Source organism: Schistocerca piceifrons, chromosome 1 (genome assembly GCF_021461385.2).
Source record: "Schistocerca piceifrons isolate TAMUIC-IGC-003096 chromosome 1, iqSchPice1.1, whole genome shotgun sequence".
In the NCBI taxonomy this organism is placed as follows: domain Eukaryota; kingdom Metazoa; phylum Arthropoda; class Insecta; order Orthoptera; family Acrididae; genus Schistocerca; species Schistocerca piceifrons.
The window spans coordinates 238,466,844-238,611,022 of record NC_060138.1 but is presented as its reverse complement, the minus strand read 5'-3'; positions in this window follow the sequence as shown (position 1 = coordinate 238,611,022).

Below are 144,179 nucleotides of genomic sequence, written 5' to 3'. Positions count from 1 at the left end.
AGATGCTGAATATTAAATGTATTCATAATGAAAGGAATGAGGTGCTTCCCCGCAGCATCGTCGAGGAAAGGAAAATATGGAAAACACTGACAAGAGGTAGGGACAGGATGATAGAACGTGTGTTAAGCCACCATGGAATAATTTCCATGGTACTAGAGGGAGCTGTAGAGGGAAAAAACTGTAGAAGAAGGCAGAGATTGGAATGTATGCACTCAGAAATTGAGGATGTAGGTATATAAAAAGGTTGGCACAGGGGGAAATTCGTGGCGGGCCGCTTCAAACCATTCAGAATAGCCAAGCTGTGCTGTTTTCTCTCAAGGAGCCTTCAGCGTACGTTGGCGCGTATGATCCTGCGCAGCAGACGCATGGTACGTGCATCCATGCTGACCGCTGTTCACCGGCGACAAAGGCTGGCGCTTGCTCCGCAGTACCGCATCCGGACATCCACTGAGTGGCCTTTTTAGATGACTTACGTTTAATACGACATGTTATTCGATTGGACTGATTTTGGGGGAAGAGACCAAACAGCGAGGTCATCGGTCTCATTGGATTAGGGAAGGATGGGGAAAGAAGTTGGCCGTGCCCTGTCAAAGGAACCATCCCGGCATTTGACTGAAGCGATTTAGGGAAATCACGGAAAACCTAAATCAGAATGTGCGGGCACGGGATTGAACCGCAGTCCTCCCGAATGCGAGTCCAGTGTGCTAACCACTGCGCCAACTCGCTCGGTACGCCAAGTGACTGACTATTTGTGTATACTGCGAGAACCGCCTGAAAGCAAATACCCTGCAACAATTGTCGGAAGAGTTCTGGCTGGAGGACATCCCTTGGAGACCAATTCCACCGCTACGTGGAGTGGTTTTTCCTCGGCACGATGACATCTACCAGCAGGACAATGCATCGTGTCACACAGCTCGCAGTACACATGAGTGGTTCAAAGAGTGCCAGGATGAGTTAACCGTACTCCCTTGACCACGAAACTCCAAGGATTTACACCCAGTCGAGAGTCTGCGAGACGAGCTCGATCGGACTGTTCGAGCCATGGATCCTCAACCGAGGAAGTTAGCGCGGCTGTCCCCGACAATGGAGTCGGAACGACTCCACATTCCTGTCGGTAAGTTCCAGAACCTCACTGACTCTCTCTCTCTCCACGTCTTGCAGCGTAGCAGATGTGGTTATGCAGTTATTTTACGAGTGGTTAGATTAATGTCAGTGGACATTGTAATACCGAGTCGAATACTGCCCTGAGGATTTGGATTTAGATTTGGATACAGCTAACACTATCTACGAGGGTATTTCGGAAAGTAAAGATACACCGTACACCAGAGGAACGGAAGAGTTTTGGCGAGGAAGTTGGCAACACTGGTGTTAACCTTGAACCGTTAGCTTTCTCCTCGCGATCGTTTGTCAGTTGAACTTTGCTTCTGGTTTGAGTAGGTCGTGTTTAAAAAGGCTGCGCCGATTAAGAATCCCGCCAAATGCGAAGTGCGCTTCGTCATATGTTTTCTTCATGCAAAAGGTCAGCGACCAGTGGATATTCACAAAGAAATTGTTCCTGTTTATGGGAACATTATGAATCGATAGAATGTAACGAAATGATGCCATTTCTCTGAAGGTAGGACCGATGTTCATGACGAACAAAGAACATGTCGGCCATCTGTGATCTTTGATGCCGTTCTTCGGAGAACGGTGAAAGCAATTCGTGTGAATGGACGTCTCACATTGAAAGAATTGCATCAGATTATACCGGACGTGTCAATGACAACCCTTTATGACGTTTTGACTGTCAAGTTACGGCACAGGAAATTGTGTGCGCGCTGGGTTCCAAAACTGTTAACAGAAGAATATAAAATGAAAAGGATGGGCTTTGCACTCGACTTCCTCAGACGCTATGCTGAAGCAGGTGATGAGTTCCTTGATCACATTGTGACAGGTGACAAGACGTGGGTTTATCACCATACATCTGAATCCAAGCAACAATCAATGCAATGGCTCCATTCGAATTCACCAAAAGCCAAGAAATGCAAAACGGCTATTTCAGCGAAGAAAATCATGGCTTCTGTTTTTTGGGACAGACAAGGCATCATTCTGTTGGAATTGATGCCTCCTGGAAAGACAATTAATGCTGCTGCATATTGCCAGACTTTGAAACGTCTTCGAAGGACAATTCAAAACAAACGCAGGGAAATGCTGACAAGCGGAGTCCGCTTGCTTCATGACAACGTTCGGCCTCACACAGCGCTTGTAATCAAAGCACTACTCAAAGAATTCAAATTGGACGTATTGGACCACCCGCCATACCGCCCGGACCTTGCGCCCACCGACTTCCATATCTTCTGTTACCTGAAGTCACATCTTGGTGGAAAATCATTCCACGACGATGAAGAGATCAAAGATGAAGTTGAAATGTGGTTCCGACAACAGGCGGCAACCTTCTATGACTGTGGGATACAAAAGCTTGTGCACCGACTTAACAAGTGTTTGGATAACGGGGGTGATTATGTCGAAAAGTAACAAATAATTCAGTTAATAAGATGTAACTGATGTTTTCTAAATAAATGTTCTATTTAAGGACTGCAAGCCATTGTATCTTTACTTTTCGAAATGCCCTCGTATTTATTGTTTGCGACGAACAGGGCATATATTCTCGAAATTACGAGCATGCCAATTCCAGGGCGAACTCGCTCATTGCCGTCTCAGGGCTTCTAATATTTGTAAAAGTGTTCCGTGACAGCATTAACTTTACTCTGGGCACCACATGGCGGGATTACAGTGTCGTGCACGTACAGAACAATGTATGTTTGTATCCACATCTTGCAGAAGTCAGAAGACAAGTATTTAGTAATGTAACACATGATTTATGTCAGGTTGAGTTTAGAACTAGGAGCGTCTTAGGATAGCTCGCACTCAGCGCCAGGTCATGCTGAAGTGACTTGCTAATGCACAAAATAGCCGTGTATGTATCGGATTTCGTCCGTGATGCGAAGTACGGTAAGTACTCAATATTATTTTAAATTCGATCTCCAGGATAGTGAGCCAAAACCTGTATCCAAAGTCAATGAAGAGGATTTTCTATAGCAACGTAGAGCTAATTTTTTCCAGAATGACTGTATTTAGTATTCACAATTGCAGTGCTTTACAGTGTGACAGGCCGCAATCCGATGGTAGGATTTACTAAAATGTATCACACTTCTTTGAATATACTGGGTGATCAAAAAGTCAGTACAAATTTGAAAACCTAATAAAACAAAGAATAATGTAGATAGAGAAGTAAAAATTGTCACACGTGCTTGGAATGACATGGGGTTTTATTAGAACAAAAATTAAAAAAAAGTATTGCTAGACGCGTGAAAGATCTCTTTCGCGCGTCGTTTCGTGATGATCGTGTGCTCAGCCGCCACTTTCGTAATGCTTGGCCTCCCAGGTCCTCAGACCTCAGTCCGTGCGATTATTGGCTTTGGGGTTACCTGAAGTCGCAAGTGTATCGTGATCGACCGACATCTCTAAGGAAGCTGAAAGACAATATCCGACGCCAATGCCTCACCATAATTACGGGAAGCTTTACAATGCTGTTCACAACATTATTCCTCGGCTACAGCTATTGTAGAGGAATGATGGTGGACATATTGAGCATTTCCTGTAAAGAACATCATCTTTGCTTTGCCTTACTTTGTTAGACTAATTATTGCTATTCTGATCAGATGAAGCGCCATCTGTCGGACATTTTTTGAACGTTTCTATTTTTTTTTTTTGGTTATAATAAAACCCCATGTCATTCCAAGCATGTGTGTGTATTTGTACCTCTCTCTCTACATTATTCCGTGGTTCATTCAGTTTTCAAATTAAACTTACTTTTTGATCACCCGGTATGTTGCTGCACTTCCTGAATTATCAGTTGGGGCGCTATTACGAGAGCATGGCGATGTGTCTAATCAAAATCATGTAGCTAGTACACTGTTTCACTGGCGTAACCATAGAAGAAAATATACGCCAAATCCTCAATGTGAAATACTGTCGTGTCATAGTTTTTCAGTTTAGCTACTCGATGAACGTACGTCGTGCTGCGCGTCTTTCTGAAAATAAGTTCGTAGTCGATCCCACGTTTGTGCAATGTGGTCCAATTCGCCACAGATTATTTACGTCACCAGCAAAGCTCTCTTGTACAGACTTCCTTTTAGTTAAAGGTTGTAGCTCAATTTTTAAAACAAAAGAAGCAATCTGCAATGTAATTAACGGAAGGAGATAAATGTGTACTTACCTCAGATTCTGACATTCTATTTAATTATCATTCATTCGTTATTTACGTTCTCTTTTTACTTCTACTCAAAAAGTAAAGAAACGGAACCAGACTTAATCCTACAGGATTTCTGCCTCTTAAAAAGTAAACAATCAATTCTAGCTGTGGCGTGCACCATGTTTCGTTAATTTTTTTATTGATTAAACGAGAAAAACCGAGACAAGCAAGACCACAAAATTGAAATAAAGTCTCTAACAATACACGTGAATAGGGACCACGACGAGAATACGAAGACGCTTAGGTAACACCTTCTTTTTTTGGGTAAAGTTTACCGAAAGCAACGTAATAATAACGAAACATTCGTACAGAAAAGGGATTCTACAATTCATTTATCTCCCTAACCATGAAATACCAAATACTGCATGTTCACAAAAGCCTCACGACAGCGTGTCATCTTTTGCCATGTCCGTTGGACCATATTCTGGTAAAAGGCACAAGGGACCGCGTCATACTCGCTCTCCACCACGTAATGAACGTAATTACCGATAAGCAACATAACCGTATTGTTCTTCGTTCTTGGAAAGAAGGTTGAATCGGGAGGTTGCCTCTTCCGTCGTCCTGGCAAGAAAAGCCAATTAGATGCGGAGCCGACTCCAACGCCTTTGTCTGCAGGCGACCTGTCGATGACACAATGTGTCCGTTCCATATTAACGACTGCAGAAGTCTGTGTCACTGAGGCCAATGCAAAAAGGTCGAACATTGGTGGGAAGAAGTTATCGACTACTTGGTACCACGAGGAAGCCATTTCAATCGGAAAAATAAGTAGGCCGAGACTGGACCAAACAATATCCTAATCTGTCTCTGACGCACGGACTGCCCAGAGGAAGCTCGATTTGGAAACGTCCAGCGACAAACAGCATTTTGACAGAGAGATATGACTGGAAAGTAATATCAACTCCAAAATAACTGATATCAAGAAGGAACTGACAAATATACCTTAATTTATTATTTATTCTACCAACCTCTGCTGGAGGAGGAAAGTTCGCAAGTCGGAGACAAGCAAAAAGGCGATCTGTTAGTGATTAGAGGACAAGAAGACACGTTGAAACAGTGCGCTAAAGATCTAAAGCAGAAGTCTTGGACTGAACATCAGGGAGGCCGAAAACTGTCATCAGCCGAGGTCTCAACTTACCCGATACTCACTGTAGCCAGAGCTTCGAGTCCTCATTCGGGCATCGGCGTGTGTATTGCTATTAGCATAAGTTAGCTTAAACTAAGTGATGTGTAAGTTTAGGGACCGACGATCTCTGCAGTTTGGTCCCTTAGGAATTCACACACATTCTCTTCAATGGCTTCCTCCACACACTCCTGTCAGATTCTGAGTAGAAGGAGGAGACTGCTATGGCTAGAAGTACCTCTGACTGTTGCTTCCCAGGGCCACTCAGATAGTCTTATCGCTGGATTCAGAATTTATGACTCCCAGTCCATCCTTCTCCCAGTTCTCTGCCGCCTCCACTACGCCCCCCCCCCCCTCCCCCCGGGTACAAGTTCTCTATAGGTTACACATGCAATAATATGAAAATATACTGCCCACAATTACCTCGCGTAAAAATGTCATTAGCTACACTTGGCAAATGTAGTACTAGGGAACACTGAGGTCATGATCTAAAATATGAAAATTAATCTAACAATATTGTTAACGTGAGAGCGTGGAGTGCCACGTCTCGATATCACTCGTGTAGCTGTTTGACAACACTGACATAGCATAGTCACTAATATCGCTAACAAGCGAAATAATTCTCTTTACATGCATCATTAGTATATCCCCATAAGTATGTACACAAATATCTTACACTTTGTAAAGACATTGCTTTTTTCTTTTGTGTATTACCTTGTCGTTGTAGGTATGTATCATTTATTTCAAGTACTCTTTATTCGTTAATACGTCACATTGTTTCTTCATTCATTTTGCTACTGTTTTATATTTTATATTGTACGAATATGAATGTTCTGGTGTTATATGCTTTGCTAAACTTTGGTTAGGCTAGGAGAAGTACTGTGTCAGAGAGAGAGCGATCGACTATCGATAGGGAGCGTGCGAGTTGTTGTGGTATCGTGGCCGGCTCGCGGGTAGAGAAACGTAAACGTGGCAAAGTTCGGCGTGAAATACGGTGATACGCGGAGGAAAAATTAATTAGAGTGCGTCCGCTGTGTTAATAGAAGATCGTGCATTATTAAGTGAACAGTAAAACCTGAAAAGTATATCGAGTGTTTGCGGTGACGATTTGACATACTGTGTGTACTTGTGACAATTAGCCTTGAACCAGACACCATTGTCGTGTTAGAATTGCGTGAAAGTGGAAGGAACCAAAATGTTAAGTAAAAGAACAGTGCTGTGATTTCATCAAGAAACGTTTATTACATCATCCAAACTGCCTTATAGACGACGACGTAAATGGAACTGATGTTTAACGGACTGCTATAGTGTTAAACACATGTGACTGTTTTCCTGTGGCAACACGGTGAAAGAACTGTGCGAAGTATTGGCATTAACCGGCTATATATCGTAAATACTAAAGACATTGCATAATTCCGACCTACCCGCACCGCGTGACTAATAAACATTCAATAATAAAACGTCCCGCCTGTAACGACAACGAACACACTGGAACTATTATTAGCGCGCCAGTGCTGCCAGCTGATTCGACTTCAACGGAGACGTGGACCATCGCCGTAACTGGAATATTAATGAAACAGGAGGACCCATCACTATCTTCACGCCACGAACCAGGATTAACTTCACACATCATCCGCGCGGACCACCGCTGACGTCATTGCACTGCCTGCAGCAACAGTTAAGACATTAAAAGAAAATTATTACGCTCTGTCTCATTTCGAAATTAAAGACAATTGCAGTTAAATTATCTATTTTAAAACTACCGTCACAATATCAAGGTTCAAGTTTGTTTAGTTCCAATAAATATTCCTTCCGTTATTTCGTCTTGTTGACAGTTTTGAAAACCCGCCAAATTAAAGTTCAATTAAAATAATTTTCTTTCAAAATTCTTCTCAGACATTTTGCAACTCATCATAATTTTATTTTAATGTTTGCGTGTCACTTCTTTTGGAGGGTGTACATATTTTATTTTTTGTGGAGTAGATTTAGCTACCATAAAATTCCTTATATTATCAGCTGATGCTGTCCGTCATTACTGCTTGAAAACTGACCAATAGTATTTTTGCATCTATTTTGGCTGTCAGCTTCACAACAAAATTTCATATTTCTTGGGCATCTAGCAGATGCGCGATATCTATGTAGGCCCCTACAAGATATCTTTTTTTTACTTTTGCAGGTTTACTGGAATTATATTGACTTTAATTGATCATTTGGCCCCCGTTAAAGTGAGATATCACATCTATACAATAATTGTACTGAATTACCTAATTTATTTTTTTATTACATAAACATTGGCATACCATATTTTGATTAAAATTGACATCTTATTGGCCCCACATAAGATTCTACACGATCTGACAAAGACTATGCCAATTTTTTTTTTCGTCCATGACTAATAGGGGTAGTCAGATTCCTTGTATAGGTCATGTTTTATTATTTAAAAGGTTTTTTTTCAGAAGTAGAGAACCAGTTTCTCTACAACTTGTGTTACGTTACCAACTGTCATACAATGATGCTCACGAACAGGAGCTCAGATACTATAATTTGGAATACACGATGAGCCGAAACGTAATGGCCACCTGCTTCGTAGTGAGTCAGCCCGTCTTTGAAACGCCGCCGTACAGCAGCAATTCTGCTTGCTTTGGTTTCGTCAAGTCCTCCGTAGGACTCCGGCGAAATATGGCACCAGATGTGTACACACGGGTCAGGTAAATCCCGTAAACGTCGTTCCTCTAATTTATAATCCTGATGGTCTCGTGCCCACTGCAATCGTGATTGACGATGTCGCTGTACGAACACGGGAACGGGAAGGGGTCGTCTGCTGTGAAGGCCTGAGTTCAACAACATGCCGTGAACAATGTGTGCTCGCAAACAGGCACTGTACTGTGTCTGCCACAGATCGACGCCTATCCTACTTTAGTGGGTGGACAAGGCTCCGACCTGAACGTTCTGCGCCGAAGCTTGGATGTAGAAAACCTTCTCGTCTTCCCGTTGTTTCACCGCCCTTGCACCGTGGGAACAATCGATCAAGTTGGTCGCTCGTTCCCATGGACTGGCCCACAACAATCTGAGCTTCGTCAAAATTGTGTGTGTCAGTGGACATTGCCAGCAGTGGACAGTATTACCCCTGGAATAATTCCTTATTCGTCTCTTATCAGCGTATACAGGGTGTGTTTCAATTAAATATTAAGTATACAGTCACGGTTATAATGCGAAAGGATCAGTTCCTCATCAATACGAGGTACCATCAAAAAATAGTTCATAAAAATACCCCATTGCTACAAATTGTATCATGAAGCTTTTTTGTATTTTACTCTTAGTGCATTCATTATAGACTTCCATCTGCTATTTATTAATATTAGGCATCAATACCACCGTTAGTTTTCGTTTTACTTAGCCTTTGGGCCAGCGATTTCATTTGCGTTTGCAATGGCATTCTTAAATAAAGATACTAACAGCGGATTTTCAGTTTTAGTTACACTCTGGTTAGGAATATTCAAATGGCTTTAAATGTTAATGTGCTAACTGATTGCGTAGATAAACCTGCAGTGCTGCTTTTGTGCGCTTGAATAACACTGAAGCTTATGTAAACGATAACTTGCTACCACTGACTGCAACAGCTTAACGAATGCTTTCGGCAAATCTGTACTAGGTTAGTCTCATGTCTGCTCTTGCCCACGATATGTGACGTAGCTCTACACACACACACACACACACACACACACACACACACACACAGGGCACACATGTACATTCTCACAGTTACTTAAAACAGGTACAAATATAAAACTGCAGCAATATTTCTAAATCCGTTGTGAATGATAAGTCACCTCTTTGTCTGAACTGTTTGGTTATACACATTTGTACATCATTAGAGATGCTTTTCTTGTGAAAAATTGGTGAACAATAAACTGTTATGAATTATCAAACAGTCAGTATGCAAAAATTAATATCGAATAGAAAAGGATATTATAAGGATTCTATCATACGATCATTACTACACTGTATGGGATCATGTGTGTCAAATTCAGTTTCATTAATACGTGATGATATGAAATATTACATATGGATGCGTTCCAACTCGTTTTATTAGGTCATTTTCTTGTCTCTCTGTGTTCAGTCCGAATTTTGCAATTCATTTTAAGCTAAGTTTTCGATGAGTTACAGACTTGAAAATTTAAACATAGTTTTGAACTGAATGACAGATCAATATTAACTCGGTTTCTTGCCAGTATGTTGGCTAGATATCATGGTTGGGGTAGAAAAGTTTAGTAACACCGGAGATCGTGGTTGCCCATTTTCTTTACTTTCTTAGACCGCATGATTTAATTTGAAAAGCCAGTGAGGTTTTACTGAATGGGAAGTAATATTGTCTTCACGAGAAAAGGACTTGCATACTGTTTGGACTTGAGTTGTTATGAAGGCGGTCATCTCAGTGAGATAGAAAGAAGACTCTGTCATTTTTATGTAACTGGTATATAGTCTTTCTTGTTATCTGTTTTTATGCTTTCCTTCTTGGTTTGTCGGTAAGGTTATTTTCTCCATGCTCGTCTGTTTATTAAATAATAAGTTACGATGAGAACGACTACAATGAACTGCGCTCCATCATATTAAACACAAGGTTACGCATTAATAGCTCATCTTGTAACAACAACAACGCTGTACTGTTATACAAATAATATTTTTTCTGATTTTTCGATAAATTAGTGTAATCGATGTTCCGATTTCATTTCTTTTTTTTTTTTTGTTTCATGCCATTACGTTAAAGAAACTGTAAACAATTTTCAATATGAATATTAAATGTTTATGTCTAATTTCAAGCAATATTGTAATAGAATTGAAGTGTAACAAACGTTGAATCTATTGTAACATGTTTAAAATTATAATTGTGCATCTGGTCCATACGTAAGCAATGTGTTAGGATATGTAGAATGCAAAACCTCTGGTGAATACCCTGTCTGTAGGGGAGCAGTAAAAGGTGGATGGCAGGTGAGCACGGGAAAATGCGCACGGGCACTGTACAGCATAACGGGCTCAGCAGTGGTAGTCAGAGTTGGGCATTGGTCTGAGCAACACGTTCTCGATCGAGGAGGCTCTCCTGGAAGATGTAGTTTCATTGAGCCTTGGATATGCCGTTCCGACGCCTATACAGCATGGCAAAATTCCATAGGCACTAAATGGAAAAGTATTGTGACGCTATGAAGAAGCAAAGTGCCGATACATCAAGAGCCATTGCTGTGATTGCATGTGTGCTCCGTGCCTCGCCATCTCGCCGACCGCCAACCGCCACATCGATACGAACAGGTTGAAACTTTCAGTACTGTATTCGTGTGGACCAGTGTTACTTTTGTTCCCTACTGTTCAATAACAACTTAAATTTTACCAGAACTGTCGTATCACTTAATTATCCTCCCAACTAACCTAGCCAGGGTCCTTTCCAAATGTTGTGCAATCCGAGTGTCCCGAAATGAAGAATTAAAGTTTATGTTAATAATAATTACCTGCAGACCTAGCTATGTTAGAATGATGTTTAAAGAACTTTTTTGTTAATGAACTAATAGACGAATAACAAAGGTCTGACAAAGTTGGAAGATAATTTTGATATTGATTTAGTAGTGAAGTTTAATAATTTCGAGACAGATATAATGGTATTTAAATGAGCAGGAAATAAAATGAAAAAAGTAGTGACTAATATATTGGAAATCTTGAGCACATAATGATTTCAGTAATCGAATTTTTTTTATACAGTGATCATAACAGTTTCAGGGCTCCCCCCTCTTTTTTTTCTTTTGAATTCTGAAGTGTTCTAGACTGATGTGATCAGCAAAGTTAAAGTCAATATAAAAAACCAAAATTTATCAGTGTTTTACCTTTATCAAAATTGACATTGTGTGTGTGATTCGAAAGTGCTATTTATAGGGTAACCTATGCCCGATTTTAATCAGATCAATAGACAGTACGAAGTTTTGTAGTAAACATTATAGTGTGGTGTTACGTATTTATGATTTATCCCTATCAGTACAGATAGTGAAATTATCAATTCAGTAGATTTTCTGGTTCTAAAATTTACCATATTATGCTGTGTTACTACGTGTTGTTTTGTTTGAACGTACATCAACTTGTACAGGGAAGAAACTCAGTTAATGCCTAATTAGGCTGGCGACCGTATTTTTAACAAATTCTGTGTTGTTTCTTGTCCGTCCTGACGTGTAGTTGCATTTCGGGCTTGCTTGACGTATCATTGTTATTACAGAGTGGGTGTAAGTCTGATTTGCCTCCATTCAGGTACACGCGGTCAATTTCTATACAAAAATCCTTTCTCATAAGGTGAAGCCCGTCAACTTACCATAGTACAGGCTTTAATGAGTATCGTGTGCACTAGCGCAGCGTTACAAGTTGCTCCCGGTGACAGGACATCCAGTTGTTATCGGTCACAAATTAATGTGAATACCGTACAGTGGATGGTCAGTGGCACGAATTGCAATAATATTTAGTAAAATGAATAGCAGTGAACGTCAATTACGGTAGTGTAGTGTAATTTACGTTCAGTATGGACAGGAACGTAGAAACAGTAGATGTGCCGAGTGTAATGGAAAATGGGGCTGGCAATAACAGGAGTTTACGCAGCGAGATAACAGATGGCGTTAGCGGAAGACAATTGGCGTACATACAATATCACGAACATGTTAACGAACAGATTGAAATATCGAGATTGCCTAGAACACAGCAAGGATGAAAACAGGAAGTAGAGGGTAACTTTGTAGATGATAGTGGGTACGTGAACGAATCCACTGAGATGTTTGATTCACCACAGATAAAGGAAGAACTGAAAGAAAATTTTGATGTAGGATCGGAACACACCGATTCCGTAGAACAAGACAGTGTGAAAATTTTAAGCATGAACGATTTATTTGAACAATTAACCAAACAAATTGCCGGACAGAGTGAGCAGCTCAAAACACAGAATGATCAGCTTAAAAGACACGTTGATGAGCAGCTTAAAACTCAAAGTAATCAGCTCAAAACACAGAATGATCAGCTTAAAACACACGTTGACGACCAGCTTAAAACGCAAAGTAATCAGCTCAAAACACAAAATGATCAGCTCAAAACACACATTGGTCAGCTTAAAGCAGAGGTCGAAGAACAAGGAATTAAAATTAATAAACAAATAGAACAGGTACAACAAAAAGTGGGTAATTTAAGCTCTTTAGTAAATACTATGAAGTTTGAAATTGACACAAATAATAAAAATATGGATACTATGCAGGGGGAAATTGACAAAACTAACAGTACGTTTGATGTTGAAATTCTCAACATCCAAGAGAAAGTAGAGCCTCTGGTTGAAACAAAAGTAGATGAAAAAGTTTTCGGTCTTAAAACTGAGATCGTAAACGAATGTCAACACGGAATCTCACAGTTGAAAAAGGCAGTTTCAGATACTGAAAGAGATTTAGACGAGAAAGTTACCGGACATGTACAAAAGTGTGAATAAAATACATCGAAAATTCAAGGCAAAATTTTCGATCTTGAGAGTGAAATCAAAGATAGGCCTGGTGTTGTCTGTAATGGCACACCATTTACGAAGCTGTTGGAAGGTGAGGAACGCTTCGATCCCGCCAAGAAACATAACGGATGGCACCCGTTACATTTCATCAAAAATTGCGAGAAAATGTTTCCTAAACACTTGTTTGGTCAGGAAAAGATAAACGTAGTAACTAGCGCCTTAGCAGGTGACACTAAGCGCTGGGGAATTAATTTAAATACCGAACAAATGACGTTCGAAGAATTTAAGCAAAAGTTTACGGAAGAATATTGGTCCGAACAAAAACAGGATCATTTGTGGCGCGAGTTTATCATGGCCAAGCTTCATGATAACAGGGGCAGGAATTCTTTGAAAGATTTCTGCGAATATTAGTACCGAAAATTGACACATTTAAGAGGGAGAAGATCCGATTCTGAAATCATATGGGAGCTATATAAAAAGCTTCCAGAAGATTCAAAGATATATGTGGGAAGCAATCATCGTAGCTTCCAAGCGTTTCTCGAGAGGGTCGAAGACGAAGACCATTGTCGCGAAAGTCGTGCCAATTATCACAATTTTGGTAACAGAAATAATCGCAATAATGACGAGAGAAATGACGGTGATGGGTTTCGCGTCAACGTGATACGAAGAGGTAGAGGCAGAGAAAGAGGAAGAGGGAGTTATCCAGGTCGCGGTAGAGGGTACGCCGCGCAAAATAATGACGACGCGGGAAACTGATTTCCGCGAACGTTGCGGGCCAAACAGAAGCGGACAGAACATACCGGCCCCGATTTAAGAAATGTTACCGGACTGACAGTAAAGTTATGAGACAGGTTAGAGACAGGCGTGGAACGACGAAACGTGTTGTTGCGAAACAAGCGTCAGGTGCGAGCGCTGGTGAGTCATCTTCGCCGCGCAGAGTGCTACATGTTAACATGCGAGTGGAGCATCAGAGGGCAACGGCCCAGCCTAGCAGAACAAATGTTCAGAGAGAAGCCGCTAGCAAGGCAGCAGCATTAGGTACGAACATTGCCATAAGAGCTGGTGAATACATTACGAGTGGTACTTCTGTGGCGAAGGAAGTAGTAGATGAAACAGTGGATACACAGAGAGGTGCAGTTAGCAGTGTTAGCAATAAAGTAAAAGGCGAGAATGAATTAGCAGAAGTAACTGATTGGCGTGTGCAGATCGACGATCTGTACAAGGGCCTCAAGCAATGTGAGTGGGAGGATTTTAAGATGGAATATGAGGCAAGGAGGTTAATTAGTGGAAAAGGCAATAGTAGGGACGTCGATAAGGTGGCGTGGCCCAAATTTGAAGAGGAGAGAGTAAATAGCGCCGCGCAAAGTACGCGTGCTGCCGATAGGACGAAGGTTAAAGATAGGAAAGAATTGGGGGATGAAATCCTAAGCATTGACGAGGAAGTAACTTCTGTTAACCATCCGCCAACAGTACACGCTGCTACCGAAAGGCACCGTGGGGAAGGGGCAGGGAATTACCTAAAAGTAATTGAAGTCCACGAGGATTACACTAAATATGAAGTAACAGTGGATGTGAGTAAAGCTAATAATGAGGCCGTTTTGTCGAAAGAGGATACCGAGTTAAAATCAAAGCCTGACGAAAATGCAGAGGAAGGACTTAGTGCCTGTCTCAGAAAAGCTTTTATGTTGGAACCTGAAAGCGATCCAGAATGGTCGGATTCTGACGATAGTTCAGATGACGAGTATTTTGGTACTAACGAAAATAACAGGAATACAGCTAATTGCGATAATGTACATACTGATGACGAAGTTTCAAAACGGAACCCAGATGTTGAGACTGAACACAGAAAAAAGGAACCACCTGACAACTCAGTGTTTATTTTGCAAAGAATTCAAATAAGCAAAGACTTTGAGCTCCAGAAACCGAGAAAGCCACCAGATATAAATGGTTCACAGGTCAGGAACGTATCTTGGGACGATGTCACAGTCGACCAAGGTGTGTTGCGGAAAATACAGGAAGGGGCATGATTTAGAGTTTGGGGCAGATTTATATTGGATTTTGAGAATGTCATGAACACCTTACACCATGAATCTACTGGGTTCCCTCCAGAAGAAATTTTGTTAGGCAGCAGAAGTAAAAGTGTAATTGAGGAAAAACTAGAGTTTTCACCTTGTAAAAGCTTGGCGTTGAATCAAAAGAAAGAATTAGTCAGAAAAAGGGCAAAGCAAAAAGCTGAATCTAGATCTAAAAGACATGATAAAAAATCTGAAGGTTTCAAAATTTAAAATTGGAGATTATGTTCTCTTAAAAACCCACGAAAAATCTAGTGAACTGTACCATGAAATTTCCAAATTTAAATATATTTGTGATGGACTGTATATAACACAGAACATTCCACACTATAATGCTTACTACCTGATCTACCCAAAATCCAAAAGACCTTTAGGTGTAAGAAACGTTGTGGACATGAAACTGTATGTTCGTAGGAATGAGTAAGCTAAGTACAATCAGAAAGCAATCTGCAGTAAATGTGCTGGATCTAATGCTGAAACTATTTTATTCCAAATGTAACAAACTTTCGTAAATGTATGTATACCAGTGTCAGTGTGCTAATGTACTTATGTGAGTTTCTGATTACCAAATGTACTATAAATGTAGAGATGTATGGAGAAAAGGGCTGAAAAGAAAGGGTAAATGCTCCAAGCCAAATAAACGATGGGACTGCCAAAAACCAAAGAGGGCAGATAAATAGTCAAAGGAGAATTGTAAGTGTGGTACAGGATATGTGATAAAATGGTGCGAAGTGGACTGCCCAAATCTGAATAATAGGCAGCAAATATGTGTAGTAATTTTCTAAATTTTATTGTGTGTTTATTAGTAAATAAGGAAATGGACTGCCATTCAATGCAAGCAGCAACAAATTGTTTTATAGTGTATATAGGTGTTTGTATCTGCCTTATTATTAAGTGTTAGTGTTCCAGAATTTGAAATTATTTCTTTGAGAAATTTAATAAAAAATGAGTAATTTGCTATTTAAATCATTTTGTGATAGGAGGTTGGACTGTGCCAAAGGCACTTAAGCAAACGATAGGTAAATGTTCTTGATATGTTAAAAAGTATAGACCTAGGTAATGTGAGTGAAAGGAAGTTTGTGGTATAAACTTTTGTGATGGCACATTCACACAAAGATTCAGAACCCCTGTATAAATATAAAGTTCATTGTTCCCATCAAATTTGCACTTAGTGAAATTTACTGGAAACGGGGGCATGTGTAACAAAAACAACGATGTACTATAATATAAATAATATTTTTTTCTGATTTTTCGATAAATTAGTGTAATCGATGTTCCGATTTCATTTCTTTTTTTTGTTTCATGCCATTATGTTAAAGAAACTGTAAACAATTTTCAATGTGAATATTAATGTTTATGTCAAATTTCAAGCAATATTGTAATAGAATTGAAGTGTAACAAACGTTGAATCTATTGTAACATGTTTAAAATTGTAATTGTGTGTCTGGTCCATACGTAGGCAATGTGTTAGGATATGTAGAATGCAAAACCTCTGGTGGATACCCTGTCTGTAGGGGAGCGGTAAGAGGTGGATGGCAGGTGAGCGCGGGAAAATGCGCACGGGCACTGTTCAGCATAACGGGCTCAGCAGTGGTAGTCGGAGTTGGGCATTGGTCTGAGCAACATGTTCTGGATCGAGGAGGCTCTCCTGGAAGATGTAGTTTCATTGAGCCTTGGATATGCCGTTCCGACGCCTATACAGCATGGCAAAATTCCATAGGCACTAAATGGAAAAGTATTGTGACGCTATGAAGAAGTAAAGTGCCGATACATCAAGAGCAATTGCTGTGATTGTATGTGTGCTCCGTGCCTCGCCATCTCGCCGACCGCCAACCGCCAACCGCCACGAACAGGTTGAAACTTTCAGTACTGTATTCGTGTGGACCAGTGTTACTTTTGTTCCCTACTGTTCAATAACAACTTAAATGTTACCAGAACTGTCGTATCACTTAATTATCCTCGCAACTGACCTAGCCAGGGTCCTTTCCAAATGTTGTGGAATCCGAGTGTCCCGAAATGAAGAATTAAAGTTTATGTTAATAATAATTACCTGCAGACCTAGCTATGTTAGAATGATGTTTAAAGAACTTTTTTGTTAATGAACTAATAGACGAATAACAAAGGTCTGACAAAGTTGGAAGATAATTTTGATATTGATTTAGTAGTGAAGTTTAATAATTTCGAGACAGATATAATGGTATTTAAATGAGCAGGAAATAAAATGAAAAGAGTAGTAACTAACATATTGGAAATCTTGAGCACATAATGATTTCAGTAATCGAATTTTTTTTTATACAGTGATCATAACAGTTTCAGCCCCCCCCCTCTTTTTTTTATTTGAATTGTGAAGTGTTGTAGACTGATTTGATCAGCAAAGTTAAAGTTAATATAAAAAACCAAAATTTAACAGTGTTTTACCTTTACCAAAATTGACATTGTGTGTGTGATTCGAAAGTGCTATTTCTAGGGTAACCTATGCCCGATTTTAATCAGATCAATAGACAGTACGAAGTTTTGTAGTAAACATTATAGTGTGGTGTTACGTATTTATGGTTTATCCCTATCAGTACAGAAAGTGAAATTATCAATTCAGTAGATTTTCTGGTTCTAAAATTTACCATATTATGCTGTGTTACTACGTGTTGTTTTGTTTGAACGTACATCAACTTGTACAGGGAAGAAACTCAGTTAATGCCTAATTAGGCTGGCGACCGTATTTTTAACAAATTCTGTGTTGTTTCTTGTCCGTCCTGACGTGTAGTTGCATTTCGGACTTGCCTGACGTATCATTGTTATTACAGAGTGGGTGTAAGTCTGATTTGCCTCCATTCAGGTACACGCGGTCAATTTCTATACAAAAAACCTTTCTCGTAAGGTGAAGCCCGTCAACTTACCATAGTACAGGCTTTAATGAGTGTCGTGTGCACTAGCGCAGCGTTACAATCTCAGGTTAAGTTTTTGTAGTCAGAATTAGCCTGCTTGGCTGCGATCTCTGCAGCTGCCATTGTGGCCATCAGATTGAGATAATTATTACTTATATGTAGTACGAAAAATCTACTTATATTTGCCGAAATCCGATTTTATAGTGCGATCATATATTGTCACACATATAATTTTAAGTTTCACCCTCATTTAGTTTGGTTGATCAAAGCCCTTTCATTCAAAATGTAATATCTTGTGTTCAAGTTGCCAATTTGCAGCGTGAGAGGATAGTTTGTCGTAAGACACTTGTAAAGACCAATTTCGATGTAATATTTTCTCTCATCGAAGTGACGAGCGTTTTATGTGATCTGAAACTATGCTTCGTTAATGACTTTGGGCGTTATTTAGTCAGAAATACCACCGTCTTCTCTTCAAGCAACAGGTGTTTCTCTTATTTTACCTGTTCAGAAACCCATTTATTCCTCGGTTTTCATTGACTTCTTATCCCAAGTGGCTTCAGTCTTATCTGGGAACGTATTCTTTCACCGCTCTTTCTGTCGAGATGTTCGTTCCAGATCCTCCTACTTCCTTTTATTTTATCGAGTGGATTAAATATATTATTCTCTGCACTCCAATCTTTATGCAGGATGTTGTGGGATCACGTCTGTTCAGTACAGTATGTCGAATCGAAAGACCTTTCATCCGTATAAATTTCCAGTTGATATGTTCTGGAGTAACCAGGGGCATCGTTGTGTCAACAATCTATGAATACCAAGCGCTGAATGCTAGCCCCTATTTTAACTGGACCAAAGGTCGTTCCGACACGTCGGTCATGGGGAATGAAGATGACGTTAAATGTCGCCGGAACTTGTTGCTTGGCAAAATAACAGCTGGAAATTTAGATGGATGAAAGGTGTTTTGATGCGACATTCTAAATATACGAGGCGTGTTTTTTAAGTAAGTACCGTTTTGAAATTAAAAAAAGACGTGCTAAGATATCTCAATAATGTTATTTATACATGAATGCCTGTACCTTAATCTACGCACTGACGCCATTACGGTCTGATTCTTCCTTATTTACGTTGTGTACTGAGTGGTTAAGATGGCTCCGATAATTGTGAGTCGCGCCGACTGTGAAGTGCGGACTGTTATAAGATTTCTTAGTGCTAAAGACCTAAAAGCGATCGATATTCATCGTGAAATCTGTGCAGTTTACGGAGAAAACATTGTTAGTGATGGAATGGTAAGAAAGTGGGTGAGAGCATTTAAAGATGGCCGAACATATGTGAATGATGAACAACGGAGTGGGCGTCCTTCGGTAGTTAATGAAAGTTTGGTGCAGGAAGTGGACAATAAGGTGAGAGAAAACAGAAGCTTTATGATTTCCTCCTTGCGGGATGACTTTCCTAATGTTTCTCGGAGTGTTTTGTATGGCACTGTGATCAAGCACTTGAACTACCGAAAATTGTGCGCACGTTGGGTACCGAAAATGTTGACGGATTTGCACAAAACCAAACGTCAAGACAGTGCATTGACTTTCCTTGAGTGGTACCACAACGACGGTGATGATTTCTGAAGCCAAATTGTTACGGGCGATGAAACATTGGTGGCCTACGTCACACCGGGATCAAAGCAACAGTCCATGGAAGTTGAGCAAAGGCATCGTTTTGCTACAAGACAATGCCCGTCCGCATGTGGCAAATCAGACCAAAGACCTCATCACATCTTTTCGATGGGAAACTCTAGATCACCCTCCGCACCGCCCCGATCCTGCGCCCAGTGACTACCATCTGTTCCTGCACTTGAAGAAACAGCTGGGCGGTCAGCGTCTTAAAGACGATGACGAAGTCAAAACAGTGGTGATGCAGTGGTTAACAAGTCAGGCGGCCGACTTCTATGAGGAGAGTATTCAATAACTGGTACAACGTTATGACAAGTACCTTAATATTGAGAGAAATTATGTAAAAAAGTAGGTTAAGGTACAGGCTGTCATATAAAAGTAAAATTACTCAGATATCTTAGCATGTTTTTTTTAAATTTCAAAACGGTACTTACTTAAAAAAACACGCCTCGTATCTCGTATTTAGTTCTTGCCTAAGTTCAAAATTTCGAAATCTGTTGTCTCTTGTGCATCTTTAACTGCTCTTAGAAATCTCATATCGGGTACTTCTATGCTACTTTCTTGATGTTTGTGTGTAACACACGATTCTCTTCCATAAATAAGCGTGAGAACTGCCATTGTCTTTTGAAAGTGCAATCTTGTTTCTTATCTCGTTTAATTCTTTAGACATCTATTTATTGTTCCATATATACTATGTACCAGAATTCGCTAATTTCTTCTCTATGTCTGTGTCTTGTATTCCTGTAGTTCCCTTCATTTCCCGTCAGCAATGTGACATCGTCTGGATATAAAAGGCAATTCATGTTGTAACTTATGTTAATATTAATTCCCCCGTTAAAATTCGCCTTTCAATTCCCGACTGCATCATCTGAATAAACGTTAACACGAGTGAGTGAAAGCTGCAGCCTCGTCTTGCTCCTTTCTTTACGGTTATAGGGTGTGCTAGAGTATCATTTATGACATGAATTTCCCTTATGTATTTGTAGACACATTTTAAAACGACCGTTACGTGTCGTGGAAATCCTCTTTTCCTCATAATTCTTCACAGTTTCTATCAACATTATCGAAGGCCTTAGTAAAAGTCAATGAATGCTAAATGGCTTTCCACATTATACACTCTCCGTTTTTCAATTAATTGTTTAATTGTAAGTACTGCATCTATTGTGCATCTGTCCCTCCGAAAATCCATATTTTTTCGCCTAATAAATTGTCAGATACCCCGTTTAACCTCTTGTTCACTATTCTTTGTAGATGGTGTCCAGTAAGCTGACTCCTATATACGTTCTTGCACTATTGCGATCTCCCTTTTTAAACGATGATATTGCCTTTTATTTTAACCATTCTTCTCGAATAGCTCATTTGCTCCAGCACATATAAAATAAATGTCTATTTTGTAGTATGGTGCTTCCAATATGTTAGCAGTTCAGCGTTTATGCCACCCATATCAGTAGCTTTGCTATTATTTGTGGAGTCGACGGATTTTGTAAGTTCACCCATATATAAATCATTTACACATTCTATTTCAATTTCATCCCCAACTGCTACTAATTCACTTTTGTTTGTTGCTTGTATCTTAAGTAAATTCGCACAATCGCACTCCCAGTCGTACCAAATCAATCTCTATTTTTATATGAATTACACACCAACAATGTCACGTAGTATATAACAACATACTAACAGAATGCATTGAATTCGTTTACACTTATGTAGAAAATTATGTAAAATCATTACGTATACTATTTATTGCTGAAAATGTGTAGCGTTGGTTCCTGGACCAAAAATGTTTGTCACGATATTATCTGAGGTTGTTTAATAACTTATATGTGCTGTATTCGCAGCATTTAATCCCTCCACAATTCCTGAATCTTGAAAAACAAAATTTGTGTTCTCTCCTATTTAATTACGTTGTTATGATGCGATAAGTTAGATGCCCATATTTTATTTTGTTTCATGGTTTAATGCTTCCTTCCCAGAGACCGACGATATATTCCCCAGCAAAATTATCCAATAACGCCTTATTAAAATTATAAATTCTTTTTTCTAACAACATTTCAGTCGTTTGCGACAACGCTGAAGCTCGAAGAAAATCGCAAAATTGTTCAGGAGTATTCCACAATGCACGTTCTCAGTGAATGGTGGGAACTAGCTACGAGACAATAGAAAGTTAAGCAACATGAAGTGTAAGTCTGTTCTCACTATGGTTAATTAGTGGTTCCCACGGAAACCAACATCAGCTTCTGGAGTACTTGTAGAAAGCGTTCTACTAGAATCATAATTTACGGCAGTCTGTTTATATGAAGCGTGATTCCTAAGTTCCGCCTAGGAATACACTGTTATGGAGCAACAAAAAGTTCATCGGTCGAGGTAATTCTCCGTCGAAGTTCAGTGGCCTGAGAACCTCATTGTGATCGGAAAATATTTGCCAACGACGACTATCTGCGAGCATGTTAGCATCTCTGTGCCCTACTTCACAGTCGCGGAAAAGAAAACATTCGTTTATAGCTTCGATCTAGTTCCGTTCGCTGAATGACGATGCCGATATTACATTCTAGATGTCCTCGTATCGAAAATTCTCCAGATTTCTAGCTTTTGCTACGTCTTCTAGTACCTTCGAGTAAAGCTTTTCTTCAGAGCTGAAAGCGTAAAGGGAAGTATCTGTACAAAAGCTTTATCACCATCTCACGTCTCATAGCAGAAATTCTTCTCTCTCATATTCTTTCTTTATTGTTGATACTGACACTTACCAGAAGATAATTCTCACTGCTAAAATCTTGGATCACTTGCCTTCCCGTACTTTTCCATGCACCGTAGGATTTCTTGTGGAGTATCTAGTCTATGTAGATGTATTTGGACCAATGCCGCATTTTCAGTAAGTAACTACTGACTGTCTCATTGTAAGCATCGATTGCTGTACTATATTGGAACTGGTGTGTTGCATGATGCAGGTGACAGTTCGGATGGAAACGAGGTAAGAAATTTTTATTAGAAGAAATACATTTCGTAGCAGATACCGACAAATCAGTGCATAACTACTGTAGTGAAGTATTTAACAAATTATTCAGAAATCACCGGTCGTGGACTGAAAAGAAGGTGAAGCTATGTTAAAGACTATGGAGGTAGTGTTCTGGTAGAGTTGTGTTTGCTTCGTATTTCGCTCATGCAGATTCAGTTTTTCGCCGCGATTTACTTCAAGTGAATGACAGACTGGTGCCTTCGACTGGATATGATTGCTATCCATCTACTTTCTTGTACAAAATGAGTTTACGCTCTGCTTCTAATCCGCAGTGTCTCCTGCTCTTAGAAGGTGGACGATACCTACCTGAGAATTCTGTCAACACGTCAGTTAGTAGGGAAAGAAATTCAGACTACAGAGCTGATATGGAAGATTTTTGTTTGATTATTCAAAGAGATGCAGCCGTAGCTGTTCCCATTCATACCATTACAACTCCGCATATGAAGAAACATAGAGCATGTGATGTATTACTTCGGCCGTAGGCCTAAGGAACACATAAATGAACCACAGAATGAACAGAGTAATACCACATTAATATGAGAAATACTGATTCATAATATTCTCACTATTCATGTGCTTGTTCACTAAATGTGACGGAAAGTGGAGCCTGATGAACCATTTCAAGTGAACATCGTAACTTATATTCACAGATGCGGGTCTAGTCAGTACGGAACATGGAACATTCATACACCTTAGCAAGACATTTCAATATAGTTCGGAAAAAAGCTGCTAAATCACGCCGTCCGTAATTCTGCGATAAAATGACAAGTTTACTGGAAGAGAGGAAGTGTACTATCATTATTAAAACTGTAATCGTGGTGGGGAGGGGGAATCAAAAGCTAATTCTTGCCCCCATGAATTATGAAAAATATCCCATGTTACATGTACGTGGCAATGTAAAAGCTATTCTGGTTGAGTCTCACGGACTTTATCATAGTGTGGAACAGAAAACTTGACCTTAATCTACTCATGTAGCAAAAGTCAGAATGTGGCATTAACTTTCATCCACGTTCATCTGTATTACCAACTCATTAATGTGTTAAGGTTTGGATAGGACCATAACGGATAACAAACGGTTTTCTTTTAAATATGCTATTCATAATTTTGTTTCCAAGGAATGACAGATTGGAATGAATCACGCAAAGAAAATACGCTTTGCAACACAATGTAGATACATGGTCACAAATCAAAAAAAAAAAAAAAAAAAGAAAAGGAATGAATTTGCTAAATTACTACACAGAATAGTTAATATTCTATGGACAGCACGTACTGTCACATACTGCCATGTGGATTGGGAAAGCATAGATACTCACACACAAAACTAAATAAATCAATAAAAAGATAAATAACTTTAGCTCCATGTTTCATTAGAGTAGGCATTGCTCTTCTCTATACATTAAGTTGCATGTATAAGCAGTTGCATTTGGACGTAGGCTTTGAATTTCCTTTTTATTGTATATGTTTAAATAGTTTTATTGAAAGCATCAGTAGATTGTTTGTAACTGCCGTTTCTCATGTTGGTATAGTATGGTGTGTACATCGTAAGGCGGGAAGGGAAGAAAAGTTCATGTACAGTCTGCTGCTCAATCCAACATGTTTATAAGTTGCAAATTGTAATTACGTATGCGTCATGCACGATAGTACCTTAGTATTGACGCTAGCCAGAGTTAACAAGCACGCTCTGTAAAATAAAACCGTACGTGACTTAAGTTTATCTTCGCCCAGGTCAGGAATTTAAAAAAAAAAAAACACTGTTTACGATCAAACTGTATAAATTTTGTAACTGTTAATATTACTTCTATTTGTAATGACGCATCAGCCATGATGGCAGCACCACAGGGCGTACGCCACCTAGCGCCAAATACCTCTCTTCAGCGGGAACGGCCTCCAGCATCACTCATCGAAAGTAGCGCACACTCTTAGTTGAAATCTCATTTCGATATGTGGACCTGTCAAATTTATGTCGCTTTTGACGTTACTTCACAACATTATTAAAGTTGTTTGTTCACTTTGTATCAAAGGGTATGTTTCACGTCTTGTCTTGTTCCTATATGGTGGTTTAGTGTAGGGGCTCCATTGATACACGTGAGTAATTTGGCAAGACTGTAACAAAATACGTTTGTCACCAGGTCATCTGAAGATCGGTGGAACCTGAAACGAATAATGAACAAGAAAAACGGATACAGAAACATCCTGCGACTATTATTTCGCCACCAACCAGCTTTTTTAAAGCCGTACTTATTTTTGAGGAACACAGAGCTTACGATAGAAAATAGCGTAGTAACAAGCCCGTTCCTTCGTCAACGAAACAGCAAAGAATCTGTGTTGAGAAACGTGTACTCTCGTAACCAGTAATCTTGTTCTTCTTGCCATCATACTTCACTAATGCTGACATCAGCATATCAATTTACGGTTTCAAGCTCTCTAATTTTTCTACGCAAATAGGAGACCTAACATTACACGGCCAGACCCGTAGAATACAACATTCGTTTTTCATTATGGCAACATGTTCCAGAGTAGCCCCCGCCCAGAAATGCAAGTAGTGGATTATTTTAGCTACGGAATGTGGTACCCAAGAGGATGCAATCGTAATAAAACCACATGCTAGAGCTGCATGCCTTCAAAAAATATAACGTAACTTGTTCTAGATGTTTCTAGCATCGACATAGCAAAATTTTTCATAACTGATAACATCCGCATACAGCTATATTAAAGTTTATTAGAAAGTAAAGGGAATTTTTTTTTTATCAATGTAGGAATAATTTGTACCGCAGTTATGGATGTCCTATCTAGAGAAACAGAGCACGGGCAGTGGTGACTGTTGTATCAAACAAAGAGAACATCTAGCGGGAGAGTCACTGTTGTTGTGGTCTTCAGTCCAGAGACTGGTTTGATGCAGCTCTCCATGCTACTCTATCCAGTGCAAGCTTCTCCATCTCCCAGTACCTACTGCAACCTATATCCTTCTGAATCTGTTTAGTGTATTCATCTCTTGGTGTCCCTCTACGATTTTTATCCTCCACGCTGCCCTCCAATACTAAATTGGTGATCCCTCGATGTCTCAGAACATCCTTTCTAGTCAAGTTGTGCCACAAGCTCCTCTTCTCCCCAATTCTATTCGATACCTCCTCATTAGTTGTAAGATCTACCCACTAATCTTCAGCATTCTTCTGTAGCACCACATTTCGAAAGCTTCTATTCTCTTCTTGTCCAAACTGGTTATCGTCCACGTTTCACTTCCGTGCATGGCTACACTCCATACAAATACTTTCAGAAACGATATGCTGACACTTAAATCTATACTCGATGTTAACAAATTTCTCTTCTTCAGAAACGTTTCCTTGTCATTGCCAGTCTACATTTTATATCCTCTCTACTTCGACCATCATCAGTTATTTTGCTCCCCAAATAGCAAATCTCATTTACTACTTTAAGTGTCTCATTTCCTAATCTAGTTCCCGCAGCGTCACCCGATGCAATTCGACTACAGTCCATTATCCTCGTTTTGCTTCTGTTGATGTTCATCTTATGTTCTCCTTTTAAGACACTGTCCATTCCGTTCAGCTGCTCTTCCAGGTCCTTTGCTGTCTTTGACAGAATTACAATGTCATCGGCGAACCTCAAAGTTTATATTCTTCTCCATGGATTTTAATTCTTACTCCCAATTTTTCTTTTGTTTCCTTTACTGCTTGCTCAATATACAGATTGAATACAATCGGGGATAGGCCACAACTCTGTCTCACTCCCTTCCCAACCACTGCTTCCCTTTCATGTCCCTCGACTCTTATAACTGCCATCTGCTTTCTGTACAAATTGTAAGTAGCCTTTCGCTCCCTGTATTTTATCCCTGCCATCTTCAGAATTTGAAAAAGAGTATTCTACTCAACATTGTCAAAAGCTTTCTCTAAGTCTACAAATGCGAGACACGTAGGTTTGCCTTTCCTTAATCTATTTTCTAAGATTAGTCGTAGGGTCAGTATTGCCTCACGTGTTCCAACATATCTAAGGAATCCAAACTGATCTTCCCCGAGGTCAGCTTCTACCAGTTTTTCCATTCGTCTGTAAAGAATTCGTATTAGTATTTCACTACCAAATACATTCGCCGGCAGTGGGGTGCACATCGTAGTCTACATACTAGCACTCACCTATCCCACAAAGTTTTGTATTACGATTATATGACACAAATTTATTCTGTGGCCCATCCAAGTAAAATAGCTCTGAGTATTATGAGCCAATTGTACACAAGCTCATCGAACGAGAAGGCCATTACATAATTTGTCTGCCAGAGTGATTCATGCTAAAGTAACTGTACAGTAATTACAGAGATTTATTGACATAGTTTCCAAATGGACTATCCACTGCATTGTATATTGCGAACGTTTCGCCAAAAAAGATTTTCTTATTGCATTCAACTTATCCTTTACAAAACGCCAATATAACAATGTCAGAAGCCAATATTATGGAGATACTGAAAATTCTTGTACTAAATGTAACAGTGAATTTAAATCATGGTCTTAAAGGTTTACAGTTATTTAATTCGTTTCCAACGATCATTTCCCATAACCAGAATTATACAGTGAACTTTAGCTTTCTAGAGATGTCGAATGAGGTTGTAGCGCCGTTAAGGTATATTTTAACAGCGTTTTTGAAAACACGACATGCATGTAACTGCCATTGCCACTTTAAATCCTCGACAAACAAAAAATGTGACCCTTCTCTCTCGACCATACTTCTAAGTTTAGCAAATTTTCGTTATGTAGAAGGAATGGTTAATATCATGAAATATCATATCATTTAATATTTTGAGTTTCGGCTATCTATGGCGCAGTACCCTGTGTTTAATTTCTTTTCTGTTCCTAGGAATGTGAGTTATGATCAAATCATTCTTACTAACCTACGGTAGAGAGAAGCGATAGGACGGAACAGCAGTTAAGCAAAATACAAGAAAAACGAAGTATCACTATAGTCAAAAAAATCGTCTTGAGAGATTCAGAAATTGCATATATATTTTTGATCATTCACATTTACTGTTCTGTCTCTGATGCACATTTGTATTTAGATTTCATGCTTCGATCTCTCTGAATAATCTTGAGATCTAAGTATCTCCGTCGGCTACCCGTCTTGCTTACTCAGAACCACATACCAGAGTACTGTGATACTCTGATATGTGGTTCTGAGTAGACGAAACGGGTTGCTGATGCATCTACTTAGATCCGAAGATGATAGAGAGTGGTCGAAACATGTAATCTAATGAAAAATGTGCAAATGAAACAGGACATTAAATGAGAATTATCCACACGAATAAAGTTTCGTTCCTTTATTTCAGATTTGACCGTTTTCCTAGCTCTGTACACACAAGTGCCCTCTAAAAAGATTTGAGATGATTCATTGGAGTTGTAGAATCGAGTGAGATCAAACGTCTTCAAAAAATATTGATCACTTTGTGGCCGGTACTAGCCTCAGTTAGCAGCAGACTCTGTATTTAACACATCTACAACTACGTCTATGTGTACGTCTACATCCACAGAAACAGAGATTCATCATTGAACTATTATGAATAACTGAATTTCATGTACGCAAAAGACACTGCAGTGACTTAATTAAAGAAGGTTCGTTACCGGAAAGCAGTTAATAACAACCAGCAGCAGTCGACGTCTGTCTTCTCATATACTACCAACAACCCCTTTGCCGAAGTCTTCTTAAACAGCAGATGTCGTGTTTCTTGCATGATGAACAAGTTGCATACATATGACAAAGTAATAGAAAATCAGCCTCAATCTTTCGACAACTATTTCGTATTTCCCGTTACTCTATCTGCATGTTCTACAAGCTACTTAAGTCAATACTGATAGTTATTTGATCTCACTCTATCGTTCGTTCGTTTCCGAGCGTTAAAATGTTTTTCTGGTTTTTACTTAAAACTGTTACAAAAAGGTTGAACTCAAATTACTATTGCGAACATCGAGTCTTAGGGCAAACATTAAGCTAAAGATAAAACTAACTGGCGTTCACTGTGCAAGAAATTATATCAACATCGTTACTCAAAAACCACAACCAAAATCAAACTGTGCACTGTCCAAAAAATTCAAACACAGAAATTGCGTAGGAATACTATGAAACTCACAGTTCACTGGCCCTTTAAAAATCTGAATTACTTAGGAAATTTTTAGAATTTGCACAATGAAAAGTGAGATGAGAAGCGGAAGAACCAACAAAAAAAGAAAAGAATCTCATCTGAAAAATTACATAATAATAAGCATAAACAGCACAGCATGAAGAAATCGCATCAGCTAAAATGTGCTAAAGAAAAACTAAGCTACTCGGAGAAAGATTGGGATGATTTTCTCAAGCTAAGAAAAATTATTACTTGAAACGAAAGTATTAATCCACTCATTATTAGGACAGTGCTATATTTTAAACCCTTATTTCACAAGAACATAAAACTCAAAGAAACCCAAAAACTTTACTTTCTTCATAAAAGTCTTACAAGTCAGTGCTTTTACTCTTATTTAAATTGTAACGAATTAAACTGAAATGACCTAAACTGAGGCGGGGAATTGGAATGTTATGTTGCAAGAATCAGTAGCAATATCAGTACGCGCCAGCAAAATTTATTACTTTAGAACCATATCCATAACGCAAATCCATTCTCTCTGTTTCATAAATGCTGCGTCTGTAAGTGCTTCCATCACACTAATAAGTACTGGCAATTTTCTTCAGCAAAGTCCTCCTACGCTAAAAATTCTGTTAGTTTACTCCACGTCCAACATTCGACTGCTCTCCTTTCTACTACTGAGCGAAAGATACACACGTTCAGAGGCACTATTATCAGTGCCATAAGTAGACTATTGTACATATGCCACAAGAGACTGCTTCATTCTCGTAACATGTAATCCCCCTTCATTCAGAACCTCTCCGCAAATAAGTGTCCAGCACACCTATATATGTCCACCTTTGCCGCCCGGGGTTAGCCGAGCGGTCTCAGGGGCTGCAGTCACGGACTGTGCGGCTGGTCCCGGCGGAGGATAGAGTCCTCCCTCGGGCATGGGTGTGTGTGTTTGTCCTTAGGATAATTTAGGTTAAGTAGTGTGTAAGCTTAGCGGCTGATGACCTTAGCAGTTAAGTCCCATAAGATTTCACACACGTTTGAACATTTGTCCACCTTTCAATACCCTAAAAACATATGACCGATTCATTTTGAAATTCCGTTACCGACTTTGATATAGAATTTCAGTTTTGAAATGGATAAAAACAGAGCTCGAAGTCGAACTTCCACTTTAATTATTGTGATTTAATTAATTACTTAAATTAGGATATATTTCTCAGTCTCAGTCTGACGACAGAGAGAATTGTGTAGTGCATTGGACTTGGAACAGAGCAACAGGAGACGCTTCAGCCAAGCAGGTCGGTGATTGATGGACTGGACGGCGGCCTGGGTGGCTTAAGTCTCTTGTAATGATGTAGGCCTGCAAGCTACGGGGGGCTCCAGGCATTGTCCTTCCACACGACTGCTTGCGGCTAACGTCCAGCCTGAGGGGTATACGATGATGTGTGTGGGAATCAATCGGGAGCACCTTTCCACGTTTTCTGACTTCTTTTGAAGATAAGCATCTGCCACTTTGAGAGAGCGACGGCCACAGGAAACAAACTCAGGCCTCGTAGTGGTCCTCTCTGAATTTATCAAACCCAGTTGCAAGGCTGTGGGCACTGGTAGGAGAATATGAAGTTGGTGCAGGTATGTGTCACGTCAATTTTCAGCACTGAAATGGTAGTAGAAAAGAGTTTCAGGCTGAAAAATATGCCCTATTTTTGGCGGTTTCTCTGTTGGAGGGAAACTTTGTGACTGGTCCACAGTGGTTCGTAATTTGGCGATTGGTGAGTTGCACCTTTGGTGACAAGAAATAGGCAAGAAGTGAGTCCTGCGAGGGAAGCAGATCGAGGAAGCAGAGCCGGCCGGTGTGGCCGAGCGGTTCTAGGCGCCTCAGTCTCGAACAGCGATACCGCTACGGTCGCAGGTTCGAATCCTGCCTCGGGCATGGATGTGTGTGAAGTCCTTAGGTTAGTTAGGTTTAAGTAGATCTAATCTCTAGGGGACTGATGACCTCAGAAGTTAAGTCCCATAGTGCTCAGAGTCATTTGAACCATTTTTCAGTGGTGTAATTGTCCGTGTCTCGGACCCAGAACCGTACTGAAATTGTGTGAGGAGCGTTATACGGACCTCACGTTGATGCCTCGGCGCCCAAACTCGCCTGATGTAAATCCTATGGAACCCACCTGGGGCGCTATCGGGCACCACACCGCGTATCCAGATCAGCGGCTCGTTATTTTCTCAAATTACATGACCTGTGCGTAGATACCTAATGCTACATACCTCCACAAACCTACCAACAAACTGACTGATCGCTGATAAACAGAAACAGTTAGGTATTTCATTCCAAAGAATGACAAACAAGCTATTACGCTGATGGTCATAATGTCATCAGTGCAAGTTTCGTTGTAAACACTGTGATACACATGCGGAATCTGCATACAATAATTAGATACAGGTACAGCTGTATAGGACGAAAATCTCTTGAGATGTGGTTCGACATTCTATGAACTAAAAAGACGAAGATCAGTTCGTGACAAAGTTAATAACAATTTGCGCAGCACGCAAGCGAAGTCTACTAGTATCAGATATAGGCCCTAATATGAGGTACAAATTTCTGAGAATGTCCGTTTGGGGCACAGCAATATACGGTGGTGACATTACAGGAATTATTAGAATCTACTTTCGTTTTACCCTAACGGTCGGTTTGCAATGCATTCACGTGCGTGTACGGTAATCTGTAATTAGTGCCTCGCTGGTACATGAGAGAAGTTAGATTTCACTGCAGTGCACGAGAGATTGTGGTCTCTCAGACCTGTTGTTGACGTGTACATAAAGCTAAATTTTGACCATCAGATGGCGTAAGTAGTCCACTCGCTAACGTCACGGGTACATGGCCGCTGCCACCACCATTTCAACTTCGTTTTTTGCTCCGTAGAGGGCAGATGGTTGTCTATGAAGCACAGGTGAGTTGCAAACTTTACGCAGGGAGTTCCATTGTTTTCTTCAGATAGTAGCAAGTGGGGAGCCTGTATAGCCCCTGATTTGGATATTTCAGTGTTCGAAAGGCCGCGTATCTGTCTTCATGCAGATGCATGAGTGGTGTACCCCTAAACCTGGACCGTCGTAACTTTAATAATGTCGCATTTAGGATATTCGACCATTAATTCTATATGTATTTCATTCTATTTACGTACGTCCTCCTCAACAAGGGACTTTCTGGAGGACCAACGGTTGAAGATGATGTTCGTTTGCATCAGGGATGCACTATTTTAACACATTTTAAATTATTTTAACTTTAGTTATGCATGTTTCGTGAATTCACATTTTTGATATACGTATAAGGTTTTTTCTAACAATTTCTGTTAGTTCTGTTTATCTCTGATGGTCTTACGCACGTGATTAGGTATTTTTATTCATTTGGAAATATTTTAGTGCATCTGAAGATGGAACATACGTCCTGAAACCGGGTAGCGCTGTCGTTTTTAGGAATGAATGAGTTTTACAGCTGTAGCGGATTTATCACTGACAATGAGTAACAGTTGTGGATGTCCTGTGAAGTGAAACTGAAAAGGATAAGCACAGGATGACAGAAGATTTGTTAAGACACCAGGGATTAACTTCCATGGTATTAGAGATAGCTGTAGATTATAAAAACTTTTGTGTAGTACAGAGATGGGAATGTATCGTGCAAATAATTCAGCACGTATGTTAGAGTTGCTACTCAGAGTTGAGAAGCATGGCACAGGAAAGGAATTCGTGGCGGACCGCAACAAATCAATCAGAAGACTGGTGATTCAAAAGTTAATATTACGATTTATACATACTACTGCCACCGAAACAGACATCATTTAATGTACATTCTACGATATTTTACAGTTTCCTCGTGAGCAAAAGGTTAACGGAGATAGTAGCAGGAAGGTACAGGTGTGCCGAACTGACACTTGAGTCCTTGTGTCTGCCTCCCAGACTGGAGCGTGCTAAACCTCTTTGCTAAAAGGATACGGAGAGCAAACGCAGGCGAGGGAATCTAACGAGCGCTTGTCCTCGGATTAGCAAGTTTGCCCTTAAGCCCTGCATCCGCGTGAGCCTGCTAATGCCATCTCCTCGAGCCCTTTCACTTGCCACCTCGTCGTATGCGGCCTCTCTCACAGCAGTCGCGTCGCACCTTTCCGACCTGCACTGCATTCAGCGCTCTTGGTCAAACCTCCGTTACAACGTCCATTTCTAGAGAACTTCCGAACCGCAAACTTATTCTCTTCCGCTACTGAATGCTACAACCAATTTAGGTAATATTTTATCCCGTAACTCACGTTACATATTTAACACAAGAAGGTACAATGATAGCTCGATTTTCCTGTGGTTTCTTACTGACATATACAATGAGATGCCAAGTCATGGATACATCCTAATATCGTGTCGTACCTACTTTTGCCCGAAGTAGTGCAGCAACTCGACATGACATGGGCTAAACAAGTTTCTTGAGGTCCCATGCATAAATACTGGGCCATACTGCCCCTACAGCCGTCCATAATTACGACAGTGTTGCTGGTGCAGAGTTTTGTGCATGAATGGACCTCCCAATTATGTCCCATCAATGTTCGAAAGGATTCATGTTGGGCGATCTGGCAGGCCAAATTATTCGCTCAAACTGTATATAATGATCTTCAAATCAGCCACTAACAACTGGAGCCTGGTGACATGGTGCACTGTCATCTGCAAAAGGCAATGGGTGTTTGGGTACTTGAAGAACATTAATTGCTACTAGTGGCCTAACTCCTTTCCATGTAAACACGGCCCACACCATTATGATGCCACCAAAAGGTTTCACAGTGCCCTGTTGACAACATGAGTCCATGGCTTCGTGGTGTCTACGCCACACTGAAACCCTGCCGCCAGCTCTCACCAACTGAAATCGAGACACATCTTACCATGCCACGGTTCCCTGTCACGTACGGTTCAACCGACATGGTCACGAGCCCATGGGAGGCACTGCAGGTGATGTCATGTTCTTAGCGAAGGCATTCGCATCGGTCATCTCCTACATAGCAATTTTATTATATATATATATATATATATATATATATATATATATATATATATGTTTTTTGAGAGATCAGTCTTCTGACTGGTTTGATGCGGCCAGCCACAAATTCCTCTCCTGTGTCAACCACTTCATCTCAGAGCAGCACTTGCAACCTACGACCTCAATTACCTGCTTAATGTTTACCTATCTCTATCTTTCCCAACAGCTTTTCCCCTCTACAGCTCCACCTGAAAGTCATTCCATGAGGTCTCAACAGATTACCTGTCATCCTGTTCCTTTTCCTTATCAGTGTTTCCCATATATTCCTATCCTCGCCGATGCTGTGCACAACCTTCTCATGAATTACCGTATCAGTCCACATAATTCTCAACATTCGTCTGCAGCATCGCATCTCAAATGCTTCGATTCGCTTTTGTTCCGGTTTTCCCACAGTCCGTGTTGCACTACCATACAATGCTCTCACTCCAGACGTACATTCTCAGAAATTTCTTCCTCGAATTAAGGCCTATTTTTGATACTAGTAGAATGCGCTTGGCAAGGAATGCCCTTTTTGCCATTGCTTATCGCTTTTGAAGTCCTCCTTGCACGGTTCGTAGCTGCTTATTTTGCTGCGTGGGTAACAGAATTCCTTAACTTCATGTACATCAAGACTATCAATCCTGATGTTAAGTTCCTACTCTTCTTATTTGTGATGCTTCTCATTACTTTCGTCTTTTTTCGATTTACTCTCAATCCATACTCTGCACTCATTACACCATCTACTCCGTCCAGCATATCATGTAATTCTTCCTCACTTTCATTCAGGATTTCAGTCTCATGAGCGAATCGTATCATTGATATCCTTTCAACTTGAATTTTAATACCAAGCCAGAATCTTTCTTTTATTTCCATCATTGCTTCTTCGACGTACAAATTGAACAGTAGACGTGACAGACTACATCTCTGTCTTACAAACATTTTTATTCTGACCACTTCGCTCTCGGTCGTCCACTCTTGGCTCTGGTACATTTTGTACATTTCCCGCTTATTCCCTACAGCTTACCGCTGTTTTTCTCAGAATTTCGAACACCTTGCATGATTTTACGTTGTCGAGTGCTCTTTCCGGGTCTACAAATCCTATGAATGGGTCTTGATTGTTCTTTAGTTTTGCTTCCATTATCAAGCGCAACGTCAGAATACCTCACTGGTGCCTATAACTTTCTTAAAGACAAACTGATCGTCCTCTAACACCTCCTTGATTTTCTTCTCCGTTCTTCTGTATATTGTCACGTAGGAGACGGTGTAATTAGATGAATGACGAACACTAACTTGACTTGACGAAGATTTATTCAGCACCTGCACATACAAGAGCGCGGAGCGAACTGCCTCTGGCCACAACACATACTGTATATAAATACAGCTATAGAACATTCTAGTACAATGATGCTTGACATTTGTGGATACTTCTAGAACTCGAACCGAATATAGATATTAAAATTGTACAGTCCAGTTGAGCTTCGAAGGCACTACCCTCCACGACAGTTTATTACCATACCCAATGCAATCTCCTCGAGCCCTTTCACTTGCCACCTCGTCGTATGCGGCGTCTCTCAAAGCAGTCGCGTCGCACCTTTCCGGCCTGCACTGCATTCAGCGCTCTTGATCAAACCTCCGTTACAACGTCCATTTCTACAGAACTTCCGAACCGCAAACGTATTCTCTTCTGCTACTGAATGCTACAACCAAGTTAGGTAATATTTTACCCCGTAACTCACGTTACATATTTAACACATCTCTAATATTTTTTGTCCTCCAGAAAGTCCCTTGTTGAGGAGGACCCACGTAAATAGAATGAAATACATATAGAATTAATGGTCGAATATCCTAAATGCCACATTACTAAGACCACGGTGCTACTCAGCTTCTCCTCCGATATTGCTCCCTCCTTCAGTGAACAGCGTCTCGTTGTTACGTCCTAGTACGGGAACGAGTAATCGGTGCTGCATACTCCGACTCCCGATGACTGATGCTCGCCCTGGCGATGATCTTCTTAGAACTTCTTTTGGCACTACGCTCTTCGTCACCTTTACGCTTTTTTATAGTCGCTGGATCTTCGAATTTACCATGGGTTGCAGGATCCTTGTAGGGCTTCATTCGAAGGACGTGGACCATATCTCTGATCTTTCGTCGTCTTGTGTCAGGCTCGAAATCTTCAACTTCATAAGTAACATCAGACAACTGTTTTACAACCTTATAAGGTCCAAAGTAACATGAGGAGCTTCTCAGAGAGACCAATCTTCCGAACAGGAGTGAAGTTCCAGACGAGGTCACCTGGTTCATACCTTCGGCAATCGTTTTCTTTAGCCTACAGCGTGCGGAGTCTGGTTAACACCTGGCCGATGTAGTCGTCGTCCACGTTATTAAGATGTAACGGAAACACAGTGTCCATCGTCTAAGTCCCCTCACGCTCGTGTACCAGGAAAAATGGCGTAAATTATTTGGTGTTTTGTTTGGCGGTGTGTTAGGCAAACTTCACGAATGGGAGCACGACATCCTAATTGCTTTGCTCAACATGGGCGAACATTGATAGCAATCGGCCAAGGTCTTATTGCGGCGTTCAGTAAGCCTGTTAGTTTGTGGATGGTAGGCAGTCATCATGCGATGAGTAATGTTGCAAGGACAGTTTATCTCTGTCACAAGATTCGATTGTAAACTTTCTCTCGATCCGTAATTAACGACCTTGGGGCACCGTATTTTAATAAAATGTCTTCCACGATGAATTTGGCAACCTCGAATGCTTCGTCTGTTTTCATGGCTTTTGTAATGGCATAGCGTGTCAGGTAACCATTCCAAACAATAATCCATCTATTGCCACTAGCAGACGTTGGAAATCGTCCGAGGAGGTCAATCTCAACATGCTGGAAAAGCGTTTCGGCTGGTGGAATTGGCATGAGTCGGCCAGGTGGTTTCTGAGGGACTGCCTTTCTCCTCTGACACTCTCCATAGTGCAACACATAGTGATTGACACTCCTAAATAAACCTGGCCAGAAAAATCTCTTGAACATTCTATCGTATGTCTTAATAAATCCTAAATGTCCGGCCTCAGATGTGTCATGAAATTTCTGTAGAACATCTAAGCGCATGTTCTTAGGAATCACTGGTAGCGAACTCTTTCCAAAAGGAAAAAGTTTTTCTTGCAAAGTAATCCATTAACTACCTTAAATTGTCCTTTCACATCCTCTGACCAATTTAAGGCAAGCATAATTTGAGATATCTTGGCGTCCTTCTGCTCAGCAGAGAGATCCTGGCGTGGAGCGAGACAGTCACTATCTTCATCAACGTCTTGATGGTCTTGCACAGGGTTTCTTGAGAGACAGTCGGCATCTTGGTGTCTGATTCCACTTTTTTACACTATGGTAATGTCATACTGTCCACCTGGCGAGTCGTCCTGTTGGATCCCTAAGACCTATCAGTGAATGATGGTCTGTAACACTGTGAATGGCCTTTCGTAGATATATTGTCGAAATTCGAGCATAGCCCAGATCACAGCAAGACATTCCCTTTCTGTAGTTGAGTAGTTTCTCTCGGCTTTTGTAAGTGTCCTAGGAGCATAGGCTATAACCTTCTCTTTTCCATCCGAAATTTGCACCAGAACGGCACCGATCCAATACCCACTGGCATCTGTGTGTAGGTCTGTAGGAGATCTCTCATCATACACACCAAGTACAGGGTAAGAGGTCAGAGCTTTTCGCATGACATCGAATGAATCTTGTTGAGCACCACCCAAGATAAATTTAACATCAGCTTTTAACAACACTTGGAGTGGCCTGGTTTCGATACAAAAGTCTTTGCTAAAACGACGGTAATAAGAATATAATCAGAGGAAGCTTCTCACATCTCTAATATTTTTAGGAATAGGAAATTCCGTTACAGATGTCACCTTTTCTGGGTCTGGCCGCACACCTTAGTTTGACACGAGGTGTCCAAGATGTTTGATTTCTTTTGCTCCAAAGAGACACTTTCTTTGATTAAGTTTCAGCCCGCTTTGATGGAGAAACTTAAGAACGGCCCTCAGTCTTTTTATATGTTCATCAAATGTCTCTGAGAACACTATAATGTCATCTAAATAGCAAAGACACATCGTCCACTTCAGGTGATGTAGAAGATTATCCATCATCCGTTCAAAAGTTGCTGGTCCATTATACAAATTGCATTACCTTAAACTCATACAGGCCTTCAGGGGTGATGAATGTAGTTTTCTCACGATCAGCCTCATCTACTACGATTTGCCAGTATCCTGAGTACATGTCCATGGTTGAGAAAAACGTAGCCCCCTTCAGACAATCTAGCGTACCGTCAATTGGCGGAAGAGGGCAAACGTCGTTTTTAGTAATCTTATTAAGCTTCCAGTAATCAACACAAAAGCGCCAACTGACATCCTTCTTTCAGACGAGGACCACTGGTGACGACCATGGGCTCTGCGAAGGCTAAATGATGTCATTCTTCATCATTTTCTCTACCTCGTCGTGAACTATTCGACGTTCCGTTGCTGACACACGGTATGCTATCTGGCTTGTTGGTTGATGGTCTCCAGTGCTAATCCGGTGCTTCACCGTCGATTTGTCTATTTGCTCTTCACCTGTGGATTGAAGCATTCATAGAACTCTTGAAGAATGGCAAGTAGCTTCTTCTGTTGTTCCTTAGTGAGATCTGGTGATATTAGAGCTAGGAGAGCTTGTTTCGTAGTGGTAGCGCTAATTTCACCCACAGACTCGGCATGGGAGGTTTATATGACGCTCAGCTGTCCTTCAGTTAACAGCTCAGCGTTTGCTACGCACGTGCGTCTTGGAAGGATCTGCGGTTCTCGGCGACAGTTAACTATCAACAATTCACCGAATCCGTTCTTAAACGAGACAACAGAGACTGGGATAGCCAAGTTACTCTCCAGTGGTATGCTTCTCTTACATTCCACTACAAGATCCACGGATTGACGCATGGCATGACACTTGACAGTTACCTTTCTAGCGCTGACTGCGGGAATGATCACTTCATCCAGCACACATAGTCTCCACACACTCGGATGCGCATCTTCCTGTCCACAGCATCTCGTCTCGTCCAGCATAATCTTCGAGTGACCACAATCTATAATTGCCTGAGAAGCATAAAAAAGTCCCAACCGAGAATGACGTCATGACTACACTCTTGTGATACGATGAATTCTAAGGGCTGTGTATAGCCACTTATGCCCAATGAATGGTACATTTTCCTGTATATTTTGCATATTTCCCATTAGCCACCTTCAGCAGAGATATTGTGTTGTCAATGAATACGGTTTTCTGTAACTGGCGACGGTGCTTCTCCGAAATGACTGACTATGATGCTCCAGAGTCCACAATACCTTAGGCTAGTCGGCTATCTATGAGCATATCGACATAGTTTCCTACAATTTGTAGTGATCGACGGCGGAGGTTCTTTCTCTTCGGCGGCCTCACCTCCAAGGAAGGTCGCACCCTTTAGTTTTCCAGGTTGCGGCGGCTAGGTGATCGGCTGGAGCTTCTTGAGGGCGACGGAGACCTTGATCGGCGTGTTGGGGAGCGTCCTCTGCAGCGGCTAGCTTGCGGCGATGGTGACCTACGTTGTCCTGCACGCACCTCTTCATGTTCATCTTCGTCACCCCGGAGTTGGCTTCGGCTAAGATCGGTCTGCTGGCGCGGGCCTTCCTCAGCAATAGCGAACCACATATCCCGGTCGTCCGCAGTAGAAACACACAGATTGGTTATCCTGGGTCCTCCAGAAGTCAGTCTTCCTTGGTATCCAAACAGGTCCATCATGCGGCATTGTAGGAAAGTAACTTCGACTGGGTCTCGACTTTTTCAACGCTTTCAAGGGAAATGAAGGACGAGAGATTGGGTTTAGTGTCTGTTCCACTTCCTCCCTCATGACCTCTTGAAGTGTCTCGGTTTTTTGCTCGCCGTGCAATCCAAGTGCCTTCTGAAATTCATTATCTGACGAAGAACACTTGTGAAATCAGTTGCTTCCTCCATCACAGACATCGATGCGACGTTTGGAAGCCGTTCAAACTTCTTGCGTCTAATTCGTTCTCGGTACATGGCTTCGATATACTGGCACCATTTTAAGAAGTCGTCTGCTGTCGAAACTTCCTTCAGGAGTAGGGCTTGATACGTGTCTTCAGCAACACCCTTCATGAGATGTGCTACTTTGTCTTCCTCCTTCATTCTAGGATCCACTATTTTACACAGTTCCAAGACGTCTTGAATGTAGGATGCTGTTGTTTCTCCTGGACGCTGTGCCCTGCGCTTTCATTTATTTTCAGCCTTGCACTTCTGTCGTGTGTCGCCGAAATACTTGTGCAGTTCCGCCTGGAATACTTCCCAGCTTGTGAACGTCTCCTCGTTGTTCTCATACAATTGTTTGGCAGTGCCTTCCAAGTAGAAAAATACGTTAGCCAAACACACGGTGTCATCCCATTTGTTAAATTTGGTTACACGCTCATATACCTTCAGCCTCTTGTTTGGATTTTGGCCGTCGTCACCAGAGAACCCGGAAGGATGTCTCATGTGGTGGCACACAGCTGCTGTCATCGTAACGTCCTCTTCTTCTTCTGTCTCCGGGAGATTGCGATCTGTTGAATATGGCTCGAACTCAGGTTTCTCGCCACGTAAACAGTGGCTCTGTTTTGGCCTGATGGAAGCCACTGTGTCGTCAATAATGTGCGCTATCACAAGTTCCAATACCCAACATCTCCACCAGAATAAAGTCATGTAGAAGTCGGTGTAATTAGATGAATGACGAACACTAACTTCGCTTAACGAAGGTTTATTCAGCACTTGCACATACGAGAGCGCGGAGTGAACTGCTTCCAGCTATAACCCATACAGCATTTATACAGCTACAGAATATTCCAGTACAATGATGCTTGACATTTGTATATACTTCTAGAATGTACTCGAACCGAATATAGAAATTAAAATTGTATAGTCCATTGGAGCTTTGAACTCACGACGCTCTATGCAACACTTGAGCACCATATGCAGTACACCACGGTGCTTCTCAGCTTATCATGGGACAAAATTATTCTTGTCAGGAGCTTGGATACATGAACTGTTAAGCTGACTGTGCGATAATTCTCGCAACTGTCAGCTCTCTCAGGCTTTAGAATTGTGTGTATACATTTTTCTGATAGTCAGATGGTTTGCTGCCAGAGTCATACATTCTACACACCAACGTGGGTAATTCTTCTGCTGCCACTGCCCCCAATGATTTTAGAAATTCTGATGGAATGTTTTCTATCACTTCTGCCATATATGATCTTAAGTCGTCCAAACCTCTCTTAAACTCTAATTCTAATGCTGGATCCCCTATCTCATCTAAATCGAACCCTGTTTCTTCTTCTATCACATTAGACAATTCCTCCCTGTTTTAGAGTTCTTCAGTGTGCTCTTTCCACCTATGAACTCTCTCTCCTCTATATTTAGCAGTGGAATTCCTGTTATGCTCTTAAGAATAATACCCTTCCTTTTAATTTCACCGAAGACCCTTTTGACTTTCCTGTATGTTGAGTCAATCCTTCCAACAATCATTTCCTTCTTGATTTCTTCAAATTTTTCATGGTGCCATTCCTTCTTAGCTTCCCTGCACTTCCTATTTATTTCATTCTTCAGTGATTTGTATTTCTGTATTTATGAACTTTCCTGGCCATTTTGTATTTCCTTCTTTCATCAATCAGCTGAAGTATATAGTCTGTTACCCATTTTTTCTTCACAATTACATTCTTCGTACCTAAGTTTCTATTTTCGTCTTCCGTGATTGACTTTTTTAAGATGTCCATTCTTCTTCAGCTGTACTGTTTACTGATCTATTCCTTATTGCTACATCTACAGCCTTAGAGGACTTCAAATTTGTGTCGTCATTCCTTAGTATTTTCGTATTCCACTTCTTGGCGTATTGATTCTTCGTGACTATTCTCTTAAGCTTCAACATACTCTTCATTACTACTAAATTTTGATCTGAGTCTATATCTGCTCCTGAGTACACCTTAAATCGAGTATCTGATTTCCGAATCTCTGCCTGACAGTGATGTAATCTAAACGAAACCTTCCTGTATCATCTTCCTTTTCCAAACATAATCCTCCTCTTGTGATTCTTAGGCAAAGTATTCGCCATTACTAGATGAAATTTATTCCAGAACTCAATCAGTCTTTCACCTCTGTCATTCCTTGTTCAAGTCCATATTCTCCTGTAACCTTTTCTTCTACTTCTTCCCCTAGAACTGCATTGCAGTCCCTCACGACTATTAGATTCTCATATCCCTTTACACACTGTATTCCCTTTCAATGTACTCATATCCTTTCTCTATCTCTTCATCTCCAGCTTGTGACGTTGGCATGTATACCTGAACTATCGTTGCTGGTGTTGGTTTTCTGTCAATTCTTGTAACAACAACTCTATCACTGAACTGTTCACAGTAAAATATTCTCAACCCTACCATTCTATTCATAACGAATACTACTCCTGTTATCCATCTTCTGCTGCTGTTAATTTTACCCTACACTCATCTGTCTATAAATCCTTGTATATCTTTCCATTTAACTTCACTGGCCTCTACTGTATCTAGATTAAGCGTTTGCATTTGGCTTTTCAGATTTTCTGTCTTCCCCACCACGTTCAAGCTTCTGACCACTCCCCGACTCGTAGAACGTTACCCTTTCTTTGGTTTTTCAATCTTTCTCTCATGGTCACCTCCACTCGGCAGTCTTTTCCCAGATATCCTAATGAGGAACTATTCAGAAACCTTTTGCCAATGGAGAGATCAACATGTCACTTTTTCAATTACAGGCCACATATACTGTCGATTCATGTTATGTGTCTTCATTGCCGCGGTTTCCTCATGCCGTTGATCATTGTTGATTCACCCGCATTTATTGACAGTTTCGCACCCCAAGTACCAGAGAGTGCACTGGTCCCTTGTCCGCTCTTCCACCCTCTTTGGAAAGGCCATTGGCAGAATGAGTTGACTTCTTATGCCGGAAGTCTTCGGCCGTCAATGCTGATTATTTGTCAATATTTAAGGGGATTAAGCTGATTTAGAACCCAGAACCGTTGACTTTTTGATTCCTAATCAAAGATACTACCCCTAGATAACGGGTCTATTAAAGACAATATTTCCCGTGCAATCCTAATGTAGATGTTCGTAATGTCTCTCACATTGTTTTCTGCGGTTATTTTACACAGTGTTGCTTGTCTGTTAACACTAACAACTCTACGTAAAGGTCACTACTCTCAGCAGTGAAGTAAAGGCCGTTTCCCAATGCGTTCTCTGTGAAGAGATGTAATACCTGAATTTTGTATTTTCTGTGCACCCTTGACACTGTGCACCTAATAATACTGAATTCCCAGACGTACGAGTAGCTCCTGCTACCACTCTGCTTTCAAAGTATATATATAAGATTTCCCACGTGAATATGGACGCACGACGGAAATTAACATAATATATATATAAAATCCATTCTTTAGATGTGTGTCAAATCACAACAAAAATATTTTTCAGTGTACATCTGAGGCCATAAACCTTTCCATAAACTTGTCCCATCTCATGGAGAAGTAATTAATAATGTTGTGAAATACTGATAAACATGAACCTAAACAAATCGCAATGTAATGAATTCAAATCAACAATAATAAGAATCTGAGTGATGGCATTTTTTACGAAAGGACAGACCACAGTGGGACAACCAGTTTTTTATTCTCTTTGTAACAAATTGTAGGTAAAACAAATTAATAGTAAATATTATTGTTAGACAATGTTTCAAATAAAAATCAGTCTCTTTTATAGCAATGTTCACCTTTATAATATTTTACCTGTAATCACTGCATTACATGTTGTGTAATGGAATGAGGTCTCCAACATGTTTTTGTCCAGCAGGACATGTTTTTAGGAATCAACGTTTCGATCCAGATAAACCGGTTATAAATTTTTAAGTTTGACCTAGTAAGTGAAAGATCTCAGATGGAAACCCAGTTTTAAGCAGAGAAGGGAAAGCAGAAAAGTGGAAGGAGTATATAGAGGGTCTATACAAGGGCGATGTAGTTAAGGACAATACTATGAAAATGGAAGAGGACGTAGATGAAGAGGAAATGATAGATATGATACTGTGTGAAGAGTTTGACAGAGCACTGAAAGACCTAAGTCGAAACAAGGCCCTGGGAGTAGACAACATTCCATTAGAACTACTGACAGCCTTGGGAGAGCTGGCCCTGACAAAACTCTACCGTCTGGTTAGCAAGATGTATGAGAAAGGCGAAAAATCCTCGGACTCCAAGAAGAGTATAATAATTCCAATCCCAAAGAAAGCAGGTGTTGACAGATGTGAAAATTACCGAACTACCAGTTTTATGTCACGGCAGCAAAATACTAACACGAATTCTTTACAGACGAATGGAAAAAATGGCAGAATCCAAACTCAGGGAAAATCAGTTTGGATTCCGTAGAAATGTTGGAACACGTGAGCCAATATTGACCCTACGACTTATCTTAGAAGATAGAATAAGGAAAGAAAAATTTACGTTTCTAGCATTTGTAGACTTAGAGAAAGCTTTTGACAATGTTGACAGGGATACTCTCTTTCAAATTCTGAAGGTGGCAAGGGCAAAATATAGGGAGCGAAAGGCTATTTACAATTTGTACAGAAACCAGATGGGAGTTACAAGAGTTGAGGCGCATGAAAGGGAGGCAGTAGTTGGAGAGGGAATGCGACAGGGTTGTAGCCTATCCGTCATGTTACTCAATCTGTATATCGAGGAAGCAGTAAAGGAAACAATAGAAAAAATCGGAGTAGAAGTTAAAATCCATGGAGAAGCAATAAAATCTTCGTTGTTCGCCCATGACATTGTAATTCTATCAGAGACAACAAAGGACCTGTCAGAGCAGTTGAACGGAATGGACAGCGTCTTAAAATGAGGATATGAGAAGAACATCAACAAAAGCAAAATAAGGATAATGGAATGTAGTCGATTTAAATCGGATAATGCTGAGGGAATAAGATTAGGAAATGAGACACTTAATATAGTAAATAAGTTTTACTATTTGAGGAGCAAAGTAACTGATGATGGTCGAAGTAATGAGTATATAAAATGTAGACTGGCAATGGCAACGAAAGAGTTTCTGAAGAAGAGAAATTTGTTAACATCGAGTATAGATTTAAATATCAGCAAGTCGTTTCTGTAAGTAATTGTGCGGATTGTAGCCATGTATGGAAGTGAAGTATTAACGATAAATATTTAAGACAAGAACGAATAGAAGCTTTCGAAATGTGGTGCTACAGAAGAATTCTGAAGATTAGATGGTTAGATCATATAACTAATCAGGAATTATTGAATAGAATGGAGAGAAGAGAAATTTGTGGCTCAACTTGACTAGAAGAAGGGATCGGTTGGTCGGACTTGTTCTGAGGCTTCAAGGGATCACCAATTTAGTATTAGAGGGCAGCGCAGAGGGTAAAAATCGTAGAGGGAGACCTAGAGATGAATACACTAAGCAGATTCAGAAGGATGTAGGCTGCAGTAGGTACTGGGAGATGAAGAAGCTTGCACAGGATAGAGTAGCGTGGAGAGCTGCATTAAACTAATCTCTGGACTGAAGACCACAACAGCAACAATATGTAACGACTTCTGTGACCTAGTGTATCACATTACGACGAATAAAACAGATTTAGCTGATATCATTTATTTAAATAGGATTTTTTCTTATCCTTAACGACTTTGATCTTGTATAGAGGTAGGATCTGGGAATAGTAAGGTGCTGGGCGACAATAAAATAATGTATGAATGGAAATTATTTATTTATTTACCTCAGAGGTCGATTTTTAATTTACAAAACCAAGTAAGATTTGCTCACACCCAAAATTTATCAATAATTTTGTCTAGCAACAGTTTTGGGAACACATATCAGCAGACAGCTGACACTAGAAAATATATCTATACATGTTTGAAGCAGACAGAATAGACTGTAGAAGCAATAAATGCCAAAAACATATGTCAAAGAATTAATATTACTAAAATAACTTATAAGTCTGTGAAGCAGCATGGGATAGTTGTTGTCCCACTAATATGTACAGAAGAAAATAACATCAATAATTGGCAAAACAAATAGATATAACTGCAAGTAAAAATTTATAAATAAAAACTTGCATGCACAACTGTAATGCAACCAGAAGGCATTGTTTTCTCACTAGTTTCAACTGTCACGAAAAGTAGAAAAACTGGAATGATACACACCTCTCCGAGGTAGAATTTTACATCAACGAAGATTAATCACACAGAAGAAAAAATTAGTATTAAAATCTTCAAACTTTATTAAAACAGCTGTGAATCATTCAAACTGAATTTCTAGTTCATGACTATGTGTAACAACATGAAACATAAAATTTGAAATAATAACTGAAGTAACAGCTATTTAATGACTTTCTTCACAGATACATTCTGAGTAACCATACTTGACCCACTAGTCATTAGTAACAGTTACATAATTATACATGAGAAACTATATCTTCTATGTCCTGTAGAGCAGCACATTAAATATATTATGGTATCACAAGGAAACAATTATCATCTGCACTAACACTAGCAAGGAGCAACTAACTTTCACGTTATATGAACATATTTTGGTTTATTTGTAAGATATACACATTCTGTGTCAAATACACATAATTTTAGGTGTACTGTAAAGACAATTAACTATAAGGGAGAATTTTTGTATACATGAGAGGGTTCTGGTGCAAGTGAACCTCGAATTGCAGTTAGCTATGTACAAATATACAGAATCCAATTGTATTAGTATAAAACCTGAGAAGGAAACATAAGGAAAAATCCTCAACATTTAATATGGTAGTTATCTTTCATATCAGACTCATGTATCTTGAATCTGCTGCTCTCATATCAGAAGAATCAATGGGCCACATATGGTGTTGGTGTATATATTTTTTTATTTTCCTAAGACATTCTCATTATGTCTAATAGAGATAAACTATCATCTTCTATACTACAGTCTTTTATTTGGCGTGTGGTGGATAGATATTCTTCATGTTTCTGTGTAACTGTCTGTCTCCACATTCCCTGACTTTTGTTTACTTCATTTAAGTACGATATTGACTCTGTTTCTTAAATCTGTCCAAGCCTTATTTTCGTTCTCAGCTTTTATTTCACTGTGAAGACGACTTTTACTGTTCGCAGGTCATGTTTCAATTTTATTGTGCCTATTACCTTCATAGGTGCTGTATGCTACCATATCCTTCTCATTTTGTCTTTGACATAATTTCTTAAGTTTCAGCTTGCTTCTGTGTACGTTTGTGTTGTTGTTGTGGTCTTCAGTCCAGAGACTGGTTTGATGCAGCTCACCATGATACCCTATCCTGCGCAACCTTCTTCATCTCCGAGTACTTCTAAGAAGTGGAAGCTTACTGCTTCGGATACAAATTTCTAATCAATAACGGTTAGAAACTTTTCTTGTGCCATATATGCAATTTTTATGTTGACAAACGAAAACTTTTTTTTTAATTCAAAGGTTTTTAAGACAGAAAACTATCTACTTTGTATCTTCGAAAGTCACATCGTAGTTCCATCGTTATTTTTATCTGAGCCTGTGTCAAAACCATCTGGTTGTAAATTTAAAATGATTCATTCAACGCTAATATTCATCCTCACCTCCCTAAAGGTCTTCTTTCTTAAGCTTTCCAGTGTGCTGCACACGATCTGTCCATGATGAGGGAGAAATGTTGTCTATTGCATAATACACAAACGATTCACTCTCTGCTATCGTAAATGTTTTGTTTCTACCATATAGCCTTTAACTTTCACCTAAATTGATTCAGTCGGATTATACTGACATTGGTGTGGGTGCAAACATAAAACTGTTTGACCACATTCGTGTACAAGCAAGCCAAGTTCACACTTTTTGTCTCGCGACTTGTTTTAATTAACAAGATGCAGGAGTTCGGCATGAATCTGATGTATACTGTGCATAATATTTCCGTTTTTATACCAGGACACAAAACCCGATATCTAGTGTTTCCTCTATAACAGCTGAATGATAATTGGCATTGCCCTTTGCAGTCGCCGACTTTGGAAGAAGGCTAGAAACTGTCGAGAGAACCGCTTTTTGAAAGAGACAGTGTCCACGTACGAAATGCAGTCGCCGCTGTTTTTCGTGGGCACTCAGGAGCGAAACCAGAAGAAAGTTCGTATCTGTTCATTACACCTAAATTTCTGTGGCAACTGAGGCTAATGTGGCCAACATCTTCCTCTCTGCTGCAGGCATAGGAAGATGAAGTGACCACGTCAAGGCGGCAGAGGTGGTGCCAAGACCTCCCTTGACTGTAGCGAAGACATGATATTGTCACATAAAATTTCTGTTGTACCTACAATTTTGATACGAAGGACGTGATGGGACACTGGGCACCATTGTGGCATAGTGCCTCCCTTTAATTTCCTAGGACTGTTGGAGACCTCATTCCATCGGACCCTGGTTATATCCTGATGTTATAAAGGGTATCGTTGGGTGGCACCGTATCATATTTCACTGGACCAGTGTATACAGCTTCCTTGTCCAGAGTATCTGTTTTCTTATTTATATTTCATTCAACTGTGCGCTCACATAGAACACAATAGTTGTCTTGTTTAAGAGGGCAAGCTTCTACATTGCTTCTATAAACCGATGTACTAAATATTCCGTATGTTGATTTTGGTTTCTATATTAAAATGTACTCTTCGATTTATTAGACATTACGTGGGTGGCCTCATCCTGTGTCTTATTGTCTGTCGCAGTGTCTCTCTTGTTTTTAAATTTGGTGTTGCTTATGCTTTGTACCTATTTTCATAATAGGCAAGCTATGTTCAGATTTTGTGGCTGTTTTTTTGTATTACATTCATGTTATACACTCATTGTTTCTGGCTATTAAGTGTATTGTTTCTCATTCTTTTTCATCGTTTTCCCTACTGTGGATAATTTCATTCAGTCTGTGTGTGTATCATGTGTTGAAGGTTTCTTTGATGTGGCATACATGATGGGGTCGGTTGCTGTTGAATTTCTGCAAACATCAAATATTTGCTTATGTTCATCTCTCTTTATTGTAACTAAACGAACACTGTTTTTACCCTCCTTTCAAAATTCATTATTGATTTTATTGCACAACCTACGTTTCAGGTTATAAGCTCATTTTCAAGTGCATTGCTGATTTCCAAAGATGATCATGCACAGATGAACATGATGAAGAGGCAAAAATAATCATCTCAACGTCTTAAGGTATCGATGCATAGCTTCACGACCATTTTTATCAAATTTCATGCATTATTATACAATCACTTAATATACTACAATGACTGGAATAATGTAATCCATCAGCCAAAAGCTTCTAAACTATGTAGGACTGGGGGCAAAGTTTTGTTTCTATCCTGGGGTTGTGATGTCATCTAAAGGAGATGAATAATTGAATTGGGTTTCCTCATTTAATAATAGGCGTGGGGATACATACAACTATTTTTTTAATTTATACAATCTCTAATTGGTTGAATTTAGCCTACTTTCCCTCTGTGTCTAGGACTTGTACATCTACTGTGTATTCGTTGTTATCGTTAAATCAATATTCTGCAAAGGCAGAATCAGGCTTCTTCAAGGGGGATAACGGCGAGCCCATTGCCAGACCATATGCTTACTGATAATAGCCCCCTTGAAGGCAGACATAATTTTCATTTAAACAAAATGTCACTGTACTAATAATGCGCAGTTTTCTTCTGGATTTATGCTGTGTGAATACAATGCTCGTGACACAATATCCATAAGGTCTTTCACTGGAATACACGTGAACAAACTATGCACATCAAAATAGACTAATTTTGCATTTGTTGGAATCTTAACATCTTTAACCTTGTTAACTAAATCTAAACTGTCCTTAATGCTATATTACCCTTTGAAGTTCACTTTCTTCTTCAAGATGGTGTTGATTCTCGTGGCAATCTTGTCTACTGAAGCTTGTACTGGAGATACCATCTTGCACACTGGAACTGTTTGTTTTTGGAGCTTTGGTAAACCATTCAGCTTTGGTGCTCCAGGGTTCATTTGCAGAATGCTCTTACAGCCATGTTCAAAAAAGATACTGCAGCACTTGTTTATCATCTGCTTAGCCTGGTGGTTGTAACTAGCTGTTTTTTCTCTCTGTAGTTTTTGTAGCTGCACTGACTAGAAAAAATCCTCTACCTTGCTTGCATAACCCGTTTTGTTTAACATCATTACAGTCCCTCCTTTTTATTGTAATTTCCAAGAGGTGTTCTTGTTCTTTTGCGTCATTTCCCATGTTGAGTTAGATATTTTTAAGTATATGCTACACAACAAAAGATTTTTTTTCTCTCTGTTAATTCGGTATCTGTGAGTTTGTAAATTTTTGGGTGGAATGCATGTTGATGTGTGTGCTTTACTTTGTTGTATTTCCATTGCAAGTTGTATTTGCCAATGACTATATTTCAGTGCTTTGAGTATGTTCTTCTTGTGATGTTTCAAATTTTCTGTGTCATTCGAATCACAAAGGTTCATATTTCTTTTAAGTGCTAGCATAATCAGTGCGTATTCATGTACAGTGATTTTTTTTCATTTATTTGTTCCTCAGTTGTTGAAAGACCTCGATGTATGTTAATGTTTTGTTGTACCATTAGGAGTTTTCATGTCCTGTTCTGTGTTAGGCGGTTCGTACCTCTGTTTCATTAGATCTTGAGCAAACGTAGAATGACTATTATTTCATTTTCAGTTCCTCATATGTTCTTCATAGAGTTTTCAAGTTGATGCCTGTCATTCCCAGATACACTGATTTGCAATGTTGACATTTCAGCTGGTTTATACTAGCTCCTTGGTATCTGTTCGACTAAAAAAAATAAATGGAAAAATTTAACACACAAACACAAGTCAACACAAACAGTAGCAATATACTGAAGGAACAACGATTCCACGTACCATACAGGACAAGAAACACACGTCAAACACACACGCCAAACACTGACACACAGCAAACAACCGAATATGAAGCTACCCACAGACACTACAAGACAAAGAAAAGGCGAACAAACACCATGACACGGCGAACAGTAAATGTGAGCTGGTCAGAGGAAGGTGGTAGGAAAACGCGGAAAATCAGACATTTTCCTACAGGCAGAATAACTAAGTAAAACTTTACGACAGCTCATATGGATTAATAGGATTAAAAATCGTAAATAGAAACAAAAAGTTCTGCAGAAGAATATTGTTACTCATACAGCAACAAAAATCTATATTAATGTAAAATATGTACAATTACTATGAAATGCAATTATTATACTCGTAAAATAATCATGTATTACAGACCATAGGAAGTACTTCAGAAACAGGAGGAAGTGAAACGCATTTGTCACAAATGAATCTGCCTTTCCATTTAGTTTCATAGTCTCCGAAAATAGTGAAGCAACTAAGGATCTTCAGAAAACATAAAAAATTATGATACTTTAGTTGTCTATCGGATTTCGTCCGTTCTGTTTCTTTCTTACTTTCTTCTTTACTTTTCATTTTTCTTTCCCAGTGTATGATCTGAGTTTGTAATACAGTTAGTACAATATAAGCTGATTTAAAAGAAAATGTATTGCTGTAAATTGTTACGAAATGGTATTTACATGTTCATTGCCCTATTGCCTAGGTGAAGTGAAAGAACGTCTGATGACTCATATTTGGCCTCTATATATGAAGGAAAGAAAAAGCAGAAAAATAGCCCTGGGGCTGTTTGAAAGTAGTGTAGCAGGGGCATTGTAAGTTGAACGGAAATATTACCTTTGAAATGACTGAGAGAAGCTGCCAATTATTATGATGCCATGAAAGTAATGGTTTCATTTCTGTTGCGTGACGCTGAGACTGGTTGACTGCAAGGACCTAGTCTGGTAGTTAGTGGCATTGTGCAGAGAGGGACACTCAAGTGGCACGCCATTAACCTGAACATTACAGAAATAGTGGCCCTTCCCATTAAGGTTAACACTGCGTACATTAAATGCAAGATGTTACTTACGGACTCTTTGCAAATTCCTCCTCTGGGGAACTAACAACTTTGTACAACGGACGGGGTAATGATCCGGGTCACTGGAGCAAATGCTGCATTTAGCTCCCGCAACTCCTGCTAGTTTGTAGTGTAGCTTCCAAGCATCCCGCGTCCGACTACTATAATGGAAGCGGAAACAACAATTCAAACCGTTTCTTGCTTCAAAATCAGCAAATCGCACACTTGTCGTTTCTATTTATTAACAATTTATAAATACCAGTCATTCAACATTGGTTCATTTGAAACCATTGATGGTTTACAATGCAGCTGTTTCTAACACGAACGAAACTGATAACGATATTTACTTCTTTGCAGCAGCTTTGTTCTATGGCTACCAATATACATTGCAATCCATGACAGAGTGAAAAGTGCCTGTATACCTGCGTACTAAATTACAATACTTACGAGAGATGGGTGGTGAGTGTAGTAGAATAGTGGTGCAAATACCTCAACGGTATTTCGCGTAAATATCTTCAAACTTCCATCTTCAACCGTTCCGCGATCAATAGCTCTCGCCACCTCCCCTGGAACATAATCTTTGGCGTGAAGGGGCGTGGCATGTTTGCTGCAAGTGCCGATTCCAGGGAGAGACAGGGTGGGCACCAGCAAGGACAGATAAGGTCTGTGAGGCGGCGAGCCGGCTATTTGTTTTACAACCCGTGTGACTTCCAGTTTGGTCGGCTACTATCTTACGGACAGTACGGACCTGCATTGGAAATGGGATTGAACACATTATTCCTTTGGCTGATCAGCTCTGGAGCCGAGCGATAGGTCGTTGTTATCCACACATTCTCTAACGGTTCCAAGTTTTTCCACAGTTTGTCATCACACAGCAGCCTTATGTGCTCGGTGAGCTATTTTTAATTCGTTCCTTCGGTGCCGAGACCTCGCGGCATTTGTAAAGACTCTTGCTCACTGCCGTGAGCGTGATAATTGTGACTGGCTCGTTTACTGCTCGTGTTTATGCCTTACTGATTCTATATCGGATTCGGTTCAACAATCTTTTGTTGTCGTTCTCTGTTCCTGTCTGGCCTGGCGATTTGAGGAACGTGTCACTTATATCACAACATAATAACTTCCATTTGGTAATTATCTTAGAGTTGTTATTTGATGGTGTGTTTTACATTATTGGGGTTTTGTAAATTGCTTTAATGTTTAATGCGTCATTATTTAGGAAGTTCAAACTATCTTTTTGACTTGCATGTTGTCCATTAAATCGCCAAGTCGCTTTCTTTAGTTATTAAGACCCCGTAAGCTTACGCGTCTTATCGGGGTAACTCTTGCTGCATGTGTTTTGGTGTGGTAATTAAAAAAACAGTCTCGATAGCAAATATTTTTTTGATCGGAGTGATCGGTTTCTGTTGTTAAGGATCATCTTCAGACTCCAGAAAGTCAGGTGGACTTCCATGGAGCAGGCTGCATCGATCCACAACGCTGAACTGCCTGCTGAGCAGCTAACGATTGCTATGAGCAAGTACATACTTATGACTGAACGCAATCGCGTTCGGTCATTGCACTTCTTCGCAACGATCTGCCGACTTCGCTGTATTATATGCAAAAAATAATGTAAATTATCAAATCTGTAGGAGGTAAATGAAAAATAATTACAAAAGTTCTCAACAGATAACACATTTAAGTACTCTAAAACCAGCAAACAAAAAAAAAAATGTGAATTTTACAGAACTTACACAGCATGTTCGCTTGCTACGACAAACTACGAAAGTAAAACAAAGTGAGTGGCAGCACGCAAATTTAAGGGGAAAAAGAAAGAGAACATTTTTTCGTTCTATGTCCTGTTTCAGCGACCATTTCAGTAAAGACATGCGTACTTGAGAATGTTTCTTTTCAGATGTCAATGAAAACTTATGGTTCCTACAATAAATAACAGTTCATCGTCCCTGGAAGGCTTGAGGTTATTCGATTAGATGAAGAGACTTCAAAGCTTTGACCATAAAGTCGGGGATTTCATCAGTTTGAATACTATTAAAAGGCAATTTGATGAAAATAAATCTCAGTATAAGATACATAGGTAATGCTCATTATATAAGTACATAGTTGCTTTCCATTTAACAGTCACACAGGTACAGGTAGAAAAAGAATAATATGTTCACAAGATATTTTACAGCATATGGCTTTCAAATTTGTTTTCATGTTCAAGGAATCGCTGTTCAAATATTTTCACTGTTAAGTAATAACATAAATCTAAACTCTAAAATGCTTTTTACATCACTGAGAAATTCACAGAAATGTCACTGGATGACATATTAACTATACGTTTTTCTGATTCTCTTTGACTCTGCTATGGCAGTTATGATCATTTAGTCTTACGGAGTGAACTGGAGGTCTTCATGTTAACATAAAGTATTTTTCAAACAGTAGATTAAATGATGGTTTCATCTAACAATTAATTCATGTGACACATTTGCCTACATATTATATCTACGTGGAGTACATAGACTTTCACGTCGTGAAATATTCCTTCATAGATCATTAAAAAACAAAAATAACACATCATATCACAGAACGATCTACTAGTGTACAGTTATACAGTAAAACCTACAAAACATCATATTTAGGTAAATTCTTGTTAGTTGAGATTTACCTTACTGAATATAGATTTTTAAATCTCTGTGGTGACAGAGGCCTTAACCTTATCAGAATTAGAATAAGATGAAAGACAGAATGCTTTATGAGGGATTTTCACATTTCTGAAACGGCCACTGTACAGCAGTTTCCACTTTTTGATTTTGGACTTCGGGAGACAACGTTTTGAATATTTCCTTAATAAAATTAAATCCCCTTCAGAAAATGTTGGACTGCGGCCTGGCCACTTGTCATAAGCAGTCTTTCTCACTTGAGCAGAAGTCTTCGACGAAGTAACTCCTTCGCAGACATTTTCCTCTCAGGCGAGTGTCAATTGCTGCTCGAAGAAGCGGGTTTACCCATTCTTTTTTCTCTTCCTTTTTAAGCTGGAGTTCGCCAGGAGTGCATCCTTTGAAAAGGTGCAGTAATATGAGTGATACGCTCTTTACCTGTTCAAATGGTATAACAAAACTACAAACCAGGATTGCAGGTTAGTTGCATAAGTTTGCATGGACCTATTGAAGTACCACAAAATCTTTCCCAGAGTAGTTCGTTTCAAGAGGAAATCGGGATACCAAAATTTGCTTCATATTACGTTCTTTTAGAAAAGATCGCCAGATATTGCCAACAAAGTCTGAGGCGTTGCTTTGGGTGTCCCACATCGAGACAAGTAATCTTCCTTCTTTATTTAAACAACAGCCTCTGCTTTAGTTGACTTGGTTGTATACAGCTGTACATGTTTGGAAAATAAACCATGCATAGCCATGATGTATTTAGTGCCTCCTCTAACTGGACGGTATGGCCCTGCAGCGTCAGTTCTCTGGTTCAGACGTTTGTATTGAGTGCTGTGGTACATTTGTAGACAGGTTGGTCGATTTCGGTCTCTGACAGACGGGGCAGGTTTGTAGTAAATGGTGCCCACATCTGTGTAGGTTTAGCAGATAACAGTAGGATGCAATTCTTCGTTTACACTTTTCCAACCCTCACCTGTACCCACGCCATATGCGTGTGACTTTCAGGTGATCCTGATGGGTATGAGGCAGGCACACGTGCCATGATCCCGATTCAGGTTTTTGCAGTGAAACAACACATCATTATTCAAGTTGTAGAATTTTGTTAGTTATTTGAAGGTTGTTGCTGGACAATTAGTTTTACTCTCCGCCACCTGTGATCTGCATCTTGCAGTGCCCATATGTTCTTACACATCTCGAGATAACAGCCTTGAAGAGCAGAATATTTCAATAGATTTTGTAATCGCACATCTGCTATAACGCAGACTCAATGCATTCGGACAACCCCTACGGTAGTCTTCAAGTGCATCAGTAATCATATTCTCATTGCTCTAATATATGAGGACGTGATTTCTGAACTATATTATTTCAAGGAAAGGTATCATCTGGTTAGTCACGGATGACCTAGCTTGCAAGCCAGAAGGGTGATTAATGCTTATGGTCACTATAAACTTTAATATCACGACTGTAAATGTAATAATTTAACATTTTAAAGATGCGATGACAGTCATGGCCTCCAATTCTTTCACCGAGTATGCACCTTTGCATTCAGATAACATTCCACTTCCAAAGCTGATGACGTTAATTTCGTTTTTTCCATCCTTTTATACTAACTGAAACAGACTTGCTCCAAGTCCAGAACAGGACGCATCTGATGTGATGCAAAAAATTCTTTCTATATCTGGTTGATGATGTATATTTGAACACACATAAGCTTGCTTGATTTTGTTAAAAGGTACCAGGCATTATATTGTCTATATCCAGGGAGCATTCTTCTTTAACACATCCAACAATTCTTGATTATTCAGGAGCTGGTTGAGAACAAATTTTCTAGAGAAAGATGTCGAACCATAGCATGCCTTCAACTATTTCTTCGTCGTAGAAGCAGGGAACAACTCTATAAATTTAGTTTTATCCGGAAGAGGAAAAATCTTGTCAGTATATATATTATGGCCCAAGAATTTTATCTGCTTCCTAACAAAGTTTGATTTTTCAAAGTTGGCAGTAACACCAGAGTCTAAAAACTTCTTTAGCTCTCTCTCTCTCTCTCTCTCTAACAATATCAAATGTTCCCACCATGTAGGAGCAGCAATCAGCAGATCATACATATAAACACTGACCATGTCTAATAAATCACTTCGAAGATGAGGAGGCTTTGAAAACTTCCATGCATCATTGGCTTCAGAAGCAAGACCTAGCGTTTTACCACAGTGGAATAAATGCTTTTGTTAAAAGATCGATCAAACTGGGGAAAGGGACGGAAATTGTATTCAAAAGTCATAAATTAATCGTTAGTGTTGTGGCTTTCAACCTGCAAATGGTTCAAATGGCTCTGAGCACCATGGGACTTAACTACTGTGGTCATCAGCCCCCTAGAACTTAGAACTACTTAAACCTAACTAACCTAAGGACATCACACACCTGCGTCCGTAGCAGTCGCGCGGTTCCGGACTGCGCGCCTAGAACCGCTAGACCACCGCGCCCGGTTTTCAACCTGCATTTGAAATTCTTGGCAAATAAAAAAAATGAAAGAAAAAGGACGCACTAATTTTTGACTGACCCTCCCACTTGCCCATGCAAAACATGCGGTCAGATCAGTCAGCGGAATGGCTCAAAATCATTGAATCTTAGGCGGAAACTGTCAGTTTTCAGGCAGCCGCGTCAATGGCGTGTGGCTGTCAGACGGCGGGCAGTTTCTGACTAACAAGGGGAGGCCGCCAATTGTGAAATTCAGATTCGATTCATACTGCGCATAATAAAAGCTCATGGCCAGAGGTGTAATGTGGCAAAGTACCAATATGCTGTTGTCAAGAAAATCGACAGTTAAAAGAAACCGTTGCGGTGAAATACTCTCTACGATTAACAACTGTCTCCAGCGTCGTGGCGCAGCGGTAAGCGCTCGGGTTCGTGATCCTAAGGTCGCCGAATCGAATCTCGCGCCATACAATTTTTTTTATAATTAGTTTTTTGTAATTCAAATATATATATATATATATATATATATATATATATATATATATATATATATATATATATACTATTAAAGAATTGCTTATGCATGTTGGTGAAGGCGGATAGCTCTCCAATTGTACCGCCTCCATTTTTCCATTTGTTTAACAGGGTGTACCAATTCTCTCCCGTCCGCACTGATTTTCGACGATGTTACAAGTTGCGCTAGGGACCTTATCTACCTTCTTTCGAAGTTAGCAGGCAACTACGCTAGTTATGCGGCGGCTCGTTTCGGCCCATTCAACGTCTGTTCTTCAAGAGTAACGAGCGAGTAACGGAGTTTATATTTCATACCTGCCACAGCAAATTTGTGTTAGTGGGGTCTGTATTCTAATTCGAACGTTTGACTTACGCTATACGTATTCGTTTCGGAATATCGTTTCTACGTCTTCCGTTAACTATAAGTGGTTAACATTATGAAGACAATTAATAACATTTGTGAAATACAACTTTGTTTACGGAAAACATAATAATCTTCGAAGTCGCCAGTTTTTCCACGACAATCGACTTTCAACAACTTATTATATGCGTAATTGTTGCAACTGATTGCCGAGAATTATATATATTTGAATTACAAAAAACAAATACTAAAAAAAAAAGGTTGCATGTCGCGAGATTCGATCCGGCGACCTTCGGATAACGAACCCGAGCGCTTACCGCTGCACCACGACGCTGTAGAAAGTTATTAATCGTAGAGGGTATTTCACCACAACGGTTTCTTTTTAACTGTCGATTTTCTCGACAACGGCTGAGAAGAGCATCTTGGTGCTTTGCCACATTACACCTCTGGCCATGAGCTTTTATTATGCGCAATATGAATCGAATCTGAATTTCACAATTGGCGGCCTCCCCTTGTAAGATGCAGTGGTTTAGAGGTTCCACTGAATCCTCTGATCACTTGTTATGCATTATCAACTACAACAATTTTCACACTTGTAGATGTTATTTCAACGAGCTGCAACGTCGTGAATTCAATAAACAGTAATTACAATTGAAGCGGATGTCATTCTGTTAGTAATTACATTGCACTGCAGTAGCCCAATGAAAACCATGGGCCCGTAATATTCAGAAAATACCCTCTAATAACCTAAGAAAATTTGACGATGAATGCCGGATTCACTGTGCACTTTCTTGTTTGTGACATCCTTTCACTAACAGTCCCCGTGCCGTCAACAGGCTGCAGCCGCCACCCCCCACTCTCCCCCACTCGCGCCACCACACAAACACGCGCGCATCACGCGCAGCTCTTGTTTCAGGAGACAGGCGCTGTTGGCTGCTGGCACCGGCCCCCTGCCTGCGTAACACAAGGAGGAGAGCGAGGCTAGGCGCCATTCACGTAAGCGCAATAACACTAATGGAGGCGCTGGCTTCTGGGGCCACTTAGCCCGGCGGGCTTTCAGGCCCGACACAAAGAAACTGTCAGACACACGCGCTGCCGCTAACGCATTATCAGCCCAATATTGTATCCCACAGGGAGTGTCCAACACTGTCGAGTTTGTACCATTTTAAATCCACTTTGCATGCTTTCCATTACTTGAAATTATTTTTGAAATCATCCACTACCTCCGAAAGACGATCTTTAGGAATGGAGCATCTACTGCAGCTCGGTAAGTGTAAGCACATAAGAAATTAACCTAGGATCTAGGGCAGGGCTTCCCAACCTTTTCAGCTGGTGGACCCCTTCTTCAGTCGAAAATCCATGGCGTACCCCTAGTCAGTCAAGAGCACAGTAACTTTAAATTTCAGAGCGAAACACATGGGAATTGAAAGCTTCTTAATCCAAGTTCCATGCTCCCAATGACACCCCCCCCCCCCCCCCCCCGCAAAGAATCAATAGTCTTTGGTTTAGAGATAATGAAAACAACTTGAAGGTCAAAAATCGACTTATGAAATAGGTAGTGCACTGACAAAGCAAGTTTAACATTTAATGATGCCTTGGGACCGCATACGTGCCAGCGAGCGCTGTGATTGGTCGACAAAGTTCGCTTCGCGCATGTGTAAAAGGTTTCACCGCATCTACCGCAGTGAGCCGAATAAGAAACGACCCCTGTATTGTTGCGAAACAGTCGATCAGAGAAGCCGCATTCTCCGGCACTAAACTGTGTATGCGTTCTCACATAGGGACCGCAAAGGCTGCATGGGAATACGACCTGAAGTAAAAGTGCACATGTTCTTCACGCGAAAAAAAGTGATGAATTTGATTTTCACATTTTTATTCAATAATTTTACTCATTATTTTACACGATTTGGTGAAGGGTGGCCACGGACCCCCTAGAAAGAGCCGGCGGACCCCTAAGGGGTCCACGGACCACACGTTGGGAAGCCCTGATCTAGGGACACATCTCTCCCTTTCCTACCATTTGTCCCGTCGAACTGGATCCGCTCTTTTCCTGGTTTCACAAGTATATAGCCAAATGGTGTTTCATCTCTCTAATAAAGAAAAAGGTAGATTAAGAATGTCGTTACAACTGTAAACCTGTATCGTTCACTTTTGCAACCTAGCAACCGAATAGCGAATCGCGTTCTTTCATCATCATGCTCAGTATTGTTCTCTACAGAATAGCAAAATAGCAGTCAAAATTACGAGGGCATACTGAAAAGTAGAGCCTCGCAGTTTTTAATCTGAAAACGCTGAAAGCTTTTTAAATAAGTTGTTGTTGTTTTTGTGGTCTTCAGTCCTGAGACTGGTCTGATGCAGCTCTCCATGCTACTCTATCCTGTGCAAGCTTCTTCATCTCCCAGTACCTACTGCAGCCTACATCCTTCTGAATCTGCTTAGTGTATTCATCTCTTGGTGTCCCTCTACGATTTTTACCCTCCACGCTGCCCTCCAGTCCTAAATTGGTGATCCCTTGATGCCTCAGAACATGTCCTACCAACCGATCCCTTCTTCTGGTCAAGTTGTGCCACAACCTCCTCGTCTCCCCAGTTCTATTCAATACCTCCTCATTAGTTATGTGATCTACCCATCTAATCTTCAGCATTCTTCTGTAGCACCGCATTTCGAAAGCTTCTATTCTCTTCTTGTCTAAACTATTTATCGTCCACGTTTCACTTCCATACATGGCTACACTCCATAAAAATACCTTCAGAAACGACTTCCTGACATTTAAATCTATACTCGATGTTAACAAATTTCTCTTTTTCAGAAGCGCTTTCCTTGCCATTGCCAGACTACATTTTATATCCTCTCTACTTCGACCATCGTCAGTTATTTTGCTCCCCAAATAGCAAAACTCCTTTACTACTTTAAGTGTCTCTTTTTAAATAAAAGAAACGTTATTGAAAATTTACGTATTTTTATACCAGTTCTAAGGATTTGCAGCCTTCTGGCGCTAGAGAGCTTAGAATTGTAGCGTGTAACATGGCGGTGTGTAACTTAACTACGTCGATGGGTAAGGATGGACGTGTTGAAATTGAGTTTCAAATTCAGGGAATTCGTCCACACATGGAGCATCCTCTCCCTTAACACGACAACGCCAGGCAGTACACGAGTGCTGTGACATCTGCAACAATCCGACACGTTGGGTTCACTGTCATCGAACATCCTCCATCAGTCTCGACTTGGCGCCGTACAACTTCCATCTGTCCCCAAATCTTAAAGAACAGCGTCGAGGACTTCAATATGATAATGATGACACAATGCGTGGCTCCTTTAAGAAAGTCAAACATTCCACAGTGAAGGTTGGAAGAGAGTTGTTCACCGCTAGGGTGACGACGTTGAGAAATAAATATGTAGACATCAAAAATAAAACAGAACACCTTGAACCACTAGAGATAGTATGTTCACATTCATAGGACATATACATTATTATGGTCTGCAGAAATAATTAGCATTTAAACCATGTCGGTCCACGGGTTCAAGGTCAATATCGATATCGTGGCGCTACACCATCTACTGGTAAAATGTGCCCACATCTCACGTTGTAGCTATAAACTGAACGTTATGGATCTTTGTGACTTCAACAGAAATGAAAAATGCCTCGCAGACGTATGCACGAACCGTACCATCAAATCACTGAGTTTGAAAGAGGACGCATTATTGGCACGTGAGAATGTGATGCATCAATTCGAGAAATTGCTGCTTGTGTTTGACGAAGCGTTTCGGCAGTGCAACAGGTGTGTGCCGAATGGTACACGGAAGGTCGTAGAACACAACGAGATGGGTCACGCCGCACCACCCAGACCATTCCCCGAAAAGATCGACACCTCATGCGCATGGAATTGCAGGACGGATCTGCGTCCTCCTCGGCTGTGGCGACACAGCGGACCACATCGTACACTGAGGTGACAATCCGTTGCCGGTTATTACTTCACGGGTTACATGCGAGTCGTCCACTTCTTCGCTTACCTTTGAAGAATGTACAGAAACATGCTAGGTGGCAATGATGTATGTAACGACGACATTGAGGACAGTATTGGCATAAAATAGTGTTTTCGGACGAAACCAGGTTCTTTTTGTTTGAAAACGATGGCCGAATTTTGGTTCGCGGCAGACAGGGCGAGTGGCATCACAGTGTCTGAATTCGTAGAAGACATACAGCGCCAAATCAAGTCCTTATGGTGTGGTCTGTTATTGGGTACAACGACAAATCGCAGTTGATGCGTGAAAGATATTCTGCGACCCGTAGCTATATCTTTTCTGCACAGCACCCTAGATTTTTCAGCAAGACAGTGCACGGGTTCATGTCGCTGCACGAACACATGACTTCTTGGTGTCACGGAATGTCAGCCTTTTGCCCTGGCCTACCTGAGCACCAGACTTGCCACCAGTCGAAAAGTTGTGGGATATGGTAAAACACAAGTGCAGCGCTGTGCCCCAAGACCAACAACCACAGGCGAACGCAGCATGTATGGCTGCAGCACAGGTTGCCATTCACGTGTTACACGTGTCGATGCTGTTACGCATCGAACAAAGTATCAGGTCCCATGGCGGACCCTGTGCCAACTAGGCAACAGGGTACATGCTGAACTGAGAAGACTGAAACGCTTATCATTTCTGCTGAACAGACTAGTCCTATACAAGTCCTATGTATAAGAACGTCCCATCTGTAGTCGTTCAGGTTTCTGTTTTTTTCTGAACGTGAGTGTACTATGCGAAATAAAGCACCCATTTTTTTCTCTGTCTCGGTTCATTGCTTTCACCCATTAATATTTTTAGCTACTAATTAAATGGTAACCACAAAAAACTAGACTGATATTTAAGTGAGCACTGTTGGTGGCGGAACATAGGAACACCTTTTGAACGTCTCAGAAATGTTAAAATTGACACAAATTGTTTTAGTCTGAATTATTATCTACCAATAAAAACGACTTTAAAACGAGGATGCGGACTACAGCATTTCTTTTTAAGGCTCATTTCCAACCTATCCCTACTCATCAGCTATCAGCTGATTGCATTTCCGTCGGGTGTCTCATCGTTTTCCAACGTAATAGATTAGATGTGGAGACTTCTTCGCGCCACACTCACCGCATGCCATTCTCCATACCCACTTTCAGTCTCTGGTCAAGCCAGCCGGAGTGGCCGAGCGGTTCTAGGCATTCAGTTTGGAACCGCGCGACCGCTACGGTCGCAAGTTCGAATCTTGCCTCGGGCATGGATGTGTGTGATGTCCTTAGCTTAGTTAGGTTTAAGTAGTTCTAAGTTCTAGGGAACTGATGACCTCCGCTGTTAAGTCCCATAGTGCTCAGAGCCATTTGAACCATTTGAATCTCTGGTGAAAAGTATCTGGGAACCATGTCTCATGCAGGAACAGACCACTAGACATCGCGAGAGAAGGACTCGTCAGAATAAAAGAACTTTCCTTTTTTTTTTGAGTCATTAGATTTCTAACTGGTTTGATGCGGCCGGCCACGTATTCCTCTCCCGTGCCAACCTCTTCATCTCAGAGTAGCACTTGCAACCTACATCCTCAATTATTTGCTTGATGTATTCCGATCTCTGTTTCCTCTACAGTTTTTGCTCTCTACAGCTCCCACCAGCACCTTGGAAGTCATTTTCTAATATCTCAACAGATGTTCTATCCCTTCTCCTTATGTGTTTTCCACATATTCCTTTCCTTTACGATTCTATGCAGAACCTCTTCACTCCTTACCTTATCAGTCAACCTAGTTTTCAGCATTCGTCTGTAGCACCACATCGCAAATACCTCTATTCTCTTTTGTCCCGGTTTTCCCACAGTCCACGTTTCACTACCATACAATGCTGTACACCAACCGTACATTTTCAGAAATGTCTTCCTCGAACTAAGACTGGTTTGATACCAGTACACTTCTCTTGGCCAAGAATGATCTTTAGGCCAGCGCTAATCTGCATTTGATGCCCTCAGTACTGCATTCAACATTGGTGAATTTGCTGCCTAGTTATCAGAATTCCTGACCGTAAGTCCTGACGTAATTCTTCTTCACTCTCACCCAGTGAATCGTATCATTGATATCCATCACCTTTAATTCTAAATCCACTATTGAGCCTTTCTTTTCTTTGTATCATTGCTTCTTCGACGAATAGGTTGAACAGTGGGGTTGCTCTTCAATCAGAGCACTTCGTTTTTTGTCGTCCACACTTATTATTCTGATTTTCCACGATAATTCGTGTCACTGCTTTAATGATGAGAGCATCCTGCAGAAATATTGAATTTAGAAAGAATGCGTAAGAGACTGTCATACTGCTGCAATGATTTGAGAGAGTGTCATTCCCTCTTGGCTCACGTACATATTGTAGATTATCCGTCTCTCCATATAGCTTGCTCCTATCTTTCTAAGAATTTCTAACATCTTGCACCTTTTTACGTTGGCGAACGCTTTTTCCAGATAGACCACTCCTATGTACATGTTTGATTTTTCTTTAGTCTTGCTTCCATTACCAACAACAACGTCAGAATCGCCTCTCTCGTGACACCACCTTTCGTAAAGCCAAACTGATCGTCGTCTAGCACATTCTCAATTTTCTCTCCCATTCTTCTGTTCATTGTTATTGTCAGCAACCTGGGTGCCCGAGCTGTTAAGCTGATTGTGCGGTGTTTCTCGCACTTGTCAGCTCTTGCTGTCTTGGGAAATTGCGTGGATGATATTTTACCGAAAGTCAGATGGTACATGGCCAGACTTTTACAATCTATACACCAACATGAATAGTCACTTTTTTTTTCTTTTCTTGCGCTTCCCCGAATGGCTTTAGAAATTCAGAGGGAATGTTATCTGTCACTTCTGCCTTATTTGATCTTAAGTCCTCTAAAGCTCTCTTACAGTCTGATTCTAATACTGTATCCCCTATTTCATGTAAATCGACTCCTGATTCTTTTTCTCTGACATCAGAGAAATCTTCCCCCTCATAGAGAACTTCAATGCACTCCTTCCACCAATCCATTCTCTCCTCTGCATTTACCAGCGGAATTCCATTTGCACTCTTAGTGTAACCACCTTTGCTTTTCATTTCGCATAAGGTTATTTTGACCTTCCTATATCCTGCGTCAGTCCTTCCGACAGTAATTTCTTTTTCGATTTCCCCACATTTTTCATTGAGCCGTTTCGTCTTAGTTTCCCTGCACTTCCCATTTATTTCATTCCTCCACGACTTACATTGCTGTATTCATGAATTTCCCTGAACATTTTTGTACTTCCTTATTTCATCTCACAACTGAAGTATTTCTTCTGTTACCCTCGTTTTCTTCACAGTTACCTTCTTTCTACCTGAAATCTGGTTTCGCAGGACAAAGCGGATCAGGTTGTTGAAAGGGGCCAAGACCAGTTACTGTTTGTTACACAAGAAAACACAACTACTGCTTTTAAAACACAAACACATTCTTCTATAAAACAACAATGATCAATTAACGGCTGAGGACCCAAGTAACTTCTCAGTAACAAAGGGTTTAAATAATTCATTTTAAAACACAAGGATTTAGACAAACGGCTGAAGGGCTTACTTAAGTAAAATTAAAATATCGTCTCGGCTTAAGGCCCAAATAATGTTCCAGATGACCAAAGCAAATTCTTTAAAAGGCGAGCATTTGCAAATTTCGGCTAAAAGCTGAAGGACCAATAATTATTCAAAATAGTTCAAGACATAACTTAAAATAAGCATTTCCACAGTGCGGCTAAAAGCCACTTTAAAAATTCAACATAATTAAAGAGAAACCTTAAGGACAGAAATTTACACATTACGGCTGAAAACCACAAATTTTAAAACAAACGCGGCTGAAGGCCTAAATACAGAGCAAACAAGAATTTTAAATAAAACACGGCTGAAGGCGTAATCTTAAAATACTTCCCATAAGGTTAGGCTGAAGGCCATACACTGGCCGGCCGGAGGGGCCGTGCGGTTCTAGGCGCTACAATCTGGAGCCGAGCGACCGCTATGGTCGCAGGTTCGAATCCTGCCTCGGGCGTGGATGTGTGTGATGTCTTCAGGTTAGTTAGGTTTTAGTAGTTCTAAGTTCTAGGTGACTGATGACCTCAGAAGTTAAGTCGCATAGTGCTCAGAGCCATTTGAACCAGCCTTATACTAAACATATAACAGACAAAACTGATACACGGCTGAATGCCTGGCACAGTACTTGCGACAAAAGAAAATCACAATCACAAACAACAGAATAGTGGTGCTCAGAAGTGTTCCAAGGATTGGTCTGGGGAGGAAACTCTAACAACAGTTTAGGTGAGACAGACAGGCAGGCAGCCAAGCGTAACACTAAATAATCAGGTGGCAGCACGACCTAGGAACGGCTGAAGTACCAACCATCAACCTAATCAATTCCCTCTGTCGCAACCTCAGTGCGCAGACAACATTCATCTGCTGAGTGGCAATCACAGAAGCGACACACATTTCCACGTAAACACTTACACCAAGATATCCGATGATCCTAAAATCAATCACCATGGAACAATAACGAGAAATGACTAGTCGACACACACGAAGTTTCCAAGAGCGGCCGGCGACCAAATGCACGTCGTCCGATGAGACGACCGACGGACCGACCGACCAAGGTCGTTCCCACTCAAGTTATGAGGGTCGGCAAGTGTCGTGCGAGTGTGTCCGGAGCTCACTGCAGTTCCAACCCGACTCAACTCCATGTCCGTTCGGAACTATGACACGGCGACCCGGGCACACTGACTCGGACCCAACCATGCGGAGGTAACTCTTGCCCATTGGCCACGACATCTCTGCACAGGGAAGGAACCGACCCACGTCCGTCAAGATGACCAACTGACGAGGCCAATAAACGGTCAAAAGACCAAATACACGTTGCCTGATGAGACGACCAACCGAACGAGCAACAACAGTCTTTCCCGCTCCAATCTCCTTCCGTCGGACAGTTTATGTGTGTCGTCATCGGTCGGCGAGTACGGGCTGTCGGATCTCACTGGTACTTCGTCCCCACTAGCTTGATGTCCGTTCTCAACTCGGACACACGACGACCCGGAGACACTGGCTCGTACACAACCCGGCTCAGTACGTATGTTTTTCTTTGCAATTTCTGCGATTGCTCTGTTTAGAGATGTCCATTCCTCTTCAACTTTGCTGCCAACTGAGTGATTCCGTATTGCTGTATCTACAGCGTAAGAGAAGTTCAACCGTATCTCATTTCTTGATACTTCTGTATTCGACTTCATTGCGTATTGATTCTTCCTCACTAATGTCTTAATCTTCAGCTTGCTCTTGATCACTACTAAACTGTGATACGAGTTTATATATGCTCCTGGGTACGCCTTACATTCTGATTTCGTAATCTCTGCCTGACCATGATGTAATCTTACTGAAATCTTCCCGTATCACCCAGCCTTTTCCAAGTATACCTCGTCCTCTTGTGATTCTTGAACAGAGTATTCGCTATTACTAGCTGTAATTTATTCCAAAACTCCTCTCTCATTTGTTGTCCCAGGCCCATATCCTCTTGTAATCTTTTCTTTTACTCCTTCTCCTACCATTAAATTCCAGTCTCCAATGACTATTTGATTTTCATCTCCCTTTACGTATTGTATTATTCTTTCACTATCGTCGTATACTTTCTCTAGCTCGTCATCATCAGCTTGCGTCATCGGCATGTATATCTAAACTTTCGTTGTCGGTGTTGGTTTGCTGTCGTTTCTGATAAGAACGAACGGTAACTGTCCACAGTAAAACACTCTCTGCCATACCTCCCTATTCATAACGAATCCTACTCCCGTTATACCATTTTCCGTTGCTGTTGATATTACCCTATACTCATCTGATCAGGAAGCCTTGTTTTCTTTCCATTTCACTTCACTGTCCCCTACCATAATTAGCTTCAGTCTTAGCATCTCTCTCTTCAGATTTTATTATTTCCCTGCCACGTTCAAGCTTCTGACATTCCACGCCCCGACTACTAGAGCGTTATCCTTTCGTTGGTTATCCAATCGTTTTCTCATGGCCACCTCCCTTTGGCAGTCCTGTCCCGAAGATCCGAATGGGGGACTATTCCGGAATCATTGGCCAATGGACAGATCATCATAACATTTTTTCAATTACAGGCCACATTTTCTGTGGTTAGACGTTATGTGTTTTTGATGCAGTTGTTCCCACTGCCTTTTGCATCCTCATGACGTTGATCGTTGCTGGCTCTTCCACCTTCATGGGCATTTTCCCACCCCACCTCTGTCCACTCCTCCGCCTTCTTTGACAAGACTGTTGGGAGAATGAGGGTGACATCTCAAGCTGGGAGTCTTCGCCCACCAATGTAAAAGATGCGTGGAATATTGTGTTGACAGTAGAGAAGCATTAACACCGGAACAGTTCGGTCAGGAGAACTCAGTGGCTTCAAACGTTGACGAGTCACCAGAGTAAGAATCCAACACGGACATTTCAACCCTTCTAAAGCCACCCAAGTGGACTATTTGTGATGTGACTGTCGAATAGAAACAACCACAGCTATTCTAACACCACATAGAACTCACTTACCGACAAACGGGCATTGCTGAGCTGAGGGTGGCTGCAAAAAGTCACATAAAAATCAAAGAAAGTAGTAGCTTGTGCGTTCCAAAGTACTACGAGCACTCCAAGTAGCACAATGTGCGTAGGGAGTTTACAAAATGGGGTAGAATGGTCCAGTAGTTCCTCATAAGTCAAGTACTATTGTTAGTCAGAGCTAGCGACGCTTGAGGTATTGTAAAGAGCGACGCTTCTGGTTAGTGGAAGACTGGGAAGGAGCAATATAGAGCGATGAATCACGCTGTGTCCTGTGGCAAACAAGCGAAAGGGTCTGGGTATGGCGAATGGCTGTAGAACGTTACCTGCTATCGTGTGTAGTGCCAACAATGAAGTATGGAGGAGGTGGTGTTACGGAAAGAGGCTGTTTTTTGTGGTTAAGCAATGGTCCCATTCTTTTCCCTCACAAAACACCAAAAGAGGGTGGTTAGGAACACAGTCTAAAGCATTCTCTACTGTGTACTGTTAGAGGAACAACTCGGAAATTATGATTATTTGTGTCAGCATGACAATTCTCCCTGTCAGAAAGCAGCATCTGTGAGGCAAAGTGGATTATACTCAACGAAATTTTTGAAATGGAATGACCTGTCAAATATCCCGACCTGAATCCAGTGGAACTGTTTTAGAAAGCGTTAGAAAATCGAATTTGCTCCAGGCTCCAACATCGAACATCGCTGCCTTCTCTGGCTTAAGAAGCAACGAGCTGCCGTTACACAGACACCTCACTGAGTGTCCCCATAACAGATCAAGCAGTGAAGAAAGCGAATTGTGTACGCACCCTGTGTTAGTAGTATGATTTTGTTTTAAAGTCGAATCAAGTTATCTGCCTCACACGAGAGTTGGGTACTGATGGATTTCTTGACAGTTTATTACAACTATATTATCAGTTAACGGATACAAAATAAAAATTGTTAATACAATTCAGAAACACATTTCACGTATAAATACATAGTTCACAATGTCCCACACATAGCGGAACAGATCAGAAGTCCTTATAGTTTTACAACGAGTCAATAGATTGCGATTTTAGTAGAGATTAGCATAAACTACCTTAAATAGGAGAGAGTATGAAACACAATAAGTGAATGTATGTAGAAATATGTGTACCTGTCTTTATGCTGCGGTTTCATTTCTGAGGGATACACTGTACGATTACCAAACGCAAGCGCGCACTGCAGGCAGTTCGTGCGCCTGCGCAGCGCTATCCGCTAATCGAAGAGTTCGCACAGTTTTGTTGTCACCAGTCTAAAGTAATACATTAAATAATGGCCAAATGAGCGTATGGAATCGTTGGCCGGGACGCCCCATCCGGGGGAAGTTCGTTCCTCAAGTGTAAGTCTTATTTCAGTCGACGCCACATTGGGCGACTTGCGCGCCGGTGACGAGGATGAAATGATGATGACAACACAATACATAATCCATAATCCACAAGCGGAGAAAATCTCTAACCAGGCCGGGAATCGAACCAGGGCCCGCTTGCATTGGAGGCGAACACGTTATCAGCCAACTTAGTAGGCGGACAATAATACTTAAATAATTAAGTAAATAAATAAAAACAGCAGGCGCGCCGATGTTTTAAAGCCAACTGAAAATTCTGGAACCTGACGCTATGTGGCTTCCAAACTTCAATTCAGCAAAGCGTACAGATTTTTTTCTTGTACAGATCACTATGCAATTTAATTGAAGATGTGTAGGCTCTTTAAGGAAGTACTGTGCGCCATCTGGCTGTCAATTGAGTGAGTTATTCTATTTTACTGATCGTGTACCTCTCTGAGGTGGGAATTCGGGGCAAGCGCAGCATTTTTTCTAAGCAAGCGGGGAAAACTACCTGGCACTGAAACTGGCCATTGTACCAGACCAACGCCGCGAGGGCATTATCGTGGTGTGGCTCATCTCTGTGTCTCTCAGTCAAGAGAGATTAGTGTTAAACAATATTAGTGGATATAAGTCTGAGTATGAACTTAACGAAATACGTAACTTTTTAGAGCATTTCTCACGGAGATTACTACCGGTCTGGATAAAATATTTTAAAACTGAGTTGAAAACAATCTTGATCTCTTGTTCTAATTTTAAACTTCTTCTTATTTTGCACATAACAATAATAATAAAATTTAAGGAAATTTTTTCGTGACTGTAATTTGATAAGGAACTGTTAAAAACTATTTTATAGTATGTTACAAATAACAGTTTTTAATTTAATGCTTGTAACTACTTTTATTGATTTTTCATCTCTGCCACATGTTACGGTACTGTATGCACTATTTCACAGCATCATCTACAGTTTTAACTGCTCATTTTTTTTAATTTATGGCTGCGATGATGGATTCATGACGTTTTACGACAGTATCATGATTGTAACTACTTTATCGAATTTTTCATGGTTTTTACGTGTTATGAAATTGGAAATAATTATTTAATAGTTTTGACACTCTTTATATTCTTCTGTCATGGCAAACACGATCGACCCGTGACGTTTTTACTACAGTTTTGTGCCGCAGTGCTTTCTTTCATGTAACATATATCACATACGCTTACTAAAACTAGACTCCTCTCTCCCATGAAGGCCTAAAGGGACCGACCGGCCGCCGTGTCATCCTCAGCCAATAGGCGTCATTAGATGGAGATATGGAGAGGCATGTGGTCAGCACATCGCTCTCCCGGCCGTAAGTCAGTTTCTGAGACCGGAGCCACTACTTCTCAATCAAGTAGCTCCTCAGTTTGCCTCACAAGGGCTGAATGCATCCAGCTTGCCAATAGTTCTCGGCAGATCGGATGGTCACCCACCCAAGTGCTAGTCCAGCCCGACAGCGCTTAACTTCGTTGGTCTGACGGGAACCGGTGTTACCAGCGTGGCAACGCCGTTGCCATAAACTTACTTTACTTCTTGGTAACTGTGTCACATGCATCTGTGGTGTGTGAAATGCATTTCTACAGCTCTTTACCTGCATGCCAGTACTCCTTGACCGCTAGTCGTAGTCGCAGCTTTGAATTCATATTCCGTTAAAATGTGCATATCGACACTTCTTCGCATGCGCCATGGTAACCATCGACGTTGTAGTGGGACGAAATTAAGCGTCACCCATCCACCAAGGTCAGCCCAGTTTGCAGGTGACTATAAGTTTAATTTAGTTTTGTTTATGTGTTTTCTTATTATTTGTAATAAATGTGAATTATCTAAAAGTTTGTATTTTTTATGTGTTTCATGTACGGAGAGGTCGGCGCAACGAACGGGGACAGCATCTTCGTTGCCGCGACCAGAGAGGAAATTGCTGGCCGCTATACGTCGCGGGTCGACAGCCAAGGAGCAACAGAAGATCCTGGAACCGAGTTGTTGCGTCGTGCTTCTAAAAATTAAAAATGAAGTTTTATACTCTTTTTGTACAACAATGACATCATATAGATCTTAATCTTATTGAAAAGTTAGTCACTGTCTGTCAACGCTCAAGTTCACATCTGTTTATGTGTAGGAAGCTAATAAAATAGTGTATGCTACTAAAGTTGAAACACGTGTCGTGAAGATTTATTTATGAAGAGTTATGTGAACGGATTAATAATATATTTGACAAGATTATTGATTCAGACAGCGTTGGCCGAAACTTTGAATCTAAAAAGTTTATTTAATGTGTGATTCTGATATCGATTAGATCAAGATAACGTGTGTCGATATAATTTTCTGAGGAGAAACAAACGAAATTTAAATTCGAAAAAGTTACGAAAACCATTTGGCCCAAGTGATGTAATTCTTTGCATACGACTCAACGGATGTTTTACAGTTTCGTTCAAGAACCATCCTATGACAATTTAAAAGAATATGAATCATTTTTGAAGTGGGTTGTAACTGACGTAGGTGACGAAGTCTGCACATGGTCATACATATATCAAACGAAAAACTAATATGTCGTTACACCACACCGTGGCGACCTTAGAAACAGGACTTGTGTGCAACTAAGGCACACAGGTACGAAACAAAGCATCAAGAGTCCTTCGGAAGTCAACGCGAGTTTCTTGGAGCCTTCACCAGCCAGCGGCGACTTCGCGGGTGTGGGCATCTGACGGAGTGCAGCCAAGCAGTACGGTCACGCAGTTGTTCCACGAGAAGGCGCATCTGTTGGGCAGCAGCTGAACGCTGCAAACCTCGACAACGCTTTTTCTCCCTAAACTAATAGGCCCAGTACGTCAGCTGCGGGGCGTTCCTCCGGCTGGTATTAGAGGTGTTGCTGAGGGCTTCGCCTGTCTACGGCGGTGCCGGGCGTGGTTGCAGCTAGCGACGTTTCCGGTGTTCGACTCAGCGTCCTGCCGGTTGCGGAAGCGGGGTCGCAGCATCTCAGCGGCTGCATCGACGGCTGTTACATCTGCAGCCCATAGCAGCACACTAATCATCGAGAACTACAAATTACAATATTAGTGTCCGGTGAGTTTGTTTCAAGTTGGAAGTGGAGTGTTGTACATAGGAAGTGTGCTTTTACAGGATTGTTGATTACAAGTCTGCGTGTGTAAATAGTTAATATCTTACAATAATGTCGGGAAGTGAAATGTCAGACGAAGAGCAATCTATGTCCGATAGGAGCATGAGAGCCCTTTTTAGGGCGATCGCTAAATTAAAACAATCTAACGAGGAATTTACTGCTAGATTAAAAGAGGAACTAAAACAGGAACTAAAACAGTCTAACGAAGAATCTACTGCTAGATTAAAACAGTCTAACGAAGAATATATGGCTAGATTAAAACAGTCTAACGAGGAATCTACTGCTAGATTGAAAGAGGAACTAAAACAGGAATTAAAACAGTCTAACGAGGAATCTACTGCTAGATTGAAACAGGAACTAAAACAGGAATTAAAACAGTCTAACGAGGAATCTACTGCTAGACTTAAAGGGGAGCTAACAAAATCAACAGACAGGTTGCAGGAATATCTTAATGAAACCAGTCGAGAATTAAGTGATAAAATAGAGTCTTCTAAAGTTGAAATGCAGGAAAAATTAGTAGGACTTAGTAATAAGATTGCTGATAATTGTAAAAGGTTAGAAGAACATATCCAGGAATCGCGCGAGGAAAAAGCTCGCATGCGACACGATATTACTGACTTATCCGAGAGACTAGATAGTGTCAATATCTTAGTTGTAAATGAAATACAGAAAAATAACGATATGTTACGAGATGAATTTTCTATGCAAACAGAAACTGTTCGCAGAGAATTATTGAAATCTATTAAAGAGGTCTCTACCAAACCTGTAGAGATTTCTTCAATAGATAATGTAGAATTAGAGACATTAACTCATCAAGTAGAAAAGGACCATACCGAAATCGAAAACATGACATTTTTAATTACTGAAATATGCAGTAATCTTGAGACTGCCAAAGATAATACCATTGATGAAGGTACAGAGCGTTCACATCGTGAGCACAGTGAAGAATCGATATTAGCTAATCGAGTATCCAATACAGAAATGCGGATACAGGAAATTACTAAACGGTTATCGGAATTAGATAATAACGAGAACATTTCAGGTAGCAGAGGTAATAACATAATCAGAGACAACAGTCGCATCGAATTTGCTAGCTCGGACGACAACAATATGAATAAAGCAATCACGGCAAGCCAATCCGATGCAACTCCGTCTCTGCAATCTAAACAAAATCCGACTATTTCTCTCGCAGAATGTTTGGATGACATAACGACAAATTCAAATGTAGCAAGTCGATTTCCTGTATTCAAACCAGGAGGCGAACTTCATCCTATAATCTTTATAAAAGCTTTTGAAACATCATTATCTTCTAAATGGAGTAATGAAAAACGCATTCAATTTGTAATAGGACATTTAGAAGCAGAAGCTGCGGAATGGGCAGTACTGCATAGAACCGAGTTCAGGGATTGGGATGATTTTGTTAAGCAGTTTAAACAAAATTATTGGTCAAGAGGAAAACAACAACACTTAACATTAGAGTTGTTAGCCCCTCCTCCATATTCTAAACGGTGGAGAGGTTATAGGAATTATTTTGAATGGAATTTAAACCGTGCTAAATTAATTGAAAGTCATCTAATGCGAGTCCTAATTAGTGGATTACCGTATTACATAAAGGAAAGAAAAATGTTATTCTACGAATTATACAAAACCTTAATAATGGGGACGAAACAGTTAACACCCGGGGTGTGTGGTTATATTTTAACGACTTGTTGTATTGGAAAGCACAGAGGGAACACCAGAGATGGAAAATCTGCATTCCGAAAACTGTTGTGGACGAGTTAATTACTTATATTCATGAAGGTTACGGGCATTTTGGAATTCATAAATGTATTAAACATCTAATGAAGTATTATTATTTCAAAAATATGTCACGTATTGTGAGAAGTATTATTAGGGCTTGTGAAACCTGTCAAAAGGTTAAAGTTAATAACAAATCCGAGCGTTATAAATTATATGCTGTAATTCCTCGAGGTTTGTGGGATCTACTATAATTAGATTTTTTCGGCCCTCTGCCTCGGAGTTCAGGAGGATTAACATATGTGTTTGTTGTAATGGAATGTTGGTCCAAACATGTGAAACTGTATACTTTGAAACGAGCGAATACAGCAAGCGTTATACGCTGCCTCACCCGAAATTACTTTGTTAACTGGGGCATTCCTAAACGACTTATGTCTGACAACGGTAGTGCCTTTATTAGTCAAAGATTTCAAGATATGACAAGACAATATGGAATCAAACATATCTTAATTTCGAAATATCACCCTCAAAGTAATTTAGTAGAAAGAGTCATGAAAGAATTGGGACGATTATGTAGAACTTATTGTGCACATAAACATACTCGGTGGGCCAAACTAATGCCTGAATTTGAAAAGATATTAAATGAATTGCCTCACCTAACGACGGGATTATCACCTATAGAAATTTTAGGCAAACGAATTATAGGTGAGCCTTTACTAGCCGCTTTACCTTGGCCACCAGTAAATGAGATCCAACAATGTATCCCAGACGAAAAAGTTTGCGAACAGATTGTAAAAAATGCCGAACAGAGAATTAAAAGTTATAATCAACAGGCTATAGAACCCTCATTTCAGGTAGGAGATCTTGTGTTAGTACGATCTCATCCTAAAAGTTTTAAGATCGGTGAGGAATGTAGAAAATTCTTCTTGATCTTTGAAGGTCCATATGTTGTACATAAGATTGTACATCCCAAAGCATTACTTCTTATGGAACCTTCATCAGGTGTAATTAAAGGATTATATAGTGTTGATCAAATGAAACCCTTCATTCCTAAATAAGTTAATATTTAGTATATGTTACATACGGAAGAGCGTTCATAGTTTATTCATGTGAAGTTTTTCGTGATAGTTACGTGTTATTTTAAATAAATGACAGAAAGCTTAAACATGTGTTCTACAATAATCTACTGGTACTTCAAAAAGAGAAAGATAACCAAAAGGGGGATTTATATGGAGGAAACTTTGCTCTTAGGTCTAAAGGAATTTTGCGTATTTTAAATTTACTCGGATAGTAGGAACCAAAGGGGATGGTTAATAGTTTTAGGGACCATGGGCGTCCAGAGCTATATGGCTCACGAGAACATAGCAGAGTGCCTTTAATAGAGGTTTGTAATAGTGTTAATATAGAACACACCAAATGGGGCTCTCTCGCTTGTTTCTCCTAAATAAATGGCCATTACCCAACAAGGTGTCCGAAGGTAAAGAAAGCCGTGCCGAGATTCCAAAGAAAGTTTTGCTTGATTTCTTCTTGACCTCAGGCATAAATAAGGCATTAGGGAAGAGAATGACGTAAAGTAAATAGTACTATTAGTTATTGTGAGAAACTTATTAGTAATATACATTCTTGAAAAGAATAACTCTAGTAAATAAATGAAACTGGAACTAATCTATCACAATTTGAACGCTCTGTCCTAATGTACAACGTTAAAGAACGTACTAAATTAGTATTTATTAGCAACTATTAACTGAAGAGGAGCAATCTCCCTATATTCGGTTACGAATTACCATAAGAGCACAATTAAGAGTAAATGACAAATAGTCACAACGATATCGTATTAAAAGGATTAAATCTATCTAATAGCAAGGACTCTAGGTTACGTAAAATGTGAGGAAAATGTATTAACAGTTAAATATTGTATATTGAACAGTTTTAATTCCGGTTAAAACCTGACAAACTGAGCTTGTGGGTGGGGTATGTAGTGGGACGAAATTAAGCGTCACCCATCCACCAAAGTCAGCCCAGTTTGCAGGTGACTATAAGTTTAATTTAGTTTTGTTTATGTGTTTTCTTATTATTTGTAATAAATGTGAATTATCTAAAAGTTTGTATTTTTTTAAGTGTTTCATGTACGGAGAGGTCGGCGCAACGAACGGGGACAGCATCTTCGTTGCCGCGACCAGAGAGGAAATTGCTGGCCGCTATACGTCGCGGGTCCACAGCCAAGGAGCAACAGAAGATCCTGGAACCGAGTTGTTGCGTCGTGCTTCTAAAAATTAATAATGAAGTTTTATACTCTTTTTGTACAACAATGACATCATATAGATCTTAATCTTATTGAAAAGTTAGTCACTGTCTGTCAACGCTCAAGTTCACATCTGTTTATGTGTAGGAAGCTAATAAAATAGTGTATGCTACTAAAGTTGAAACACGTGTCGTGAAGATTTATTTATGAAGAGTTATGTGAACGGATTAATAATATATTTGACAAGATTATTGATTCAGACAGCGTTGGCCGAAACTTTGAATCTAAAAAGTTTATTTAATGTGTAATTCTGATATCGATTAGATCAAGATAACGTGTGTCGATATAATTTTCTGAGGAGAAACAAACGAAATTTAAATTCGAAAAAGTTACGAAAACCATTTGGCCCAAGTGATGTAATTCTTTGCATACGACTCAACGGATGTTTTACAGTTTCGTTCAAGAACCATCCTATGACAATTTAAAAGAATATGAATCATTTTTGAAGTGGGTTGTAACTGACGTAGGTGACGAAGTCTGCACATGGTCATACATATATCAAACGAAAAACTAATATGTCGTTACACCACAACGTCACACATGTTTTATTTTTACTTTTACCACTCTCTATGAGCAATCTGAAATACCTGACATGTTCCTCTCTATGCCTCCCTACATTCCAGGATTCTTAACGTCAGTCGCTGTTTTCCGCTGGATGGTCCATACCGATATTTCCATTTGGGGTGTAGATTCGTCACCCGAGCGCTGTCTTTGCAGACGTACTATCTACTAGTTATCTGATAATCTCACAGAATGCAGTCCACATTATCAAAGCCGATTACCACTGATTGTCTCTCTTGTAAATATTTTTATTACATTTCAGTGAAAGCTAAGTTGTGACAGCTATGTTTTATAGTGTAATGGATTCATTTCTCCATTTGTTATTAACTTTTTGTGTAACTAGTCTGTGAACATAAATTCTTTCTTTAAGCTTCGGCCTAATTTTGTGCACTTTATATTGAAGTAGATTCACTACATAAAAAAATAAATACAATAAAAAATAACGAATTGAGTCAACCAGGATGAAAATGAAGTTACGATGACGTGAAATTACGTTAGTGAAAACCGTTAAGAAATGCTAAACACGTGGTGAAATGAATGTATTATGACAAATGACAACACTTACTTTTGTATCATTGTATCTTCATTGATTTCATTCCCATTTACTAATATCTGTTCAGTGAATTTAATTCACGTGATTTACACGATGTAACGACAATATACCTGTAGAACTTTGAAGTGCTGTAGGATAGCAATCTCTATCCGGAAGCGTTACCATTTGGACGCTACAGAACATTGAAGTTGAAGGATAAATGGCCTGCTGCTAGGCCGCCCTTTTGGCAGCAAACGCCATTTGGAACGCAGGCGGACCGCAGGCCCCAATCTTCACTGTAGGCCTGACACTGCTGTTCACGTCACGTGGCGTCCAAATAGTCCGCGGCTGTCACAAGAACACCGCCGAGACCGCTAAGAGCAGAGATGGAGACAGCGGCAGCATTGCAACAGACGTCTGCTTTCGCGAGCGTAGCCTAGCGACAGGTCTTTTCCTCAGTGACAAGGACAGTATGTAAAGTTGGCGGTTGATGTTGCCGGACATGAGTTCCTGTTCTCAATTCGCTCGTGAAGACGCTCTGTAAATTCCTCAGGAGCTAGCTGATATTTTTGCCTACTCCTATGCCAAAGCAATCCCCAGCGTTCCTTCAAATGGCGTTCCTTCAGTGTCGCTATTCCCACATAAGGTGTGTTCAAATAGACTAGCACCTACCTAGATCACGTCTAGCGCCAAACACAGAGCCTTCGGTTAAGCCATCAGACAGAAAAATGGCCCTAACACTATGGGACTTAACTTCTGAGGTCATCAGTCCCCTAGAACTTAGAACTACTTAAACCTGACTAACCTAAGGACATCACACGCATCCATGCCCGAAGCAGGATTCGAGCCTGTGACCGCAGCGGTCGCGCGGTTCCAGACAGTAGCGCCTAGAACCGCTCGGCCACTCCGGCCGGCCATTAGACTGAAGTTCTATGGCGTGACGTTGGCATCGGTTAGTGGTTGTGTCATTATTTTCTATCATACTTCGCTAAGCTAAACAACTGTTGTCTGCAATAAGCTTTCTCTAGCATTTTCACGACGCCCTTTCATCTCCTTTAGTGGTACACTCACCTCTTTTATCATATATGAAATTGCATATTACGACGACTAAAATAGACGTGGGAATTATTTGGACGGTCGCAATATAAACTGTAAAAACTATGAAATACTTTCCCCCTGATTGCCTTATTCCCCTAATCAAAAGCGAGAAACAGAAATTTGAATGCTCGCTAATCGATCGATGATGACTTAGATTTGGCCATAGGTGTAAACACCATGACCAATGTGTTGATGGTAAATACAATGACCGAAAAAAGTAACAACACCCAAAAATAATTTATGTAGACTGATGAAATTTCGGGAATACATTTGTGTAGGTAACAAGGTCAAGTAGTTAAATTTACAACGTCACAGAGTAAGGTAAGCACAAGATAAGCCATTGTAAATGTGAAATTCTGGTACATTAAAAACTCTTGTAACTGCCAAAATGTTGAATGCAAGCATACAAACGTGTAGTCATTACGTTGTACATGTGCCGGTTGTCATTTTGTGGATGGAGTTCCATGCCAGTTGCAGTTTGTCAGTCAGTACAGGGACGGTTAATACTGGAGTTGTTGTCTGATGATGTCTCATGTGCTCCAGACTTGATGATCGAGAAGGCTGAGACAACATGTCGACACTCTGTGGAGCATGTTGAGTTACAACACTGGTATGTGGACGAGCGCTATTCTGTTAGAAAACACTTCCTGGAATACTGTTCATGAATGGCAGCACAACAGATCGAATCACCAGACTGACGTAAAAATTTGCTGTCAGGTTGCGTGGGATAATCACGAGAGCGCTTCTGCTATTGCACGAAGTCGCAACCCAGACGGTAACTCCTGGTGCAGGTCCAGTGTGTCTAGGAGGCAGACTGGTTGTTTGCATGCCCTCGACTGGTCTCTTTCTAACCAACAAGGCCGTCACTGGCACAGGGGCAGAACCAGGTTACATCAGTCGGTAGACTTCCAACCTGCCCTCCAATGAGTTCTTGCCTGATACTATTGCAGTGGCAAATGGCGGTGGTTTGCAGTCAATGGAATGCAGTCTGCAGCGCGTCTGTCTACGAGCTGTCCGTGGTGCCAAATGCTACTCAAATTGCTGCTATAAATGCAGTACGATACTCCAGAGCTCCCTTGCGTGGTAGGCGCTAACGCTACCGCAGCGCTACGGAGGCGGACAACGCTTCTACAAGTCATTCAGTTCCTCAGAGCTAGAGATCCGCTCCTTGGTCGCGGAGCCCTTCGACAACCGATCTGTGAACGTCCTCGTAGTAGGAATATCTGCGACTACTGCGAATCAGTTCTTCAACTGCCTCGACATTATAGTCTGTTGTCGATATCGATGGCCTTTATTGCTGATCAGCATTACCCACATCTGTGCGGCCTTGGTCATATTCTAACACCATTGCACTACGTCTGCGCGTGGCATTGCATTTAGTCCACATTTTATCAGAATTTCGCGGGAAATATGTGCCCAATTTAGAAATTTTCCCCAAAAGAATCTTACTTATCTGCATACTTAAAATTCGGGGCACATGTCCAGCTGCTGTGCTATTTCATACCCACACTGTGACGCACCTATTATTCGTATCGAAGCAGTACTGTGTCAGTAGGGAACCCAGAACACGTACTCTGCTCAAATAATGTGTGGCTTTTGTTGCGCAAGGGACTTACTACGCGGAGACATGGTAACTTGCTTTTTGACGTATACTCGTGGTAATCTAAAGTCTACCACTAAAAATAAAAATGACAGACGGTCATTTTGGAGCTACTGACTCACAAGGAGTTCAGTTTTTCAAAACTAACTATTCAAAATGTATAAGCTTTATGCAACGTATGACCACGCACATGTGCATGGAAAGAGGCAGCAAAAGTTCGACAGTTACAGTTGGTTATTTATTTACGATTTAATAAGCTGATTTCCGATATCGGGCGTTATCTGACGTCTTCAGTGCTTCTCTATTTTGTCGACCTGTATGACGTCGACAGCATTAAAGTACGTTGCGATTTATATAATTTTAATCTGGCCATTACGAACGAAACTGGTAACCGACTATATTAAAGCGAAAATAAATAAAAGATAATGATTATTAAAAAGAAAAGTGTTAAAACAGCATACTGTGATGTTGTATGGTTTATTACGCCCACTTTCAGAAAAAAAAGATTATTCGTTGGTCACTCTGACGTGCCCTACAATTGGCGTTGATTATCCAATGGCCGTACTGTACTGTCAGCCGCTTTCATGATTGCTGCGGATCATATATTTGAAGGTAAACACACATCGGCAATTGTTTCAAGTTGATAATATGTCAAATGAAGGAAAAGCGAAGTGAAACATACTGTGACGTCACACTTACCAGCGGTGGCAAACTATTATCGCATTAGATCTAGGTAAATTTGAGATTAATGAAGCTTTGAGGCTCGCGATTGTATTACTACATGAAGTAATTAGAGTGTAATTTGATTCATCGCTTTGTACGTGTTCTGAGTGCAGACGAGAGATACCAAATGGACAATAATATTGCCCCTATATAGACATATTGTTTGCTTTGTTGGTGTAATTGCAATTAATTTAGAAGTAAGTGATTTTCACCACTACGGTGTTGTCCGTTGTAAGGGAGACCTCTGTGTTACACTAGAATGCTCAATCGCGTATAAATGCACCAGAGAGGTGCCAGAGAAGCGGTTCTGGCCGCTACAAGAACTCAGTGACTGGCAACCAGATCTGACTGAGCAGTCAATAGAAGAAGACAAAAACGAGCATAGATTGGCTATCAAAAAGTGGACTCCTCTGCGCCGTCAGCTACTTTCTTCGAAACTCCAGAGCAAAAGCTGCACCTCACCGGGACCCGAGTTCTTCTGCCGCCAGGAAGTGTTACTGTCCCCGGTATAGGGTAGACCACATCGTCTTGTTGGTTAAGCCTTCCTTGAGACAGTTTAGCTGAGTGATACAGGCATCAGATGGTCGACAAACGATGCCGGTTAGTCAGAGAAACAGTTAATGTCTTGGTACCCACTAGATGCGTTAAACAACAAATAATCTGAAGTTATTGTGTCAACTTGTAATTACGATCGCATCTGCGCAACAGACGTGAAGGAATCGTGTTTTAAAGAAGCAATGTAAAAGGGCTGTTTGCCGTTAAGATAAAAGTTACAAATCTTTGTTGGAGAAATGCTCGCGGCAACGTTATGTTGTCAGCTAAAATAACGTGCTATGATTTATTACCATGTTCAATGATCATACAAGTTATAATTCTTCATTCAGTACGTGTACCTGATTACTTACTGGCGTTCACTTCCAGGATCTCAATCATTTTTATATAGCCCCAAACAGGTTATCTTTCACAATCAAGTCCGTGGTAGAGGGATAGGAGTAGACAATCACCACAGTTTCGCAACAGTTATTATGACGAAAGCAGAAATGTAAATACTGTACCGTTGAGACAAGTCGGACAGCAGAATGCTATCCTATGTGACGCTGTATAAAATGAACACAACAGGCCGCGTGTGGGAAACTAAATCCCGTCTATGAGGAAACTGGTTCTCACAGTGCGGTAACAGTAACACAGGCAGTAATAAAAACACAGACCACAGTCAGCCAACACACCCAAACAGGAAACAGGGATGATGAAATAGGAACATAGAGTACCAGTGATGTGTTGAACTACTCCCATAATATATGGACAGCATTTTGGATACTCTGGAAAAATGGGTCAAAAAAGAGCAAGAAAGCATAATAGAGTGGGGAAGAAATTAACGGGTTTGAGTCTGATATGGACGAATATAAGGTAAAAGCTTACATCTTCGACAATGATGGCAATCTGTTGGCTTAAGTTGCATTAGAGGCAGTAGAGGCAGTTTTGCAAAGTTTTAAAGCGGAGGAATTGGTGAATGAAGGGTAGCAATAATAATGAGGTCAAGGTACCTGATAGCTGCATTGACTTGCCGCAAGCTGTAAAAGCTGGCGACAGTATTATAGGTAGCAATATTGCACAGGGACGTAGTTACTCTGAGGCAGAGAAAAGTTTAGCTGTTGTGCAGCAAACGGAAGTTGAGGGAGTGGTTGAGTGCTTTGATTTAAAATTGGTGGACAATTTGGAAAAGGTAGCTAAAAATGTAGAGGTTTGTGAGCCCAAGAATCTCAGTTTGAATGTACTCGCAACTGAAAAATCTACGTTAGGTGGAAACAGTTCGGGAATGATTTATTAGAAGATGTTTATGAGATACCTGTTCAGAGCAAAATAACTCACCCTATTATAAAAACTATCATCTCAGGAGTAACAGTACATCGTCTTCTTGACAGTGGCAGTGAAGCATGATTAGATTAGATTAGATTAATACTTGTTCCATAGATCATGAATACGACACTTCGTAATGATGTGGAACGTGTCAGGTTAATAAAATATGTCTGTACAAGATATTACATTACACAAAATATTGCATGACACTAATGTTTAAGTTAGTTTTTTTCCCCTCCCTTAATTTATATCTAAAAATTCAGCCAATGAGTAGAAGGAGTTGTCATCTAATAATTCTTTTAATTTATTTTTAAATGTTGGTTGGCTATCTGTCAGGCTTTTGATGCTGTTTGGTAGGTGACCAAAGACTTTTGTGGCAGCACAATTTACCCCTTTCTGTGCCATAGTCAGATTTAACCCTGCATAGTGAAGATCATCCTTTCTCCCGGTGTTATAGCTAGGAACACTGCTCTTACTCTTGAACTGGGTTGCATTATTAACAACAAATTTCATAAGTGAATATATATACTGTGAGATTACTGTGAGGATCCCTAGATCCTTAAATTGATGTCTGCAGGATGACCGTTGGTGGGCTCCAGCAATTATTCTGATTACACGTTTTTGAGCAATGAATACTTTTCTACTCAACGATGAATTACCCCAGAATATGATGTCATACGAAAGCAGTGAATGAAAGTAGGTATAGTAAGCTAATTTACTGAGATTCTTATCACAAAATTTGCAATAACCCTAATAGCATACGTAGCTGAACTCAGACGTTTCAGCAGACCATCAATGTGTTGCTTCCAGTTTAACCTCTCATCAATGGACACACCTAAAAGTTTTGAAAATTCTACCTTAGCTACAGACTTCTGTTCAAAGTCTATATTTATTACTGGAGTTGTGCCATTTACTGTACAGAACTGTATACACTGTGTTTTATCAAAATTTAAAGAGAGTTCGTTTGCTGAGAACCACTTAATAATTTTGTGAAAAACATCTTTTACAATTACATCACTTAGTTCTTGGGTTCTGGATGTTATTACTATACTTGTATCATCAGCAAAAATAACTAACTTTGCATCTTCATCAATGTGGAATGGTAAGTCATTAATGTATATCAAGAATAGTAAAGGACCTAAGACCGAACCCTGTGGGACCCCGTACTTGATAGCCCCCCCAGTTTGAGGAATCAGCTGTTGTTTTAACATTACATGAACCACTTATTTCAACTTTCTGCATTCTTCCAGGTAAGTATGAATTAAACCATTTGTGCACTGCCCCCCTCAAACCATAATTATTTAACTTATCTAAAAGAATTCCATGATTTACACATGTGCTTTATCCCAAGAAGTTTCTTGATTCTATTCCAAATAAGTGTGAATTAATGGTCACGAAAGTAAGTGGTTCGAAAATAACAGGTGCTACTGGAAACGTTTCTAGACCAGTATAGCACGAATATTTGATACCCATTGCTATAGGTGATAATGGATCATCCTTATTTAATCGTGCTCGGTTTAAGTGTTGATATATTAATAGGTACAGATTTTTTAACAAAGTATCAGAGGAGGATTGATTTTGACCAGAACAACTTAGTTTTAAGCTTACCTGACTCTCAGGTAATAAAAGAGCCTTTTATAGGAAGTTTTATAGGCGTTAAAAATGAAACCTGGGATCTGTCTATTAGAGTGATGCAGAATAAAGAATACTTACAGGGAGATATTGAATTCAGTAATAATGTGCAAGTTGCTACTGCAGAAGAGAACTATGTACTAAAATAGATAGGTGTTAAGATACAGCCAACTAACAAAATTTCAGATAAAAGGGCTTTGAACAGAAAAAGAAAACATGACGCAGAAGCTTCCCCCACGAGTTCTAGCACTGCTGAACTATTACTGGTGAAGACTAAAGTAAAATCTATAAAAATTTCAGCAGAAACAAAGAAGTTTATGCATGTCTATCAAGGACCATTCACAGTGAGAAGAAAACCTCATGCCAACGCATACCACTTGAAAAGCCAAAGAGTAAGAAAGAACTAGGTCTACGAAATATTGTGGATCTGAAGAAATATTGTAGATCTGAAGAAATTTAAAAATAACATTACCTAGATACTATAGGAAGTATGCCACTCTTTGGCGGATACACGGTCTGGTGTACTATACTGTCCCAGCTAGATGAAACTTTATTTCCCTTTCAAGTTTCATTCCCATCTTCTGTTCTATTGCAGAAAATAAGGAACATATGTCTTCATGTTGTACATAGGCTATTAGTTTGTCGTGTCTTCCTAGTGAATAAGAATGTTTCCCGAAAATGACTATACCAAAATGATGACTTACAAAAGAATGTGACAGGTAGGTTGCAGAAGTAAATTCTAAAGAATAAAATAATAATGGGCCACTTTTGTGCTCCAATAATAGAAAAAGCATGGCTAAAATAAATAAATAATAACTAAGACCCATAAAAAGGGTTAGTAAATACGAAAATACAGAGACACTATGCATTAAGAGAAGTTATTGAAGCTGGAAACGCCTAAAATCTGATCCAGTAGACTCTGCATAAAGTAATAACTTTCAACCGGGAATAACGTTGTCTGAAGGTAAGAAGGGTAGGAATGTGGTGCCCCTAGTGGAAAGCCGAAGTGTTTTAATATTAATTACAGAAGATGTGTGGAAGTTGTGTCAGGATCACACCAAATGTGTAAGTAAATAATGGGGTCAGTAGGCTGATGAAGAGAAAAGGGAGAAAGAAGCGTCGAAACATATGTATAAATGAGAATGGGGATAAACAGAAGAAATGAGTTCAATAGGGTGACATATATGGTGAAATGGTGGAAAATTGATGAGTAATTTTCTTCATAGCTCATAAAAAGGTTTGAGAAACGCTTAGTCTTCCTTAAGGCAGAAGGTTAATTCAGTAATAAATACAGACAACAAAATCCAACAAATGTGTTAAGAAATGCAGATCGTAAAGCGTTGATATATTATAATGAAAACAGCTTTCTAATGATTTGTACAACAAAGCAACGTAAGTGGTACCGAACGAATAACTTCAGTAACCTACTAATCCATACGATAATTGAGCCAAATGGAGGTAAAACGTACGAAGGTGTGCCGGGACTTAACCCAGTTCACTGCTAGTAGCGCCACGTTACCATAACGCGTCTGTGCGTAGCACACCAGTATTGCACCATAATTAAGAACGAAATTAAAAGTTCAAGTTGCATTTTCAAACTTAGTCAACATATGTTTTAGTGTAATAATGCTTAAAATGTCAAGCCTCAGATCGATTAGGTCAATATTTCTACCTAAATACATTGTTTTAAGAAAAAAAATAAGTGGCGCTAAATATTAAAGCTAGGGAACCAGAAATTGGTCATAATGTGCCGATGTATGTCAAAATTAACTGGTATAAGTCTCAACGTGATTAAAGCAATATTACAGCCAGAATCCACCGTTTTAAGAAAAATTGAAGGCTCTAAATATTAGACTTACAAATGTGAGAATTTGTATGACGCTTCAGTTCAGCATGAAAATAATAACTGCGTGACCCCATTAACCTACTTCTAATAGTTGTCGAGTAATTTACTGAAAACTAAATTTGGAACAAAAACGTCCGTATTTGTAGTAGATTAAGTATCTGTGATATTAATGCTCATGTTTTGGTTACAGCACATGATGAAACCTGTTACATAGTAGAGCTATAACAAGTTTTAGGACCTTGGTGTTAATAAGAACCAATACAAGGTGGCTTAAAGTTGTAGTACAGAGGTGATGTTCTACTGTCAGTTACGTTCTAAGAACTCTAGAAGGCAAAGTTTTAATGCAGGAGAGCTAAAACTTATTCTGTGATTTAACCAACTTACATGCATGCAAAAATTACGAAGATTATAAGTTGATTCATAACATTGTTATTAAATATTGTGTGTCCTAGAAAGCAACCATTTAGAGACGCGCTGCCTCGGATGACGTCAGAGACAGGCTGTCACAAAACGGTTATTTTCAATAATAATAGAAAGTGAACTCGCGAGGACTATACACCGTACGGATCGCTTACATTTCGCAAAAGTAACTGTTGGTGTGATGATCATATAGTTAACAATTCCGTGTCGCAAATGGTGACAATTATTTTCCAATTTTGTGGCGAGCGTTTATTTTGATTATCAGTAGTCAGGGCGGAAGACAATTTACCAAGAACTTTCCGCAGAGGTCGCCTCTGAACATCTCGATTTTCCGTCAATATGAACATAATGAATATTACAACGTTGTGCGTGTGAAACTTTTCCAACTATATGTATTAATTAGAACACAAAATCTTCATTTACAATCGGAGTCCTGATCCCGCTGAGCAAATAAGGAAGAGAAACATTTCTTTCATTGGGCTGGATAAGAATGTAGACCTGCACACTGGGAACTATGGTCAGTATGTTCTACATCGCTTTCTGGCTCACCACAGGAATAGTTGCAAAGCTCTCGTAAAAGACGGCGAACAGTATTTACAATTTCAGTTTTCTCCTATGGTTTATGACTTACGATTATTGTCATTATTGTAATCAACCCACCGCCCCACAGAGTGTTTTTCCATTAGTTTGACAGTATAGTTGATAAACTTTTCTCACAAGTTTCAGTTGATCAGATTCTTCGGTTTTGGTAAAATAAGATTTTATTTGTACAACATATGTACAAACTTAACAACACACGACACTTAACATCAGATTCCCTAAATAAGGAACGTACTGTGGCTATACCCCTTCCTTCCAGAAAGTTTAGAGAGTGTATTAACTAAAACAGAAGAGTTACGATTGTGGTTTTAATGTTTCAGGTGCTCTGCATAGCCCCTCTCACTTGAATACAACACCCAGGATATGTAACCCCGTGGTACAGTCGAAACAGAGCTTTTTGGAAGATTATTCAATTGGTGGCTTGAATGTCGATTTGTCGTCAAACCATCAATATCTTCGTTTTGTTTTATAATAGGTTCGTATTGATAATAAAAGTTTTTTCGTGTGTGATAATTTTCTTCCAGAAAAATTTTCCACGTCCTGCATTCAAATAAAATCCTGGAAGACGTCCACGAACAGTGTTATATTCCTAAGTAAAGAATGTGCTGAAAAAACTTGACACAAACGTTTCTCTTCTTAAAAACGTTATGGAGAATATCATGAACACTTGATTTAGAGATGTTGGTCCACTGCGATTTGTGACGCAATGTCCTCATATTATTGCCACACGTCAAATGTTTAACACTGCTAACTCACAACTGACTGAGCTGCTGCATATCTGTTGTCTACGTTTGATAGTTGTATGCTGAAGTCATTTATACGCCTTGAATGAAACTGATCTCGACACTTTTTTGACGGACGGTGTATGCTGGAAACCGTAGCCAAGTAGAAACAGCTCTCAGGCTCCTAAGTTTATGATCAAATAATATAAAAATATCATAAATTTTATTCCGCAGCGCCTCTTAATGGAAGAGGAACGGGCGCGAGATTTCTCGATGTGCTGCAGGGCTGTAAACAGTATTGAATACTTTCCAAAGAAGCACAAGCATTTGATTCCTGCAGAGCGAGTACAAGTGATAAGCTAGTAACTCCGAACCAGCCACATCAAGAAGTTACACCTATGTTTTAAGTTGAAAGTTTCGAGAAGCTCAAGAGGAAATAGCATTAAATCGTACCAGCGTGCGATAGTACTTCAACAAGTCTGCTATAAGAACACTCATACTGATGGCAGGTATTTATAAAAACTTCTGGTCATTTTGTAAGTAAACCTAACAGTCAAAGGCAGAAATATTGTCCTTCACTAAATATTACATGACTCTAAGCACAGCGCAGTTTTTTGTGTGGGTGTTGCAAAGTACAATGATCAATGAAATGGGTTTTAAATTAGCTAATGAAAGCTGTTGACATATTGAAATATAGAGTACAAGTGACAGCAACTTTTAATCAGCTTGAAGACAAAATTATAGATGGAAAGAGGAAGATAACAGTTAGAAATTCAATACTTCATGGACGGACTTTAACTGCGGTTGCGATTCTTGATTACAGCAGGAAGACCAACAGATGTAGACGTGGCATGAGTGAAAGAGAACTGGACTGAATCGATATTGTGGTCTTTTAGTTCCTGATTTTCTTACCAAGAGCATCCAGGATATACAGTAGTCCGTGTTTCATAGTATTTTTCATTACAACAATCTATAGTGCTCTTATTATATTAACAATGACGTATGGAGGAGATAGTTGAACAAAACTCGATAAGTAGCAAATTTTGGTGAAACACAGCACTGGGTACAAGTGAAAAGGAAGGGGGGGGGGGAGTATGTAATCGTTAGGAATGAAAATGAAGAATAAAATCAACTGTACTTCAAAAGCTTAAAAGAGCGGAATAGGAGGGACGTTGAAAAACTTGAAATTCACAAAAGACAAATAAGTGAGGAAGGAAACTGGAAGGGAGATATAGACCCATTGTCCATGTGACAGGAAATTTAAGGCTGTACACAAGATCAAATGGCCATGGATTGTGAAGGTATTTGGCGGTGGTGTAGTATAACGAGCAGCCAGAGAGACTTAATTTTACGCTTCGTATAGCCTATCGGGGTTTGGAACGTCCGTTTTCCTCCCGAGGTTTCGACCTCTGAGCCATTTTGCACTGTTGTACAGAAGAGTTGTAGCTCATCGTCTCTGTAGTATAATTTGTACATCGATGAAACTATACGGGAACCAGAGTATTTCGATCACAAATCAAATGTTATGGAGAAAAAATCACTCTTATATGTGACTCGCATATTTAGGTTCAGGAAAAGCACTGACCGAGCGAGATGGTGCAGTGGCTAGCACACTGAACTCGCTTTCGTTAGGACGACGGTTCAATCCCGCGTCCGGCCATCCTGATTTAGGTTTCCCGTGATTTCCCTAAATCGCTCCAGGCACATGCCGGTATGGTTCCTTTGAAAGGGCATGGATGGCTTCCTTCCCCGTCCTTCCTTAATCCGACGAGACCGATGACCTCGCTGTCTGGTCTCCTCCCCCAAACAATCCAAATCCAATCCAAAAGCCCTGAGTGACGTACCCGAAATTACAAAAGGAATGTTATTTTACCTACTATGTTAGCATTGATTAAAATAAGAAAACTACCATCATCACAAAGTAATGTGCTCAAATCGGTAGGATAACTCTCATACCAATTTAAAGATGAATAACGGTAGTTACAACTTTTCCAACATGTATTTGGTGTACATTGCTTGCAGATTCGTGGTAGATACTTTCACATGTTCCATAGATCATGTGAACGATTCTTTTATCGAAATAAGGTGTAACGTGTGGCTTTACAAGATACGTGTACATGATTAGTGTTAACATTAATTAACTTATTTGTAGTCGTATTCATGCACCTATACATAAAAACTGAGTCATTTTCTTTTTTTTTGTTTTATTGAATTTATTTAGTTTTTAATGCTACCAGATCTGAAATAAAAATTCGTCCATGGAATAAAAGGACTTGTCCAGCAGAAATGATTTTGGGGTAGGTTTAACCATTGCTTTCCTACATTTCAGACATTGCATGTAATTAGCTACGTTTTTGATGCTGCGTACTGAACTATAGTCTCAGCCATTGAGACATTTAGCAATTAGTAATAAAGGCAATTCCTTTTACTGGTGCTGTAAGTATGGACATCACCATTCTTATCAAATGATAGATTGGTTATGTCGAATTTACTGTGGATGTAGTGGACACAAGGGAAGAATTAGTACCTATTAACACTGGTCGTAAACGTCATATCTTCGGAGCTACGGTTCACTGTCACTGTTCTATTCTTCGTAACTTGTGCCCCTGCGACCGCCATCCTTTTCAGTGCAGCCTTCCAGCTTCTGTCTCATGGAATCGCTCCTTCGTTGGAACACCATTAGTTACTACCGGATTGCGTTGCAGGAATTAAACACCCATTCTCGTATTGTATCCACATAATGCATGGGGACCGCACACACCAAGGTCTTTACGTGTTCCTAAAGCCAAAAAACTACAGGGTTAAGTGCAGGAGAAAGGGCAGGCCAAGGTATTTGCCCTTCCCGACCAATACATCCCTGCTGAAAACCTCGTATTAGATGTCACTTCACCCAAATTTTGAAAATGAGCGGGTGCCCCATCATGCATGTACGACATTTGCAGTCGTTCATGTAATGGTACATTCTCCAGCAACACAGGTAATTAGTTCTGAAGGAAGTGACGATAGTTCTCATCAGCTAATGTATTGTGAAGAACGTAGGGTTCAAAATGGTTCAAATGGCTCTGAGCACTATGGGACTTAACATCTGCGGTTATCAGTCCCATAGAACTTAGAGCTACTTAAACCTAACTAACCTAAGGACAGCACACATATCCATGCCCGAGGCAGGATTCGAACCTGCGACCGTCGCGGTCACGCGGTCCCAGACTGTAACGCCTAGAACCACTCGGCCATACCGGTTGGCAAGAACGTAGGACCCCAGCAACCTGTCCAAGAGGACTCCTGCCAGAACGTTGTTAGCAAATGTGTACTGGTGTCGTCTCTCTTAAAGCGCAAGCGGGATGTCATCAGCAATTTACGATGCCGTCTCCCGTGAAGCCCATCTCATCAGTTATCACCTTGGCCGTGATCTACGTTTCGTGAGCACACAGTTGGAGAAACCACTGGCAGAATTGTAACCTGTCGGGCCATACTGAGGCAGCAGAGCTTGGACTCGCTGCACATAATAGGGATACAGTAACTGTTTGAGGACGACTGACTAGACAACAGGCTCATTAAAACCTTCCGCTACGGCTCTTACTTGGGCCCTCGTTCCAGTATTGTCCTCGACATGTTCTGGTACCCTCTCATCCATATCAGGTGTGAGAGCTTCGGTTCTATTTCACGCCCTCCTGTGACGTGATCACGGAGGTTTGCGGCATTAACACACACGTGAATAAAACGGGAAAGGGTCTCTTCTAAGACCTCTTCAATTCGGCAATACCTCGCTGATACCATTCCTCATTAACTGAGAATTTTAATAATGTACCTTTACAAAGAAAATCTGGAAAGTAGACCTAGACACCTGGCAGGCATACGACCACTCGACATCTCTCCGACGCCAGGCGACAAAAACTGTGCATTCCTGTACTAGCCCTCATCATAGTAATCTATCAGAAAGCCACCTTTAAAACACAATTGTGCTTTGTAAGGAGGAGTAGCAGCGACTGGAGCAAATGAAGAAAATCTTCTCAACTACACTACATAAAAGTGCTCCCCCACCCTCTATCCAGGCTCATTACAACCACCATCCAAGATTCGAAAAGCCAATGATTTAATACGAATTGTACAGAATGGTGTACATAAATGAGTTTACGATTCTTCTTCTTCTTCTTCCGTGTCCGGATGCACCAATTATATCTTCCCTTCCCAGAAATTAGCAACGTAGATTGCTTTGTTTACGATAAAACTGGATTTTTACTGGTTACTGAATATTGTCTCAATAGATGAGCGTTTGGGACGAAATGGCCTACTGGTATTATTTGGAAATTTGTGGTAAGGTCTATGGGATCAAACTGCTGAAGTCTTCGGTCCGTAGGCCTACATACCGCACGGCTACACCGCGTGGCGCCGCCTGGTATAGTCTATTTTTCTCCAGTCGACTTTTATTGTTCGTAAGGCGTATAATACAGCTCTATTTGCCTTTCCCGTTTGCAGATGTTACGTCGTTATCTACAGAAAAGCGAGAGACAGATCTGGTCCAGGGAAAAACATGGAACACCCTGTTGAATCGGTAATTAACAAAATGTTGGTACACGAAAAAGCATCGACACAATTTGTAGTGACTTTGACTGCTTTAAAATGACACGTAAAAATGAAAAAGACAATCTTGTTTCAAAATCTTCGGAAAATATCACTGCTTTCATTAAGGAATAAGTCATCATGTCAAATATCTTAAGGATCTGCAAAAGCGACGCTTTCGTATGAATATGAAAGAACTGCACACATTAGCGTATCAACTCGCAGAAAGAAACGGATGTCATTACCTTTTCTACAACGAAACCAAAATGGCTGCAGAAATTTAGTCCGTGCATTTACGGCTCGCCAATCACATTTAGTTTCAGGGAGCAGGACAAGCAGTGGGCTCGTAACTCGTGTGCTGAAGCTCAGCTTACCTGTAAGACTGTAAGACGTGTCGTAGACGAAAAAGAAGAAAAGAAAGAGGGAGGGGATCTATTCTGTCCCATGGACGGGTGGAAAGTACTTAAAGACCCTTATTTAGTTTACTGATATAACAAACGAAATATATTACATTTAGTCATCAGCATTTGCAAATGTCATTAGCGAAATGTTTGAATAAACAGTTCCTAATTTTTCTAGAAATGTTTTTTCATCATTGAGACCTCCAAAATTTGCTCCAAACGTTTGGTGGTCCTTTCCGCCGCATCTCCCCTACATACTGTCTTCTTTAGCTTCATCATCATCATCCTCCCCCTCGTTCTCGTCTGCCTCGCAGTTTTCATTTCGAACAGATTAAATAATATCTTTCTTATCTATGACCTCCGAAACTGATTCTTCGTTGTCGACTACTACCCAACGCTTCAAGTATTCAAGAGTGGTCAAAGCAAATGCGGCGGTCAAAGTGTACCTGTTTTAAGGTTTTGAAAATCGTTTTGTTGCCTCTGGAAGACAGACACGCAACTATCAACAAAGCTTGGGTGACCGTGGCCTGGGTTACGTTGGATCACAGTGTCGGCTAGAACGGCTGTCAGACGCATCGCCAGAGGTCGCCTTAAAACTTCGGCAGGCAGCTTGGTCACAGTGCGTCCGATTACCGTCATTTTTTGGCAGGTTCAACGAGATGAGTTTAACTAAGAATCTATTCTATGTATGAAGTTGGTTAGATTTTAACCTCGTAGGGCGGGATGGTTACGACAACGCCTCTACGTATGGAGGTGAATGTTATATTGCGGCTTTTTTTATTAAAAAGACGCCGTAGGCATGTGAATAAGCTCCATCCGTCTCGAAAAACCGTGTTGAGTACAGTACCTTCTTTCTTCGGTTACTGGAGTTATCAGATATGTTTTTACGAACATGTGAGACGCTCAGTCGTCTTTGGCCGACTCCTGTCGTCGCCGATATTCAATAAAGTCGGACCCACTGTAACCGCAGCCCTAGTCCTACCGTAACATAAATTTCTATTAATCATGTTTCGTGTAAATCATTTTGCAGTTCGTTTTATCTTCTGATGACTTTACTTGACCGTAAAGTATAGCACAATCTACAGACAATCTAACAGAGCTGCTGACACTGTCCCGTAAATCGTTTATATACATCAAGAAGAATACTGGTGTACAATACTTTACTGGGGAACGCCAGATGTCGTTTCCGTTTTACTCGATGACTGTCTGTAAGTTAACGCAAGCTGTGTCCTTTGAGGCAGTAAATCATGAATCAGGTGGCGACAACTGCGATGATACCCCACAGGAAATATCATTAGGAACTACTTGTGACATACGGAGTCAAAAACCTTCTGGAAATTTAGTAGTATGGAAGACGTTTGAGATCCTTTGTCGAAAGCACTCATTACTTCGAGTTAATAAAGAGCCAGATGTGTTTAAAAGAATTTGTGTTTTTTAAATCGCTGTTGACTACATGTCAATGGGCAGTTTATTTCCCGTTAATTCATAATATTCGACCCTGGTATATGTTGTAAAATCTTACTGCCAACCAACTTTAGTGGCATGGTTACTTCTATTCCCTTTCTTGTGCACTAGCTTAAGCTGCGTACCTTTCCCATCCTTACGCACGGATACTGCATACGACTGCTAAACATGGAACTGTTACATGAGCATACTCCGAAAGAAATCTAATTGGTATACAGTCTGGACTGAAAGGCTGGCTTTTATTAAATGATTTGAGTTGTTTAGCTACACGTTGAGTTAGATGGCATGGTATCTATTCGAACTAGCTCTAGGCATCTAACCCAAGAAAGTGACGGGGCCTTGATCCCGAGATGCGGCTACTATTGACACACAGTAGGCGACCTCTCCTTTGCAAACATTGTCGTGAAATGACAGTCTGAATGTAAATGATTATCAGTTATGAATAGATGTTCTACTTAGACTCTCACAACGTATGTGTGCCAAACCCTGTGTCCCATTGTTAAAGATACAGAAGCGGTGACAACTTTGTGCCTTGTGTAGGGCGCAAGCGAGAGGGCTTTGAGCAACTCGTCCATTCATAAGCATTAGCGCCATTATTAAATATAGAGGCTCACCTGATAAGCCTTTTGTATTGATTGCGTAGCCCACTGGGTCTACTGTTTCATTTAAGATGGGTCCTTACTGGTATGCTGTTGATCGCAATCTACAGATGTTGGACAAAAGGTTGGAAACACCAAAAATTCAACACATTAGCATGCCAAATACGGTGCAGAAAACCCGTTGGCGTTCAAAGCAGCTTCCAGAAGTCTTAGAACGGATAAATACAAGACCTGTACGGTTTTCAAGTGTATGTCGTACCATTATTCCTGAAAAATAGTGTCATGTTCTGGTAACCATGATGGAGATGAATAGCCACTACGCATCCTTCCGTCCGAAGTAGACCTCAAAGGCTACATAATGTGGTGATTTGGTGTGGTGGACAAGGGAGATGCGAAAATTCATCCTTGTGCTCACAAAACCAGTAATGGAGGATGCGAGCAGTGTGTGCAGGGACCCCAACGTCGTGGTCGTCGAACATAGCACCGCCCTGGAGGAACAAACATTATACCATGGGATGGACCTGATGAGCCAAAATAATCACATCATCGTTTGCAGTAATGCCACCTTGTAGAGTAACCACGGGGCTCATGGAGTACCACGATAGGATTTTTTAAATTGGACTACGGACCTCTTGACGATTAAGCAGTTTTATCGCTAGGGGACAAATACTGCTCTCTAAACAATAACCGAACTAGATAGATGTGCCAGAAGCTGTGGTCGAGTGGTTCTAGGCGCTTCAGTCTGGAACCGTACTGCTGCTACGGTCACAGGTTCGAATCCTGCCTCGGGCATGGATGTGTGTGATGTTTAGGTTAGTTAGGTTTAAGTAGTTCTAATTCTAGGGGACTGATGACCTCAGATGTTAAGTCTCATAGTGCTTAGGGGCATTTAAACCATTTGATTTAGATAGACGTAATTACACTCAATCTTAATCTTTGGTTTGTCTTGTCAACCTATCAGAATAGAAGCTTTGAATACACATCTCACAGTTAAAATTACGACGTAGTCGACAAAGTGACTATGTAACAGTGCTTAGCGGTAATCGAAATGAGCACAGCCATCACGTGGATGTAAATTATTCATTCATTGTGTAGACTTCCGTGTGATTGTTTCGATGTCACAGACACGGGAAAGCGTTTTCTGAGAATCGTAAACTAATAATTATTGATTGTGTGCAGAATGGTGAAACTACAGCAAGTCCGTCACGTGTGTCTGGTGTACCTGAATGATCGATCAGTAATGTGTGAAAGAAAATAAACTTAGAAGTTTGGTAAACACAGTTGAAAGTGATGTGCAAAAGGACAGAAATAAGGACTAAACTAGGAAAAGACGGTGAACTTGACGAATGCCTTTCACTTTCAGAAATGAAGGTACGTCGCTTTCCAGGCCAGTTATTGAAGCCCAGACTGAAAATTTTAACTTCGATTTTCCTGGCAACAAAGATATTATAGTTTCCGATTCGTGGAAAGTCCTCATGGAGTTCGCCAAACGACCATTGATGTAGAAGCAAGGTCTAGCGACAGTGAATCTGCTTCACAGTTTCCTGAAATTCAACATTTTTCTAGCAAGTAAAAATGTCATCATTATAGTTCACTTATAGGCGCTCAAACAATGCTTGGATAACATGCGACATTTTCACCAACTGGATTCAAGATGAGTTTGTTCCGTCATTGAGGAAGCACCTACAGGCACTTTGGCTGAGAGAAGTCTACTAATACATGATCACTGTCCAGCTCATCCACCTGCTGCTGTGTTGCAATCAGAAGACAAAATATAAAATCTTCCTTATTGCCAAAAGGAAACACGATGACATTAATTCAGCCGTTGAATCAGGGCATCAAAAGAGCATTTCAGGCTCATTATCGGCATGAGCTGCTCAACTCAGTAGTAAATTCAAATGATGAAACGAAAATGTTCTTGAAATCTGAAACCTTAAGTGTGTTGCGTATTCTTTAGGCCTGGTTTAGGAAAGCAACGGTCCAACCACAATCAGGAATTGCTGGGACAAGTGTTCATTGAAGAACATGTAACCGAAAAACCTATAGTGACGTAGATTTCAACAGCAGTGATATCCAGTCTGCATGTGATGTTTTAGAGTGCATCATCTTGAATACTTGAAGCGTTGGGTAGTAGTCGACAACGAAGAACCAATTTCGGAGGAGAACGAGGGGGAGGACGATGATGATGAAGCTAAAGAAGAGAGTATGTAGGGGAGATGCGGCGGAAAGGATCACCAAACGTTTGAAGCAAATTTTGGAGGTCTCAATAATCAAAAAACATTTCTAGAAAAATTAGGAACTGTTTATTCAAACATTTCGCTAATGACATTTGCAAATGCTGATGACTAAATATAATATATTTCGTTTGTTATATCAGTAAACTAAATAAGGGTCTTTAAGTACGTTCCACCCCGTCCATGGGACTGTATAGACCCCCTCCCTTTTTCTTTTTTTCTTTTTCGTCTACGACACATCTTACAGTCTTACAGGTAAGCTGAGCTTCAGCAAACGAGTTACGAGCACACTGCTTGTCCTGCTCCCTGAAAATAAATGTGATTGGCGAGCAGTAAATGCACGGACTAAATTTCTGCAGCCATTTTGGTTTCGTTGTAGAAAAGGTAATGACATCCGTTTCTTTCTGCGAGCTGATACGCTAATCTGCGCAGTTCTTTCATTTTCATACGAAAGCGTCGCTTTTGCAGATCCTTAAGATATTTGACATGTAGACTTATTCCTTAATGAAAGCAGTGATATTTTCCGAAGATTTTGAAACAAGATTGTCTTTTTCATTTTTACGTGTCATTTTAAAGCAGTCAGTGTTGATGCCAATGACAGTATGGAACTAAGGATTACAGACATTAACCATCAGTATATAGAAAAGGCTCATTTGTAATTACTAATGTGCCTACAGCCAGCCAGAGTGGCCGAGCGGTTCTAGGCGCTAAGTTTGAAACCACGCGACCGCTACGGTCGCTGGTTCGAATCCTGCCTCGGGCATGGATGTGTGTGATATGCTTAGGTTAGTTGGGTTTAAGTAGTTCTAAGTTCTCGGGGACTGATGACCTCAGCAGTTAAGTCTCATAGTGCTCAGAGCCATTTGAACCATTTTTGTGGCTGCATCTACGAAAAACAAGTGGCAGTCATACATGGCTCAAATAGCGAACTCTTGTGTTTCAGGTAATCTTTCAGGTATAACATATAATGTCAAATATCTCCTCAAACAAGGAATGAAGTTTGTTAGGCCACAAGTGCCAGATAATGTTCGATAACGAAGAACAGCCAACCTCAGTTCTTAGTGCACTGGATGTTTTCAAACAAGTGTCTAATTCCTGCCTAATACGTATTTTGCAATGATTGACATTGTCTTCATCAAAATCATCCAACACGTGTTGTAAAACAACGTGTATACTGCGTCAATTTATTTAAATGAGTAAATTTCGGTTTCACATGAATGAGTGACGTACAATGTAAATTGCTGATAAACTGTGCTACTCTTTAAACTGGCGCAACAATAGCTCAACGTAATTCATTTTGAACCGAAATAGTGTGTTTTACAGACTTGAAGCAAAACTTAAAGTAGTGTAGGTGGACTGCTAAGGCACACTTCTTGGCCAGCCGGAGTGGCCGTGCGATACAGTCTGGAACCTAGCGACCGCTACGGTCGCAGGTTGGAATCCTCGGGCATGATTGGGTGTGATGTCCTTAGGTTAGTTAGGTTTAATTAGTTCTACGTTCTAGGCGACTGATGACCTCAGAAGTTAAGTCGCATAGTTCTCAGAGCCATTTGAACCAAACATACTTCTTGCACTTTTCCCGTGTAGGACAATCTTGGCTCTCATTTGAACTCTCATCGCACTTGACGATAGATTAAATGTTGAAATGAATGTAGGGACAACAGGAGGAAGAGGGCGTGGGGGTTCTGGAGAGCTTCTGGTGATTTAGATATGGCTGGTTGGGGTTTCTGGAAAATGTACTTCCATTGAGTAAGGCATTGTTTAGGCTACATAAAGCCATATTTAGATTTCAGAAGGCAGGTGTCAAGCTGTTTTTCACAAGCTATGACGGCACAAGTTATTGATGATATGATTATTGAAAGAAAATAAAAACGTAAAGCAGTAGGCTTACCTGTTGGTTGATGAAGTACGCAAACGCCCATGAATTAAACCCCGATAGCACACAGCTATCACGGCGAGAATCTGCAATATTTTTGGAGGTGGAGCAAATATTTGAACAAAGAGGCTCGCTGGCTACAGCACATTTTCGTCGAACGGAGCGCCCGTTTATTTGCTCAGGCGCGGTACATAAGTCGTGCCACTACGCGGTACGCTCCGCGGAAAACTTGGCGAGGCAGCTCCCGGCTGGCGTTGCGATTTTCGTTGCAAGCCTCCATACAGCTACTACTAATTAAGCAGTAACACATTTGAAACAATATTAATAAGACTTTGTTTTCCATAAGAGGCCCAACGTACCTGTACTCTATGTCATTCTTTTTACAACTGGACATTATGTTACCGCAGTGTGAACAACTACACTACTGATTCGAAAAAGTGAAACAGCAAAATCGAGAGATGTGATAACAACGAAAATTATTCTACCGATTATGGACGTGACGTGATTAGCATTATAAGCCTGTACAGACACTGACTGTGGAGAGGCACTGCCACGTGCTGCAATGAAAGCCGCTAGACGTTCTGGTATGGAAACAAAGAGCGACTCAACATGCTGCTGGGGAATACAGCACCGCGAGGTTTGTTGGCGCATCCATAAAGCATCAACTCCGGCTGCAGGAGGATCTGAACGAATTGACACTGGGGTTTGTGGTAACTGATACGTACTCTTGCTGTCTGACCACTCACCACTAGACATCTGAGTTGAGCTTGTCCGCAGTTGTGTTTTCAGTTGCGCATTTTTACGTTATGCCGTTCTCTTTTTTTTCAGTCAACTGTCTTCTGACTAGTTTGACGCGTACCTCCACACGATTTCCTCTCTCCTGCCAACATTTTCATCTCAGAGTAGCACTTGCAACCTACGTCCTCAATTATTTGCTAGATGTATTCCAATATCTGTCTTCCTCTACAGTATTTACTCTCTTCAACTCCCCTTATTAGCATGAAAGTTATTCTGTGACGTCTTAGCAGATGCCCTATAATCCTGTCCCGTCATCATGTCAGAGTTTTCCATATGTTCCTTTCCTCTCAAGCTCTGCCCAGAACCTCCTCATTCCTTACCTTATCAGTCCACCTTATTTTTAACATTCGTCAGTAGCCCAGACGTACATTATCAGAAATTTCTTACTGCAGTTAAGGCTTATGTTTGATACTAGTAGACTTATCTTGGCCAAGAATTCCCGTTTTTGTCAGTGCTAGTCTAGTTCTTATGTCTCCTTTGTATCGTCCGACATGTGTCATTTTGATGTCTAGGAAGCAGAATTCCTTAACTTCATCAACTTCGCGATCAACAATTCTGATGTTATGTTTCTCGCTATACTCATTTCTGCTAATCCCCATTACTTTCGTCTTTCTTGGGTTTATTCTCAATCCACACTCACTCATTAGACTGTTCATTCCATTGAGCAGATGTTGCAGTTTTCCTTCGCTTTTACTGAGGAAGCAATGCTATCAGCGAATCGTATCACTGATATCCTTTCTCCTTGATGTCTAATCACACTCCTGAACATTATTTCCGTTATTGTTCCATTGATGTGTAGATAAAACAGTAACCACACTCTTTTCAATCCCAGCACTTAGTTCTTGATACTCCACTCTTATTATTCCCTCTTGGCCCTTATAACTGTTATATATTACCCATAGATCCCTACAGCTCACCCAAATTTCCGTCAGAATTTCGCACATCCTGCACCATTTGACATTGTCGACCAGGTCAAAAATCTTATGAACGTGCCTTGATAAGTCTTGCTTCCATGGTCAACCGCAACATCAGAACTACCTCTTTGGTGCCTTACATTTCCTAACACATTCGAAATGTTTTTTTTTTCATTCTTTTTTCATTACTCCTGTCAGCAACTTGGATGCATGATCAGTTAAGCCGAGTGTGCAATGATTGTCGCACTTGTCAGCTCTTACAGTCTATTGAAGTGATCGATATTTTTCCGCAACTCAGATGGTACATAGCCAGACATATATTTCACAAACGAATGTGAATTGTCGTTTTCTTGTCATTCCCCCAATGATTTTAGAAATTCTGATGGAATGTTATCTATCCCTTCTGATTTATTTGATTTCAAGCCTTCCAAAGCTCTTTGAAATTCTAATTCTGGTTCAAATGGTTCAAATGGCTCTGAGCACTATGGGACTTAACATCGTAGGTCATCAGTCCCCTAGAACTTAGAACTACTTATACCTAACTAACCTAAGGACGTTACGCACATCCATGCCCGAGGCAGGATTCGAACCTGCGACCGTAGTGGTTGCGCGGTTCCAGACTGAAGCGCCTAGAACCGCTCGGCCACACCGGCCGGCCTCTAATTCTGGAATTGGAAATTTGTGGTAAGGACTATGGGACCAAACTGTTGAGGTCATCGGTCCCTAGGCTTACACACTATGTAAACTAACTTAAATTAACCTACGCTAAGGACAACGCACACACCCATGCCCAAGGGAGGACTCGAACCTCCGAAGGAGGGAGCGGCAGGAACAGTGACAAGACGCCTCAGACCGCACGGCTACCCCACCCGGCCCTAATTCTGGATGCCCTATGTCTTCTATAGCGACTCCTGTTCCTTGTTTTGTCACATCAGACATTCTTTTCCCCTAATGGAGGCCTTCAATCTAGTCTTTCCACCTATCCGCTCTCTCTTCTGCATTTAACAATGCATCCTAATTGAGACAAGCCTTGCTTTTAATTTCACCGAAGGTTGTGCTGTGTCAGCCCTTTCGATCATCATTTCTTTTCCTATTTATAAACATCTTTCATGCAGTTATTTCGCCCTAGGTTCCCTGCACTTCGTCAGCGAACTGTATGTCTGTATTCCTGAATTTCCCTGAACATTTTTACTTCCTTAGTTCATCAATTAACTAAGGTATTTCTTTTGTTAGCATTATCTTCATCGTAGTTATCTTCTTTGTACCTACGTTTCTTCTTTCCATCTTCTGTGATGGCCCGTTTTAGAGATATCCCTTGCCCTTCAACTGAACTGCCTGCTGAGATTTTTCTTATTGCAGGATCTATTCCCTTAGAGAACTTCAACTATATCTCTTCATTCCTTAGAAATTCCGTATCCAACTTCCTTGTTTATTGATTCTTTCTGACTAGTCTCTTATACTTCAGCCTACTCTTCATCACTGCTAAATTATGATATATTTGCTCCTGTCTGTCCATGATGTACCCTAACTGAAACATTCCACTAGCTCCTGGCCTTTTCCAAGCGTATCTCCTTCTCATGTGATTCTTGAATATTGTATTCGATATTACTAGCTGAAATTTGTTACAGAACTCAGTCTTTCTCCTCTCCCATTCCTTGTAACAAGCCCGTATTCTCCCACACCTCTTTATTCTACTTCTTCTCTAAAAGAGTATATTCTCTAAAACAGTATATTCATATCCTTTCACGTACTGAGGTACGCGTCACAGATACTTCTCTCCATTTCACTTCACTGACACCAACTATATCCAGATTAAGCCTCTGCATTCCCCTTCTCAGACTTTCTAGCTTGCCTAACATACTCAAATTTCTGACATTTAACGCCCCGACTCGCAGAATGTCATCTATTTGTTGGTTATTGAATCTTTTTCTGAAGGTCACCTCCGCCTTGGCACTCCCCACCGGGAGGTCCGAACTGAACATTATTCCGGAATCTTTTTCCGATGGAGAGATCTTCGTGACACTTTTTCAACTTCAGACCACGTGTCCTGTGGATACACAGGATACTTTAATGCAGTGCTTTCCATTAACTTCTGCATCCTCACACTGTTGATCGTAGATGATTCTTCCGCGTTCAGGGACAGTTTCCTACCCTAAGAGCAAGAGAAAGCCCTGAGCCTCTGTCTGCGCCTTTGCCCTCTTTGGCGAGGCCGTTCGAAGGTTGAGGATGACCAAACCCTTATAAATGCATTAGTTACTCACATGACGTGCCGAGTGGACAATCAGCGATTAGTTTACAAAGCGCGTAATTAATTGAATAGATCAATGGAAAACGAAGGTAAGAAAAGAATGACCCCTCAGGATAACTATGTAGCACAACCACAGGATTAAGATCAGTTCAAACCCGTTTTATCTCGAATGGTGACCTTAAAATGGCTAATATGGAAACACATTGAAGCAAAAAGCGATGAAACAATCTGTACTGCTTTTTTGGATTAAGAGTCCTCTGACTGTTTCATGCGGCTCACCGCGGATTTCACTCCTGTGACAATCTTTTCATCTCCGAGGTGCAGTTGCAACCTACTTCCTCAGTTATTTATTGGATATATCCCAGTCTCTGTGTTCCTCTACACCTTTGACTCTCTACAGCTCCGCTCAGTATCATGGCAATTACTACCTGAAGCCTTAAAAGGTGTCCTACCACTCTGTCTCCTCTTCTTGTCAGTGTTTTCCATAGATTCCCTGCCTCGCCGATTCTGCAGAGAACATTCTTATCCCTTACCTTACCAGGCGACTTAGTTTTCAACATTCTTCTGTAGTGCCACATCTGGAAAGTTTCGATTCTCTTCTTTTCCGATTTTCCCTCAGGCCATGTTTCACTAACATACAAGAAACATATGCTTCAAACGTGAATTCTTATAATTTCTTCCTCAAATTAAGGCCTATGTTTGATACTTTTCTTGGGTAGGAATGCCATTTTTGATAGTTCTATTCTGCTTTTTATCTCTTCCTCTGCTCTGTCCGTTATGAGTTATATCGCTATCCAGGTAGCATAACTCCTTAATTTCATCTACTTCGTAGTCCTCAATTCTGACGTTAAATTTCTCGCTGTTCTCATTTCTGCTACTTCTCATTACTTTCATTTTTGTTCGATTTACTCTTAAGATTTATTCTGTATGTGTAGACCGTTCCATTCAATAGATCCTGTAATTCTTCTTATCCTTATAGGAATTTTATTCACCTTGAGTTTTAATCCAACTCTTGCACCTTTCGTTTAATTTCTTCACTGTTTCTTCCAAGCACACACTGAACATTTGGGGCGAATGCGTACATACGGCCCTGCCTTAAATCTGTTTTAGTCTGAGCACTTCGTTCTTGGTCTTCCAGTCCTTTCCTCTTGGTTATTGTACACGTCTTACCCTACCACTTACACATATTTTTTCTGACAAATTCAAACGTTCCGCACAGTTTTAGATTGTCTAACTCTTTTCACACTTGTTTCCAGTACCAACCGCACGTCAGAACTCTCTCTCTGGTGCCTTTACCTTTGCTAAATCCGATCGTCATCTAACAGACCATCAGTTTTCTTTTCCAGTCTTTTGTTTGTTACTCTTGTCTGCAACTTGGATGCAAGAGCTGCTAAGCTTATTGTTCGATAATTCTCGCACATTTCGGTCGGCTCTTGCAGCTTTGGAAATTATGTGAATAAGGTTTTTCTGAAAGTGTGGTGAGATATCGCCAGTGTCGTACGTTCCTCGTACCAACGTGCATAATCGTTTTGTTGACACTTCCTCCAATCCCCACAGGGGGCTCACCATTCGTAATGCGTTCGTGCTTGGCTACCATCGTTTGCAGCGTCTTTTCCCTTCCAAGCCGCATATCTACCCTCTTGCTGTTCTTTTTCCGCTCCCTAGGGGAACGTATCTGGGGTGATTTTGGAAATGTTCCGTACTGTCCATAGCTGACAAAAGAACAGCTTCACCACTGTTTCTTGTTCCCTTTAACTGTTTTCGTTCATCTTCTATTCTTCCTCCGCTTTGGCGTTTGAGGTACCTCCTTTTCTTCTTCCTCCCTGTCCGCTCCTGAAGGCCGGCCCACGTTTCTGACGCGTAACAGGTGACTGCGTAACGCCTAATTCCCAGATGGACAGGCAGGGTTCGCACGTAACACCATACACAGGCCAGGCCCAGGAAGGGGTAATTACCTGAGCTGCTACCATCCCAAATAGCCGACTGGTCCTTCTGTCAGGTGTTCAGGAGGTGTGACCTGAGGAGTGAACAATCACCTAAGGCGGGTGGAGGGAGCACTTCATCAGAGAAGCTGCCAATCATGGAGGATTTTCTCGCAATGAGCCAATCATCTTTACACTTAACGTCTACGAAAAGTAAACGAAACGAGGCTAACGATTCAAAGACACTTCCAGCTGCACCATGATTCCTTTTGGTTTCAAGACGGTCAGTCCTTTACAACGGTAAAGCCGTTTATTATTCAGAAAGTTGCTGATGCAATTGCCGGCCCTGTGAAGTCCTGCTCTCGTTTACGGAATGGCACTTTGCTTTTGAAGACTACTCCTAATTCTCAAGTATAACAACTGCTAGCTATTTCGCCTCTCCAAGGCTATCCTGTTCGTGCCAAAGCCAATAGAACTCTTTCCGTTGCGTTATTTACACTCAGCTACTCGACGGTCTGACCGAGACTGAAATCCAAACATACCTCTCTGATCAGGGCGTCACTGCCATCCACCGGGTGATCAGAAAGGTAGATACCTCCTCAGTTCCCACACGCTCTGTTTTCCTCACCTTTGATAGAGTGGTGCTTCCGTCCAAGAACAAAGCAGTCTATGACGTCATCACAGTCCAATTGCAGATTCCAAACCCCATGCGCTGCTACATCTGTCATTGTTTCAACCGCACTTTCATATCTTGTTGACACCTGGGCAAATGTGTAACCTGTGGTAAGGATGCGCATGAGGGTGATTTTCTGCCTGCTTCTCCCCGCTGCAGCAACAGCAATGGCCACCATGCCGCTCCTCTCGAGGCTGTCCCGTGTATCTCGATGAGAGGGCTATCAAGGAGATCAGGGCAAAGGAAAAAGGTCTTAACTGGTCGCTAACAAGTTATTGGCTAGTGGCAAACCCTGTGTTCGGCCGTCTGGCACTTACAGTACTGTCCTTAGTACATCTCGCTCCATGAAGGACATGGCCACGAAGACATGGGACCTCAAATTCATCTCTGAGGTTGTGAAATTGCCCAGTGTCGTGGTAGCATCGCCGTTTCTTCGTCCAGCTGTGCAACAAACCATCAAATCGCCAGCAGGCCAGAAAGGTCAGGAAGAATACTCACGTAAAGGCTTCCTACGTTACTCCAGCCAACCAAACCGGACTCTTCCTCTGCTATCTGGAAAGGCTCGAAGAAGTCCAATAAAGGCAAATTGTCTTCTCCTTCGCCAGCTCAAAGACGCTCTTCGACGGTATCTTCACGTAGTACCTTCGCGCTGCTGGCCTCCGTGTAGGCAGTGCGCACCACCAACCGTTTTTCTGCGTTGGACTGTGCAGGCCGTCAGCACAAGGAAGCCGACACTTCTGTGCACCTCACAAAGCAGGATCCTCCCGCCTCTGTGCCCTCTCGCAGCGAGTCTTCGCAGACTGGCACTTCGCAGCCGCCGAGTTAACGCCCTTTCTTTTTTCATCATGACTCTCCTCTGGTGGAACGTTCGCGGCCTTAGATCCAAGAAAGATGATTTACAACTGCTTTTAGAATTTCAGCGTCCTTCGGGAAAAAAAACGACGTCCTCACTATCGCTTTGAGATTTCGCATTTCTTCCCAGCCCATTTTGATATTTCCCCCGAGGTCGGCATTCCGTCTTGTGGAGAGTCATGCTGCTCATAAGGGATGACGTTCACTGTCAGTCCACCTCCCTGACTACCCGTCTTCAAACTGTTGCAGTTCCTCAATTGTTTTTTTTCCCTTTGTTCCATTTGTATCACTCCATCGTTTTAAGTTACCAGCGTAGATTCCGTCTAGCTTCTTGGGCAGATACCTCAACCATTTCTGCTGCTCTTTGAGATTAATGTGCACTATTCCCTTTAGTATTCTCCCAGAATCTGTCAGAGAGGAACTGTCTTGGCTGACCTTCTTAATCCACTTAACCTCTTCTGCTTTAACACAGGAGCATCCAAATTTCTCTCTGGATTCTCACACCCCTATTCCCATTTGTACCTATCTTTCTACACTGCCCAGTTTGCCCATCGTCTGACTCCTTCCCCACCTGCGTGCACGCCCACATGACGCCTTGGTAAGGCCGTTTGGCGGCTCTACTACTCTCTGGCTACCTTTGGCGAACAAGACTTCCGCAATGGTGATGACCAGATGAAATATCATACAAACGTTATCCTTACCGCTCCAGAACATTCCGTTCCTCACACTTCCTCTTTACCACTCCATGTCCCGGTCCCTTGGTGGACTGCGGCGTGCTGCGACGCAATTCGCGCGCGGAGACGTGCTCTCCGCGTTTTTAACCATCATCCTACGAGCCAAACTGTATTCATTATAAACACATGCGTGCACGGTGTCGTTACGTTCTTCAGCATAACAAAAAAGGTAGCTGGATTACATTCACAAGTTCTTTTAACAGCTCCACTCACTCCCCAGTCGTGTGTGCCGATCGCCGACATCTCTCTGACCTATTCCCCATTTTCCGGCCTGACAGTAGCAAACGATGTCATTGTCTACATCTGTATCTACATCGATACTTTGCAAATCACATTTAAGTGCCAGGCAGAGGGTTCATCAAATGTTCAAATGTGTGTGAAATCTTATGGGACTTAACTGCTGAGGTCATCAGTCCATAAGCTTACACACTACTTAATCCAAATTATCCTAAGGACAAACACACACATCCATGCCTCAGGGAGGACTCGAACCTCCGCCGGGACCAGAGAGGGTTCTTCGAACCACCTTCACAATTCTCTATTGTTCCAATCTTTTATACCACGCGGAAGGAACGAACACCTATATCTTTCGGTACGAGCTCTGATTTCCGTTATTTTACCATGGTGATCGTTTGTTTCTCCCTATGTAGGTCACTGTCAAGAGAATGGTTTCACATTCGGAGGAAAAAGTTGGTGATTGGAATTTCGTGAGAAGATACCGTCGCAACGAAAAGCGCCTTTGTTTTAATGATGTCCAGCCCAAATACTGTATCATTTCTGTGACACTCTCTCCCATATTTCGAGATAATACAAAACGTGCTGCCCTTCGTTGAACTTTTTCGATGTACTCTGTCAATCCTATGTGGTAAGGACTCTGTTTCTATATCGAACATCTTGGGCCGCCATTTTGAGAAAATTTCGAGCTCTTCGCACTATCACCCTGCCTTCCTCCATGGGAAACTTCTCTGAAGTGTGAGTGCTACAATGCCTCCTCTACTATGAGGGAGCTACATCATGCTCTCACTTCATCCCGATCTTCTACCCCAGGGCCAGTCGTTGTTCAAATTCAGATGTTGCAGCAACTTTCTCTTGCAGGCAATCACTTTCTGCTCAATGCTTACAACCGCATCTAGGCAGTGGGCACGTTTCCCGGACGCTGACGTCGGGCCACTGTCATATCCATATCTAAGCCGGGTAAGGAGAAACACCCTCCTTCTAGCTACCACCCTATCTTTCTCACCAACTGTGTTTGCAGTGTGGTGGAACGTATGTTTCATGCCCGGCTGGTATGGTGGCTCGATTCTCGAAATTTACTAATCACTGCACACTGTGGATTTCCAGCACGTCGTTCTGGAGTTGACCATCTCGTCACTTTTTCCACCCATGTCTTGAATATTTTTTTGCCGAAATCGCAGACTGTGACAGTGTTTTTTTCGGTTTGGAGAAAGCCTATGACACCTGCTGGAGAACTGGTATCATCCGTACTCCCTACACGTTGGGCTTCTGTGGCTGCCTGCCCGTTTTCTAGAGGAATTTTTAAAAGACCTAGTTTTCAAGGTTAGTTTGAGTTCTGCCTTGTTGGGCACATTTATCCACCAAAAACATTGTGCCTCAGGGGTCCGTCCTGAACGTCGTCCTCTTCGCTAACTCCGTTAACCCTACAATGGACTGTCTCCAGCCAGGCATCTCTGGCTCCCTTTCTGTTGAAGATTTTGCCATCTATTGCAGTTCTCCAAAGACCTCACTGAGTGGCGTCTTCAGCGATGTCTCGATCGTCTTTACTCATGGAGCATCGATAATGGCTTTCGTTTCTCCATTGACAGAACCGTTTGTATGAATTCCTGGCGGCGCATTTAGCTTCTTTCACCATCTTTCCCTATTCGGCCGGTTGCTCTTCCGTTCATTGAAACTGCGACGCTCCTGGTGGCTCATGCTCTATAGGAACCTCTCTTGGTTCTCCCACGTGTCTTACATGGCAGTCCACTGTACACAGTTCATCAACGCGCTACGTGCCCTCAATGACAGATCGAACCAGCCTCCTCGGTTTGTCCCGGTCCCTTGTCCTTTCGAAACTAGACTATGTTTGCTTTGTTTATGCATCTGCACGCCCGTCCCTCTTACGCCGTCTCAATATTATTCACCATTGTGGCATCCGTTTAGCCACTGGCGTCTTTTTTACTAGCCCATTTGAGAGTCTGTATGTAGAAGCTGCTAAACTACCACTCTCCTACCGTCGTGACTTTCCCCTCAGAAGTTAGGCATGCCCTTTGTCTGAAATGGGACGCCACTCGTCCTATGCTTCCTTCTCTGATGCTTCCTTTGATCACCAGTATGGACACCTCCCTTTTCTCTGTTACCTCCTGCAGTTGGCTTTCGGCTCTTGCTCTGACAGCTCAACTTCATATTAGCTGTAACTTCCCCGGTGGGTGTGAACCCTTGACCATCTTTGCTTCGTGTGGCGGCCCGTGTTCACCTTGGTTTCTAAAGACACTACTCCAGCCTCGCTCAGTCGCCTTCAGTTTCACGAACTTTGGATGGAACTTGGCGATAGCACCTTTGTGTACACTGATGACTCTCGGACTGACCATGGTGTTGGGTGAGCCTTCACCACTGGCGCCGATGTCTTTCGGTGTCAGCTTCTGGTACACTGTTCAGTATTTACATCAATGCTCATCACTTTGTATCAGGCCACGGAGTATATCTGGTGACACAAGATTTTCAGTTGTGTCATCTGCTCAGACTCTCTCAGCGTCCTTCAAAGCCTCTGCGTGCTCTACACCGTCCACACGTTAGTGCAACGGGTCCAGAAAATCTGTCACTCACTCAACCTTGATGGAGCCATTATGCTGTTTATGTCGGTTCCTGGTCATGTCGGTCTGACAAGAAACGACGCTGCTGAGTCTATTGCCAAGGCTGTAGGCGTCGTACCTCAGCCCACTAGTTCTTAAACTCCCGCCGATGATCTCTGTGTTGCAGTTTGTCAGGAGGTGGTATCACTTTTTCATCGCCACTGGTCCTCCCTTTATGGGAATAAGCTCGAAGTCATTAAGCCTCTCCCGGCGGCTTGGACGACCTCCTATCGGCTCTCTCGCCGCGAGGGACTTATTTTAACTAGATTGTGTATTGGGCACTGCCCTTTTAGCAATTTCCATTTGTTAAGTGGCGCTCCCCGACCACTATGTGCACATTGCAGCCAACTTTTAACTGTCAGCCATTTCTTGACGGAATGCCCATTTTTTAACCTTTTACGTTCCCGCTTGGGTTTGCCGTCTGAGTTATCGGCCGGTTTAGCGAAAAAAACGCGGGATGCCGATTGCGTGTTTCTTTTAATCCGTTGTAGCAATATGGCGAAGGCTATTTAACTTTAAGTTCTGGGCCTCCGTTTCCCTATGGCGTATTTTATAGACCTCTCTCCACGTCTCTGTTTTTAGCTGTCTTCTCTTCTGTTGATTGGGACTAACATGTAGTCGTTTTTATCTCCTCTCTTTGTCTTCGTGTTTCACAGTTTTGCAAGGCGCGTATGACCATAGTTGTTTTTGCGTCCTAAAACAAAACAAATACAGATACTTCCTCTAGTTATTTCATAAATTCTAATCGTTTGTTATCAATCGCTTCTACTTTATTTGATTATAAGTATTCCAAAGCTCTTCTAAATTCTGCTACTAATACTGGACCTCCCATTTACCTCTGTTTCTCCTTCTATCACTTTATCAGATAAGTTATCTCACAAAGGCCTTCTACATGTTTTATTCCCACCTATCTGCTTCCCCCTCTGCCTTTAAGAATTAAAGGCCGTTTACACTCTCAGTGTTAACGCCATTGCTTTTAATTTCATTATAGATTGTTTTGACATTCGTTTATTCAGAGTCAGTCCTTCATACAATCATTTCTTTTTCGCTTTCTTCATTTTTTCCATGAAGACTTTTTGCCTTCTGTCGCTCATTGACTGAAGTATTTCCTCTCTTACCCATGGTTTCTTTGCAGTTATCTTCCTGGTACTTATGTATTTCTTTTCAACTTCAGAGGTTGCTCTTTTAAGAGATGATCGTGCCTCTCCAACTGAAATGCCTGCTGTGTTATTAATTACCACACTATCTATAACTTCAGAGAACTTCAACTGTTTGTCTTCTTCCGTTAATGTATTCGTATCCCACTTCTAGTCTCCTAGACTTCGGCCTACTTTTCACCATTACCAATCTCTGATTTGAATCCATCTCTACTCCTGCGGATACCTTGTAACACAGTTTCTGATTTCGGAACGTTGGTCAGACCGTGATGTAATCTAACAAATTTCTCGTATCTCCAGCGCTTTTCCAAGTACGTACACGTCTTCCTCTTCTGATTGTTGAGGTGGGGATTCGATATCATTAGCTGATATTTACTCGTATCTCTGTCCTACTACCAATCCCATTTTCTTCGTAACTGTCGACCTACGAAGGCTATAGGTTTGTGGTTCTCATATTGCACAACTCACTGAGAAATCCAGCGATGCTTGAGTATTTGTACGTTCCAATATTCTATCAGCCACTTCTACCTTTGTTTCCCACTTCTCCTGAACTCTGTCTTACCAACATCTCTTCCTCCTCTCTCTGTCATATCCTCCTCCCCCTCTGTCTGTCTTCATCATCCTAACCCTCTGTCTATCCATCCCACCTTTTTCTATCGATCTCCTCCTCCCCAGTGTCTCAGTGTACCTTATCCTCCCCCTCCCTCGCTGTCCATCTCCTAGCCCCACATCTTGCCATTTGAACACTCTCTGTTTCCATCTCCTCCTCTCTCTTTCTCTCCGTCCTATTCCCACTCTTTCTGTCCATATCCTAACCCACGTCTCTCTGTCCATCTCCTTCTCCCCTGACCTCTATCTCCCCTGTCCACCTCCTCCTTCACTCTTCACCTTTCCTCTCATTCCCTCTTAGTCCATGTCCAACTCCCCCTCTTACCAACATCTCTTCCTCCTCTCTCTGTCATCTCCTCCTCTCCCCTCTGTCTCCTCATGCTCCCTCTCTTTGTCCTCCTGTCTACCAGCACCCCTTCTCTGTTCATCAACCCCTTATCACCCTCACCTGGATGTGGGGCTGGTGTGTTTTAGTTGAACAGCATTCCCTTCCAAATAGTAAGCAATATGTGTACAACGTTTGATTGAAATCGATCCAGAGGCTTAAGAGAAGATGTTGAACGTATCCTTATGTATCATACATTGCATACAGATATGTCATATGACTGGAAAACGGATGTTACATCTATCTATAATATTCAATCATGTGTCTCGACCTTTGGTACCGAAACACTTTAACAAAATAATTTACTCTATGCTGTGCTCATTCTCGCAACTTGATTGACACAATCATGAACTGCCCTAATACGAGGAAAACTGTTCTCCATACGAAATGTATTACGAATAAACTAAACACATTTTACGTCAGCCGCTAAGTGATCTCATTCTCAAATACTTGGATGATATTTCTGAGTATTTGCGCTTATTTTTCGCCCCCAGCGCAACACATCTGAGAGTAGGGTGATTCCCACCGCCATAGTGCTTCTTTCCAGGTAGCTCATTCATACGCGAAAAGCCGTTGTGTAAATACCAGTGTTGTTTTCTTCACAAAATCGTTGTTTCATTAACATATAATGTACGGGAACGAGAGAAGTCTGAAAAAAAAGCTCGTATTGAGACATGTCCATTTGTAATAAGTATCACGTTATTCTCTATTTAAAACCTTGCTTTCAATTCCTGTGGTGCATATCGATAGGTTGATGTGTGAATATCTTCAGTAATCTTTACTATCATTCTCCTCTGCTATATCAACTAAACGAGGATATGTAACCGCATGTCTAGCTAAAATTCTCTCCTCCTTCTGACTGCATTATAAACACTTCCTTAGTCCCACGTTTCTTTCGCATCTCTTCGTTAAGTCTCAAATATTTATTTAATGTTCTTCTATATACTTAAATTTCAGCGTCTTTCAATTGGACTGTATTTCACACTGCATAAGCGACTTTCGACATTGATTTTATTAACGTTTACGCTGAATGTCGGTACAGTGTCGACTTTAGCGATGTCACTAGCGAGATTATGATACATCAGTTGTCCAAAATTGCGATTTGTTTAATCAGACAAATAAGTTTTTCAAATTAAGTACATCACAGTTTGCATCATAATCTCAATAGCGACCTCGTGATAGAGTTGCACTACGGTTTCACAACAAATAATATAAATTTACCAGTTGGATAACTACCTTGAAATGAATGGCATTTAGATTTGTTAAAGAAGAAGTTGTCCCTTATGTATTCTTTGCTTTGTAGATATTAGCAATCTTTCAATTCTTCTACAGTATCATGAAATTTATTGTTCGTTGATTGCCAATAACTTCTCTCACCACCAACAATCCCCGACACCACTGATCCCTTAAAGAACCGAATCCCAAGCCATATTTAAACTTTATTGGAAGTCGCTAAGTACTCTCATTATCAAACATTAGATGATAGTAGTCTAGGTAATTTGCGCATCATTTTATGAAAAGCTAGTTTTTCATTTGTCTCAACGTCCACGTTTTGCAAGTAGCGTTAATTCTAAGGAAGTAGTCAATGTATATCATAAAAGTAAGTGTACAATGTAAGTGCCACTAAAACTCAGAAACGAGGGCCGTTAAGATCATGGTGTAGTAGCCCTCTATCCCCATCCATGAAGAAGGTTCCCATTTTTACTTGAAGGGCGTGCTTTTGAAAATACAAGGTCTTGGCTGAAATTTCTAGAACGTTACAGAACATTCGACAGTATTCGAGAACATTTCAGAATATTTAAGTAGATTCGAGACACTCCACAACATTCTAGAATGTTCCACAGTGATCCGGGATGTTCTGAAATGTCCGAGAATAGCATTCTGGAAGATTCCAGAATGTTCGGAAACATTCCGGACCATTCTAGATCATCTTCGAACATTCCAGAACACTTTCCAATGTAATGAAATGAGCTGGAACATTATGTACGATTCGAATTTTTGTTATGTTCTTGAATTTGCCATTGTTGGGGCCACCCATTGGTAGGAGTATATGAAGCAAGACCCGTCTTGGGTTCGAACGTCAGTTTCTTATCAGTGACGAAGAGATAAACCAAAATTGTCATCCTGTGAGTAAATAAAAACAAAGAGTGAAGTGTGAGTGGTCAAAGCGATGCAGTGTCTGAATATAAATCGAAAATAAAGTCTGAAAAGTGTGTTATGTGTATTTTGTATATTTTGTATATTTGTTAGTAGCAGAATGATCTGATTTTTATTTTAGACAATGCCTAAACGTAAAATATGAGGAGACCTTGCCAGTTTTGAACCAAAACGGCGAAAACAAGAAGAAGAGCGAAAAAACGAAACAGACAAAGAGCGCGAAGCCCCTTTAAGTTCCCAACGAACGAAAATGAACACCATGAAAAGCAAAGAAACCGAAGAACAACGAACAGAACGGATTGAAGAATCAATAATTGCGACACAATCCTATAATAAAAGACTGTGAATCCTTGCATGCTATGAAAATATCACCCTACCAGAAGCGCTGGCGAGGACAAGTAAACAGCACAGCCTAATAAATGAATCAGTCCACTACGACCCGACAAAAGAATATAAGAAACACAAACACGTCTTAATCGGAAAAATGGGTAACATTTGCCAGTCTTTTAACGCGAAAAAATTAAGTAGAGAAACACCAGGATTCTATTACCACCGTTGGAAACACCTCCTCAGGAAATTTTGCATTACATGAAAGTCGCATCACCACAATAGAAACACTTTCTTCGAAATATAAATCGTACAAGGCTTACTTCGAAATGACTTCTTTTGGAGTCACTTCGACCAACACTAATAGAGATGAAGTCGATTATGTTTTTCCCATTCAAGGATAAATCTGTTACAATATATGATCATTGTTACCACTAACAACGAAGACCATAAGTTTCTGCAAGTATATTTCATCGGAAATAAATAAATATAAATAAGTAATGATTCATAAATATCAGTGGATTTAGACAAGTAGTCCAGGATGTACAGAGGATCTTACACAAATTCAGCCAACTGATACACCTGTTCAAAACAGCACTAGGACAAATGATTTCTGATGCTTGTTGTTGTGGTCTTCAGTACTGAGACTGGTTTGATGCAGCTCTCCATGCTACTCTATCCTGTGCTAGCTTCTTCATCTCCCAGTACCTACTGCAGCCTACATCCTTCTGAATCTGCTTAGTGTATTCATCTCTTGGTCTCCCTCTACGATTTTTACCCTCCACGCTGCCCTCCAATGCTAAATTTTTGATCCCTTGATGCCTCAAAACATGCCCTACCAACCGACCCCTTCTTCTAGTCAAGTTGTGCCACGAACTTCTCTTCTCCCCAATCCTATTCAATACCTCCTCATTAGTTACGTGATCTACCCACCTTATCTTCAGCATTCTTCTGTAGCACCACATTTCGAAAGCTTCTATTCTCTTCTTGTCCATACATGGCTACACTCCATACAAATACTTTCAGAAACGACTTCCTGACACTTAAATCTATACTCGATATTAACAAATTTCTCTTCTTCAGAAACGATTTCCTTGCCATTGCCAGTCTACATTTTATATCCTCTCTACTTCGACCATCATCAGTTATTTTACTCCCTAAATAGCAAAACTCCTTTACTACTTTAAGTGTCTCATTTCCTAATCTAATTCCCTGAGCATCACCCGATTTAATTTGACTACATTCCATTATCTTCGTTTTGCTTTTGTTGATGTTCATCTTATATCCTCCTTTCAAGACACTATCCATTCCGTTCATCTGCTCTTCCAAGTCCTTTGCTGTCTCTGACAGAATTACAATGTCATCGGCGAACCTCAAACTTTTTACTTCTTCTCCATGAATTTTAATACCTACTCCGAATTTTTCTTTTGTTTCCTTTACTGCTTGCTCAATATACAGATTGAATAACTTCGGGGAGAGGCTACAACCCTGCCTCACTCCTTTCCCAACCACTGCTTCCCTTTCATGCCCCTCGAGTCTTATAACTGCCCTCTGATTTCTGTACAAATTGTAAATAGCCTTTCGCTTCCTATATTTTACCCCTGCCACCTTCAGAATTTGAAAGAGAGTATTCCAGTTAACATTGTCAAACGCTTTCTCTAAGTCTACAAATGCTAGAAACGTAGGTTTGCCTTTTCTTAATCTTTCTTCTAAGATAAGTCGTAAGGTTAGTATTGCCTCACGTGTTCCAACATTTCTACGGAATCCAAACTGATCTTCCCCGAGGGCCGCTTCTACCAGTTTTTCCATTCGTCTGTAAAGAATTCGTGTTAGTATTTTGCAGCTGTGACTTATTAAACTGATAGTTCGGTAATTTTCACATCTGTCAACACCTGCTTTCTTTGGGATTGGAATTATTATATTGTTCTTGAAGTCTGAGGGTATTTCGCCTGTCTCATACATCTTGCTCACCAGATGGTAGAGTTTTGTCATGACTGGCTCTCCCAAGGCCATCAGTAGTTCTAATGGAATGTTGTCTACTCCCGGGGCCTTGTTTCGACTCTGGTCTTTCAGTGCCCTGTCAAACTCTTCACGCAGTATCTTATCTCCCATTTCGTCTTCATCTACATCCTCTTCCATTTCCATAATATTGTCCTCAAGTACATCGCCCTTGTATAAACCCTCTATATACTCCTTCCACCTTTCTGCCTTCCCTTCTTTGCTTAGAACTGGGTTGCCATCTGAGCTCTTGATATTCATACAAGTCGTTCTCTTCTCTCCAAAGGTCTCTTTAATTTTCCTGTAGGCAGTATCTATCTTACCCCTAGTGAGACAAGCCTCTACATCCTTACATTTGTCCTCCAGCCATCCCTGCTTAGCCATTTTGCACTTCCTGTCGATCTCATTTTTGAGACGTTTGTATTCCTTTTTGCCTGCTTCATTTACTGCATTTTTATATTTTCTCCTTTCATCAATTAAATTCAATATTTCTTCTGTTACCCAAGGATTTCTACTAGCCCTCGTCTTTTTACCTATTTGATCCTCTGCTGCCTTTACTACTTCATCCCTCAAAGCTACCCATTCTTCTTCTACTGTATTTCTTTCCCCCATTCCCGTCAATTGTTCCCTTATGCTCTCTCTGAAACTCTCTACAACCTCTGGTTCTTTCAGTTTATCCAGGTCCCATCTCCTTAGATTCCCACCTTTTTGCAGTTTCTTCAGTTTCAATCTGCAGTTCATAACCAATAGATTGTGGTCAGAATCCACATCTGCCCCTGGCAATGTCTTACAGTTTAAAACCTAGTTCCTAAATCTCTGTCTTACCATTATATAATCTATCTGATACCTTTTAGTATCGCCAGGATTCTTCCAGGTATACAACCTTCTTTTATGATTCTTGAACCAAGTGTTAGCTATGATTAAGTTATGCTCTGTGCAAAATTCTACAAGGCGGCTTCCTCTTTCATTTCTTCCCCCCAATCCATATTCACCTACTATGTTTCCTTCTCTCCCTTTTCCTACTGACGAATTCCAGTCACCCATGACTATTAAATTTTCGTCTCCCTTCACTACCTGAATAATTTATTTTATCTCGTCATACATTTCATCTATTTCTTCATCATCTGCAGAGCTAGTTGGCATATAAACTTGTACTACTGTAGTAGGCATGGGCGTTGTGTCTATCTTGGCCACAATAATGCGTTCACTATGCTGTTTGTAGTAGCTAACCCGCACTCGTATTTTTTTATTCATTATTAAACCTACTCCTGCATTACCCCTATTTGATTTTTTATTTATAACCCTGTAATCACCTGCCCGATTAAGGGATCTGACATTCCACGCTCCGATCAGTAGAACGCCAGTTTTCTTTCTTCTGATAACGACGTCCTCTTGAGTAGTCCCCGCCCGGAGATCCGAATGGGGGACTATTTTACCTCCGGAATATTTTACCCAAGAGGACGCCATCATCATTTAATCATACAGTAAAGCTGCATGTCCTCGGGAAAAATTACGGCTGTAGTTTCCCCTTGCTTTCAGCCGTTCGCAGTACCAGCACAGCAAGGCCGTTTTGGTTAATGTTACAAGGCCAGATCAGTCAATCATCCAGACTGTTGCCCCTGCAACTACTGAAAGGGCTGCTGCCCCTCTTCAGGAACCACATGTTTGTCTGGCCTCTCAACAGATATCCCTCCGTTGTGGTTGCACCTACGGTACGGCCATCTGTAACGCTGAGGCGCGCAAGCCTCCCCACCAACGGCAAGGTCCATGGTTCATGTGGGGAGGATGCTTATAAAGGTATAATTCAAGCCGACAGAAGACCACCTGGAAAACACGAACGTCGATTTAATGCAGTATGGTTAGACGACGTCGGCATCGTAATTGCGCACAGTTAAAACACAAGCCTTGACATAACTTCACAACGAAGGAGATATGAACTGCAAGGCATTGCACACATCGTTCATATGATGCCCTCCAATATCCATTAATATTTTTGCACGGAGGGGACTATATAATTTTAATATGAAACAAATCCAACCTGGGACAGGCATAGAAACAAACAAAAAAGTCACTTACAAGGAAATAATTGTTTACCATTTCCTGAAACAGAGACAATGAAACATACAATCACATTCTCAACACTCACCATTTATTCCGGCAATTCCTGGTAGATGTGTATGCAAAACTAGAAGCGGGACAGATGCTTTACGTAAGACTGAATCAGAAGAAACTACGGACGAAAGAATACGTCCACCTTCTAGGCGCAATCATAAACGGCGGAAACATCGACGACGTAGGAAGAGTGGTATTCTAACCCTCAACATAAATAGGAAGTCCGAGACACATGCACGAACACACTGAAGATGCTACGAACTACATAAGGAAATATTGGTGACCTGACCTCTTCATCTCGCGGTTCTAGGCGCTCAGTTCGGAACCGCGCGACTGCTACGGTCGCAGGTTCGAATCCTGCCTCGGGCATGGATGTGTGTGATGTCCTTAGGTTAGTTAGGTTTAAGTAGTTCTAAGTTCTAGGGGACTGATGACCACAGATGTTAAATCCCATAGTGCTCAGAGCCATTTGAACCATTTGACCTCTTCATAACATTCACTTGAAACTCGTCGTGGCCAGGAATCAAAGAGCAGCTTGAATACTGACAAGCTCCCATACATCGACAGGACATAATAGTCCGATTTTTCCACTTGGGTTCCTACCAAAATGGATTTTTATACAAATAACTTATAGAAAACAGCATTACGCTCATTATAACAATTATAGTTGTATTAATCACTTTCACACTTTATAATCATATACGAATTAGAATTCCAGCACTAATTGTATCATACACCGAATATCAGTGATCAATAAAAATAAAGTCACAAAAGTCTAGATTTGTTCTTCCTATAAAAAGCAAACGAGATTTATTCATATCATCACAAAATATCACATATTTGGATCCGTTGCACGCTGGGTGCACAGGATCGAGTAGCGAAAACGAGGACTGCCTCACTCACACAACCTCTTATAGCTACACGACAGAATTCATCCCACGGATATCGAGAATGTCAACCAACTTGAATTTCACAATCCACAATAAGATCCGGAACTGTACGACAGTATAGTGAAAAGTATGATTCAGGGACCATGCGGACAATTAAAGCTCAGTTCGCCATGTATCAGTAATGGAAAATGTATAAAAAATTCCCAAAACCATTCTTGGATGACAAACCTTAGTTGATGGCTATCCCAAATACAGAAGATGATCACACAAAACCGGTGGCTCCACAGCAAAAATACGAATACGAGGCAGCGACGAATTGTAAATAAATAATCAATGTTTAGTACCATATAACACGCTAATTTCGAAAATGTTCCAAGCGCCATAAAAGTACAATACAACAATTCAGTGAAATCCCTCAAATATATCCGTAAGTATGTCAACGAAGACAGCGAACAACAAAACAGAAACGATCATATCCGCATGTACTAAATGGAAAGATAGATCAACAGTAGCTAAGCAGCGTGGAGGATTTTCGGGTTTCCCATACACGAACGCGAACCAGCTGTGCAACGCATAGCAATACATTTGGGGAATGGGCGGGAAGTTTGCTTCACAAAAGACACCTTCAGAAAAATTGCAGGAAAACCACCTTATAACACAACATTAACAGTTGTTTACCAACTGTGTCAAACGGATAAAAAAAATAGTTCAAATGGCTCTGAGCACTATGGGACTTAACATCTGATGTCATCAGTCCCCTAGAACTTAGAACTATTTAAACCTAACTAACCTAAGGACATCACACACATCCATGCCCGAGGCAGGATTCGAACCTGCGACCGTAGCGGTCGCGCGGTTCCAGACCGACGCGCCTAGAACCGTCGGCCACACTGGCCCGCCAAATGGATCCATTCGGAAAAACATTACTACATGTCGACGTCCCTATCGTTATACGAGGACCACAACAAGAAAAATCTTTAACGACGGAAACAAGGAACTCCGGTAGAAGATTATCCGGAATTACGAAAACTGACTCCCTATGCCGGGTATACACCGTACATCCGAACAACGTCGAATGATTCTATCTCTGGATGTTGCTTCACGAAATACGGGACCAACGAGTTTCACAGATCTCAAGACTGTTGACAGTTACCCATGCAAGACGTACATGCGCCAGCGCTTATGACTACTGGAAAACGACAACCACAGGGAATTAACACTACAAGAAGCATCGCTCAAAGGCTCATCTGAACAAATGAGAGAGTTATTCGTCATCATTCTAACAACACGTGACCCATGGAATCCAAACCTTATGGGGCTCCTTCAAATAGAGTATGAGTGATGACGTACTGTACCAAACGCGATAAGATCATCCTGGATTGACCATCGAATTCAGCCACGAGATCTTCAATGAAACACTCATTCCCCTAGAAGATAAATGTTTAGCAATAAACAACCAGTTCTTACTAAAACCTTCGATGAAAGCACCACGAAAAGATGCTATCAGAGTCCTAAACTTGATAATTACAAAGGAAAAAAGCTACAGCACAACGTACTATTTCAGTACATCGCTCACAACAAAACATTCCTCAGTGACAATTAACAGGAAATTTACAATGTTATCATGGATCCACAACAACAGTGGTGAAATTATTTATTTGGACGCACCAGGCGGTACCGGTAAAATATTTCTAATAAATCCATTGTTGGTGGGAATACGTGCTAAAAGACACATTATACCTACACTGGCATCATCCGGCATTGCAGCTACACTTCTGGAAAGTGGACGAGCTACCACAACGCCTACTGCTACCGTTAAATATAACCGAAGAACAATGCCAGGTATGTAAAATCTCAATAGTATCTGCACGGGGTGAACCACTAAAGCTATCTAAAATTTTCTCATGGGGCGAATGCACAATGGCATGCAAAAAAAAAAAAATAAAAAATCACTCGAAGCCATAGACAGAACATTACATGACTTGCAAGAAAACTCTGAAGTGATGGAATGAGCTCTGCTCATACTCTGAGGAGGCTTTCGTTAAACACTTCCAGTTCTCCCCATGTCAACACCATCAGACGAGACCAGTGCATCCTTAAGAAAATGTCATCTGTGGCCATACATAAAGATGCTGCAACTGACAAAAAATGTGAGAGCTAAACTGTCGAAGGAAGAAAGAGCACCACGTTTTGCTCATTAGCTTGTACCACTAGGCGAAGGCACCTTTCTTCACGATCAGACCACCGGCCTCATTATACTCAACAGTGATTTCTGCAATATAGCCACTGCTGAAAATAAACTCATCGACCAAATTTATCCAAAAATTGTTCACAACTACACAAATCCGGATGGGCTGTTTGAAAGGGCAATTTTGGCAACTAAGAATAATATTGTCGACGATTTCAAAAGAAAATTCCCGGTGAAGAGAAAATGTAAAAATCGATCGACACAATGGTAAATGTTGAAGGAAGTGTAATCTTCCCTACGGAATTTTTAAACTATTTGCAAGTGTCGTAAATGCCATTACACTGCCTTCGTATTAAAATTGGATCTCCGATCGCACTACTCAGAAATCTGAAATTACCAAAACCTGTGTAATGTGTTTTTTTACCTCTTACAGTTTTAAGTTTATCCATTTATTCCAAGTGCCCAGCTAGTAGAAGTAATTACGTACTAGGCAACGCCAAGTAGTCAACTAGTAAATTACAGCATTATGCCTAATGCTGTAGTTTCATGGCATAAACAGCGAAAATACAGTGAGTGATAAATATTTTTTCATTATTTTGTAGATATCAGTGGGGAAGCACTTTTGAAAATGTTTCAGTTTAAGTGTAAAGATTTTTGGAAATTTTTAAGTACTCCCATTTGCATCTATTGTATGAATAGAGTCTGGATAATTTACGCAGCGTGAGTTTCGTTGTCTCAAGACATACACAGTGTTCAGATTTGAAACCTGACTTATTTGTTTAACCCTTTAACGTAATACTTAATCTCTTAATGAGTAGATTATGGCAGCATTTGAAAATTTTAAGTTTGTTTAGTACTTTTATTAAACACACACAATCAGTTTCTTTTGCCTTTGGAAGCAGTTGAATAGGTAACATTCCACTAGAAATTTTTGAGATCTTTAGTCACTTGCTAATATACACTCCTGGAAATGGAAAAAAGAACACATTGACACCGGTGTGTCAGACCCACCATACTTGCTCCGGACACTGCGAGAGGGCTGTACAAGCAATGATCACACGCACGGCACAGCGGACACACCAGGAACCGCGATGTTGGCCGTCGAATGGCGCTAGCTGCGCAGCATTTGTGCACCGCCGCCGTCAGTGTCAGCCAGTTTGCCGTGGCATACGGAGCTCCATCGCTGTCTTTAACACTGGTAGCATGCCGCGACAGCGTGGACGTGAACCGTATGTGCAGTTGACGGACTTTGAGCGAGGGCGTATAGTGGGCATGCGGGAGGCCGGGTGGACGTACCGCCGAATTGCTCAACACGTGGGGCGTGAGGTCTCCACAGTATATCGATGTTGTCGCCAGTGGTCGGCGGAAGGTGCACGTGCCCGTCGACCTGGGACCGGACCGCAGCGACGCACGGATGCACGCCAAGACCGTAGGATCCTACGCAGTGCCGTAGGGGACCGCACCGCCACTTCCCAGCAAATTAGGGACACTGTTGCTCCTGGGGTATCGGCGAGGACCATTCGCAACCGTCTCCATGAAGCTGGGCTACGGTCCCGCACACCGTTAGGCCGTCTTCCGCTCACGCCCCAACATCGTGCAGCCCGCCTCCAGTGGTGTCGCGACAGGCGTGACTGGAGGGACGAATGGAGACGTGTCGTCTTCAGCGATGAGAGTCGCTTCTGCCTTGGTGCCAACGATGGTCGTATGCGTGTTTGGCGCCGTGCAGGTGAGCGCCACAATCAGGACTGCATACGACCGAGGCACACAGGGCCAACACCCGGCATCATGGTGTGGGGAGTGATCTCCTACACTGGCCGTACACCACTGGTGATCGTCGAGGGGACACTGAATAGTGCATGGTACATCCAAACCGTCATCGAACCCATCGTTCTACCATTCCTAGACCGGCAAGGGAACTTGCTGTTGCCGGCCGAATTGGCCGCGCGGTTCTGGCGCTGCACTCTGGAACCGCGAGACCGCTACGGTCGCAGGATCGAATCCTGCCTCGGGCATGGATGTGTGTGATGTCCTTAGGTTAGTTAGGTTTAACTAGTTCTAAGTTCTAGGGGACTAATGACCTCAGCAGTTGAGTCCCATAGTGCTCAGAGCCATTTGAACCATTTGAACTTGCTGTTCCAACAGGACAATGCACGTCCGCATGTATCCCGTGCCACCCAACGTGCTCTAGAAGGTGTAAGTCAACTACCCTGGCCAGCAAGATCTCCGGATCTGTCGCCCATTGAGCATGTTTGGGACTGGATGAAGCGTCGTCTCACGCGGTCTGCACGTCCAGCACGAACGCTGGTCCAACTGAGGCGCCAGGTGGAAATGGCATGGCAAGCCGTTCCACAGGACTACATCCAGCATCTCTACGATCGTCTCCATGGGAGAATAGCAGACTGCATTGCTGCGAAAGGTGGATATACACTGTACTAGTGCCGACATTGTGCATGCTCTGTTGCCTGTGTCTATGTGCATGTGGTTCTGTCAGTGTGATCATGTGATGTATCTGACCCCAGGAATGTGTCAATAAAGTTTCCCCTTCCTGGGACAATGAATTCACGGTGTTCTTATTTCAATTTCCAGGAGTGTAGATTAAATTTCAAATAACTCGAGCTAGCTTCACCTTTTCTCACATGTTATGTTAACTAACCACGTAAGCAAGAGCCCTAGCCCTACCACTGATCCTTGTTGCCGGCCGCTGTGGCCGAGCGGTCCTAGGCGCTTCGGTTTGGAAACACGCGACCGCTACGGTCGCAGGTTCGAATCCTGCCTCGGGCATGGATGTGCGTGATGTCCTTAGATTAGTTAGATTTAAGTAGTTCTATGTTTTAGGGGACTCATGACCTCAGATGTTAAGTCCCATAGTGCTCAGAGCCATTTGATTTCTTTTATCATTGTCCTTATGCACAGAGTGCTCCCTGTAGTAGCTCGAATGTAACTCTTGCAGGTACAGTTACATGTGTAGAGTATTGAATAGACGTCGACGCGACCGCGCGTATTGACGGGTGGTGGGTCAAGAAATATAAAATCACTTTCAAACGAACGCAGCCATGATAAACGATGTCATGTTTAGATAATGGATATGTGTTCCGTCGGAATAGGTGTACGAACAGTTATATAAATATTATTGTGGAATACGTGTGTCGTGTCGTCTAAACTAACAATCAGCCGCTTTGGGGCGATTCTTGGGAGACTTGAGTATACACGAGCGAGATGTTTTAGTGTGAAATGTCAATAGAAGAGAGAATATACGTTAAATGATAATATTTTGCGAATGATTGAATATTCGCTTCGTTGAGGTGTCGTGAACCTACATTCATTCGCGTCGCGAGTCGTACTCGCACTCGGAGACGACGAACAGTGTGTTGCGCAATTATTATGAATTGTGCGTACCAGGACAAAAATTATATGTTTATTTCAAAACGATATCTATCGAAAATTCAAATTATGGGTAGCTATAGTCTGTGAACAGAGAAGACCGAATTTTATGAATCTTTCTGTTGTATCGATAGACTAACAGTTTTACCAGAATATCTTGTTAGTGACTGCACAGTCGCCCTTCTCTAGCCGTGCGTATGTCAACACTTTCTGCTGGTGCACAGGATCGCGTGGTCCAGCGTCTAACGGGTCAACATAGTGTGTGTGTGTGTGTGTGTGTGTGTGTGTGTGTGTGTGTGTGTGTGTGTGTGTGTGTGTAGTCCATAGACTCCTGTTTTTGTTCGGTCACATACAGCCACTGAATGTCACTATCCTATTGTTTTTACGAAAGTTTGTCTGTTATGGCTTTTCAGTTTTATGATATCCAGTAGGATCTTATAATACTAGAAATTACCTGCGTGCTAGCTTGCTCAAGAGGTCTTTGCCTCATACAGAGTGGTTATAATTAAACTTACACTGCATGCTGCAGTATATGTGTTGTTAATGGAGTTTATTGTCACGACTGACCTCTATGCATTACAACTGCATGCAGTCAGTACGGGTTTGAACGAGGTGAGCTAGGTTTCACCCGTAAGGCTGTTTTCAAGGCTACAGCAACGGTGCCGCAGCTACTTGTGAATCTCGACGCGTTAGTGCTGTACAGAGAGGTTTGCTTTCCACAGCAGGGTTGAACAACGTGATTGGGAAGTACGAACTAAGTGGCGATTTGGGAATTGCTCCTGCGATAGGCGCACGGCCAGTTGCACTTCAAATTGCTAAGGAAGTCACGGTTGCCATAAAATGGTTCAAATGGCTCTGAGCACTATGGGACTTAACATCTGTGGTCATCAGTCCCCTAGAACTTAGAACTACTTAAACCTAACTAACCTAAGGACATCACACACATCCATGCCCGACGCAGGATTCGAACCTGCGACCGTAGCAGTCGCGCGGCTCCGGACTGAGCGCCTAGAACCACGGTTGGCATAAAAAAAAAATGTTCAAATGTGTGTGAAACCTTATGGGACTTAACTGCTAAGGTCGTCAGTCCGTAAGCTTACACACTACTTAACCTAAATTATCTTAAGGACAAATACACACACCCATGCCCGAGGGAGGACTCGAACCTCCGCCGGGACCAGCCGCACAGTCCATGACAGCAGCGCATTAGACCACTTTTTTTCATTTTGTTCGTTATTTATCGTTGTGTTTGGTCGATGCGGACGTCGCCAAACATCCTGCTCAAGTTCGGTGGTTGATCCTTCCCATCAGTTTTTTTTTTTTTTTTTTTTATTACAGAGGCCAACTGGCTCTCTGACCGAACACGCTGAGCTACCGTGCCGGCTACCGCACGACTAATTCCACGCGGCACGGTTGCCATAACTCACAAAGCTGTCACAATGTGTGATCTTCGAGCAGTGCATGGACTATGTCACAACTGCTGAAGTTCTATGGTTCATCGGTACTTCACCAGTGGTAGAGCAGTCTCTAGCACTGTTCCACGCTGTCGTGGATGCAGATCGTCGTCACACTGAGCAATGTTTCTAACATGGAACGTAGACATGGTTCGAATTTAACAAATGTTACCCTCTCATGTGAAAATTAAAGTATGTTTCTTCGAATGGTTTATTCGTTATGTTTCTTCTGCGTTTCATTACAAATGTCTCTTCAAAGTTTCGTTGTCCTACGATGGGTTTTCTCTCAAGTAGCGAAGTTTTAATTGTAAACACCCTGTATTTCTCGTCTTGCTCTTGCACACGGTACCGAAAACATCCTGCATTTTATATATAGTATGGATGCGTCGTGATTTATTTCTCGATTATTTGTTTAATTAGCAATGGGAAAAATACAAGTACAGCCGATCTACTCCTAGGAAGACGGGCAGCTCTACTGTATAGTATATTAAGGATGGCAACCTCTTGGGTAAACTTTTCCAACGGTGTGCTCTTCGAATCTCTGGCCGGGAATTAGTCAGGTGGTTGCTGTCATGGGGGTAATTAGTCAAGTACGGTGGCCCCAATAATAGGATTTCTCGCACGTAAGTAAAGGGAAATGAACACAAAATCCGCTTACTCTCTAACCTGTACAATAATGACAGAGTGGCCTTCCCACTGTGTGGCTGATGCGACGCACCCCTTGGACATGCACTCAAACAGGCGCTCTTTCCCCGTTGGTCAGCACTAGCCTAGCCCAGCTCAAATGCCTCACCTGTTCAAAATGGCTCTGAGCACTATGGGACTTAAAATTTGAGGTCATCTGTCCCCTAGAACTTAGAACTACTTACACCTAACTAACCTAAGGATATCACACGCATCCATGCCCGAAGCAGGATTTGAACTTGCGACCGTAGCGGTCGCCTGTGGTAGTGTTCTTATCACGTAGTAGGCAGCGAGTCTGATAAGCGAGTCTTAGGCAAAGAAGTGATGGTGGTTTAACGTTAAAATGACATAGACTGGAAAGTTAATAAAATAGGGCTAGCTGCGAAGAAACACTTAACTGTTTGTAGGTTCTCGATACCTAAAAGCCTTTTGATTCTTTGCCCCTAGATTTTCTGTGTTACAAGCGTCAACGTTGTTTTATTTTTTCGAGTAGCTTTTAAATATAGTCGTCTCAGGCGTTCTCAAATACTGGAAACTACAATCACTACAAAACAAGAAGAGATATTTGAATTTCTTTTTTTCCAAGACCAACTCATTTGGGTATGTTTTATAATAACAAGGTAAAGCAGTTGGCAAAAAATTTCGACGTTATTAATCACATAATTAACACCAGAAAACTGCCCTCCACTTTCAGTATATTGTTACCGAAAGTGACCGACGACCACTAGGCAGATGATGCCCGCATTTTGATTTGCGATAAGGGTCAGAAGCCCATCGCAGGGCAACACCTTAATTAGAAGCTGTTCCTAATGTTCTAGATTTCAGGCCATCAAGAAGCTGATAACTTTCGTAGTAACAATGACTCCCAGTCGATGTCCAACTTCTTCCACTTATAACAGCCATGTACCAGGAATAATCCTCTCTTCTTATGCCACATGAAAAATGAAAGAGTCATTCCGTCTTTTTCGGCTCCTCTTCTTTTATTCCTAAGCCTTGTGACATTGAAGACGCTTACTGAAGACGTCCAAATATTTTTCTTCTTAACGGTCAGCTGCATAACACATGTTTGACAACGACATAATTATTTCAATAAATGCACAAAAGTAGCTGCTTATTATAACAATTATTTATTTACGACGGACTCTCGACATTTCTCCCCATTTTCAAGTACGTCTAAACTGACATGATATCCGTATTACGTCACTGAAACTTCCTGGCAGATGTAAACAGTTTGCCGGACCGAGACTGCAACTGGGGATGTTTGACTTTCGCGGGCAAGTCTTCTACCAACTGAGCTACCCAAGCACGACTCACGACCCTTCATCACAGCTGTACTTCCACCAGTACCTCGTCTCTTACATTCCAAACTTCACAGAAGCTCTCCTGCGAACCTTGCAAGACTAACCGTACTGGATGAAAGGATATGGCGGAGACAGCTTAGGCACAGCCTGGGGGATGTTTCCAGGGTAAAATTTTCACTCTACAGCGGAGTGTGAGCTAATATCAAACTTTCTTGCCTATAAAAACTGTGTGGCGGACCGAGACTCGAACTCAGCACCTTTGCCTTTCGCAGGCTAGTGCTCTACCAAATTTTTGTTTTGTTTTTGTTGATCTCATTTCGTTGGTTGTTGGTCGTTGAATATGTTCGGGGCGGGCATCCTATGATGCTTGTTCTAGTCAATCGTTGATCGATTAACTCAGTTCTTTTTTTTTTTATTACAGAAGGCAGTTAACCCTCTCACCGAACACGCTGGCGAATGAAATTTTCACTCTGCAGTGGAGTGTGCGCTGATATGAAACGTCCTCTACCGCAGTTGCCCGTGAAAAGCAAAGGTCCCGAGTCTGACTCTCGGTCCGACACACAGTTTTATTCTGTCAGGAAGTTTCACTTCAGCGCACAATCTGCTGCGGAGTGCAAATTTCATTCTACATATTACGTCATTAATGAACTTACACCTTTCACTGTTTTAGAAAGATAGTAGATGGCTCTGAGCACCATGGGACTTAACTGCTGTGGTCATGTCCCCTAGAACTTATAAGTACTTAAACCTAACTAACATAAGGACATCACACACATCCATCCCCGAGGCAGGATTCGAACCTGCGACCGTAGCGGTCACGCGGTTCCAGACTGTAGCGCCTAGAACCGCACGGCCACTCCGGCCGGCAATAGTAGATGACGCAATATACTCAATATATTATATAATGCAAACATATATCGTCGTAAAAGTGGAACCAGCAAGCTGCTGTCAAATCGTAATCAACGTTTTATTTTCGGTATATGAAGCCATGTATGTTCTTCTAAGAACAGTCCCACAAGACATTTCACTAAAGACCTAATATGGATGTCACATTTGTCTACACGTATTTGACAATGGGTATAAATGCCGAAAAGAGTCCATCGTAAATAAAGATTTGCTGTCACAAGGAGCTTTTTTGGTGGATCTACTGAAGTAATAACGTCCGAATATAAAAGGTGTTTAAAGAAGCGTAACTTATTCCTACGGGAGATAACATTGGCCAAGACTAGAAGACACGTTCCCATAAACACACTTACGAAAACCACTACTTGTTACTATGTAGCGCATTTTATTTGTGACAATGGGTAGTGTTCCGTGGTGAAAGCCATCACAAGAGACGGCATAGTAAATGGTAGTCATGGAGATGAGACATCAGGTTCACTTCAGTATTAATGTACACTATCTGACAAATGGTTTCCGGACACCGTTTAGTGGACATTAACACATGGGATGTTAAGCCTTAATGACGGCTTGGTATCTGCTAGGTATGAGAAGTCTGAATGTCTGTGGAGGAACGGTGACCCATTGATAATCAAGAGCCGAAACCGAAGAGGGTAATAATGTTAGACGTCGGAGTGCGGAGGAAGTCGATGTTCTAACTCATTCCAAATGTGTTCTTTTATGTTCAGGTCAGGACTGCGAGGAGGCTAGTCGTGTTAGGAATGTTATTGTAGTTCATATTTAGGTTTTCCGTGATATGCCTAAATCCCTGAAGGAAAATGTTGGGAAGGTTCTTTCGAAAAGACACGACCAATTAACTTCCACAAGCCGAGCTTGCGCTGCGTATCTAATGACGATTTCATGCTATTTTTTACAATTACCCTCAGAGATGTTCGAACGTCCGTATCTTTTAGTATGTGACGTCTCTCTATTTTGGATTAGCTGTTGTGGCTGTTTCTTTGCGTTTCTATTTCAGTCACAACTGCCGACTTTTCAGCTTTAGAAGGGTTGAAATGTCTCTACTAGTTTCAAACTGATGCGAAAAAATGTCGTGGAATAGCGACAAGCAGTTATACAGATGGTGGCAGTATCACGTACACAAGATATAAAAGGGCTGTGTGCTGGCGGAGCTGTCATTTGTATTCAGGTGATTCGTGTGGAGTGGTTTCCGACATGGTTATGGCCGCATGATGGGAATTTACAGATTTCGAAAGCGGAGTGGTGCTTGAAGTTAGACGCAAGGGACGTTCCATTTCGGAAATCGTTAGGGAAATCAATATTCTGAGACCCATAGTGAGAAGAGAGTGCCGAGAACACCAGATTTCAGGGTTTAACTCTCACCATAGACAATGCACTGACCAATGGCCTTTATTCAACAACTGAAAGCATCGGCGTTTCAATTGAGTAGTCAACGCTAAAAGACAAGCTGTACTGCGTCAAAAACATCAGAAATCAATGTGAAACGTACGTCCGACTGATCTGCTAGGACAGCGCGACGAAAATTGGCGTTAATGGGCTATGGCAGAAGACGACCGACGCGAGTGACTTTGCTAACAGCACGACATTGCCTGTAACGACTCTCCTGGGCTCTTGGCCTTATCGATTGGACCCTAGACTATTGCAAAGCCATGGGATACTCAGATGAGCACCGATTCCAGTTGGTAAGAGGTGATGGTATGGTTTTAGTGTGGCGCTGGTCCCACGGAACCATGGACCTAAGTAGTCACCAAGGCACTGTGCAAGCTCGTGGTGGCTCCAAAATAGTATGGACTGTACTTACGTTGAATGAATTGGGTCCTCTGGTTCAAGTGAACCGATCATCCACTGGAGATGAATATGTTCAGCTTCTTTGAGGCCATATACAATCATTCATGGAGTTCATGTTTCCAAGCAGCCCTGGAGCTTTTATGGATGATGGCCACCCATATCGCCGGTATGAATCACATCGAATCTTTGTAGGACGTAATCGAGAGGTCAGTTTTTGCATAACATCCTGCACCGGCCACCTTTTCGCAATTATGGACGGCTATAGAGGTATCAAGGCGCAACTTTCCTGTTGGGAACTTCCAACAACTTACTGAGTCCATGCCATGCCGAGTTTCTGCCCTACGTCGGGCAAAAGGAGGTCCGACACGACAGTAGCAGGTGTCCAACGACCTCTGTCACCTCGGTTTACGGTGCTTCCTCGGTCTCTGCAACGCTGTACGTACGTCACGCCACGGAACACTCCTGGAGACGTTATTCGCCTAGGGGCTTCCCAGCAATTAAAGAAATGATGGGAGATTCAATGTAAAACGTTTCAGGTGGTAAATGACTGAATTTTTTTCGGACTTGAGGACATCTCGCTTTTGTTAATGGAATTATTTGATGTTCGAAGTAGTTGTTCGCTATACAGACTTATTGTCAGTAGCCTGGAAACATGCAAGAAGCGTTTTTTTGAGCTTTTGCTAACCGGCCGTTGTGACCGAGCGGTTCTAGGCGCTTTAGTCCGGAACCGCCCTGCTGCTACGATCGCTGGTTCGAATGTTGCCTCGGGCATGGATATGTGTGATGGCCTTAGGTTAGTTAGGTTTAAGTAGTTCTAAGTCTAGGGGACTGATGATCTCTGATGTTAAGTCAAACAGTGCTTAGAGCCATTTGCACCATCTTTGAGCTTTTGCTGAGTTGTCGTTGTTCCAGCGCCGAGCCTAACTCTAAGAAGTTGCAATTAGAAGGCACGAACCTTCACAAGTTGTGACACAGCCATACGACCTTACCAAGAGACAAATTACAACATGGTACAAGTAGCAGTTTCTCAACGTAAATTACAACTGAATGAAGACAGTAACTGCTTTGGAGGCACCTTTGCAAGCGGCGACCGCCATTTACGTCTGAGAAATTTGCTGTGTGCAAACCGTATCAAGAGTTTCAGCTGATTACGATTTAATTTTCCCGGGTGGCTTGCTCGCGTAGTACGACACTACCGGACGCCACATTGCACAACCGCGTAACGTTGAAGGCGCTATTTTCTGTGGTTGCAGAAGAGGAACGCAGTCATTCCTGAGAGCGATTTGAATTTCTCGACTCTAGTCAATAAGAATGAATGGGACGTCACTTCAATATTTCGTGAGTCATTGATCAATGTTTAGTGCTGAGATTCCGACAAATGGGTGCTGCTCTACCTAACTGGAATCCGCTGAGTCGTGACCACCTTCACAACAAGAGTAATTGGCCCTAAGAAGACCCGGTGTCTTTGATTACATTCATCCGTCGCCGCAGTCTGAGAATATGCTGGTGCCAGGGGTAGTTGGCAGCGCCCGCAGTGGCTGTATAAACACGTCGCGACTCCCAATAGCTGTGTCCGCCTCTACTCGCGCGGACCAACTTCAGTAGCAGTCGTTACAAATCTTCAGCAATTAACAACTATCCTGTGGGTCCGGCACACTGTTTATAATCTTTTGCAGCTTGGAATATTGTTACTGTGTATTCAGCAAAAAACTACGTAGGAAACGCGTATATCTATTTTAACGTTGAGTACCTAATATTAATTGTTTTAGCGTCTGTAGTTACATTGTGATAATGAACAAAGGGACGATCATATCATTTACGGAGGAAGGTATGACGAAGGAGAGATTTATGCCGAAAGTAATTGAACAGCCTGCAGATGATTGAAAGGTTTGCATAATTTGATCAAAAAATGAATGAAAGTTTTATGCTGTTTCAAAGCGAATGTACACACAAAGATAATAAAATCACGAATTTTGAAGAGCGAGTGAATGATAGATTTTTAATCGGGGAAGGGAAAACGTCTGAATTTACATCTCAGATAAATGCGAGAATGGATCGCTTAGAACGAAGATTAGATGTGGCGTTTAATCACTTTCCAGAGATAAACTTTTGGAGGTAGCAGAATACAAGGTGAGTCAGGAGGAAATGTACATGCTTTGAGACGCGATAGTATTAGTGATTCTGAACAATAAAATTAATATGGACGTGTGTCCTATTGCGAATGGTTTCCGAGATATAACACGTTCAGTATCACTTTTGTACGTTTTTCTTTAATAACTCAAAATTCACCCACACCAATGTAAACGTGTCTCAGTACTCAAGTAAATTAAATTAAATTTGCTACAAAAATGTCCTATTTATTTTTTGTCTAGGACTAACAGTTTGCGCCGAGAGATCGCGAGGATACTGAAAATCATGCGCGACGCGCGTGCGCTGTAGCTTACGCACTTTTTGTAGGCCACTTTGAGGTAGTTTCCCGGCTTGAAAGACCACAAGTGTCCTGTATCAAAATGTTTGTTTCAGCTTGCTTTGTGTTACTGTGGTACAATTAATAATACAGAAAATGAATAGAGCTGTACATTAAAAGTGTTCTATCTCAGAAATCATTCGGAATAGGGCCTATGTCCACATCAAGTTTTTTGTTGAGAATCAGCAGTGCTATCACAGGTCAAAACACGTACCTTTCCTCCTAACTCACCCAGTATAAACTCGACAGCAAATTAAACTATGCACATGCAATAAAAGCCACACAAGATGATCGGTTTAAGAGGATAGATATTTTGAAGAAGGAACGTTTAAAAACAAAAGCTAATTTACAGAACTACTTCCAATACCTCACCTACGGGAATTTACATGATCTCCAGCAATTTGGAAGAGAGAAACTGTAACACGCATACAAATAACGGAGGTATCGGCTACCTGATTTCGGAATGTGTTCGTCACGAGGAAAGAAAAGAACCTCGGTGTTGACTTAAATACGTCTAAGTCACTGTTTCATACAGACGAAGACTTTTCCGCTATGTTGAGTAGGAGATTAAATAATAACTTTCCAAAGTTTTCCGTATCTGGTGATATACTCTCGGTGATTTCTTTGAAAGGTTCAAAGGAATACTACCTGAAGCTTGGAGTGAGCATAATTGAATACGACTTGTAGTCAGTTGTTTAAGAGGAAACGACGCACAACGGAGCACGTTCAAATTCCAAGATTCTGTGTAGCACCATTTCAATAAAGCTAAGCATCTAGTTGACCACGCTAGGGAAGAAAATTTGCTGGAAGTAATTATAAGTCGATTACCTTGACGAGTAGATCGAGAATCTGTGTTGAAATGTATAGAATGGCGAGAAGTAAATGGTTGAAATGGCTCTAAGCACTATGAGACTTAACATCTGAGGTCATCAGTCCCCTAGACTTATAACTATTTAAACCTAACTAACCTAAAGACATCACACACGTCCATGCCCGAGGCAGGATTCGAACCAGCGACCATATCAGCAGCGCGATTCTGGACTGAAGCGCCTACAACCGCTCGGCCACCAGAAGTAAATGAACCGTCCCAGATTTTGACGAGGAATAATATTAAAGAATTATGAATTAAAAAAGAAAAAAGAGGAAAAATAAGTGAAAAACAGGTACTCCAACATCCTATAAGACAAGTGACCCGGTTTTAGTGAAAAACCATAAACGTATTTCTAAGAATAAAATGTTGTTAACTAAGTTTTACCTTTGTATGTAGGAGCTTTTGCAATTACCAGACTGCTACACCCTAAAGCAGCAATACTGACCGACCCAGTTACAAAAATCGTGAAAAATATGAATAATACTCAAAACTTAACCCTTTCATAACAAATAATAAGTGAATACTTACATATGATGTCAATTTTCAAAGTGTCTTTGTCTAGAAAATAAGACATACAAAATGAATTTAAAATTCTGTTTTCATATAGTTTTTAGGTAAAAGTTGATAATAGTATATAATGTGTTTTACTGCCTAAGGAATCAGGTGCCTAAGCAGACGGTCAGGGGCGAAATATGAAGCAGTAAGCAAGAATGGGATGAGGTAAAGTGTAGAAATGAGAGGACGTGCCAGGAGGCGGTCTCTATAGAAGTTGGCAGGATAGTAAGATGTAGGATAAAGTAATCGAAAGTGGTTGTGAAAGTCTTGCAGTGGTACAAAATAATTACTACTTCTGCAATGAGAATTCCTCTCCTGTGCCAACCTCTTCATCTCAGAGTGGCATTTGCAACCTATGTACTGAATTATTTGCTGGATGTATTCCAATCTCTGTCTTCCTCTACAGTTTTTGCCCTCCACAGCTCCCTCTAGTAACATGGAAGTCATTCCCTCATGTCTTAACAGATATCCTATCTTCTGTCTCTTCTCCTTGTCAGTGTTGTCTACATATTCCTTTCCTCTCTGATTCTGCGCAGAACATCCTCGTTCCTTACCTTATCAGTCCACTACATTTTCAAACATTCTTCTGTAGCACCAAATCTCAAATGTTTCGATTCTCTACTTTTCAGTTTTTCCCCCTGTCAATATTTCACTACCACAACGTTATGCTCCAATTCTCATTAATTTCTTCCTCAAATTAAGACCTATGTTTGATACTAGTATACTTCTCTTGGCCAGGAATGCCATTTTTTCATAATTAGTCTGCTTTGGATGTCTTTCTTGCTGCGTCTGCCATTGGTTATTTTGCTGCCTAGGCAGTATAATTCTTTAGTTGCATCTACTTCGTGACCAACAGTCCTGATGTTAAGTTTCTCGTGGTCCTCATTTCCGCTACTAACTACTTTCATCTTTCTTCGATTTACTCTCAAGCCATGTTCTGTTCATTCCATTCACTGATATTCTTTAGCCTTGAATTTTAATTCCACCCCAGAACCTTCCTTTTATTTCCATCGTTGCTTCTTCGATGTACAGATTGAACATTAGGGACGAAAGGCTACATCCCATTCTTACAGCCTACATAATTCGAGCACTGCGTTCCGCTCTTATTATTCCCTCTTGGTTTTTATACATATTGTATATTATTCGTCTCTACCTATAGCTTACCCCTATTTTTTTGGTCCATTTTGCATTGTCGAACGCTTTTTCCAGGTCGACAAATACTATGAACGTGTCTTGATTTCTCTTTAGTCTTGCTTCCCTTATTAACTGCAACGTCCGAATTGCCTCTCTTGTGCCATTACCTTTCCTAAAGCCAAACTTATCGTCATCGTAACACATCCTCAATTTTCTGTTCCATTCTTCTGATATTATTATTGTAATCAACTTGGCTCTTGCCATCTTCGGAATTGTGTGGACGATATTTTTTCGAAAGTCTGGTGGTATGTCCCCCAAATCATACATTCTAAACACCAACGTGAATGTTCGTTTTGTGTTACTTTCCGCAAACGTTTTTAAAAATTCTGATAGAATGTTATCTATCGCTTCTGTCTTGTTTGCTCTTAAGTCCTCCAAAGCTCTTTTAATTCTGATTCTAACACTGGATCCCCTATCTTATCTAAATCGACTCCTGTTTCTTCTTCTATTACATCAGACGAATCTTCCGCTCATAGAGACATCATTGTACTCATTCCACCTATCCGCTCTCTACTCTGCATTTGACTGTGGAATTCCCGTTGCACTCTTAATGTTACCATCTTTTAATTCCAGTGCAAATTATTTTGAGTTTGCTATATGCTGAGTCAGTCCTATCGACAATAATTTATTTTCGACTTCTTCACTTATGCAGCCATTTCGCCTTAGCTTCCCTGCTCTATCTAGTTACGTCATTCCTCAGTGACTTGTATTTCTGTATTCCTGAATTTTCCTGCGTATTTTTGTACTTCCTCCTTTCATAGATCAACTGAAGTATTTCTTCTGTTACCCATGGTTTTTCGCACTTACCTTCTTTGTACCTATACTTTCTTTCCCAACTTCTGTGATTGTCCTTTTCAGAAATCTCCATTCCTCTTCAACTGTACTGCCTACTGAGCTATTCCATATTGCTGCGTCTATAGCCTTAGAAAACTTCAAGCGAATCTCGTCATTCCTTAGTATTTCTGTACCCCACTTCTTTGCGTAATTATTCTTCCTGCCCAATCTCGTAAACTTCAGCCTACTCTTCATCAGTATTACATTGTGATCTGAGTCAGTATCTGCATCTGGGTACGCCTTACAACCCAGTATCTGATTTCGGAATCTCTGCCTGACCGTGATGTAATCTAACTGAAATGTTCCTGTATCAACCGGCCTTTTCCAAGTATACTTCCTCCTCTTATGATTCTTGAGTAGAGTATTCGTTATTACTAGCTGAGGTTTATTACAGAACCGAGTTAGCCTTTGTCCTCTCTCATTCCTTGTCCCAAGCCCATATTCCCCTGTAACCTTTCCTTCTATTCCTTCCCTCCAACTGCATTCCAGTCCCCCTTGACTATTAGATTTTCATCTCCCTTCACGTTCTTTATTTCCTTTTCAATATCCTCATATACTTTCTCTATCTCTTCATCTTCACCCCATGATGTTGGCAAGTATATCTGATTTATCGTTGTTGGTGTTGATCTGCTGTCGATTCTGATAAGAGCAACCCAATCGCTGACCTGTTCGCTGTAACACACTCTCTGCCTTACCTTCCCATTCATAACGACTCCTACTCCCGTTATTACATTTGCTGCTGCTGTTGATATTACGCTATTCTCATCGGACAAGAAATCCTTGTTTTCTTTCCATTTCACTTCCCTGACCACAGCTATATCTAGACTGAGCCATTGCATTTCCATATTCAAATTTTTTAGCTTCCGACATTCCACGCCCCGACTCGTAGAACGTTATCCTTTCCTTGGTTATTCAATTCTTTTCTCGTGGTAACCTCCTCCTTGACAGTGCACCCACCCCCTCTCCCTAGATCCAAATGGGAGACTATTCCGGAATATTTTGCCAATGGAGATATCATTATCACACTTTCTCAATTACAGTCCACATATCATGTGGATACACGTTATGTGAATTTACTTTGACTATGCCGTTGGCAGAATGAGCATGACTTCTTATGCAGTAAGTCTTCGGCCGCCAGTGCTGATTATGTATCAAAGTTTAAGCGGAGGTGGGTTTCGAAGTCGGGACCGAGAACGTATTGATGACAAATCAAATACCCTACCCCTAGACCACGGGTGCCTAGGCCAAAGATAATTATTATTTTTTTGAGTATGTGAAGAGTACATAGTTGCTCAGTAAAATTAATTTTTTTCTTAATAGTTAATGTAATGAATGATTGAGCTTATTAATACTTACCCTTCAATAAGTTCTACGTTTTATTGCATTTTAACGATTATCCACGGTACATGACGTGTTTGCCCTCTATGTACCAAACACCTTTCAAAATTTCACCGCACTTCGAAACAAAGTCGTAAAAATGACACGTAGGTTAATAATCTATGACTATTATTTATGGGATAAGAACATTCTACCGATTTTCGGGAAATATTTCTGCGTGTGGGGGTTTGTGTAGTTTCACAGGGAAAAGTTGTTATAAATAGACCAGTTGCTCAGTAAGCAAGAATCATTTACAGACTTTTACAGGGCACCAGTTGAACCAAAAGAGTTCCAGTCAAATAATGTTACTGTCAGATGCTGTGGAGGCTTCATTAAATTGGTGATCAGTTTAATGTTAGTTCTTAGGATACAGCGGATTCTGAAAAGAAAGGTCCTCCTTTCAATTAAGGGAAGAAACTATTCTCTAGCATTGGCAATTGAAGTACAAGTATAGACTGTTTCCCATTCGCCAACTCAGATGCAAATATTTAATTATCGTCAGATATCACAACAAAATGGTTTAATTAGGCACCTAGAAATATAGTGTAAGTTGACTCACCGGAAATTTTGTACGCTGTAGTGAATTGATGTAATGGTAAAGGTCCTTACAGGGTCTGAATCAACGTTCCAAGAAAGCTAATTAAGAAGCTTCTATACGCACAATAAGCTACGATCACGAAAAATGGAATGCAATTACTTTTAAGAATTGAAGTGTGATGTGTCACTGAACCTCAGATGTTGCAATAATGGTTCAAATGGCTCTGAGCATTATGGGACTTAACATCTGAGGTCATTACTCCCCTAACTAACCTAAGGACATCACACACATCCTTGCCCGCGGCAGGATTCGCACCTGCGACCGCAGCAGTCACGCGGTTCCGGACTGAAGCGCCTAGAACCGCTCGGCCACCGCGGCCGGCTCAAATGTTACACAACTCACAATTTGATGAACACACCATAATTACAACACATCACTGGTAAAAACTACTATATTTTTGACCTAAAGTCGCAAGTAAAACAAATAGTTATTAGAAATGGACTATACCTATACAGAAAACACAAATCAGAAGAGACAAATAGGAGATGTAGTGTTACCACTTTTGGTTTGTCTAATGAGTTAGTTAAGTACGTAAGTACTTTAATGTTTTCCACGATTACTCATTCTTGGACGTGGCATACGTGTGGGTAGACGTGGTTTTCTTTTTAACATATACCAGTCTTTGAATAGCGTTAGTAACGTCAGCGGTCTGGCATGATTTAGCAGGAGCACATATCTTGAATTAGATTCGGCTAACACATAATTAGCGTTTGGTAGTTGAAAATTAGCTTGATGCTGTTTTGGTTTGGTGGGAATTTTTGTGTTTGAGGTACTCCTAGTGCATGGAGTGGCGGCGTGGCGTCGCCTTACGACGTGCTTCCGTGATATTATAGTACATTTTGACGTCACGAGCAATACCAACGACTGCAGGAACAGCTGTCAGCTTTCGTTAGTGTCCGATGTGGGCCTTCTTCACACGGGTAACTGTTCATCATATTCTTAGGGGCTGTAATACACCAACTGCAAGTGCCATTGGTTTACAGGAGCACTTGTTAGATGATTATTACCTGCGAAATCTTTGTAGCAAGGAAGAATATGGATGTTATTATTCATCGTATCGCTCGCAGCAATTTAAGCTGTCCTCTTAGATTCCAACCGATCCACACATTAGTAAATTGCCACATTTTCGGAAATACAAAGCCAAATATTTATTTCATCTTTCGTTCTCTAACCACATAAAAATGTTAAATGACGTCGAAAATTGCATAAATACTGGTATGACATTCATAAGAAAGACCCAGAATGTGTTAACTGTACTAAGAGAAATAAAAATATTAGCATGCTGTGAGATGCTATTCTATATCTGTCAGTTCCTAACCCACCATCCTCTCCATCAGGCTACAGCCTTCTTCGGTGATGTATGTCTAAAGTCTCAGTCATCGTAGTATATCTTGCAGGCTTATATCGTTGATGTGTTATTAACTGACATTTAGTGATAATGGTGACATGTTTCTGATACATTTAGAATGTGCCATATGATGATGATATTTTGTTTATGAGGCGCTCAACTGCACTGTCATCAGCGCCTGTTACAAAGTCCCAATTTTTACATAGTCCAATTCTTTTACACAGTCCAATCTACCCAACGTCACGGATAATAATGATTATGATGAATTGATGAGGACAACACCAGGTCGGGAATCGAATCGGGGACCACGTGACCCAGAGGCAGCAACACTAGACACTAGACTATGAGCTACGGACGGAATGTCCCACAGCCTTGAAACGGCATACTGCAAGTTACAATACGAAACAGCTAAATACTGTATTCCAAAACAAATGTGATGCATGTCGAATCGATTGTCGAAATTGTGGTGTGCCTCACGATATTGTGCGTGACGTCAAAATGACTTCACGATTACAGGAAGGGTTGCGAGACGAATATTACCCCGCCGCATGACGTGTTATGGAACCCTCCCGGAGAAATTCTTTCTCAAGCAGCTTCTCAACAATCAAAGAATAGATAAAAGATTCTATGAAAAACGTTTCAATTAGTAGGCAATTGATGACGTTTCCGACTTTACATCGTCTTGTGCTGAGTTGTAGTCCGACCAGCTCCAGGGTAACTGCAGGAAGTTTGATTTCCTCGGCACCAACTCTCTCAGTGTCTACAGTTGTCCAAGGCTTGTCTACAGTAACCAGTGTTAAATATATGTAGGATTCAGTAGTTATGGAGAGATGAAGGTGCTAGCACATGATAGTGTAAAGCGCTACATCGAACCTGTCTTTGAAACGACGACCAGAAGAACCATAGCAACATTGTCAGTCAGCGATTCACAGCTAACCACCTTGTCCCACCAACTTTTTGGCCTACTGTAGTTATAAAATTTCAGTAAATGTCAGGCAAACCATCGAGCTACTGTCTGCATCCGTTGTATGCACAGAAATTTGCAGATACTTGGATCACTCGTCAACCCTACCGACATTAATGGGACTCCCCCCCCCCCACAGAAGTTCGTGAATAGCCTTATTAGCGAAACATAACAGATTGTGCAACGTATCATAACACTTCACGATGTTAATTTAATTCTAGTGAGCCATAGGAAGACTGAAGTTGTGTACGACATAGATTTTGCATTTCACGCTATGACGATGACATGTCTTGGCTGCTGTTGAGTCCCTCCGGGTTGTGTGGTCGTGGTCCTTGAAGCTTTCCCGTACCTGACGTTTCGTCCAGAGCATCTTATGAGGTGCTTCTGGTGCTGTTGAGTCTTGCTGAGTGGATATTCAGCACAACCACGAACGAAAAAATTCCATTCACCACGACCAAACAGCCCGGAAGATCGACCAGCAATTCTGCACCGATTTATTGCGCCTTTAGAATCACATTCTTTTCTTTAAGTTTAAATACGGTAGTTATAAAACTTTTGATAAAATGAAAAATTGCCAACTGTTTGACAAAGTCTCGATGGCAACATGTATACGATAAGTTTCCAAAGTAAAAGAAAGTTTCAACAGAAAACGCGCTTTCGGGATTACCTTGTGTGTTAAACGTTAGTTTGAATTTTATTCTCTTACTTAGATACGAGTAAGTGACTATATATATTGCACCGAACTACTTTCCGAGGTTTCTTTAAAGAAAAACAACTGTAACTATAGTCACTGTGGTCTTATGAAACGACTAATGTATACTTTATGCTAGAAGCTTGCGGTTCATTTTCATGCACGTTGTAATTATCACCAACCTTTATAGAGGAAATTTGCATTTTTTAAGTGCAACTGTTATTCTACAGAGGTTAATAACAAAAAGTTTCAAATTTAAAAAAGATATGAAGTGTAGATCGTGAACTGAACTTACATGGCTCAACACAAAAAAGGACTTAAATGTTTGATAGCCGAATTGAGTAATTTAGGAAAAAGAACTTCCTCCTTCACTTTCGTCACATTAAATTTTGCTGAAAGTTTAGAATGTCTTAAAACCAAAATAAGACGTAATAGCGTCACTCATGAACGGTAGCATTCCATTATTTTTATCTTTACCCTATTAATGTACTCCATCTATTGCATCTACAAAGAAAAAAGTAATTGAAGTTTGAAAATGCGACCATTCATTTGTATTCAGTCAACCGTTGGACTTCCTGTTCAGTTTAATGGGCACGCTCATAACAAAGGAAAGCAATGAAACTTTTCCAATACGAGACGAACTGCGCGCTGGAGAATAATGCTGAAGATTAAAAATAGCTGAAAGGAACAGAGACATTCTCCTGAAGATGATCTTTCCCAAAGAGATGCTAACTCTGATATTTTAATATCCAGTAAAACGGACGAGGAAAGACAGTAGAGAAAGACGAAGTAAAAGAATTGTAAGTTTTTGTCAAATGTTAAATGCAAAATCAGCACCAGCATTAACATTTGACGATGCCACTATGGCTGCAGTACCTTAGGACTTTGTTTTTATTAAACAGATCTGATGATGGTCACTATAGACCTTAACCGGTAATCTTTTAACAAAAAGTTTGTGACCATGGACGTAAATTAAAGGAAACTTATTGTATCCACGGGTCACTGTTTTATTTGCTACAATGTCGCAGCTTGTAAAAATAATTGTTTTTCAGAATGTGTTTCAAAGTATCACAGCAAATGCCATACGGATTTCTGGTCCCAATATGTGTGGCGTAAGTGTGCTTCTAAAGAAAGATCACCAACTACACTTCACATACCTACTGTGTAAGCTGAAGCTTTATTTTTTGATCTGTTAACTTCAACAAATCAAAACGGAATCCGAAGATTGTGGGAAACCTTTACCTGTCCACAGCTGTGAACTTTACATTTGCTCCTAAATTTTGTTCATTGGAGTTAATTACATACAATCCAAAAATCGAAAGTGACTAATGAGACGCGTTACGTCTCTGAAGCTCATATGCATATCGAATTAATTAAAGAAATTGGACTC